Raw genomic sequence first — 140,229 nt, 5'->3', positions numbered from 1 at the left:
TGTAACCACCCTGCTGTTAGCAGGGCACACATTATCGCCCCCATTTAAGGGATGGGGAGACCGAGGCTCGCAGAGGTGAGGAACGTTGCCCAGGCCACAGAGCAGCATGGGATCAGAACTCGGGGTCCTGACAACCAGGGCAGGATTTTCTCTAATAATCTATTGTTTACAGCAAGCAGTATTCTGAGATCTTAAGTTTAGGACAGCCAGGAAAACATTACTTCATTATTTTTTTTTAAGAAACACTTTGAAGTGGCCTACACAGAATAATAAATTTTCAAACGGCAAACGTTTTCGTTTTTAAAACCACCATCAGGTCATGGCTAGCAAGCATCATGGCTGTAACTGAATCCCGGCTGCCTGACTTTCAGACTCCGTGTTCTTTAACGAGATGCCCGCCTTTAGGGCCCAGAATGTCTCTCTGGGGGAGCCCTGAACACAGAGACCAGCGGATCCAAGCTGGGGAGAGGTCATCTATCCTTCCCCTGCCTCTGCACAGGGGGCACCTAGCTCTGGTGTCTGGGGAGCTCCCCAGTCCTTCCTGCAGGAGGCGGTGCTCACTCACCTTGAGGAGCTTCCTGTCAGCATCCGGCACACCCTCCCTCCCCGAGTGCTGGCAGTTGGGGCAGATGTGCGTTCTCTTCTGGTGCCTGAGAGGAGAAGAGAGGAGGGGCTTTTGAGTTTGGGGTGAGTATGAGATTTCTCAGGACCCCAGAGAACAGTGCAGGGCACAGGGAGGGAGGTGGGGTGGCAGGGCCCACCCCATGAGGAGGGGGAGGGATGAGACCCAAAAAAGAGCAGGAGAGGAAAGAGGGAAAAGGGGAGAGGGAGCCAGGTGACAGGAGGGAGAAGGCAGGGCGGGGAGGGGAGGCCGTCTCTCAGGACTCTGTCCCGGGATGCAGGCAGGGCCACAGCCTGTCCACCCACCTGTACAAGATGCTCTGCAGGATAGAAGCAAAGGGGGTGATGCCGACGCCCGCCCCGACGAGCACGGCATGCTCGGAGGCGAAGATCCTGCGGTTGGGGGTCCCGTGAGGGCCATCGATGTAGCACTGCATGCAGGAGGGGTTAGAGGAAAGAGAGGGTGGGTGGGTGAGGGAGAAGCGGACCCCGACGCTTCAGGACCTCCCTTTATATGCAGGCAGTCATCTCCTGGGCTGGAACCCAGGAGTAAGTGGCTCCCACTCAGAGCACATTCTACACGCTGTGCTCTGAGCCCGAGTCTGGGAGAGCCCTAGTATGTTCGCATGCAGAGCTGGTGAGAGCAGGGCCCAGCCAGCACGCCCCGTGTGCCCTGTGAGGGCAGGGGTTTGGTTCCATTATCTGGAGACCTGGGAGTCAGACCGTGGGGACTGTGGAACCCGGGTACCAAGAGCCACAGCAAGCCCTCCCCGTGGGCAGAGGCTTCGATTCCTCTGCTTGGGGCCACCCCCTGGAGCCTCTCACCTTGATGTTACAGAACCGGTGGTTCTCAGAGGACACCTTGGAGACCTGCAGGGAGTAGAGCAGAGAAGGTGGGTCTCTGGGAGTGGGCGGGCCAGGCATTTCTCAGAGGCTTCCCCGCCCTTGCCAGTCGGAGCAACCTTACAAAAAGGGAATTGCCTTTTCTGCCCCAACCATTCCAGGGAGCATGGGGCACTTTTGAGGGAGAACATCAGTGGTGTGCCGGTACACGGACTCTTCAGAAAAAGAAAGCACCACCACCAGCAACGACGAACTCCTGATTGTCAGTGTCTAGATTTCCGGTGTAAACACTGCCATCATGGCTCCCACCAATGACCGTGCTTAATAACTGGCTCTCAAAATTCCTGAAAATGTAACAATCGCTCTAGAGGTCCAACACAAGTCAGCTTCAGGGTGTGATGGGAGAAGACTCACCCCAGCCGCCTCTTGGGCTCTGCCACTCCCGATAGCTTTCATGTTTCTAGACACAGCCCCGGCCTTGAACGTTCTTTCCCTGTGCCTAGAGCACGCTCTCCTCTTGCCCAGCTGGCAAATTCCTGTGCATCCTTCAGTGTGCAGCTCACTTGGAGCGGCTGCCCCTCCTGGAAGCTTTGCCCGGCTGCTCCAGGCAGAAAAGCCACGCATGGGCCTGGCTCAGAGTTCGCCCCTGCCCTTGGGACCCTGCTCTGGGCTTGCTGACAGGGAGCTGACTGAGGGCAGGGAGCAGGCCTCCTCTGCTCTGCCTAACTCCTCCAGCCCCGAGGACAGGCAGACCAGATTCCCTGAGTTCAAAGTGCTTCCTTCCTGAAGATGAAGGAAACAGACCCCCCCCGAAAGGGCTGCAGGGGCCTGTGATAGTTTCTCTCTGGTGAGGAGTGACCTTCACAACCAGGCAAATCCCTTATTTCACAGAGAGAAGCCGAACCCGAGAGTGTGGAAATGACTCGCCCAAGTTCCCATAGAGCTCGGGGTGGAGCCTGGGTCTCCAGCTGCCCATCCTGCACTCACCGTGTCACACCATGTTGCTTCTTTGCGGGCAACTGAATTCTGTGTCGTCCACAGTGCTGGATGTGAACTACTTGTGAGGATTATTTTAGGAAGTACACTGTGAGAAGGATACTTCTCTTACAATTTTTTAAAATCCTTCCGATTGCAAGGAGAAAGCCTTACATCATGGTTATTATATCTTTAACATCTCTCTAACACTTACTAATCCCTCCTCCTTTTTTTCTTTTAACAAGCTGAGAAAGAAAGAGATGGAGAGCATGACAGAGAGAGAGAGAGAGGGAACAAGCAGTGGCTGCAGCTCAGGCTCCGAGCCTCACTTAGCAGGCAGCAACATCTGGCAAGAATTTAATTACATTGTTTTTGCTTTCAGAGTTACCTTCTGTTTATGGCACGTGATAACTGGTTCTTCATTAAACATGGCAATCTAAAGAGTCCTTTCAAAATACGATTAAGTTGACAGTAATGTTGGGATGTAAGGAGAAAGATTCAGTAGGAAGTATTACCTGTGGGAAGTAAATATGGCAAAAGTTATGAAGGTGCCATGCAGGTGACTGGCTACAGAAACACCACATGGCGTGTGGTCCTTCCTGAGTGTGGCCTGCCCTTGAGGCCTTCTCTTCCAAGTTCCAAGGACCCACCCACCGTTCCTGGGAAGAAAAATCATTGGCTTTCCAGCCTCCAGCCCCAGCTTCCTCAGCCTTACCAGGCCCAGGTCCTCGGCTGCAGCTTCCCACTGTGCCTGAAGCCCATCCTTTGTCCCCACGTACACCAGGCCTTCATCCTCCTGCTGTGGAGTTCCCTTGGGCCTGTAGGACATCAGCTCCACAGAGACATCCTTGTTGGAGGCCACTGCGCCCTGTGCCGAGGCTCCAACGTGGATGGGCTGGGGTTGCAAACCCTGTTTGGTTTCAAAAAAAACAGTGCTTTATGATTTAAACCACAAGATCAGTACGTGTTAGTTTTTTTTAAAGATTCAGAAACTACAGAACTTTAAAGAATAATGTAGAGTTACAGAAAGATAGACAAGATGAAAAGGCAGAGGGCTATGTACCAGATGAAGGAACAAGGTAAAACCCCAGAAAAACAACTAAATGAAGTGGAGATAGGCAACCTTCCAGAAAAAGAATTCAGAATAATGATAGTGAAGATGATCCAGGACCTCGGAATAAGAATGGAGGCAAAGATCGAGAAGATGCAAGAAATGATTAACAAAGACCTAGAAGAATTAAAGAACAAACAAACAGAGATGACCAATACAATAACTGAAATGAAAACTACACTAGAAGGAATCAATAGCAGAATAACTGAGGCAGAAGAACGGATAAGTGACCTGGAAGACAGAATGGTGGAATTCACTGCTGCGGAACAGACTAAAGAAAAAAGAATGAAAAGAAATGAAGACAGCCTAAGAGACCTCTGGGACAACATTAAATGCAACAACATTCGCATCATAGGGGTCCCAGAAGGAGAAGAGAGAGAGAAAGGACCCGAGAAAATATTTGAAGAGATTATAGTCGAAAACTTCCCTAACATGGGAAAGGAAATAGCCACCCAAGTCCAGGAAGCGCAGAGAGTCCCATACAGAATAAACCCAAGGAGAAACACGCCGAGACACATAGTAATCAAAGTGGCAAAAATTAAAGACAAAGAAAAATTATTGAAAGCAGCAAGGGAAAAACGACAAATAACATACAAGGGAACTCCCATAAGGTTAACAGCTGATTTCTCAGCAGAAACTCTGCAAGCCAGAAGGGAGTGGCATGATATACTTAAAGTGATGAAAGGGAAGAACCTACAACCAAGATTACTCTACCCGGCAAGGATCTCATTTAGATTTGATGGAGAAATCAAAAGCTTTACAGACAAGCAAAAGCTAAGAGAATTCAGCACCACCAAACCAGCTCTACAACAAATGCTAAAGGAACTTCTCTAAGTGGGAAACACAAGAGAAGAAAAGGACCTACAAAAACAAACCCAAAACAATTAAGAAAATGGTCATAGGAACATACATATCGATAATTACCTTAAACGTGAATGGATTAAATGCCCCAACCAAAAGACATAGACTGGCTGAATGGATACAAAAACAAGACCCATATATATGCTGTCTACAAGAGACCCACTTCAGACCTAGGGACACATACAGACTGAAAGTGAGGGGATGGAAAAAGATATTCCATGCAAATGGAAATCAAAAGAAAGCTGGAGTAGCTATACTCATATCAGATAAAATAGACTTTAAAATAAAGAATGTTACAAGAGACAAGGAAGGACACTACATAATGATCCAGGGATCAATCCAAGAAGAAGATATAACAATTATAAATATATATGCACCCAACATAGGAGCACCGCAATACATAAGGCAACTGCTAACAGCTATAAAAGAGGAAATCGACAGTAACACAATAATAGTGGGGGACTTTAACACTTCACTTACACCAATGGACAGATCATCCAAAATGAAAATAAATAAGGAAACAGACGCTTTAAATGACACAATAGACTAGATAGATTTAATTGATATATATAGGACATTCCATCCAAAAACAGCAGATTACACGTTCTTCTCAAGTGCGCACGGAACATTCTCCAGGATAGATCACATCTTGGGTCACAAATCAAGCCTCAGTAAATTTAAGAAAATTGAAATCATATCAAGCATCTTTTCTGACCACAACGCTATGAGATTAGAAATGAATTACAGGGAAAAAAACGTAAAAAAGACAAACACATGGAGGCTAAACAATACGTTACTAAATAACCAAGAGATCACTGAAGAAATCAAAGAGGAAATAAAAAAATACCTAGAGAAAAATGACAATGAAAACACGACGACCCAAAACCTATGGGATGCAGCAAAAGCGGTTCTAAGAGGGAAGTTTATAGCTATACAAGCCTACCCCAAGAAACAAGAAAAATCTCAAGTAAACAATCTAACCTTACACCTAAAGAAACTAGAGAAAGAAGAACAAACAAAACCCAAAGTTAGCAGAAGGAAAGAAATCATAAAGATCAGAGCAGAAATAAATGAAATAGAAACAAAGAAAACAATAGCAAAGATCAATAAAACTAAAAGTTGGTTCTTTGAGAAGATAAACAAAATTGATAAGCCATTAGCCAGACTCATCAAGAAAAAGAGGGAGAGGACTCAAATCAATAAAATCAGAAATGAAAAAGGAGAAGTTACAACAGACACCGCAGAAATACAAAGCATCCTAAGAGACTACTACAAGCAACTTTATGCCAATAAAATGGACAACCTGGAAGAAATGGACAAATTCTTAGAAAGGTATAACCTTCCAAGACTGAATCAGGAAGAAATAGAAAATATGAACAGACCAATCACAAGTAATGAAATTGAAACTGTGATTAAAAATCTTCCAACAAACAAAAGTCCAGGACCAGATGGCTTCACAGGTGAATTCTATCAAACATTTAGAGAAGAGCTAACACCCATCCTTCTCAAACTCTTCCAAAAAATTGCAGAGGAAGGAACACTCCCAAACTCATTCTATGAGGCCACCATCACCCTGATACCAAAACCAGACAAAGACACTACAAAAAAAGAAAATTACAGACCAATATCACTGATGAATACAGATGCAAAAATCCTCAACAAAATACTAGCAAACAGAATCCAACAACACATTAAAAGGATCATACACTACGATCAAGTGGGATTTATCCCAGGGATGCAAGGATTCTTCAATATACGCAAATCAATCAATGTGATACACCATATTAACAAATTGAAGAATAAAAACCATATGATCATCTCAATAGATGCAGAAAAAGCTTTTGACAAAATTCAACACCCATTTCTGATAAAAACTCTCCAGAAAGTGGGCATAGAGGGAACCTACCTCAACATAATAAAGGCCATATATGACAAACCCACAGCAAACATCATTCTCAATGGTGAAAAACTGAAAGCATTTCCTCTAAGATCAGGAACGAGACAAGGATGTCCACTCTCACCACTATTATTCAACATAGTTCTGGAAGTCCTAGCCACGGCAATCAGAGAAGAAAAAGAAATAAAAGGAATACAAATTGGAAAAGAAGAAGCAAAACTGTCACTGTTTGCAGATGACATGATACTATACATAGAGAATCCTAAAACTGCCACCAGAAAACTGCTAGAGCTAATTAATGAATATGGTAAAGTTGCAGGATACAAAATTAATGCACAGAAATCTCTTGCATTCCTATACACTAATGATGAAAAATCTGAAAGAGAAATTATGGAAACACTCCCATTTACCATTGCAACAAAAAGAATAAAATACCTAGGAATAAACCTACCTAGGGAGACAAAAGACCTGTATGCAGAAAACTATAAGACACTGATGAAAGAAATTAAAGATGATACCAACAGATGGAGAGATATACCATGTTCTTGGATTGGAAGAATCAACATTGTGAAAATGACTATACTACCCAAAGCAATCTACAGATTCAATGCAATCCCTATCAAATTACCAATGGCATTTTTTACGGAGCTAGAACAAATCATCTTAAAATTTGTATGGAGACACAAAAGACCCCGAATAGCCAAAGCAGTCTTGAGGCAAAAAAATGGAGCTGGAGGAATCAGACTCCCTGACTTCAGACTCTACTACAAAGCTACAGTAATCAAGACAATATGGTACTGGCACAAAAACAGAAACATAGATCAATGGAACAAGATAGAAAGCCCAGAGATTAACCCACGAACCTATGGTCAACTAATCTATGACAAAGGAGGCAAAGATATACAATGGAGAAAAGACAGTCTCTTCAATAAGTGGTGCTGGGAAAACTGGACAGCTACATGTAAAAGAATGAAATTAGAATACTCCCTAACACCATACACAAAAATAAACTCAAAATGGATTAGAGACCTAAATATAAGACTGGACACTATAAAACTCTTAGAGGAAAACATAGGAAGAACACTCTTTGACATAAATCACAGCAAGATCTTTTTTGATACACCTCCTAGAGTAATGGAAATAAAAACAAAAATAAACAAGTGGGACCTAATGAAACTTCAAAGCTTTTGCACAGCAAAGGAAACCATAAACAAGACGAAAAGACAACCCTCAGAATGGGAGAAAATATTTGCAAATGAATCAACGGACAAAGGATTAATCTCCAAAATATATAAACAGCTCATTCAGCTCAATATCAAAGAAACAAACACCCCAATCCAAAAATGGGCAGAAGACCTAAATAGACATTTCTCCAAAGAAGACATACAGACGGCCACGAAGCACATGAAAAGATGCTCAACATCACTAATTATTAGAGAAATGCAAATCAAAACTACAATGAGGTATCACCTCACTCCTGTTAGAATGGGCATCATCAGAAAATCTACAAACAACAAATGCTGGAGAGGGTGTGGAGAAAAGGGAACCCTCTTGCACTGTTGGTGGGAATGTAAATTGATACAGCCACTATGGAGAACAATATGGAGGTTCCTTAAAAAACTAAAAATAGAATTACCATATGACCCAGCAATCCCACTACTGGGCATATACCCAGAGAAAACCGTAATTCAAAAAGACACATGCACCCGAATGTTCATTGCAGCACTATTTACAATAGCCAGGTCATGGAAGCAACCTAAATGCCCATCAGCAGACGAATGGATAAAGAAGATGTGGTACATATATACAATGGAATATTACTCAGCTATAAAAAGGAATGAAACTGAGTCATTTGTTGAGACGTGGATGGATCTAGAGACAGTCATACAGAGTGAAGTAAGTCAGAAAGAGAAAAACAAATATCGTATATTAATGCATGTATGTGGAACCTAGAAAAATGGTACAGATGAGCCAGTTTGCAGGGCAGAAGTTGAGACACAGATGTAGAGAATGGACATATGGACACCAAGGGGGGAAAACTGCGGTGAGGTGGGGATGGTGGTGTGCTGAATTGGGCGATTGGGATTGACATGTATACACTGATGTGTATAAAATTGATGCCTAATAAGAACCTGCAGTATAAAAAAACAAACAAAACAACTAATACTAAACTTTTATTGGGTTATTTGTATGGAAATATGTTAATATAAATGTTTCAGACATTACATGAAATTTCTAAAAATCTTATATTTGTATTTGTATGGAAATATGTATGGAAATATGTTAATATAAATGTTTCAGAAAAAAAAAAAAAAAAAAAAGAATAATGTAAAAAAGTACCCTGAATTGGAAGACACAACTTCTCTAAACATTTTCTCTGTCCTTCCAGACCTTTTTCACACACACACACACACACACACACACACACACACACTTTTACATAAATGGAACGTACTGCTTTGTAACTTGCCTTTTCCACTTACTACATCTTGACCAGCTTTACGTGCTAATGCATATACATTCACATAGTCTTTTTTAGGCAACTTACTATTCTATTAGAAGGGGGATCAGTAATTTAACTGCTTCCCTATTGTTGGGTATTTTGGTTATCTTCATTTTCTCATTCTTGTTAACAACCACGGTATATTATATAAATTAGCTCTTTCCCTTTACCCTAACTTATTTTCTTCATAGCATTTATTACCACGTGACACATTTTATATCTATTTGTGCACTTACTCTCTATCTCCCCTCCAGAAGGGAAGCAGTGCCAATGGCTATTTTGCTTATTGACATATCTCCAGCATCTAAAACAGTACCTGGAAAACAGTAGATCCTGTGCTCAATAAATATTTGCTAAATGAATAAACAAGGTGGTTAATGCACTTCTTGTGTATGTGTCCAATTAGCTTTTTAGGCTAAATCCCTAAAAATGGCATTGCTGGGCCATTGGGTATAGATACTAAAATGCTGACACATATAGCCAGACTGCCCACCAGAAATACTGTGCCAATTTATTCTTTGGCAGCGGTGCTTAAGACCCCAAGGAAACACCACTTTTAGTGTATCTACCCACCAATCTCAGTGTGCCAAGACTCACCCGGTTTTGAAAATCAGCTTTCTGCTTTGGGAGGTTTCCCCTGATTAACAGGAGAGAACACTCCGCTTGTTTCTACCTACCTCTCCATTTCCCAGAGCTTTGCTCTTGGCACTGTTCAAGAAGGTCCCTCTGGTCTGACCAGGCAGGATTCCACAAGGTTTTGTCCCCTGGACTTTAAATTCCACAGGGGCAAGGCAGGGCTGGGCCAGGCCTGGGGGCTTTCTTCCTTTGACCTTCAACAGGGTTTCCACATATTAACCTGTCTCCCAGCTTAGTGGTACAGCCTACTAAGTGTTCAGGCACCCTCAGCCTCCTACATCTATCCCTGCTTCCTCAGGTGCTGCTCTGATCTCTCTGTATTCCTCCCAAACCTCCCAGAACCCGTATTCACTCCAGGCACTGGCAGATTGTCAATTTTGTGCAGTTCATCAGGGCTCAAATGATAACAATGCTGATGGTGATGGTGATGATGATGGTGAGAGTGATGGTGACAGTGATGATGATGGTGATGTGATGATGTTACCGATGGTGGCGGTGATGATGGTGATGGTGATAATGAATGATCCCTCTGGACCATGTTGCTCAGTTCACTCAATACTTGACATGCATTCATTCCATTGGTCCTTAAAAGAATCATGTGTAAAAGGAAAGCCAATGGTGGGAAGCACGTCCAGTTCGTAGATGAACAACTTGAGGCTCAGCAAGGCTAAAAGATGTGGCCAAGGCCATACAGTTAGAAAACGTTAGAGCAGAGAGGTGGGGGGTGGTTCTCATCTCAATTTCCCCCTCTTTGCATTGTCCCCTTCTTTCTAACGGAGCACACCAGAGCAGGGAGGATCTGGAGTGGTCAGGCTTCGAGGAGGCTCTTGGACCACACAGTCTGTAGTTGCCTCGCCCTGTGTGCCACCGTCCAGCCGGTGTACACGACAGCTGCTCAGTGGTTGCCAACTAAGAAGGCAACTTGGTCCCCATGGGTTTGTCACCATGGTGGAGCCTTACTTCCCTGCAGTCACTTACCTGCGGCTTCCTCTGACTCCTTCTCATCTTCAAACTCCTCGAGAGCCTCTCGGAACCACAGCCCACTGGGTCTGATTTCTTGAAGGACTCATACAGCCTGTTTGTCCACTGCCCCTGGGACCGGATGTGTAGCCAGATGGTGTCTGAGCAAGAGACAGGGAGGGAGGAAAGGGTTCAGTGCTGTTCTCCAGCAGCGACAGGCCCGTCTCACTTGGAGGGATTGGGACTGGGCGTCCACCCCTTCAGTCCTCCTTTGAATGTCCTTCCTCAGGCCCAAACTAGCAGCCACAGTCATGGGACTTGGAGAGCCGAGCTCTCTGTGCAGACCTGGCAATCTTGCTCGGTGAGGTCAACCTAAGGGTTCAGTCTCCTTTGCCAAGGCAGGGATCAGAGTGGCCCTGAGCACACTGGGAGCTCCCTAGGGGTGGGGGCCAGGCCTCCTCCATCAAGCCAGGGTCTCACCAAGGTGGGGACCCTCTCCCCCCCATATTCAACCAGGTGTCTGTCAACGGCTCTGCACACAGTAGGTGCTCAATCAATGGTGGGAACAACAGCTTGCATTGCCCCCAGTGTCTGGGATGCAGGGGGTGCTTACTAAGGTTCCCTGTTGAGTGGATGACTGATGGAAAAGCCTGGGGGGGCTACCCCTCTATTGAGGGGTACCAGAAAGAACCCACATGAGAGTAAGGAGGCCCCTAAGAGATCTCCTGGTCTGGGGTTCTCATCCTTTTTCTTTTATTTTAAACCACGGACTCTTTTGGCAGTCCTATGAAGGAAATGGATAGACTCCTTCTCAGAGTAAGGTTTTTAAATACATTGAATAACATATGTAGAAATTACAGATGAAACCAATTATAATGAGATAGTTATCAAAATATATTTTTTAAAATTTTGATTTAAGAATACATGTGCATTTTTGTTAATACATGAAATAACGAGATGCAGCAGGAGTCACATGGCCACTGGAAACATGAATTAGCAATAAGCATTAATGATATCCCAAAGTATGGACAGCAAGCGTAACGTGATATGAAGAAGAATCCATGGTTTTCATTTCGAAAAAGGCACAGGGATTGGTAATGCTACTATGGTTTGTTACCTGCATTCATACCTGAAGAAAATGCTAAATTTTAGTTAGCGGTTAGTAAAAACAAAGATGTCACATTTTTTTGCCCCCCTAAGTTCCTAAATGAACTGGTTGGACCCTGTGTTTACAGAGAGGTGAGGCACGCTCTCACAGCTTTGTGAGGAGGGGACTGAAAAGTCAGGTGCTTGGATCCCTACTCCCATGCGCCTTCCTGGCGCTTTCTCACCCTTCAGGGTACAAAGAGGCAGGAGGGCTGGGCTATGCCCTGTCGCACAGATGCTCCCTGAACTGCCTCACACAGTGACTCATATGGAGAAGGCCTCTTACATGTCAGCTGAATTCAATCAGCCGCACTTGCCAGCCTGAGTCCCACTCCTAATCCTGTAAGCCAGCTCTGCAAACAAAGTTGGAGGATTTACCAGCCCCCGTATGGACTCACTCAGCTCACTGTAGAGGACTCGGGCCCAAGAGATGGGCAGATTCCAAGCTGAGACCCTGAAGAAACCCCTTCAAGAATTAGTCAAATAAATAACATATCCATAAAATAAACATGGTCATTATAATCATATTAGTATTGATACACTGGAATAGTATGCAGCCACAAAAAGGAAAAGTTCTTCTTTTAAAAGAACCGACATGCAAAGATTTTCATGACATACTATTCACGGAGAAAAAGTGGGCTTTAAAACAGTGTGAACAGTGATCCCTTGCATGCAGAATTATCTCTGCTTCTGATTATCCATGGAGATGTATTGAGATCTGGAAGGCAATGGTTTTATTTTTTTTTCTTTTTAAAATTTTATTGGAGTATAGTTGCTTTACAATGTTGTGTTAGTTTCTACCGTACAGCAAAGTGAATCACTATACGTATACATATATCCCCTCTTTTTTGGATTTCCTTCCCATTTAGGTCACCACAGAGCATTGAGTAGAGTTCCCTGTGCTATACAGTAGGTTCTCATTATGGAATGTATTTTATACATAGTATCAAGAGTGTATATATGTCAATCCCAATCTCCCAATTCATCCCATCGCCCCTTTCCCCCTTGGGACAATGGATTTCTTTGGGTGGAATTACTTGAGGGATTTTACTTTTCTTTGGGACATGTTTCTATACTGTCTGAATTTTCTGGAAGCATCTCTGTTCTTTACAAAACAGCAAAGGAAAGAAAAATAGGAAGAAAATAACCCACCCTCTCTAACCCACACACTCACCCCATTGTACATCCAGGCCACCACTCACATGATTCCAGGGCAGGTGTTGTGCAGCTTCGGGTGGGGAACCCTGAACCTGGGTCTGCGCCCTGAGCTGAGGGAGCTGGGCCAGGGGGTGGGAGGCATCCTGAGTGAAGCTTCAGCTTTTAGTGGGGGTGGGTCAGAGAACCCTGGCAACCAGAAGCCTTTACTCCTCATGAAGTTGAGCAAGGGTCTCGCTGTAACAGGCCACGCAAGGCCTCCTCTGTCAGAAGCACCGCTTGAGGTGGGAAGGCCAATGCCTGGCCAGGAGGTCAGAGGTCCAGCTTGTGGCCCGACCAACAGCTCAGGACCAGAAGGCAGGCCCACGCATGGTTGCGAGTCAGAGGACAGCTGGGCAAAAGGAGGGTCAGCTGAGCGGTCCTATGGGTGCTGGGTATCCAGAGGGAATAGGGGTGGTCCAGGGATGGGGGAGAAGGGTGCGAGGGCTTCTGCTGCCTTGGCGCCCCACAGGGCTCATGCCCACATGGAGCGCGGAAGCCTGGCTTCCTGTCACAGCCCCCTTGGAAACGTCCTGGTCCCCTCTCCTCTGAGCCGCTGTTCCTCTGCTTAAGACCCCTGTGGGCTCCCAACCGCCTGCGCCATCCTGCGTTCCACTCTGCGTTCGAAGTCTTTCCCAGTCCCACCCTGGTTCTCGTCGACTTTGCCAGCCACTCTTGTCTGCCTTTGGTCCCTTCTCTGACCCTCTCTCCCGTTCCCCCTGCCCCTACTTCCTTCCTCCCTACTCCACCCAACCCTCAGCCCAAACTACATCAGACCCTCCTACGTTTCCACGTTTTCATGCTTCTCCCTCCGCCTCCACCCCCTCATCCTTCCCTACCTAGGAAACTCCTACAAACCCTTCAAAGTTCAGCTGAAATGCCACCCTGCCAACTTCCCCCACCAGGCCAGGCCCTCCCCTGTGACCCTCACGGCAGCCGGTACAGCCCCAAACACCCCATTCGGTCAGCATCTGCACGTCTGCCTCTGTGTTCCAGAGGGAGCTTTGGGAGGTCGACTTTGTGTGTCTGGTCTTGTTCACCTCTGTGTTCCTGGTTCCCAGCCTTGCTTGGCACACGGCAAGGACTCAGTAATACCTGCTGAGTGACCGGTGGGGCTGGCGCAGGCCTACCTTTCTGCTCGGGAGCGCTGCTGATGGTGAAGGGGTGCCACTCGTGGTGTGCGATGGTGGGGATGTTCAGATACAAGTAGTCGCCAGGCCTGTAGTGGAAAAGAGGGGGCTTCCTGATGAGGAGATGAGTGACCTGGGGAGAGAAGAAAGAGACCAGGGTCATCTGTGCAGGCCCAGAGCTGCCAGGGGCCCCAAGGCCAGAGGATGGAGGCTGGGCCGTCTTTCTCCACCATAAGCCAGGCCGGCCCCAAACATGAGACTCTTCTGTGCCTGTGAGTGGGGTCTCACCCCTGCAGCACATCTGCCAACCAGGGGGTGGCAGTGATCAGAGAAGGGAAGTCAGGCTGTGTCTGAAGTGGGGCTCATGGTGTGATCCCACTTCTCGTGGTGTAAATACTGCTTCTCAGGGGCCCTCCCCCTCTGTGAAGCCCCTGACTGCTCCAGCCCCTTTCTTGGAACTTCTGTGGCACTTGGGTGGTATTCCAACTGTGAACGGGCATCTCGCCAGGATACAACAGCCTCCCGGATAGTAGCTTCGGTTTATTGAGCACTTACTTGGTGCCAGAGCTGTGTGGAGCTCTTCTAGTGCTATCTCTGGTCCTCACAGCGACTCTCTGAGATGCATGTCATTCTTTCTCCACTTTATGCAGGAGAGGCTGAGGCTCAGAGAGGTTAAATGACTTGCTCAAGGCCACCAGCTAAGAAACCATGGGATTTGAATTCCAACCACTCTGTCTGATGCCAGGGTCTAGACAGAAACCTCGGCCTCTTAGTCAGCTTCCGTGTCCTCACTCTCAAGCTGTCCAGAGTCAAACCCACCCAGAACTGCCTTCCCTTTCTCCAAAAATGGCCCCAGTTACTCAGGCACCTGCAAGACAGCCTAGACGCCTTCCCCACCTCAACCACAAATGCAGCCAGTTACCTCTTGAGTCTTTCTGTGACATGCCCCCTCCCCACCCAGTTCAAGGTCAAGGCTCTCGTGAGCTCTCATCTACATGTGTGCGACAGCCTCCCCAGTGGTCCCCTCCAAACCATCTTCTACAGAGCGACTAAAGAAATGCAGCTGGAGTATAAAGCAGCTCAATACCACCACCCGCCCGTCCCCCACCCTGCTCAAGGGTTCCCTGTGGCCTGAAGAGTTAGGCCACTCACCCTTAGGCCCTGCCCACCCCTCCAGCTTCTCCCTGGCACCTTGGCTCCAGCTGTACCAAATTACCTGTAGTCCCCCAAGCACAGTATGACCTTTCATAACTCTGTGCCTTTGCCCATGCTGTTCCTTATCCAAGCAAACCCTTCCCTATCTTGTCTATCCAACAAACTCCTATTCATCTTTCAAAACCCTGAAAAGGCAGCTCCCCTCTCATTCTGAAGCTTCTCTGATCTCTCAAAGACAAAGAGTTTTAACACCTCCTGGGATTCTTCTCTTACCAACACAGCCCTGCACTGTAATGGAAGGGCTGACTCTCCTATTAGCCTGTGTACCCGTGGAGAGTGGGACAGTGCCTGAGCCTTCTCTGCATCTCTGTCACCTAGCGCAGGGCCTGCCACCTTATAGACACTAATATATACTTACTGAAGGTATTCTGTGCACACTGGCCTTTAGTGGTACCCTGCCTACCTGCCATTCCCCTTCCAGAAGTGTCACTCCCGGAGGGCTGGATCGAGTCTTGCACTTTGCTTATCTTCTCCACTGTGATGGGGCTCCCCATTTCCTTGGGGGCAGGGGTCTAACAGAGTACTAGCTGCTGCACCCCACCACCTGTGACTCCCCTTGGCTCCTCAGGCCCCCTTTGCACCTTGGAAGGGAGGAGGTTGACTTCCACGATGCACAGGGCCTCCACGCGGGATGCGGCCAGGCCGACGGCCTTCTCCAGGAAGAACAAGGTGCCAGGGACCAGCAGCCACTTCCAGAAGTTGGGCCCGTGCAGACATGGGACGTAGGACAGGTGGGTCCAATAGAACACCTGTGGGGGTGGGGAGTAAGTTGCCAGAGTCAAGGCCTGGGGGTGGAACAGAGCCAAGGTTCACGGCCATCCTTAAAGCCAGGACTGTGCCCAGAGCCTTGGCCACACACACCCTCTCCTGGGAACAGGCTTGGGTAGGAGGTTGGGGGTGGGAAGCTTCGTTGCCTCTCTGTTCTGGGGGCTTGGCCCAGAAAGTCTGTAAGGGAAGATTCTTGGTGCTAGTGGCAAACACCTGGGACATCTGCCTGGGGGTGTTCTGGGCAGAGTGAACTGCCCCCTCCGATGGGCTCATGAGCATCAATGTCTCAGCCCACGGACCCTTTCTCAGGGGGAAGGAAGGAAAGACAGCAATGGTGTTCTGGGAGTGGAGGAGAAAGCAAAGCCCTGAGTTTTAATGCCTGCTCTGCTACTAGCTGTGGGACCTCGGCCTGGTAAGTTACTTTTCTGAGAGTCAGATTCCTCATGGGTCAAATGAGGATGCTGATTCTGGCTTCAAAGGATCATTGCTGGCCCCAAGTAGGTGCCGTGTATATATATATATATATATATATATATATATATATATGTCTATTTCTGATGTGACCAGATCAGTCCAAGGGACAGTTCTGGTCTCCCAACCAAATCCTCTGTGACCTCTTGTATCTCGAGGAGGCTAGAGAGAGGAAAGCAAAGCTAGACCTAATACTTTTGGACTGACCATGTGCCAGGTGTGTGTAGTTATTGGCTTCACATGTATTATCTCACTTAATTCCTAAAATATTAATAACTTCAAAGGTAGAGAATTATAGCTCTGTTTTACAGATGAGGACAGTGAGTGACCCGCAAGTAGTGGGGTGGGGATTAGGATCCCGAAAGCCTGTGTTCCTTCCCCTCCCTGTGCCCAGTTTAATCCAATTAGAGCAAGGGGATAAGCCAGCAAAAAAGCCAGGAGAATCTTCTAGAGCAGAACATTTTCACTCAGCAGACATAAACTACAGCCCAATGGCAGAACCCCAAATCACATGTCCATAGTATGCAGACCGTCTGGAGCTTCCTGGGCTCTGGAGTAATTTAGAGGGAACACAGTCTGAAATGAAGTTGGGAGCCCAGCATGGGACAGGCAAAGGGGCAAGGGCTGGGGCACCTCAAAGTGGCCGCTCCTGCAGACACAGGAGCTGGAGCAGGCGGACATGAGAAGCAGCAGTAGCAGCAGGGCCACACCGGTCAGGCAGGCCAAGCCGCGGACCTAGCCAATGCCAGGCCTCATGGTGAGCAGCAGTTCCCAAAACTGGAAGGGGCTGGCCTTGGACTGAGCCCGGAGTGCTGGAGACGAGCACAAGACAAGCTCTGCCCACTGCACTTTCCCTTTGGGGTTCCCACCCCTCCCCCTTCTCTGCCCATCGGGCCGGCAGGACACACAGGGGCAGGATAACCGAGTGGTTTGTGGAAAGCCCAGGTCCCCACCCCCAGCCCCAGGCTACTCACCGAAGTTCACCACATGGGCCACGGTGTGGACGAGGGAGAGCCCGACCACCACGTAGCCCATAAGCTGGTGGAACTGGAGGTTGTGGTGCAGCGGCAGGACCTGAGCCAGCCACGTGGCCCGCAGCCACGTGAGGCAGCGCCTAAGCATCAGCACCTGGCCGGGCAAAGCGGTAGCGAGCCCCACCTGGCTCGCTCTCCGCCCTGTCCTCTGCTCCCCAGCAGCTGTTCCCCTACCCTGAGCCTGTTGTGCTTCCTAAATGGGGCCCTGTCACCACCTCCCCTTGCCCCCAAGCCTCCGCTGCTCCCCTAGGTCCAAAGCTGGGGATCTGCAAGGTAGGATCTCCAGAATTGGCGAAGAAAAAATGTTACAGAATGTCTGCTGGTATCACTTTTATCTCAACACGTGGGAAGCACATAAGCTTTTACTAATATTTAGTATCTGAGTAGACATGGTGCCCTCACTTAGTCATATGTCAGACTGGCACCATGTCACATGTGGTTCTCGAGATGTCCTGGGGGCAGATGGGGCTTTTCAAAGGGTTTATGATGAAGGTCCCCTCACTTGCTCGTTTACTTCAATGTATTTATGCATGCCCTGATACGTGCATTTGCAGATTACATTAACTGCTTTTAACTTAAGCTAACCACCCCTCAGAAGGGACAAGTAGCTTAAAAAGATTCCGTACAGAGAAAACACAGATTGAAAATAGTGTTAATAAGGCAAGAGCGAGTGATCACAAAAATGAGTCACGTGTCTCCCACCCCTGGTGTGAATTCTTTGTAGCCAGTTATGAGGTTATAAATAAAACCCACTCTAATAAGAAGCTGATATTGTCAGGAGGAGTATTTGGACTAGAGATGTACATCCCTGATCATTAAGAATGAACCTTGGGACTTCCTTGGCGGTCCAGTGGTTAAGACTTCGCCTTCCAATGCAAGGGGTGTGGGTTCAATCCCTGGTCGGGGAGCTAAGAAACCACATGCCTCACGGCCAAAAAACCAAAACATAAAACAGAAGCAATCTTGTAAAAAATTCAGTAAAGACTTTAAAAAATTCAGTAAAGACTTTAAAAAATGGTCCACATCAAGAAAATCTTAAAAAAAGAAAGAAAAGGATGAAGCTTGCCTTATAGTTATATTGTGCCATAAACCTATTGGCTAATGATAATAGGGCATGCATATAATTATAAGTAAGTGAGCATATACTGGGTAATTGGGAGGGGTTTTTGTTTTCTGTTTATTTTTGTTGTGTTTTATTTCATTCCAGTTGCCAAAGTGTGTCATCAAATACACTTGGAGACCTCAGTCTCTGGTCCCCAGGATCACATTCTGGCATTCAAGACCTCTGGAAGTATTCTCTTTCTGGTTGGAGCTCTGCACAGGAGCCAGCCTACCTCCTCTGGGTCCACCATAGGGTTATTGTGAGGATCAGTTGGAAAGTGCTTAGCGCTGTGACTTGTACATAGTAGCACATAAAAATGCCAGCTATGTTATTTACCTGCTGTGTGACTATGGACAGCTCACTGCCCCCTCTGAGCCTTAGTCCCCACCAGTGAGTGTTGGCCCAGTTGAGTTCTAAGGTGCCATCCTACCCTGACACTGCAGGTGTCCACATGTGGGTCATTTTGTCTAAGAGGAGCCTACATTAGTCCCCCTACCTGCTTCCCTGAGTTGTGCCCACAGAACCCACCTTGATGAAGCTGCAGTCAAAGTTGAGGCATTGGCCGCAGCCCTTGGCCACCACGACACTGGCACCGAGGGCCTGGCACGCACTAGCTGCCAGGGCAAAGAGCAGCACGTGGAGGCCCACGTAGGCGGCCAGGCAGGGCAGGTGGCTGTGGTGGCTGTGTCAGTAGGCAGAGGTCAGCTGGCGAGGACGGTGTCGGGGTGGCCTGGCGGCGGAAGGAGTCAGCCAGTGGGCAGCACTGTGAGAGAGGGCCCCACTCAGAAGGCCGCGGTGTGGCGGGGACCACCAGAGTCTGAACTGAGAGACCCCATTCCCTCTGTAGCCCACTAACTCTCAGGGAGCCTCGTGGCAAACAGGCCAGCTTTCTTTTACACCAGGAAACAGAGAGGTCAAGTGACTTGCTTACAGTCACACAGCTAGATGGAACTGGGATGAATCTCTGGTCTTTCGGATGCCACACGCACGACTTTTTTTTTTTTTTTTAACTACCTCTCCTTACTTCCCAACTGGGGGCGGGGCAGGGGAGGTAATCGAAAAGGATGGAAGAATCTGAGACATTTTGTGATAACCCACAAGAAAGTTAATACACAAAAAGAATGAACTACAAAACCGGCACTATTCAGAGCTTGGAGTCAGACAAACTTGGGTCTGTTGTTACACCCTTTTTATATTATTTTCTTCACAGCGCTTATCAAATTTGTACTTATCTAGTTTATGTACTTGTTTATTGGTATCAATTACCTGTCCCTCAGTCTGGAAGGTAGCCCCAGCAGAGCTCTGCCATTACTGAGAACAAGGCTTGGTACATAGTAGCTGCTCAACCAAGTTGAATAAATAACTGTCTTTGCTAACTATCTGTGTGATCCTAGGCGTGTTACCTCAGGTGAAGTAACTTTAATGTCCTTTTGTAACTTCATTCCTTTTGTAACTTTAATTTCCTTTTCCATGCTATGCACTGGTATATTGGTAAAAATGCCCAGCGCTTACTATTGTGAGTTGATTCTAAAGAAACACTGTAGAAAATGGACACATGACAACAGCTGCCCTGCACTACAGACCTTTGTCCCCAAGAGAAAGCAGGCAAAGAGGGGAGGGGCTGGGCGGGGCTTATCTGGGGCGGGGCCGACCTGGGCAGGGAGGGGCGGGGCCGGGCTGAGGGATCCTTCCTGAGTTCAGGCCACACTTGGCACCTGGTGCCTAATCCCAGCACTGGCAGTGCTCCTGCACGAGACAGGGCGGTACCTGATGGTCAGGTTCTCCATGACCCCGGGGAAGCGCTGCAGCTCGTCTCGAAGCTCATCGAAGGTGATGACGCCGCTGCAGTCCTTGTCTGCCAACTTGAAGAGCGCCAGCGTCAGCTGGTCCTGCTTCTCCTCGGGCAGCGAGATGGCGCTCTCACGCAGGCACGACTGCAGCACGATGCGCAGCTCGTCCACGTTGATGGAGCCGCTCCCTGGCCCAAGTGAGGATGAAGCCGAGTGGGCGCCTGCCCCCAGACCTCGCTCTGTACTTGCAGACTCGCCCTGCCTTTCACAACCATTGCATCAATGGTTCGTTCATCTTCATCTTTCTGCCAACCAACTCTCTTTAGGAGCATAGACCAGGCAATCGAAGGACATATGGCACCTTCCGCTCACAAACCTTCCATGGCTCCCTATTGCCGAGCTCAACAGAGATGAACATCTCCCCAAGCATGGAGAATCTTTGGACTCAGCGCATGCCTTCCTCCAGAATCTGCAGCCTCCTCTCTAAGTACCACTCAACTTCCAAGACCATCTGCCCAGAAGATACACTTGCTTACTTAATCTATAAGGAGCTATGTGCCCAGAGCTTCAATTATCCAGAGGCGAATTGTATATGAGGTGGTGGTGAAGAGGTTCCCTGTTGTTCCCCAACTTGTAGCAAAATTTGCTCATCCATGTTGTCCTGAGAGGCTGCAGCTGGGCCCTCAAGTCCAGCCTTGTGGCCTTATGTGAACATGAGTGGCTAAGAGTGATGTGAAAAGGAAGCCAGAAGTACTGTCGACCCTCCGAAAGGTTGGGTTCTGCATCCGGGGATTCCACCCGCGGTTGGTTGAATCGTCAGATGTGGAACCCACGGATACCGAGGGCCGACTGTATAACTCCATTTTATCTAAGGGACTTGAGCATACACGGATTTTGGTATCCACTGGGGTCCTGGAACCAATCAGAGAAACTACTGTATCAACTGAGATGGGATCTGGGGCACTTTTTTTTCCTGTATATATTTTCATTCTTCATGAGCAGTAGGACTCGTGGTTAGTGATTTCGTGGCCTGTTTTGGATATAGACACACCTGAGGTAGCAACATGCTTCTGCCCCTTACTGTGTGATGGTGGGCTATAAGTCCTTTAGAGTATTGCACCTTACTTTGCTCATCTCTAAAATGGGGCTAATTATTCCTCCCTTTCAGAATTGGTTCAGGATAATAGATAATTAATTATAAAGCACTTAATGCAGTATATGGAAGACGGTAGTTGCATATAAATGGAAAGTCTTATTGGTATTGTGATCATCACTTGGGCCAAAGTCAAAGTCTGTAATCACGTACAGAGTCTGACATGCCACTCTCCAGCCACACCTCCCATCCTTCAGTTTTCCTAGTCAAGAGCCAGCATGAAGCATAATTTAAAGAAAACCTTAGCAAAGCTCTGCCAAGAAACTCATGCACCCTGGACCAGCTTGCTTCCTATTGCACTCTTCAGGGTCCGTGTAGCCCCCAGGAGTGGTCTGAGACTTAGCCCATTTGAAATGACCTATGGGAGGCCTTTTCTTACTACTGACATTCTACTGGATGAGGATGTGAACCAGGTCCTGAGATAGACTATTAATCTAGGACAAGTTCAGAAGGCAATCCAGGACTATGCCCACAAGACACTGCCAGCTCCCACTAAAAATACAGAGGAAAGAGCAGTTCCTTCACAAATAAACCCCGGGGATCAAGTTCTTCTTAAAACCTGGAAAGAGGGGCTCCCCCCAGACCAACAATTGCACAGGATGGGTTGAAGCCTTCGCCACCCGATCTGAAAGGGCTATGGAAGTCTTTAAGTCCCTTTTAAAAGAAATACTTCCTCGGTTTGGACTTCCAAAGTCCCTGCAGAGTGATAACGGGCCCTCTTTTTATAGCCAAAATCACACAGGGGTTCACAACGGCCTGTGGGTGCTCTGACCACATCCAGAGCTCCCATCCCTCCCCGCCCCCTTCACACCCTCTCATCCATTCAGCTTTGTACTCTCCTTAGCCAATTTCCAATCCAGGGTTCTCCTTCACAATTATTCTTGTGCACATTTTTATTCCTTATCCCTCTGTCCTTCTATTGCACTGACCCTAAAAATATCTCATCCCTAGGTGAATCCAACTACGTGTTTTCTCCTTTCCTGCACCAGGGCAGCTAAGTGAACATTGCTGAAGAAAAGCACCCAAGAGAGCAGGAAGTGTCTGATCCCAGCCATGGCAAGGCCTTCAACTTGCCCGCAGTCCTCTCATGCTTCTCTAGCAAGGTCACGGTCCCGCTGTCTGCCGAGACCACTTCTCACCTCCATGCCCATCTAGTCCCTGCCTGGCTCTCGGAGAAAACTGGAACCCCTGGAAGCGAGTGCCCTCTAGTTCCTGCCTTGAAACTACAAACCTCCTCTCACCTGCTGTCCTCTTCCCCACCTCTGTCTGCAAGGAGGTGAGTGTGCCGTTTCCTCCTGTCACAGGCCAACCTCCCCATCGGAGGTTGTTGATAAGCCCCAGGTGTGGGCCAAGCTTGGTGGTCAGGAAGCAGTCAGTGAAGAGGGGCCCATGGAGATTGGGGTGGGGTCTGAGGAAGATGCTCAGGAAGCAGGTACAGTCAACTGCCCGTGTAGTGGTGGTGGTGTGGGTCAACTTGGGAGGTGGGTTCCAAGAATGAGGTCTGGCTAGACTGTCAGGCGGGAATGGGAGGTAGAGAAGCCCCATAGGCCAGAGAGCCTTGCCCTGGAGCAGATCTGCAGCTGGGCTGAGTTTTCAGGATGCAAATCCAGCCCTGTGACTCCCCTGCTCAATGCTCTCCAATGGCTCCCCGTTGCTCGTCGTACTGAGACTCCAAACCATGGCCCCTGGGGCCTGCCCCGTCTGGCCTCACCAACCACCCCAGTCTCATTGGGTGCCTTTTTCCCACTTCAGCCTCCCTTCCTTTGATGATTCTGGGTCTTTAGACACCCTTTAAGCCACAAAGTTGCCAAAGAATGAAGGTCATTTCAGTGTCACTTACAATGCCAAAAAACGGAAGGGGGAACAATGAAATTCTCCCTTTTGGAAATGAGGCTTGAGTAAATAGTAATAAATAACAGCTGACACCTGTAAAGGTGGTACCCCGAACTAGGCACTGTCTTGAGTTTACATAAGTTAACTAATTTAATCCTCCTAGCAACCTCACGAGTATGTGCTATTATGATGGTCATTATTTTTATGTGACAGGTGAAGAAATTAAAGCAGGGAGAAGTTAAGTAACTTGCCCAGGGTCACACGATTAATAACTGGTGGAGCTGAGATTTGAACCTGGGTAACCTGGCCTCAGAATCAGAGACCTTAGAGTATATACTAGATGATTCTATTTATTTGAAATTCTAGAAATGGTATGGTCATAGAAAGTGGTGGAGTGGGAGGCATTGATAGCAAAAGGGGAGGGAACATTTTAGGCTCATAAATATGTTTTCTTTCTTGATTGCAGTGGTTGTAGTTTATACAGATGTATGAATTTGTCAAAGTTCATTGAACTCAACTCTTAAAATATTGTATTAAATATTTCAATAAAGTTAATTTTACAAAAAAAAAAAAGAAAAGAATCAGAGATCTTAACTATTAGGCTGTGCTGCATGGAACACAGGACACAGACATACAGTGGAATATGATGCAGCCACTACAGATGAGGCTATAACAACATGGAGTTACCACTTCACACCCATTGGGATGGCTATTATCAAAAAAACAGAACATAACAAGTGTTGGAGGAATTGGAACCCTTATGCATTGCTGGTGTGAATGTAAAATGGCATAACCACTGTGGAAAAAGAGTATGGCAGTTCCTCAAAAAAAAGAATTGCCCTGTGATCCAGTAATTCCACTTCTGGGTATATGCCCAAAAGAACTGAAAGCAGGGTCTTGAAGAGATATTGGTACACCCACATTTATAGCAGCATTATTCATAATAGCCGAGAGATGGAAGCAACCCAAGTGTCCACTGAAAAATGAATGGATAAACAAAATGTGTTATATACATACAATGGATAATATTCAGTCTTAAAAAAGAATGAAAGCCTGTCAGATGGTACAACATGGGTGAACCTTGAGAACATTATGCTAAGTGAAATAAGCCAGTTACAAAAGGACAACTATTATATAATTTCACTTATATGATTTACCTACAGTAGTCAAATTCTTGGAGGAGGGGGAATAGGGAGTTATGATTAGTTGGTACAGTGTCAGTTTGGAAAAATGAAAAAGTTCTGGAGATGGATAGTGGTGATGGTTGCCCAACAATGTGAATTTACTTGATGCTTCTGAACTATACACTTAAAAATTGGTTAAAGTGGTAAATTTAATATTATGTATATTTTACTACAATAAAAATGATATTACAAAGCAATACAGTCTTACATGAACAATTATTTATATTGTTTAGTGAAAAAAAGCAGTGTGTATAGTATAATCCCATTTTGTTTTTTAAAAAAAGTGGATGGTGAGTGTATGCTATCAGAAGACAGTATAGAAAAATATTATGGGTGATTTTTGTCATCGTGGGCTATTATGATGATTATTAAAAAGCAACAAAACAATTCTTTTTTTAAACATAGAAAGGAACAAAGGAAAGTTCTGGCTTCTGCCGAGTTGAATCAAGGGCATTTGTCTCCCTGCCAGCGACCCACCTTCTCCCCCAACAAAAGGGAAGCAGAGACCAGAGAGAGGGCAGGGAACCCACAGAGAGACAGAGAGAGAGAGCTCTCAGCCTCACCTGGAGAAAAGAGCCCCAGGCTGGGTAGTCACTGAGATAGATTCCCTTTGTCCCCCCTACTGAGTCCTGCCCCCCACCTCACAAAGGGCCCTTACCGTCAACATCATGCACCTGGAAGAGGAATTGGAGTTTGTCTGTAGGGCTGCGGTGGATGAGCAGGGTCCACGCCTCCTGCAGCTCCTGAAGTGTGATGGTGCCACTTCCATCCGAGTCAAACAGAATGAAGAATCTCTTGGCAAAGAAGGACTGTGACCAGAAGGGGGCGGGAGATGGGCACAAGTATGGCCACAGGGCCCAGGCTTCGAATTCATTCACTGCATCTGCGTGTGTGTGTGTGTGTGTACACACCGTGGGGTGATGGGAATCAGGCAGGACCCAGGTGCCTGAACACAGTGTGTGATCTGCCCATGAGGCCACAGCAGCGGGCAGTGTCCATGGCCCATCTGGCCAGCTGAGAGCAAGTTTGGGGTCTGGTGAGAGAACTGTTCAGCTGTAGCGAGGATGGGCTTGTGTCTGGGCCTCTGGTCCCCTTCTGGCCCCCGGGCCTGGTCATTTGCATAGGCTCTCCGTCCCTACAGTCCATTGCCCCCATCAGCCTTGCAGTCCAGACCTCTGGTGGCCCCTTACTCAACATGGGAAAAGGGTCAGATCGAGGGTCCCTCGAAGGCTCCTCCCAGGTCCTGTCTCATTCCCCTTGGGGTCACCCCGAGGGATAGTCAAGCCAGGAAGGACTTAGAAAATAGATGCCACCTGAGTACCTGTGTCTTTGCCTTTACCTGTTGTTTGGGCTGCCTACAGCCTACATTTAAGTGTTCTTAACGTAGACTTGTTCTGAACAGCACCTGTTCTCAATTGCCGATTTACTCACTCCATTCATCATTCATCCATTCATTCATTCAACAATCATGTCTGTGCAGCCTCTGCTTGCCAGGCCTGGTGTTAGGCACTGGAAACACAGAAATTAAGAAAACAGGCTGGGTCAGTGTCACAGATATGCCAGGCCCAGAGGTTCCTCTTGAGGCAGCGAGAGGAACCTAAGGGCTTTAGTGTCTGACCTCAGTTCACAAGCAGGAAGTCTACTATGGGCAGTCCAACCCTGCCTTGGCTTCATTCTTTTTCCCCTCGGTCCCTTGAGTAAGGCCTTTATCACTCTCTACCATCCCAAATGGCCTTTATCTTAAGATATTTTACAGCTCCTGTTAGGCAGAAGATCTTTTCTTCCTTCCCCATATTGACTATGAAAGGAGGCAGAGCATTTAGAGCTCTAAGTAGTATCTCCGTTACCAGCAAATGAGGGGCTCTCCCATCAAAATAGGGGCATTCAAATGCTCATTGGCTCACGCCCATCGAGGACACAGGCCACCATGAGATGCCAGCCCAGAGGACACCTGGGGCGAGGCTCACTCCTTCTGCCTCTCTGCTAACGTCTCCGCTGTTTGTCAGGCATGCAGGCTGTTATGGGGATGGGCAGAGGACCTATGAAACCAAGAGAGAGGACTGGGGATGGCGTGGCAGTGCAAATGGGCCTTTAATGGATACAAATCATGGAAAAGCTTATTTTGTGGCAGGAGGCTTAAGTCATAGCATCACCTTTGCCCGTGAGGCTAGCAGCAATTGTGAGGGCAATAATGTTTCTTAAGATTTGACAGGCTACTGATTTCCAACTTCACATGTTGTTTGGAAGACCCCAGGAGACCATGGCTACCATGAGGGATGGAAGGACCCCAGTAGCAGAGACAGAACATCCTCTGGCCCTGCTTAGAAGTGGAGCCTCAAGCCCGGAGAAACCCAGGGAGCAACTTTTCCCTCCTTGTGAGGTACTGTGTGCTGCAAAGCAGATTACTCTTCCTCTACAAAATATGAGTGCGGGGTCCCCACTTCTGGAGTGGACACTTACCTCTTTCACGTTCAGGGCTCTTTTGAGCTCTTGCAGGTTGATTTCCCTGTCTTCTCCCGCAATGGTCTCAAACTGGTGTGTCACCCACTGAAGCCACTTGGCGTCCTCCTCGGCACTCACGGTGCTGGCAGACAAAGGAGACAGGTTTGTCGGTTTGGGGTGGCCAAGGACTCAGGAGGACTCATGGTGGCCCCAGGACTTCTGTCTTCCCCCAATTAGGGCCTCGGGCCTCCCATGGGGTTGAACCAGCTTCAGGGCGGGAGCGTGCTTCCCCACAGCTACTTCTTTACATCTCTAAGTCCCCGTTTCTTCCTTCCATCTGGCATTGGCCGGCCCAGGCTTAAGTCTCTTTAGCTTCTAGAATGATAGGGCCCCAGTGAGATGGACCCCAGACTGTGGTCAGAGAATGGCCCACTCCAGGGGTGCTATTAACACGATGACAGTGACTGTCCCACCTCACATTTACATGGCTCTTTACTGTTTTCAAAATCCTTCCCACGCAGTATTTCCTATGGTGTCTGTTACCAAATGTAAAATACTCAACTTCTCTGAGCCTATTTCCTCCCTATGATATTTCACAGAGAGGAAACAGGCTCAGAGCACTTGAGTTATTTAGCAGAATTTATTCAGCAGGTTAGAGACAGAGCTCAACTCTGAGGCCAGTGCTTTTTCCATCACACCCCAGAGCCTCCACCCTCTGCCTGAACACTTCAAGTACAAGCCATGCCAGGACTGAGACCTCAGGGCTTGACTCTCCAGGTCCAGGGCGTATTCTACAATGTCACAAGGGCATCAGCCATCTAAAACCCTCACAGACGGGCTAGCTATACTGTGATCGGAACAGAGGTTAGTGATGAAATGAGGACAGCACTTTCTGTGGCATCAGGACCCAGCAATACAAAATTGAGTCAATAAGTGAGAATTTGTAGCATCTTATTCTATAAATTTCCTCTGTGAGAATGGCTTTTGTCTGTATCCCATGAGTTTAATATAACCTTAAATGATTTAGCTACAATCAATCTTCATTATTTGCAGATTCCACATTTGTGAATTCACCTACTTGCTAAAATTTATTTGTAACCCTCAAATCAATACTTGCAGCATTTTTGAAGTCATTGTGGACATGGGTAAAGTGGGAATACATTTGAGTCTCCTGATGTGCATGTTCCCAGCTGAGGTCAAACAAAGTGATGATCTGCCTACTTGTCTCAGCTCTCAGACTGTAAACAAATGTCCTTCCCACGATCTATTTAGTGCTGTGTGTTTCACATTCTTGTGCTCTTCGTTGGTGTTTTGCTCTTTAAAATGGCCCCCAGGAGTAATGTTGAAGTACTGTCTAGTGTTCCTAAGCAAAAGCTAAGAGAATTCAGCACCACCAAACCAGCTCTACAACAAATGCTAAAGGAACTTCTCTAAGTGGGAAACACAAGAGAAGAAAAGGACCTACAAAAACAAACCCAAAACAATTAAGAAAATGGTAATAGGAACATACATATCGATAATTACCTTAAATGTGAATGGATTAAATGCTCCAACCAAAAGACACAGGCTTGCTGAATGGATACAAAAACAAGACCCATATACATGCTGTCTGCAAGAGACCCACTTCAGAGCTAGGGACACATACAGACTGAAAGTGAGGGGATGGAAAAAGATATCCCATGCCAATGGAAATCAAAAGAAAGCTAGAGTAGCAATACTCAGATAAAATAGACTTTAAAATAAAGAATGTTACAAGAGACAAGGAAGGACACTGCGTAATGATCAAGGGATCAATCCAAGAAGAAGATATAACAATTATAAATATATATGCACTCAACATAGGAGCACCTCAATACATAAGGCAACTGCTAACAGCTCTAAAAGAGGAAATCAACAGTAACACAATAATAGTGGGGGACTTTAACACTTCACTTACACCAATGGACAGATCATCCAGACAGAAAATTAATAAGGAAACACAAGCTTTAAATGACACAATAGACCAGATAGATTTAATTGATATTTATAGGACATTCCATCCAAAAACAGCAGATTACACGTTCTTCTCAAGTGTGCACGGAACATTCTCCAGGATAGATCACATCTTGGGTCACAAATCAAGCCTCAGTAAATTTAAGAAAATTGAAATCATACCAAGCATCTTTTCTGACCACAACGCTATGAGATTAGAAATCAATTACAGGGAAAAAAAGGAAAAAACAAACACATGGAGGCTAAACAATACATTACTAAATAACCAAGAGATCACTAAAGAAATCAAAACATACCTAGAGACAAATGACAAAGAAAAACACGATGATCCAAAACTTATGGGATGCATCAAAAGCAGTTCTAAGAGGGAAGTTTATAGCTATACAAGCCTACCCCAAGAAACAAGAAAAATCTCAAATAAACAATCTAACGTTACACCTAAAGGAACTAGAGAAAGAAGAACAAACAGAACCCAAAGTTAGCAAAAGGAAAGAAATCTAAAGATCAGAGCAGAAATAAATGAAATAGAAACAAAGAAAACAATAGCAAAGATCAATAAAACTAAAAGCTGGTTCTTCGAGAAGATAAACAAAATTGATAAACCATTAGCCAGACTCATCAAGAAAAAGAGGGAGAGGACTCAAATCAATAAAATTAGAAATGAAAAAGGAGAAGTTACAACAGACACTGCAGATATATAAAGCATCCTAAGAGACTACTACAAGCAACTCTATGCCAATAAAATGGACGACCTGGAAGAAATGGACAAATTCTTAGAAAGGTATAACCTTCCAAGACTGAACCAGGAAGAAATAGAAAATATGAACAGACCAATCACAAGTCATGAAATTGAAACTATGATTAAAAATCTTCCAACAAACAAAAGTCCTGGACCAGATGGCTTCACAGGTGAATTCTATCAAACATTTAGAGAAGAGCTAACACCCATCCTTCTCAAACTCTTCCCAAAAATTGCAGAGGAAGGAAAACTCCCAAACTCATTCTATGAGGCCACCATCACCCTGATACCAAAACCAGACAAAGATACTACAGAAAAAGAAAATTACAGACCAATATCACTGATGAATATAGATGCAAAAATCCTCAACAAAATACTAGCAAACAGAATCCAACAACACATTAAAAGGATCATACACCATGATCAAGTGGGATTTATCCCAGAGATGCAAGGATTCTTCAATATACGCAAATCAATCAATGTGATACACCATACTAACAAACTGAAGAATAAAAACCATATGATCATCTCAATAGATGTAGAAAAAGCTTTTGACAAAATTCAACACCCATTTATGATGAAAACTCTCCAGAAAATGGGCATAGAGGGAACCTAGTTCAACATAATAAAGGCCATATATGGCAAACCCACAGCAAACATCATTCTCAATGGTGAAAAACTGACAGCATTTCCTCTAAAATCAGGAACAAGACAAGGATGTCCACTCTCATCACTATTATTCAACATAGTTTTGGAAGTCCTAGCCACGGCAATCAGAGAAGGAAAAGAAATAAAAGGAATACAAATTGGAAAAGAAGAAGTAAAACTCTCACTGTTCACAGATGACATGATACTATACATAGAAAATCCTAAAGATGCCACCAGAAAACTACTAGAGCTAATCAATGAATTTGGTAAAGTTTCAGGATACACAATTCATGCACAGAAATCTCTTGCATTCCTATACACTAATGATGAAAAATCTGAAAGAGAAATTAAGGAAACACTCCCATTTATCATTGCAACAAAAAGAATAAAATACCTAGGAATAAACCTACCTAGGGAGACAAAAGACCTGTATGCAGAAAACTATAAGACACTGATGAAAGAAATTAAAGATGATACAACCAGATGGAGAGATATACCATGTTCTTGGATTGGAAGAATCAAATTGTGAAAATGACTATACTCTCCAAAGCAATCTACAGATTCAATGCAATCTCTATCAAATTACCAATGGATTTTTTACAGAACTAGAACAAAAAATCTTAAAATTTGTATGGAGACATAAAAGACCACGAATAGCCAACGCAGTCTTGAGGGAAAAAAACGGAGCTGGAGGAATCAAACTCCCTGACTTCAGACTATAGTACAAAGCTACAGTCATCAAGACAATATGGTAGTGGCACAAAAACAGAAATATAGATCAATGGAACAGGATAGAAAGCCCAGAGATAAACCCACGCACCTATGGTCAACTAACCTATGACAAAGGAGGCAAGGATATACAATGGAGAAAAGACAGCCTCTTCAATAAGTGGTGCCGGGAAAACTGGACAGCTACATGTAAAAGAATGAAATTAGAACACTCCCTAACACCATACACAAAAATAAACTCAAAATGGATTAGAGACCTAAATGTAAGACCGGACACTATAAAAATCTTAGAGGAAAACATAGGAAGAACACTCTTTGACATAAATCACAGCAAGATCTTTTTTGATACACCTCCTAGAGTAATGGAAATAAAAACAAAAATAAACAAATGGGACCTAATGAAACTTAAAAGCTTTTGCACAGCAAAGGAAACCATAAACAAGATGAAGACAACCCTCAGAATGGGAGAAAATATTTGCAAATGAATCATCGGACAAAGGATTAATCTCCAAAATATATAAACAGCTCATGCAGCTCAATATTGAAAAAACAAACAACCCAATCCAAAAATGGGCAGAAGACCTAAATAGACATTTCTCCAAAGAAGACATTCAGATGGCCAAGAAGCACATGAAAAGCTGCTCAACATCACTAATTATTAGAGAAATGCAAATCAAAACTACAATGAGATATCACCTCACACAGGTCAGAATGGCCATCATCAAAAAATCTACAAACAATACATGCTGCAGAGGGTGTGGAGAAAAGGGAACCTTCCTGCACTGTTGGTGGGAATGTAAATTGATACAGCCACTATGGAGAACAGTATGGAGATGCCTTAAAAAACTAAAAATGGAACTACCATATGACCCAGCAATCCCACTACTGGGCATATACCCTGAGAAAACCATAATTCAAAAAGATACACATACCACAATGTTCATTGCAGCACTATTTACAATAGCCATGACATGGAAGAAACCTAAATGTCCCCAATAATATTGTTGCATGATTACAAAATTGTAAACATTAACTGTAGAGAATTAGAAAAATACCTAAAAGCACACACACACTTTAAAAAAGATTTAAAAAAAATCACTATAATCTACCTACCCAAATAAAATCACTGCTAATGTTGAGCATTTATTTCTGGTCACATGCAGAAGGTAGCCCAGCCTGGGATTCAGAGGGGGATTGTGTTTGATGGACTCATTCACATGAGCTGGTTTTGAGGTAGGAGATAGATGGGCCCCTGGGCTGGAGAGCTGGTATGTGTCAAGTGGAGAAAAACTGAAGCTTTGCTCTCACCCAGACGCTCCAAGGACTAAGCTAGTGGCAGAAGCTGAGCTCTGCTGAAGTAAAGAGATAAGATGACCACTCCTGAGGTCAAGGAAAACTTCCCTGTCTGCACATGGGTGGGAAGGCTCCTTGGGGGTCAAAAAGGGAGGGGGTGCCACCCCATAATAGGTGTGGGACATACCGCCACAGGCCTCTGCAGTGGGATCCATCTTAGCAAAAAGTTGGTAGGCATGTTGGGGAGGGTCCTAGGGCAGGTCAGGTGTGGAAAAAGAAACCAGATAATTGGCCAAAGGTAAACAAAGACCCGGAAGAACTGTCCTATGTAAGTGATTTAAATCACCTCTTTCCTGCGCGCCTCCTCATTAGGAAGGACGGCCATACCCTTTCTCTCTGGGTGTGTATTTCTGCCTTGCTTCTGACAAATAAATAAACTCTTTCTCTGTGTGCTCTCCCATACATTGGGCTGTGTCTCTAATAATAAACTTTGTACCTATTTTGCAGTTTTTGCCTCCTTGAAACATTCTTGCTTTCAATGGGGGAAAGAGCCAGAGGCACTTTGCTTCTAGCCTGTAGCCCCTGGTGGACTAATGGCTTGGATTCCTGGTTTTCATCCAGGCTACCCAGGTTCAATTCCTGGGCAGGGGAACTAAGATCTCTCTCAGGACCGCTCACTGCTGTCTCCTAGAAATCAGTGTCACCTGTGTGAAAGGGGCCACTGAGGAGAACATTGTAAGTGGAGGGCTTGGGGGTGAAACCTGGGAAGAAGGAGAGGGAAGCACGGGTCCGTTCTTCAGCTCTGCCCTTGAACTCTGGTCTGAGTTCTCTGAAGAGATAGGGAATGCAGGGAATTCTTTGCAGGGACTGCAGGAGACTCTGGTACTGTTTGGACTCAGGGGTCTTGAATGTTTGGAAGTCCAGGAGATCACCCCTGTACTGGGAGGTGCTAGGACAGTACAGCCAGTAGGAGGGCTACCAGGTAGTAGACAGCTCCAGGAGCACCAGATTGGTGGAATTTGAGCAGGCTGGCTCATGAGCACATGTGAGACACCCAAGTACCTGGGGAAAATTGGGAGTAGAGTAAGCGAAGCAGTTAGCAAAAGGTGGGCATAAATGCTAATGACACTTCTTCATAGCCACAAGCCAGAGTCAGAAAAGTAAGAAGCTGAGACTTGGGACTTCTGGTTAAGATGGTATTACATTCACTCTTTGAGGCCCCCTCATCTGTACCACACACAAAGCAATGATAGATAAAAAAAATTTTTTTTAGTTTAAAAGACCAACTGATCTCAAATAAGATAAACATCTCTGTTGACCAGAGATGAAGCAGAAACATGCCATGCCCCTGCTTATGGGAGAGGGCTGGAAAAAGCTGTGTCTGACCATTGCCTGGGACTGTGATTTATATTTTGTACTTAGCCTCCTAGCCAAGAGCTGGGCCACAACAACTGCTGCTTGGTGACTGGACCCATGGTATCCTCAGCTCTCCCTGGATGGGAGCCCCAGGCCACCAAGGTAAGGCTAATATTGAACTGAGGGGACCAGGAAGCTGGGTGGAAGCAACGCAGAACTTCTAGAGAAGGGCTGAACACAAACACAACACAACACACACACACACACACACACACACGTACACACACACACCATTCAAGATGAGTCAACAAGCTGGTATTCCAAAAGACCTCAAAAGAATGACTGCAAAGAAGACAGCCAATCAAACCAATAATAGGGGGAATTCATTTTGTAAGAAGCGAAAATAATAGACATTAAGCATATTAAGAATTCTCAAAGAAGGAAAGGAAAGAAAAACATTCATAAAAAAAGAATAAGAACTTAAATAAAAATGGGCAGAAATGAAACCAGCCCAGTTGGTATGAAGAAAATGCAACTAGAAATATGGAGAAACATATGGTTATTAAAATTTTAAATAATTCAATACATAATTTTTAGTCTAGACATAATTAAAGAGTGGATGTACAATCCCTAAGATGGGATTGAATAATTCACTTGGAATAATTTTGTAACTTTTTTTCACTTACCAACATATGTTAAACATTTCTCCATATTATTAAATATGAATGTGTCAAAATGTTGTAAACTAGTCTTCTATGTTTGGACAGTTAACTTTCTTATATTTATTCCATTACCATAAACAAGTTTTTGAGAAATCTTGTTATTAAATCTTTGTCCAAGTTTCCAATGGTTTCTCTAGGCTGGATTCCCAAAAGAGGAATTACTGGGCCCAAGAAGTATGAAATTTCCTAAGTATTTTGGTTACAGCCAATAGCCAAACTGCTTCTCAAAGATCTTGAACCAATTTTTCACTCCCACCCACGTTTTAAGAAATGCCTGTTTAACAGAACTTTTTTGAATACTAAGAATTATCCCTTAAAATATTTGTCCATTTGGCAAAAAATTATATTTTCAATTTTTATTTGCCTTAGTCTGATTAGTAACAAAGTGAAACATCATCATGGAAGGAAAAATAGCGAAACCCTCTTTTCCTCATTTCTTGGGTAAAGTAGGACATATTTTAGTGTAGAGGGGACACAGAGCTTCATTACATGACATACTCCCAACTGGTTGTTTTTTGGCTTAAAGCACTTTTCTTCTACATTTTTTTTTGTCAAAAGCATGATGTCTTCACTCCAGCCCTACAACATATTATTTGTTGATTCTTTGGGCTGATTTTAAGACCTGAGTCTGTAGCCCATGGATTTGCTCTGCTATGGGAACACTGCTACGGCCACTTTCCTCTGCCAGGATGAGTCCGGAAAGGCAGCTGAGATGTGGACAAGCCATAGGGAAAACGATGGCTCACCTCCATGTGCTCCTCCCTGCGGCTGCCTCGCCCCCTGTGCCCTGGAGTCCTCATCCCCTCACCCACTCAAGGATTGTGACCTGCAATTATCTCCTTGCTTTCTGCATCATTTTCCTCTTCTCTTTCCTCTAGCTATTGCCCAGTTTCTCCTTAATAGCAAAACCTTCTGAAAGAGTTGCTTATATTCAGTCTCCACTTCGTCATTTCCCTTTTTTTTTTGGAACCCACTCCAATCGGACTTCTATCGCCCAAGGAAACCTTTCTTAATAAGATGAACAACAATGTCCTCATGGCCAAGCCAAGGGGTCATTCTCAGCCCTTAGCAGTGTTTGACGAAGGTGAATTCTCTTTCTTTCTTGAACCTCTGTCTTCTCTTGACTTCCAGAATCCCACCCTCTCCTGGTTTCCTTCTAACTCACTGTCTCCTTCTCAGTGTCCTGACTTATGGATAGATCCTGTTCTTTTATCTGGCCTTTATAAGTTGGGCTCAGCCTATCTTTTCTATCTAAACTAAATTCCTTGTCAACTAGCTCATCAACAAGTGCATGTCTCCATCCCCAACCTTGGCCCTGAACTGTGGTCCAGTAATTCCAAAGGCCAGTTAACATCTCCACTTGGATGTCAATATGCATCTCAAACTTAACACGTCCAAAACTGGACTCACGGTATCCCTAACTCTGAGCCACCCACTGTTCCCATCTCAGTAAATGACCCCTTCCCCATTCACCCCAGAACTATGGAGTACTCATCTATTCCTTTCTTTTTCACATGTCTGACATCCAACCCACAAGCAAATCTTGCTGCTTCTACTTCTACATTGGAAATAGATATAGAATCTGACTGCCCCTCCGCAGGTCCCACCCGAGCCAGAGGGACCACCACCGCTCACCTGGACAGCCTCCTAACTCACCCCCTGTTCCACCCTCATCCCCTTATAGTCTGTTCTCTATTCAGCTGCCCTGGAGATGCTGTTCAAATGTAAATTAGATGAGTCACTCCCCTGCTTAAAACCTTTAGATGGTTTCTCACCCCACTGAGAATAACTACAAAGCCCTCCGTATTCCTCCCCATGACATGGCCCCATGACCTGTGTGCCCTCATCTTGGGCTCTCCCCTTGCGCACTCAGCTCCAGCCACACTGGCCTCCTCAGTATTTCTTGAACATACCGGGCACACTTCTGCCCCAGGGCCTTTGCACTGACCACTCCCTCTGCCTGGAACATTCTTCTTCCAGAGATCTACCTGGCTAACTCCCTCCCCTCCTTCAAGCGTTTGCTCATCTCACACCTTCTTAATGAAGTCTACCCTGAGCACCCTGTCTTAAAGATGGCTCTCACCAACCCCAAACTACTGATCCCCATTATCCGGCTCTACTCCCTTCTTTCCACAGCACGTATCATCTTCTAATGTGCTATATAATGTGCTTCCTTATTGTTTTTTGTCTGCCTCCTCCCCCACTAGAATGTAAGCTCCATGAGGGCGGGGACTTGTGTCTGTTTTATTCTCGAATGAATCTCAACATTAGAGCAGTGCCTGGATTATAATAGTTACTCTATCGATATTTAGTGAATGACTGTAGTAGACTAGCCACATCAGCATCCCACAGAGGAATCTCCCCACTCCAGTCAACCATTCCCAATGCCCAACTCCAGTTCTAAGCAGGGTCAGCAGGAACCGAAGCAGCTCCAGGCGTTAATCAGGAGAGGGGGCTTCTATGCCCAGGCTAACTCACTGTCTGGCCTGGGAAGGTCACCTCCCCTGTTCAGGATCCAGTCCCTCCTCTGCTCAGTGGAGATTTTCTCCTGTTCTCCCTGCCTTGGCACACAGTGTAAGAGCAGACACAGGGGTATACATTTTTAGAACCATCAAAGTTGACCTCACCCACATTATGCACCTTGTGTCTGGGAGAGAGGCTCACAAGGAGCTGTTCCCTGGGGCCAAGAAAAGTAAGCAGAGGCTCTGTTTTCCTGCTGATGTCACTATGGCTCATGCTAATGAGATGGAATATGGCCTATCACCCCACCCCAGTCTCACACCTTTGGGGTTGAAATGACCTTCTCATGGAAAACAGGGCAGTTAAGTTGACCTAATATCATTCCAGCAAGTTCTATCATCATTTTCAACTGATACACAAAATCTCAGGGGATATTAAGTTTTCACCCGCTTTTCTTATCTCCTTTTTAAGCCCTGGATGGCTGGGACCCGTCTTCCTCCTCTTGTATCCCCTGTGGGGTCCACCCACAGTAGCAGCTCCATAAACTGTTACTGATTTGGTCAGTGTTTGTTTCCTGAGCCTTGAGTCGCCATCCCTCAGCTTGAGGAAAACACAGAGAGAGCAAACACTGTGCCTGCCTTGAGCAACAGGTTTCATCTTGGGATTACAGTGAGTATTTGCAAAACATTGCTCAGACCGCAAAATGCTTGTGCAAACACATCCCAGGAAATCCCAACAAGATCCCAGGGGGGTAGATATTCTGACCTCCATCTGTCAGACAGACAAACTGAGGGGCAGAGCCTGGGCCAGAACACTCTGAGCCCCGCCAGTCCTGTCCAGTCTCCCTTCTCTCCATAGCAGAGACACATCCTCTGTTGGAGAGCTTGAGCATGTTTTGCTCATTTCCAACACGGAAACTTTGCAGGAACTGCCTCTTCAGGGCAAGCATCTGGGGGCTCCACACCCCTCAAACCGGACTCATCCCTCAAGGTCCAGCCCAAAGTCCAACTTCTTCTAGAGGCTCTTCCTGCTCTCCTCAGCCCAGAATTAGTTACACTGTGTTCCTGCACCACAGATACTGTCTTGCAACACGTCATACCATTGCTTTGCGTGGTAACTTGGTCCTTAGATCATTATTTAACTTTTTGTGTATATATCTCTTCTCTCCCCAACGAGCCTGTCAGCTCTAGGTAGGAATCACCTCTGCTCATTCACTATTTCATTCAAACATTCCTTCAAGAAATATTCTATGCCATCCAAGAGATAAATAGATGATCAATGGTTCCTGCCCTCACAGAACTTATATTCCTTATTTCTTCTTTATGGCATAGAAATATTCTATGCCATCCAAGAGATAAATAGATGATCAATGGTTCCTGCCCTCACAGAACTTATATTCCTTATTTCTTCTTTATGTCCCCACAGGACTTGCTATAATCCACCTGTAACCAGCGGGCAAGAGTTAACAGTGACAGCCTCTGGCCAGCAAGTTCCAGCAGTGTGTCCCTTTGATCTAGTCAAAGCTGAGTGAGGACTATTTTTAAGTAGAAAAGCAGCAAGGACCACAGAGATGGGGTCTCTGTGTGGCTGCCTCTGGATGGCAAACCTAGAAAGGGATTCCTTCTGGGCCCTGCTCCTGGGAGAGATTGGAAGCTCCACCCATAAAGGGTCAGGGGTGATGGGCCCTGAAGAGGGCTTAAGGCTCACCAAAGGCACCCTCATGGCACAGATGGGGAAACTGAAGCATGCAGTGGGCTTGTGGTTGCTCCAGTACTAGACTCCCAGCACAGTGCTCCTTTCCTAGGACCCCACTGAGGTATAGTTTCCTGCTAAAGGGAAAGACTTGTTTTCCCTTTAGCTGTTGGAAGCCTTTCTGGCACACAGGAGCACACAGGTGGAAAGAGGGGTGGGGGAGAGCAGTTCACAACAGTGGCTTCAAATACTTTAAAATAGGCTGGAAAACACTCACGCTCTGGTTCTGAGCATCTCCTCCGTACTCAGCACTGGGTCAGGGACAGGAGGGAGGGGCTGACTGTACTCATGGAACTCACGTGGGACAATCAGCTGTTTGGCAAGTGTGGCCAGCGGGCCCCCTGATGGGAACAAGACCTGTGAGTGAGAGGGGCTGGCCTTCGCTGGAGCTCTGCCTTCCCTGGCAGCTCCCTCACCCTCTCTGAGGTCTCTGTGGGGGGTGAGGGGTGTCTGCCCCGAATACCAAAGCACATGGTTGTGAGGATTCAATGAAACACCCCATGAGGAAGCACCTGACCCAGAAGAGACACTCAGTTCATTTTCACTCATTCAGAAGGCCGTTTTGATTATTCTCAACCACCTGCTTTGTTTCCCAAGTCCCAGAAAAAGAATCCTGACTAGTCTTCTTGAAGCAGAAATAGGTGAGTTCATGTGGCCCCACCTGCCTACCCAGGGGTCATGGCCCTGATGGTCCTGCCCACCCCACCGCCCCCAGAATCAGCACTTTGGGCTCACCACTTGTTGCCTGAGGCCAGTGTGCTTCCTCTCCCTGTTCCTCACTTTGCTTACCTGTAGAAAGGGACTGCTCCTGAAACAGGGAAGAACAAATCTGACTCCATATTGGGGTGGTGCTTTCACTTTAACCTTTGTACTGTATTCCTTCTGCTACAAGTTAATCACTAAAGGGATGTTGCCTAGAGCTTAAAGTATACATAATGGCCCATTCTCCAGGAACTCTGCCTCCCATGCCTGAGTGTTAAGTTAAAATACCTTTGTTTAGCTCACAGGAACCCCCCCCACCACCACCAACAGGCCCACCTGTGAATGGCTGCAGGAAGGAAGAAATTAACACATCCCCTCTGGAGTTTGGCTGGAACCAGGAAATATTTCCAACAACCGATCGCCTTCTTTTTACTTTACCTCCTCACCTCCCTCTCTTTGTTCTATAAAAGGAACTAGCGTCCAAACCTGGGCAAGATGGTTCTTTGGGACACGAGTCCACTGTCTTCTCGTTTGCTGGCTTTCTGAATAAAATCACTGTTCCTTGCCACAACGCCTTGCCTCTCGATTGACTGGCCTGTCGTGCAGCGAGCGGTATGAGCTTGGACTCAGTAACGCTCAGACTTACCCCCATGAGGCTGTGTGACTCCACTGAGACACCGCAAGTACACACTCCAGTGGGTCATACTGGATACATGATCTCAGGCCCCTTCCCTTCTCCTTCCTGGAGTGGTCTGTTCTCCAGAGAGGGTGGGGCAGGGCTTGGTGGCTGGGCAAGAGCCTCTCCTCCTCAGCCACCCCACTCCCCTCCCACCCCCTTCTGCATCCTTAGCACAGGAGACCCCCTCACTGCTCCAGCCATCAGAAACATGTGCAGCAAGAGCCCGCTGCCAGTGCCACCACCATTCAGCCCAGGAGACAGGTGACATGTGTGACACACACTCCTTTATTAAAAGAGGGCAATGGTGGGAGGGTTGCTGCGGGCACCTGGCTGAAGCCAATCCACCTCCCTCCTCCCCACTCTACCTCCACTTTTGAGCGTGGAGAAGTCTAGAGACTTACAGAAATTAGGTCTGGGTACAGCCTTGAAGATGATTTATTCCAGTGGCTTCCAAACACTTTAAATTAATTTTCAGTTATGTGGGTAAAATTTTAACTGACTCCCCTCCCTAAAAAATGGGTATGCAGATTTTTTTCTATGAAAGATCTAGTGCAACCTTTCCTTTCTAGATGGGGAAGCTGAGGCCCATGGAGTGGATGTGGTCTCATGGAGGTATCTCAGGAGTTGGTGGAGTTGGGACTAGAGCCCTGGTTCCCTAATGCGGCTCTTTCCACCAGCCTCCACACTGAGGGGGTGACTGCAAAACCCAAGGCTGGGCTCTGCATCTCAGACGCAAAGAGGAAGAAGGCAGGGTGGAGCACATGTGGCGTAAGTGGAAAAAGAATCCTGGGCTGATCCAGGAACTCTGTAAATTTATGTCCTAATCCAATTTCCTAAGAATTGGTTCTTGGAATAAGGCTAGTAGCTATAACACAGACTTTCTGTTGGAGAAAATTAAAATATTATTTTTGCCTTTTGTTTTTGAGAGGTGCCAAGAACCATCAGGCTTTGGGAGTCCCAGAGGAAGTAAATGTGAGCCTCGAATAATCAGGCCTTGGAGGATGTCTGTGAATCATGTTCCCCCTGTGAGTCGTGGCCTGAGACCTTCACCAAAGCAAACTTGCCTGGCCTTTCCTGCTTTCTCCACCTTGCCTTGCCTTTCTTTTCTCCCCAGTCTTTTAACCCTGTCTAGTCTGCACCCACAGAAATCACAGTATGAATGGTAAGGCCTTACTTTAGGGCAGCAGCCCCGGCCTGTTCCCAGGACACTGGTTCCACAAGAGAAGTGGAGTATCTGGCAATTTGGTCCACATTGGCGTATTACAGGCTCCATCTGGACTGAACATGTCCTGGCCAGCTGACAAGACAGCATCGCCTCTCTCCAGGCTCTGAGTTCACCTGAACATATGCCTTCAGTCCTGGAGATGGAGACGGGTCGGGGCCATGGAAGCATGGTATATTTCTGAAAATCTCTGGTCAGAGTCAGGCCCCTGGTTTTAGCACCAAGCATATGATAGCTCACCTTCTCATTTCTTCACCTGGTGAACTCCTACCCAACCTTCAAGGGCCACCACAAAAATTCCCTTCCCCAGCCCACTCCTCCCCAAGAGAGCTAATTTACTTCTCTCCTCTAGTTTTCACTGCATTTTACTTTTATTCTATCAACACACACTTGAACTGAAGCAGAAGAACCTATTGGGAATTTAATGTATCACAATAGTTTATTAAGAAATTAATTTATGTCATTTATTGCTCTTGTTGACTCACCAGAAAAGAACAAAAGCTATCTTGACATGAGCCCCACCCACTGGAAGGTAGCTCGATTTTCTTCTTGTGGTCAATAAGGGTTCTCCAGCCCCTTAAGAAGCAATAAACAATTCTCCCTGTTTCTGGGTCTGAGAGAGGAAGCTGAATGGGCTGGGAGGGGACCCTGGTGTGAGAATGGGCTGCCCCCAAGACAACCGCTAAACCAGACTCTGTGTTTAGAAACCAGTAGAGGCAGTTAAACCAGATTATCCCAGCGGGGAGGAGAATGGGGCTTGGTGCTCCGAGGTAGTCGTAAAGATGTTTTTAGGTAAAGAACATTTGTCTTTAGAAAGCGTACACCATGCAGTGCAGACCACTGAACACAGTGTCTTCCTGAAATCACACAGCCGACTCATCCCACGCTAGCACTGATAGAGACATCTTTTTTAACACCCGGTACCCAGGGTGGTGTGGGGGTTCCAAGCCCCCTGCTCACAGGGCTGGGAGGGCCAGGCCTGCATCTTGTGTCACCAGGAGCAACAGCTACCATGGCAACTAGAGGCTGCACAACCCCCTTTTTAGACTGTTAAGTCCCTAGAGGGCCTTTTGCAAACCCAAGGGAGAGGAGAAAGCAAGGATGTGGCGATCTGAGGATACGAATAAACAGGATACGTTCCTCCTTGCTTAAGGAGGATCCAAAATGATTCCATTTCCTTTTAATAAAAGCAAGTCACGCACGCAGTGAAAACTGAAATAGCACAAGAGAGTAGACAAGGAGCGAGTATCCCTCCCTCCTCAGCCGCTGGTCTCACTTTCCACAGGTGATACCATTAGTGGTGTTTGTTTGTGTATGTACACATGACATTTGATTACAGAGCTGCCACACACACAAGCCAGAATGTACCGTTCTGTCCTTTGCCTTCCGTCGTCTGCTTTGAAGATTGTTCTACGTCAGCTAACTCAGTGCGACCTCATTCTTTTTAATGGCTGAAACTACCCCATTTCTGGTCCCCTTTCAATGGATTCAATCTGACTTAGACACCCTCAGGAGTGTGACATTAACTGCACCCAAATGTCATGGTATTATTTCATTCCTATACATATATAGGCATTTACTATTCCTCGTATTGCCAAGATTTGTATCTGCATCTCTCTCCCCCCTAAAAGGTGAGCCCCCTAAAAGCAAGGTCTGAGATGGAAAGTAGTTTAGCAGTGGCCGAGGAATGGGGGGGTGGCGGGTGTGGACAACTATGAAGGGAACACAGAGGGAGCTCCTTTGCAGTGACAGAAAAGCTCCATGTCTCGATTGTATGATGGGCACACAAATCTATACCTGTGATAGCAGTACCTAGAACTACACACACACACACCCCTGTACACACATTAATTAGTACATGTAAACACTGTGTGCTTGTACCAATGTCAGTTTCCTGGTTTTAATATTACACTGTAATTTTATTCCAGATGTTGCCACTGGGGAAAACTGTGTGAAGGGCACTTGGGACCTTTCTGTACCATATTTACAACTTCTTGTGAATCTATAATTATTTCAAGGTGAAAAGCTAAAAGGTCAGAGTCTGTGGCATCCTGGCATTCTGTTCCCAGGCTCTGGTGCAAGCCCTGGCACAGAGAGGTGCTGGGTAAATATAAGTTAAAGGAGTGGAGAGTCTCTCCTTTCTGGGCCTCAGTTTCCCCATCTGTACAATAAGGCCTGTGGACTAAACAGTCTTCGCATTTCCAGTCCCCACGTTCTGTGCAGTGGCACGTGGTCCTGCCTGTGAAACCAGTCAGCTGACTCTGAGCACTGACCCCTCACACTCTCCCTGCTCTCCCTCCCACCCCACCGGCCCCATAGGCGGATACCCCACATGTCTCCAGCAGAATATAATAGTAGTGTGACAAAATTAGTAGTCAGACTAAAATCGAAGGTGTAGCACTTTTTGAAAACTGATCTTTCTGCATACCTCTGACGTGAGCAGTGGAAGAATGTGTCAGATGTGTGTAACTAAGCCTGGTTTGCCCTATAGGCTGAAAGCACACAGCCAAGTAAAAGAATCGTGTGATCATTACGTCTGGGGTCTCTGAGCGCCAAGGCTCACCTTCCTCCAAACGAGGCTGCCTTTCCATTACCTCTGTCGACCAAGCCCTGGACTTGCTGGGATTTGAAGGAGACACTGGCTTGTCATGGACAGGGTTGGTGCTGCATCCAGAGCACCTTTCATCATTTCTGGGCCCCTGTCCACCTCCCACAGCAGCACTCCCACCTCTTCTGGGGGAGCTGCCCTCGGCTGCTGGAGTGAAGAATGCAGGGCGTGCCTGGAAGTAGGCATCCTCCTCCTCTCCCAGCGGGTGGAGTGGTGGGCCACAGTATGCGAGCCCAGCTCAGCTTGGGACATCTGAGGTGTTCTTCCCACTCCAGACTTCCCTGAGGGATCGGCAGAAGCTGCCCTCATAGGCCTTTGTCTGAGGGTCCCCAGGCTTTGTCCTGCTTCCCCATCCCCTTACCTATGTCCCCTAAGAGCTTAATAAATGACTTGCTACAAATTCATGCCTCACTATCTGCTTCAGGGCAACCCATTTGAGCAATGCTATCCCTCAACAGTTCTAGCCATTGAGACTTTTCTCAATGCCACTCCTAAAGGAAGGGAGTTTGCCTCTCCCAGACTGAGGCTCAGTGAGTAAAAAGATGGTTAGAGGAGCAGAGAGCTAGGCCTAAAGAGGAAGAAGAAGTAGTTTCTCCATCAAAGCTAACATCAGCTACAAGTTTAACTTGCTATTGACAAACCACGACCCAGCAAGAGGTCTAGGACCCTCCAGAAGAGCTGCGGAGAGGAGCCTCGGTTTGCCTCTCTTGGCCAGTCTGGCCTCTACATGAATCTGGCCTGTTGACCTCTGCCCCCCACTCTCTGTTTCATCTTCCACTCCCCTCCCTGCCACCTCCCAGCTTTAGGCACCAGGGCTCTCTCCAGACTATATTATTTAAATAGTGCTATTAAGGTAAGAATACATATAATGAACTACAAATATTTCAAATGTCCAACTTGATATGCTTTGACACATGTAGAGATCCATGAAACCATCACCACAATGAAGACAGTGAACATATCCACCACCCCCAAAAGTGCCCACTGGCTTTGAATCTTGAGTCAGTGTCAGAAAGACACAGCAGCGTGAGAGTAACAACAGTGAGAGTCCAGGGACGGGGTGCCAGGTTGCCTCCTGATCACACTGTTCCTGAAGGTGAATTTGCTGTGTTCCTAGCCACCAGTTTCCTCTTGGTGTGTAATGATTCTTACGCCGGCTTTCTAAGTTCTCTATCAATTCTGTTACTGTACCAGTAGTCTTCTAATCAGTGGTGCTTAAGTTACCCAGAGCTGGTGTCTGTTGCTCATAACCTAAAACCTTGACTGACAGTTGGTGGGGGTAGAGGGTGATTGTAAACAGCTCACTGGACAGAGAGTTCTAGGCAGGGGCTGCCCCAGGGCCCTTCAAATCCATCAAGAGAGGTTGCTCCAGAAAGTTGCCTCCCACCTAGGGTCCAGCTCCTCTGTGGGCCCTTTATAGCTCTCAAGTGGGGCTGCTTAGGACCAGGACCAGAGACATGGCTCAGCTCTCCCACATGACCTCTGCCCTCACATGGGAGCTTATGGGGACACCAGACTGCCCTGCCCCTGCCTGCTGATGTAATAATAATAATAAGGCAACTCCTCAATAATAATTGAGGCAGATCAGAGTGGAGGTTGGGAGTGCAGCCTTTCAGATTGGCATGCCTGAATTCTTAATCCTGGCTCTGTTATTTTAATTGCATGTACTCAGGTCTCTGTTTCCTCATCTGCAAAATATAACAGCACCCACTTCACAGACTGTGCTGAGATTTAATGAGATGACCCATGTACAGTGAGTGCTTAGGTGTGTGCCTGACTATGATAAAGCTACCTGATATTTGTTTTGTCAGGAAGGATAAGACATGCAGACATAGAAACAACTGTCACAAAGGAAGAAGAGTGTTATACTCACAGATCCCTAGAAACAGGAGGCACCCCACGCCTTGCAGGGCCACATGGGGTAACACCAGGGCCAGTCAGGACAGAGCCAGCAGAGGAAACTGGGCAAGAGCCTTTATTGCAGTTTCCATGGGAAGGATGGGTGAGGCAGGGTAAGCAGGCTTAGGACTGGCCTGTTTGAATAAGTCTAGCGGGCTCTGGGGCACAGGGGCTGTCCCTAGCTATCTGGTACTTGCTCCTGGAATGATTAGGGCAGGGGGATAGATACAGCAATCCCTCAGCCACCAAAGTGCTACATGAGGACATCTGTGAGGCCAGCGAGGCTGTTAGGGCTGAAAGTCATCGCCCAAGAGACTCAGCTCCCTTTGGGGATCTGGAAGCCCAGTGGCGGTCATGGTCTGGACACAGGAGCAGCAAGGGTCAAGGACCTGCGGGGATGTGCAGGAGGGGAGGAGAGGCTGGCCGTGTGTGCGTGCATATGCGTGTATGCATTGAGTGGTGGCGGGTGAGCAAGGGGCCTCGGAAGCAGATGCATTAAATCGAAGACGCATTTCCAAATCCTTCCCCCACCATGTTCACCTGAAGAAAAGGTCTGATTTGTACATTCTGCAGGACCCCATATATGGGCATCGTTGGTCAACAGCAAACTTACCTGATAATGGGCTGTATCATTATTTCCTGGGGTTTCTCTTGTCTTGATGGAGCCTTGCCACCTTAGCTAAAACAGACATGCTCTTTCTCCGTTCTCCCCGTGTATGAGTCTCACTTCCCCACAATATCAGGCAGGTTGCTGAGGGCCAGCAAGGGCTTGCCTGGGCCTGCCTCTTGTCATCATTCACCTGGACAGGGACAGAGTTTTCAGGCTCAGGCAAAACCACTGCTCACACCCTCATCAGTTGAGAAAAATCAATGGAGGGGCCTCAAATCCAAATCGGAAGTGAAAGGACCCCCTTTTGTCCTCTTGAGGCTGAACTGTCCCAGACACAGGGAGACCAGGACTTTCTCTGTTTAGCACTGAACGGCCTGTGCCCCGCAAAACTCCTGAACCCAGGCTAGCTGGGACAGTTGGTCCCCCTACTTGGACACTAGTGATCCTTGCCCTTCAAGCCTTTGCCCAGGACTTCTGAGGGCAACTGGCAGGGAACAGATCCTCCTTTGGGACCTGCTGTGTCTATACCGAGGTGTCCCAGGCACAAGTCCCACTCACAGCTCCCTGCCTGTTAGCTCTTGGCACCAGCAGCAGGTTCAATTTCTCAGAACTCTGGGTTAGATCCCATCAGCTGGAGTGACTCAGAGGGCCACCAAGGGACCAGAAGATCATGCTGATGAAATGACATGAGGTCAGTAAGGAAACAGATTGAATGAGGTTCTGTTGAAAGGCGAGATCTTGGCTTGGGACAAGCAATGTGACAGGATGCTCCAGGAGACAGGAGGCTTGCATGTGTGTGATGAAGACAGGAACAGACGACCTCCCCCACATGGCTAAGAGCTTATCAGACAGCTGCATGCTCAGGCAGTGGTCCATGAGCCAGGACTGCCAAATAAGACTTACCAGCAGACACAGTGCACTACTAAAGTAAGATGGAAATGCTGCAAAGACTCTGGTTTCTGTAGAAAAATTAAAATGTCAGCTAAGAATTTGAAAGCAAGGGGGCAAAGATAAGGAAGGTGGGTCTGAAAGAATCCAGAAGCAAGTCAGGAAAGCCCAACCTGGCTTGAGCTGAATGAATAGAGGCATAGGAGGAGAGAAAAATGAGAAGGTAAGGCCCTGGGTCCTGGGAGAGGGACGTCTCCACCGAGGGGAGGGGCAACTCACTGAGAACCAAACGCCCACCTCACCAAGGCCTAGCCCCAGTACAGAGCTTTACAGTTAGCAAAAGCCTCCACAAGCATGTGGTCCTTTGATTTGATCTTCACAGTGACCCTGTGATGTAGGAAGGCAGTGGTCACCCCACTTTATGGGTGACATCAAGAGAAACACTCCCATAGCCACAGTGATGAGCCTCATGAGACTTCAAATGCAGACGGAAAAGTCTGGAGAGATCACCGCCCACCTTGGCCACCAGTGTGTCAGCTCACATCTTCCATTACACTGTGACGGTGGCTGGTCCAAGCTGCCCGGGTTTTCCATCCTCGTCTGCAAAATCTTCAAAAATCCACCCTACACTGTCCCTGATCCCTAAAGCAAAAACACAATCACTGAAGCATATATGGCTCAGGTTCATGGAAGAACTGGGAACAGTTGGAACAAAATGAAAAGCAAGAGGCTCATTTCAGCCAAAAAATCATTAAGGGCTTGGAAGCAAGCAGAGGACATGCTCTCGGCCTTTGTGTCAACAGATTTCTACAGATTGACTGGACACCGGCTACGAGCCAGACCCTGGTCAGACACAGAAATGAGTAAGACACACATCGTAACTGTGAGGATCTTCCTAACCAGGAGCAGGGGAGAAGACGCAAAATGGACGAAGAGCAATCATCGTGGCTAAGATCATAGCTATTACCTGCTGAGTGTGAGCCCATGCCGGGTCAACACTTGGTGTTATCTCATTTAACTGCCACCACAACCTGGTGGGACAGCACTGTGTTCAGTTGAAACTGCATGTGAGGCGCTGGGCCTGGGCAACAGTGAGCAGGTGACAAATACTAGCTATGGTTTAAAAGAACTAATATTCCTGTTTTAGACAAGAGAGAAATGAAGCTTAAAGGGGTTAAAGTGATAGGCCCAGGATCCCACGCTCTGTACTGTTTGATTCCAAAGTCCCTTAATCTTGATACCATTGATACCAGGGGTTCTTTTTTTTTTTTTAACTTTTTATTTTATATTGGAGTATAGTTGATTAACAACGTTGTGATAGTTTCAGGTATACGGCAAAGTGATTCAGTGATACATATATATATGTATCTATTCTTTTTCAAATTCTTTTCCCATTTAGGTTGTTACATAATATTGAGCAGAGTTCTCTGTGCTATACAGTAGGTCCTTGTTGGTTATCCATATTAAATACAGCAATGTGTACATGTCAATCCCAAACTCCTGACACCAGTTGTTCTTAAATTTGTTTGTTAAAAATACTGTTTCTTGGCCTTCCTGTTGGAGGTTTAGATTTTGTCAGTTTGATGGGGGCAGGGTGGTCATGATGACAAGAAGAGGTATAACTGGTGTTTAAGAGCCAGGGCTTTGGTCTGAGAACCAACTCTGCTCCTTACTAGCCTTGTGACCTTGCTTAATCTCACCAAGACAGTTTCTTGGTCTGTAAAATGGGGTAGTAATTGTTACCCATTATGCTAATATCCCCTAAAGGCAGTTTAATAAAATGGTTGAGAGCATGAACTCCAGAGTCAAACTGCCCAAATTCAAATCTGGCTCCACCACTTACCAGCTCTATGACCTTGTGCTTTTCTGTGCCTCAGTTTCTTCATCTATAAGATGACAGTGATACTAGTATCTCCCTCAAAGGGCTGTTAGATTTTAAAGTGTTCATACTCGTAAAGTTTAGAACAGGGCCTGGTGAGCAGTAAGGGCTCAATCAGTGTCAGCTGCTGCTATCATTAATATTATTATTACCATCATCACCATCCTGGCAAGAGGACAAGAGGCTTTAACTAAGGCAGTGGTAGTAGGACTAGATAAGAAGGAACATGGGCACAGAATTCAAAATATGAGCTCTGAGGAGAAGCAAGAATAAGAAAAGGAGAATGTGTTGACCTTCATCCCCAAACTGGTGGTGAGGGCAGTGGGTGGACTTGGGGCAGTCCTGGTCGTGCCACTGGCTTGCAGGGTGACCCTGAGCAAGGCCTCCCCTCTCGTGACCTCTGTCTCATCATCTGTAAAGTGAGGGGCTGGGGTCAGCCTAGCTCGTAGATCTCCAATTTTAACACACTGAGAGTCTAGGAAATTTCACAGTTTAAAACAGTTTAATGTTTTTTAAAAATGCTCTTGTGTGCTGGTGGGTTAGGGCATCCTCCTGTGTACACAAGTTGTAATATTTTAGGCTTTCTGAAGGCCACGTTGATTTTCAACACCACACGGGCACAGATCTATGAAACCTGGGCAGGGGAGGCTGTTTTGTGACTGAAAGCGAAGCCCAAAGGCTACTGGTTGACACATACTCCAGACCCCATCTTGGTGACCCAGACCAGAAAACTCATCTGACAACCCCTGCCTCCTTCAAGAAATGTCAGTGACCGCTGGGAAGTTTGTAAGAAGTTTGGCCCTATCCCCATCTCCTGCCACCTACACAGGGACAAAGTACCCAGGATTGAGGAAGCCCAGTCAATGGAACTGGCCACCTGGGGTTAGTTGCCTGCTCAGCTCCCTCCTGCAGAGCTGAATAAGGATGTAAGGAACTCCAACCCACTCTAGTAGAGACAAATCCAGAAGCCTGCCTCCAGACTCCTAGTCATTCCTTCAAAGCAAGAACACAGAGATGTCTAGAGCAGCCGAGGTATTTGGCAGTAAACTCTGCCTTTGCTCCTGAGTGGGCTAATTTAGTATTAGTTTTCCAGCCGATGTTGAAATGGTAAAGTCGCTCACCCCTGCTACAGTTAGTGATGCAAATGGGAGACCAGGCCCTTCCCATGACTCATGGCACATGCTCCACAGAGAAGGAAAATTCTCTTTCCATAGTGGGAGAGGTACTCTGCCTAAAGGAATTATATTAAAAACCAAAAACCCCCCAAAATCTACAGAGCCAAAGCTACTGCCAGTTCTTTGTGCTGCTAAACACAGACCCTGAGGAGACTGACAAATATTTATCAGGGTCTCTTTATGCATTTTGACCTGTGAAGGACTCAGAGCTTGATGTAGAATTGGGTTGGAGAACTGGAAGGTGCTGGAATTTTGGGTTGAAGTAGGCAGCTAAAAACAAAAGAGTTGTGGAGTAGATGTGGAGGATCCAAGATGACGGTGGCAAGCTGGCCAAAGAAGGGAAGTTTCTAAGTATGTTGGGGAATTTAGAAAATCACACACATACTCAGAAAAGACCTGAGAAGATACTAAGCCTCCACTTCTGCCTAATCTCTAGACTTGGTACAAGCAAGAAGCGAAGGCTAAGGCTAAACAGCTTGCCCCAGCACAGGGTTAATCTGTGAAGACTAGGAGAGGTGGTTTGCTTGTTTGTTTGTTTGTTTTTAGCTCCTAACATTCAAGGAAATCTCTGTCAAAACACTAGCTAACCATAAGCTAAAGGAATGTAGACTTCAACAACAAAACATGGCAAGGAATATAATCTTTGAAAAAATAATTTGGAAAAGTCACTAAACCATAGGTGACTGAAGCTTCAAAGTGACAATCCAAAATGGCAAATCCTGGGGAAGAGGAGATTTAATTTCCAAAGTTTCCACATTGTAATATTCAAATGTTCAGTTTTCAACAAAAGTCACAAGACATACAAAGAAGCAGTAAATCCAGGCATTGGACAAAAAGACATAGACTTTATATCAATTATCTTTAATATGATCAGAGAGCTAAAGGAAACCATGGTCAAAGAACTAAAAGAAAGTAGGAAAATAAAGAACAAAATGAGAATACCAATAAAGAGATACAAATTATGAAAAGGAACCAAATAGAAATCCTGGAGCTGAAAGGTACGATACTTAAATGAGAAATTCACTAGAGGGGTTCAACAGATCTGAACAGGCAGAAGAATCAATGAACCTGAAGATAAGATTATTAAAATTATGAAAGTCTGAAGAACAGAAATAAAAAGTATAAAGGAAAGTGAACAAAGCCTAATGGACCCATGGGACACCATCAAATGTACCAACACACACATTTTGGGAGTCCTAGTAGGATGTGAGAAAAAGAAAGAAGTAGAAAGAATATTTGAAGAAATAATGGCTGAATACTCGCCAAATTTTATTAAAGACATGGATCTTCATATCCAAGAAGCTCAATGACCTCCAGGTATGATAAACTCAAAGAGATCCATACTAAGTGCTATAGATTGAATGTTTGTGTCCCCACCTTCTCCAAATTCATGTTGAAATCCTAACCCCCAATGTGATGGTATTAGGAGGTGGGGCCTATGGTAGGTGATTAGGTTATGAGAGCTTTTCCCTCATGAATGGGATTAATGCCCTTATAAAAGAGAACTCTGAGAACTCCCTTGCCTCTTCTGCCATGTGAGGACACAGTGAGAAGATGGTTGTCTATGAACCAGAAGCAGACTCTCACCAGACAGTGAATCTGCCAGCACTGTGATCTTGGACTTCCCAGCCTCCAGAACTGTGAGAAATAAATTTCTGTTGTTTTTAAGCCATGTAATCTATGGCATTCTGCTATAGCAGCCCAACAGATTAAGACACTGAGACATAATCAAACTGTTGAAAGACAAAGAGAGAATCTTAAAAGCAGCAAGAGAGAAGTGACTTATTATGTACAACGGATCCTGAATAAGATTAGCAGCCTATTTCTTGTAAGAAACCATGGAGCCAAAGGCAGTGGGATGACATAATTAAGTGCTGAAAGAAAAAGAGCTGTCAATCAAGAATTCTACATGTGGCAAAATTATCCTTCAAAAATGAGGGAGAAATTAAGGCATTCACAGATAAAAGCTGAGGGAGTTCCTTATCAGTAGATGTGACCAACAAGAAATGCTAAAGGGAGTCTTTCAAGTTGAAATAAAAGGACAGTTGGTAGTAACACAAAGCTGTATGAAGAAATATAGGTCTCCAGTATAAGTAACTACATGGGTAAACATGAAAGCCAGCATTACTGTAGTTTTAATTTCTAACTCCACTTTTTATTTCCTACATGATTAAAAGAAAATGCATTTTAAAAACTATAAATCTATTATTGAGCACACAGTGTATAAAGATGTGATTTGTAACAACACTAACATAAAGGGGTGAAGACAGAGCTCTATAAGAGCAGAGTTTTTGTATGCTGTTGAAGTTGGTATCAATTCAAACTAGATCATTATAAATTTAATATGTTATATGTAATCCCTTTTATAACTACTAAGAAAATATCTAAAAATTATACACAAAGGGAAATTAGAAGTGAATCAAAAAAGTTCACTACAAAAATCAACTAAACACAAAAGAAAAGAGTAGTAGAGGGAATGAGAGACAAAAAGATATTAGACATACAGAAAATAGCAAAATAGCAGAAGTAAGTCCTTCCTTATCAGTAATTGCTTTAAATGTAAGTGGATTATATTCTCCAACCAAAAGGCAGAGATTGGTAGAATGAGTGAAAACAAACAAAACAGGATCCAATTATATGCTGTCAAAAAAGATTCACTTTAGATCTAAAGGCATACATATGTTGAAAGTAAAAAAATATAAAAAGATATTCCATGCAAAGAGTAACCAAAAGAGATGTGGGCGGCTATCTGCTATAAGATAAAATAGACTTTAATTGAAAAACTGTTACAAGAGAAAAAGCAGAACATATATTCACAGAAGGGTCAATTCGTCAAGAAGATATAACAATTATAAATATACACATACCAAATACCAGAGCTCCCAAATATATGGTGAAAATGTTGAGGGAATAGAAGGAATAATAATAGAGACTTCAATATCCCACTTTCAATATGTATTCAGCATCTAAATAGAAGATTAATACGGAAATAGAACAGAAAGAAAATTGAACAACACTATAATCAAACTAGACCTAACAGACATATATAGGATATTCCACCCAACAACAGCAAAATACCTGTTCTTCTCAAGTGCACATAGAACACTCACCAAACTAGACAATATATCAGTCCACAAAAAAAAAGTCTCAGTAAATTTTAAAAGATTGAAATCATTCAAAATATTATCTCCAAGCACAATAGAAAAGAACAAGAAATCAATAACAGAGGTAAAACTGGAAAATTCACCAATATGGGGAAATTATACTATGCACTTTCAAACAACCAATGGATCAAAGAAGAAATTACAAGGGAAATTAAATACTTAGAGACAAATGAAAATGAACATACAATATACCAAAATGTCTTGGATGCCATGAAAGCAGTGCTGAGAGGGAAATTTATAGCAGTAAATGCCTACATTAAAAAGAAGAGGACTTCCCTGGTGGCGCAGTGGTTGAGGGTCCACCTGCCAGTGCAGGGAACATGGGTTTGAGGCCTGGTCCAGACGGATCCCACATGCTGTGGAGCAACTGACCCATGCACCATGGCTACTGAGTCTGCGCTCTAAATCCTGCGAGCCACAACTACTGAGTCCGTGTGCCACAACTACTGAAGCCCGCACACCTAGAGCCCATGCTCCGCAACAAAGAGAAGCTACTGCAATGAGAAGCCCGTGCACTGCAACAAAGAGTAGCTCCTGCTTGCCACAACTAGACAAAGCCCGTGTGCAGCAACAAAGACCCAACGCGGCCAAAAATAAAAATTAATTAATTAATTAATTAATTTAAAAAAAAAAGAAGAAACATCTTAAATAAATAATTTAGGGACTTCCCTGGTGCCCATGCTTCCAATGCAGGGGACGTGGGTTCCACCCCTGGTTGGGGAACTAGGATCCCACATGCCACGTGATGCGGCCAAAAAATAAAAAATAATAATAATTATTTAACATTACACCTTAGCCCTTTCCTCAGCTGCCGCTAAGGTGCTTGGTCCTTCCAAGGAAGCTAAGGCTGCATTGGGGTGAGGCCCTCACTTCATCCGGTGACTAGCACTGCGCCTGGCAGCCCCTTCCTAGCACTGGCCCGCACCATGGCCTCCATCTCGGAGCTCGCCTGCATCTACTCAGCCCTCATCCTGCACGACTATGAGGTGACGGTCACAGAGGATAAGATCAATGCCCTCATTAAAGCAGCTGGTGTAAATGTTGAACCTTTCTGGCCAGGCTTGTTTGCAAAGGCTTTGGTCAATGTCAACATCGGGAGCCTCATCTGCAATGTGGGGGCGGGTGGACCTGCCCCAGCAGCTGGTGCTGCACTAGCAGGAGGTCCTGCCCCCTCCACCACTGCTGCCCCAGCTGAGGAGAAGTAAGTGGAAGAAAAGAAAGAATAATCTGAAGAGTCTGATGATGACATGGGCTTTGGTCTTTTTGACTAAACCTCTTTAGTAACATGTTCAATAAAAAGCTGAGCTCTTAAAAAAAAAATTACACCTTAAAGAACTAGAAAAAGGAGAACACAGTCAACATAAAGCTAAAAGGAGGAAGGAAATAATAAATATTAGAGTGAAGATAACAGACTTAGAGAATAGGAAAATAGAATCAATGAAAATAAAGTTAGTCCTTTGAAAAAATCAACAAAATTGACAAACCTTTAGCTAGAATGACACAGAAAGAGAATGAGAAGATTCAAATAACTAAAATCAGAAATGAAAATGAGGACATTACTACCTACTTTACAGAAATAAAAATAATTATAAGAGAATACTATGAACCATTGTATGCCAACAAATTAGACCTAGATGAAATGGACAAGTTCCTAGAAACACAGGTACCAAAAACAGACTCAAGAAGAAATAGAAAATCTTGACAGACCTATAACCAATACAGATTTAATCAGTAATCAAGAACATCCCAAGAAAGAAAAGTTCAGGACCAGATGGCTTCACGAGTGAATCTACCAAAGATTTAAAGAAAAATTAATGACAATCCTTCACAACTCTTCCAAAAAAAAGGAGGGAATACCTCCTAATTCATTCTATGAGGTCAGATAAACACATTACAAGAAAAGAAATCATGGCTCAATATCCTTTATGAATGTAGGTGCAAAAATCCTTAACAAAATACTAGCAAACAGAATCCAGCAGCATATTAAAAAGATTAGACACCATGTCCAAGCTGGATATATCCCAAGAATGCAAGTGTGGATCAACATAAAAAAATCAATCAGTGTGATACACCACATTAATAAAATAAATGAAAAAACCATATTATCATCTCAACTGATGCAGAAAAAGCATTTGACAAAATTCAAACACCCTTTCATGATAAAAACACTCAAAAACTAGAATTGATTGGAACTTTCTCAACATGATAAAGGGCATTTATAAAAACCCCACAACTAGCATCATACTCAATGGTGAAACACCGAAAGCTTTCCCCCTAAGATCAGGGAGTAGATAAAGATGATCACTTCATCATCATCATCATCACCATTGCTATTCAACATTTACTGGAAGTTCTAGTCAGAGTAATTAAGCAAGAAAAAGAAATTAAATGCACCCAGAAGGAAAAGAAGTCAACCTATATGTATTTGCAGACGACATGATCCTATATATAGAAATCTCAAATAATCCACAAAAGAGCTACTATAACTAAAAAATAAATTCAGAAAACTTGCACAGTAGAAGATCAACACCAACAAAATCAGTCGTGTTTCTATACATCAGCAATGAACAAGTTGAAAACAAATCCATTTACAATAGCATTCAAAAGAATGAAGTACCTGGGAACAAATTTATCCAAAGAGGTGAAAGGCTTTTACACTAGAAAATACAAAACATTGTTAAAAGGCATTAAAGAAGACCTAAATAAAAAAAAAAATCATCCTTTGTTGATGGAATATTGCTATTTTAAGACAGAAATACTACCCAAAGATATCTACAGATTCAATGCAATCCCTTTTAAAATTCAAACAGCCTTTTTTTTTCAGGAATGGAAAAGCCAGTTCTCAAATTCATATGGAATTACAAGGTGCCCTGAATAGCAAAAACAATCTTAAAAAAGAAAAACAAAGTTGGGGGACTCACATTTCCCATTTCAAAACTCACTACAAATCTACAGTAACCAAAATAGTGTCATAATAGCATAGGAATAAACATATAGATCAATGGAATAGAATTGAGAGCCCAGAAATAAACTCATTTATCTATTGCCAGTTGATTTTCAACATTGGTGCAAGACCATTCATTGGGGAAAAATAGTCTCTTCAACAAATGGAGCTGGGGCAACTGGATATCCACGTGCAAAAGAATAAAGTTCAACTCCTACCCCACACCACATACAAAAATTAACTCAAAATGGATCAGTGACCTAAATATAAGAGCTCATACTACAAAACTCTTAATAAAATTTACACTATCATATGCACCTTGGAAAGCAAGGACTAAAGAAAGAATTTTCAAATGAACAAACAAAAAGAGCTAACACTGGGACTTCCCTGGTGGTCCAGTGGTTAAGACTCCAAGCTCCAAGCTTCCACTGCAGGGGGCACAGGTTCGATCCCTGGTCAGGGAACTAAGATCCCACATGCCATGTGGTGTGGCAAAAAAAGGAAAAAAAAAGAAAAATATATATATATATATTTAACCAAAATATGAACACATAAAACAGTATCTTAAAATGCCTTAATCCAATGTAAACATTTTCTCAAAATAGAATTTCAAGCACTTTGCCAGAATATAGAGGAGATATTTTGAATGTTTTCAAATCACGCTATATGGCACTGGCCCTTTATAACCACAGAAAACCTCTTTAAAGCTGCAAGTAACACAAAGCTATCATTTATTAAGCACTTAGTATGTACTAGTCCCTTCACATATGCTATTCCTTTTAAACCTTCTAACTCACTCAATATCAACAGGTATTCTACATCACTAAAAAAAAAATAGAAGCTACACTAAAAAAAATTAGAAGCTACAATCTGGAATTCCCTCAGTTTTTTGCTACCGAACCTACAAGCCCACCTTTATCTCAACCCATTCTTTCTCCTTCCCTCCTATTTCAATAAAGGAGATGTTAAATCTTTTCATCTAAAGTAAAAATCCTCTACCAGTGCTCTGGATCTCATTTGCTCCATTAACTATCTTCAACCTCTCCTTTTCTACTGGCTCCTTCTCATCAGCTCCTAAACATGATTTAGTCTCACCTATCTGAAAATAACAAACAAACTAATAGTTTCCCTGGGTTTTACTTTCCCCTCCAGATATCATCTTTTCCTCTCATTCTAGTCAGTTAAATACTTCATGAATTGTCTACATTTTCTATTTCCATTTTCTTATCTCAACTTACTCTTCCAATATGCCTTCCTTATCAACACTTCTACCACAACCATTTTTGCACTAATTGAGTAGGTGATTTTCAGTCTTTATCTTGCTCAATTTCTCAGTTACAACAGTGTTAACTCCTCCTTCTTTCTTTAAATATTTTTCCTTTGGCTTCTATTTAACTATACTTTTCCTAGTATACCTTCTACTTCTCTATTCTTACCCCCAGTTGCTTTAGGAGCTCCTTTTCCTTATTTGTCTCTTTAAATTAGAGTTCCTTAAACCTTAGTTCTAGGCCTTCTTCTCTCCCTTATATACTATATAGAGAATCCCCCCACTTCAATGGCTTAAATTTTCATTTATATGCAGATAGCTCCCAAATACTTATTTACAGCTATTTCTTAAGCTCTAGACCAATATATCTAACTGGGACATGTCTCATAGGCATCTTAAATTTAATATATCCAAAAATAACATTTCCAAAATCATCTCACCCATAAACATGCTTCTTCTTAAATATACTGTAATATGTTAATACATACTGAACATATAATTATGGGCCAGGCATTGTGCTAAGTGCTAGGATTACAGCAGTGAACAAAACTCTCATGGCCCCTGCTCTCCTAGACTTAGTCTGGTGAGGGGAGACAAACATTAAACAAATAATTATACAAATAACTATAAAATTATAATTATGATAAATGCCATTAAAAAAACAAAGTACACTAACATGTACCCAATGGCTCAAGTCAGAAACATAGAAATCATTCCTGACTCCTTTCTTTGTCTTGTACATCAATCACCAAATTCTATTGATTCCTAATTCCTAAATATCTCTCAAATTCAACTACTTATTTCTATTTCCTCTGTTACCATCCAAATCCAGAACATCATCATCTTTCACCAGATTCCTAGAAGTCTCCTAACTGGCCTCTACTTCCAGTCTTGTTCCTTCCTATCCTTTATCTACACTGCAGCCAAATAGAATGATTTGTTAAAAATGCTTAAAATCTTTTAAAATATTCTTATTGTCTTTAGGATAAAGTACAAACTCTTAAACACAACTAAAATCCCTGAACATCATATATAAAACAGACATAAGTAGACTCTAAAAGGTGGACCAAAAAAAAGGTATACTGGCTAAAGACCTCTGAACCCAAGAAATGACATGGTAGTGCATTCTCCAGATTTCTTTCTTTGCCTCATATATCCCAGACTTGGAGCTAAAGAAGCTGACAACCCAGAAACAGGAGAAGGCACATACATAAAAGTCCCATAAAAGCCACTCTCTTTAGCCAAAGGATCTGGAAGGGGCAGGCTAGCAATGCAGAAAACTTTTAGCCAGTAACCACTCTATTCCAGCCAAATAGTACAGAAAAACTGTGACCTCCAATCCAACCATCTCCACCAGCAAAAGCCAAGTAGAGATGCTGCCCTCACCAGCATGGTGTCAGAGAAGGCTGAGTAAGAAGCCAGAACTTTCATCCCTGTTGGGTGTACTGAATCCCCCACTACATGTTAGTGGAGACCATGTGGAGAGCCTGGATTTCCATCTCCATTCAGCAATAATAAGTCATCCTTCTTGCTCACCACTACAGTGGTGTAAGAGGAGGCCTAGTGGAGAGTCAGAACTTTCACCACTAACCCAGCAGGAATGATAATCAACTGATGTCAACACCAAGATAAAAGAGATGTTAGAATTATATTATAAAGATGTTAAAGCAGTCATCATAAAAATACTTCAATGAACATTATAAACATGATTGATATAAATGAAAAAGTATAAAATCTCCCCAAAGAAATAGAGTGTCTTAGCAAAGAATTAGAAGATATAAAGGCGTACCAAATGAAAATTTTAGAACTGGAAAATAACTGAAACAAAAAGCTCTGTGAATGGTCTCAACAGAAGAATGTGGGGTGGGGGGTGGGGAACAGAGGAAAGAAAAAGTAAACTTGAAGGCAGAGTAATAGAAATTATCCAAATCTGAATGAGTTAGTAAAGTGAAAAAATAAATGAAGAGAGCCCCAGGACCCATGGTACTATAATAGAAGATCTAGCATGCCTGTCATTGGAGACCTAGAAAGAGAGAAGAAGGTAGAGTTGAAAAAGTACTCAAAGAAATAATGAATGAAAAGTTCTCAAATTTGGCAAAACCCATAAACCTATAGATTCAAGAATCTGAACAAATTCCAAATAGGATAAATCCAAAATAATCCACACAAAGACATATTATAGGCAAACTTCTCAAAATTAAAGTCAAAGAAAAACCCTTGAAAGCAGTGAGAAAGAAGTGACATCTTACCCTAAGAAAAGACAAAACAAATGACAGTGGATTTCTCATCAAAAACCATGGAGGCAGGAAAAAAGCAGTACATTTTTAAAGTGATGAGAGAAAAAAAACTATCAATCCAGAAGCCTATATCCAGCAAAAATATCCTTCAGAAATGAAGGGGAGGCTTCCCTGGTGGCGCAGTGGTTAGGAATCCGCCTGCCAATGTAGGGGACACGGGTTTGATCCCAGGCCCAGGAAGATCCCACATGCTGTGGAGCCCACAACTACTGAGCCCATGTGCCTATAGCCTGTGCTCCACAACAGGGGAAGCCATGACAATGAGAAGCCCACACACTGCAGGGAAGAGTAGCCCCCACTCACTGCAATGAGAGAGAGCCTGCGCACAGCAACAAAGACCCAACACAGCCAAACATAAAAACAAATAAATAAATAAAAATAATAAATAAATTTTAAAAAAAAGAAAGGAAGGAGAAATGAAGATATTTTCAGACAATGGAAAACTAAGGGTACACTAGAGAATTCTACCAAATGTTGAAAGAATTAACACCAATTTATGTAATCTTTTCCAGAAAATAGGAGAGAAACACTCCCAACTCATTTGATGAAGCTAATATTACCCTGATACCAAAACTTGCAGACAAGGACAGTACACACACACACACACACACACACACACACACACAAAGAAGAAAACTACAGGCCAACAGTTTTCATTAATATAGATGCAGAAATCCTTAATGAATATTATTAGCATATAGAATAAGCAATATGTTAAAAAAAAAATTAGGGGGCTTCCCTGGTGGTGCAGTGGTTAAGAATCCACCTGCCAATGCAGGGGACACAGGTTCAAGCCCTGGTCCAGGAAGATCCCACATGCCGCAGAGCAACTAAGCCCGTGCGCCACAACTACTGAGCCTGTGCTCTAGAGCCCACGGGTCACGACTACTGAGCTCACGTGCCACAACTACTGAAGCCCACGCTCCTAGAGCCCATGCTCTGCAACAAGATAAGCCACTACAATGAGAAGCCCGCGCACTGCAACGAAAAGCAGCCCCCGCTCGCCACAACTAGAGAAAGCCTGTGCGCAGAAACGAAGACCCAACGCGGCCAAAAATAAATAAATAAATAAATTTATTATTTTTTTTAAATTAAGGACTTCCCTGGTGGTCCAGTGGTTAAGATTCCACACTTCCACTGCAGGGGGTGCAGGTTCAATCCCTGGTCGGGGGACCTAAGATCCCACATGCCCTGCAGCACAGCCAAAAAAAAAAAAATTAAACACCTTGGCTATTTTAGTTTCCTAGGGCTGCCGTATTAAAGTATCACAAATTGGATGGTTTTAAACAACAGAAATTTATTCTCTCATGGTTTTGGAGGTTACAATTCCAAAATCAAGGTGTTAGCAGGGCTATTCTCCCTCTGACACTCTGGGTAGACTCTTTCCTTTCTTCTTCCTTGCCTCCAGTGGTGCCTGTTGATTCTCGGCATTCTAATCTCTGCCTCTGTCATCACATGGTGTTCTCTCTGTGTCTCTGTTTTCACATGGCATTCTTATCTTTTTGTAACAGGACACCAGTCATACTGAATGGGGGACCTTGCATTTGGCAGTTGTTCCTTAGATATAACACCAAAGCACAAGTAGCAAAAGGAAATATAAATTTGACTATATCAAAATTTAAAACTTTTGTGCTGCAAACAATACCATTTAAAAAGTGAAAATACCACTGATAAAATGGAAGAAAATATTTTCAAATTATGTATCTAATAAGGAACTAGTATCCAAAATATATAAAGAATTCTTACTACTCAATAATAAAAAGGCAAATAACCTAATTTTAAAATTGTAAAGGATCTAAACAGACTTTCTTTCAAAGATGATATACAGATGGCAAATAGGCACATGAAAAGGTGCTTGACATCATTAGACATTAGAGAAATTCAAGTCAAAACCACAATGATATACCCATTTCACTCTCACAAGGATGGCTATAATAAAAAAAGCAGACTTTGACAACTGTTAGGAAAGACGTGGAAAAATTGAAACCTCATAAATTGCTAGTGGGAAAGTAAAATGGTTCACTCCTTTGGAGAACAGTTTGGAAGTCCCTCAAAAAGTTATACATAAAGTTACCATATGACCCAGCAAATCTGCTCCTAGGTATACACCCAAGAGAATTTAAAACATATGTCCACATGTACATATATAACAGCATTATTTCTAATAGCCAAAAAGTGAAAACAACCCAAATGTCCATCAACTGATGAATGTATAAACAAAATGTGGTATATCCACATAATGGAATATTATTCAGCCATAAGCAGTAATAACGTACTGGTACATGCTTCAATATGGATGAACTTTGAAAACATTATGTTAAATGAAAGAATACACATTGTATGATTATATCAAGTATCCAGGATAGAAAAATCCATAGAGACATGACACAGATTAGTGCTTGCTAGAGGTTAGGGGAGAGACATAGGGTTTCCTTCTGGGGTAATGAAATTCCAGAACTAGATAGCGTGATGGTTGTAAGACTTTATGAATATACTAAAACCACTGATTTGTACACTTTAAAATAAACATTAAATAATAGTGATAACACAAAATGCCTGCAAGCTTTCAGAGAAACTCATATATTTCTGGTGGCTATATGAAATGATACAGCCACTCTGGAAAACAGTGGGGAGTTTCTGATAAAACTGAATACAACACAGCAGTTTCATTCCTGGGCATTTATGCCAGAGAAATGAAAACTTATGTTCAACAAAAACCTACTAATGAATGTTTATAGGAGCTTTGTTTGTAATAGCCAAAAACTGGAGAGGTGCTTGACCTGTTTAAGAACAAGAGGTTCTTAAACAGATGAATGGTTAAACAAACTGTGGAGTGCTAGTCAGCAATAAAAAGGAATTAATGATACATGCAACAACCTTGATAAATCTCTGGAGAATTAAGTTGAGTGAAAAAAGTCAATCCCAAAAGATTATGTACTGTTTGATTCTATTTATATAACGTTCTTAAAACGACAAAATTATCAAAATGGAGAACAGAATAGTGGTTATCAGTGGTTAGGGAGAGGTGAAGGCAGGACGAAAGTGGGTGTGGCTATAAAGTGACTGTATGGGCAATATGAGGGATCATTGTGTTGATGGAAATATTCTGTATCTTGTATCAATATTTGTATCTTAGTTGTGATATTGTACTATAGTTTTTAAAGATATTACCATAAGTGATATGAGTAAGGAATACATTAACTAGATTTCTTTGTATTATTTCTTACAACTGCATATTTATTTATATTTATCAAAAAATAAGAAGTTTAATTAAAAAATAATAGGTCACAACAATGAGACTACTACACACACCTATTAGAATGGTAAAAATCCAGAACACTGACAACACCAAATGCTGGTGAGGATGTGGAGAAACAGAAACTCTCATTCACTGCTGGCGGGAATGCAAAATGGTACAGCCACTTTGGAAGACAGTTTGTTAGTTTCCATAGAACTAAACATACTCTTACCATATGATCCAGCAGTTGTGCTCCCTGGTATTTACCCAAAGGAACTGAAAACTTGTGTCCACACAAACACCTGCACGTGGATTTTTACATAGACTTCATTCATAATTGCCAAAACTTGGAGGCAACCAAAATGTTCAACAGGCAAATGAATAAACTGGGATACATTCAGACAATGGAATATTATACAGAGCTAAATGTAAATGAGCTATCAAGCCATGAAAAGACATGGAAGAACCTTAAATGCATATTACTAAGTGACAGAAGCCAATCTGAAAAGCCTACAAGCTATATGATTCCAACTATATGACATCCTGGAAAAGGCAAAACTACGGAGAAGGTAAAAAAGATCAATGGTTGCCAGGGATTAGGGATGAATAGGCAGAACACAGAGGATATTTAGGGCACTGAAACTACTCTTTATGATACTATACACTTACCCAAACACAGAGAATGCACAATACCAAGAGTGAACTCAAATGTCAACTATGGATTTTGGGTTATAATGATGTGTCAAAGTAGGCTCATCAATTGTAACAAATGTCCCACCCTGGTGGGGGACGTTGATATGGAGGAGGCTACGCATGTATGGGGATAGGTGATATAAGGGAAATCTCTGTCTTCTGTTTAATTTTGCCTAAAACTGCTCTGAAAAATAGTCTGATTTTCAAAAGGTAAAACCATTAAAACACTATAATAGAACAGGGGAATTTTGTAAAATCTCAGAGTGGGAAAGGCAAGACACAAAACATAAGGACACCCAAAGAAAAAATGTGTAAATTTGACTTATAAATGTTTTAAATTTCTACATGGAAAAACCAAAATACAAATAATAAACTAGACAAAATATCTGTAAAACTACGACACAAAATTCCGATTTCCTTATTATATAAACAGTTTGTATGCATCACTAAGAAAGAGCAAACCAGTAGAGAAATAGAAATGAATAGATCATTTCTACAGATAAAAATATAAATATGAAAAGATGTCCAACTCATAATTAAGAAATATACACTAAAACAACTAGCTAGCATTTTTCATCAATCAGATTGGCCAAATGTAAAAGTCTGGTAAAGTATCTCACTTTCAAACTGTGAAAAAACTGGCACAACTGAAAATGTATGTCTACACAAAAACATGCACACAGGGGGCTTCCCTGGTGGCGCAGTGGTTGAGAATCTGCCTGCCAACGCAGGGGACACGGGTTCGAGCCCTGGTCTGGGGAGATCCCACATGCCGCGGAGCAACTAGGCCCGTGAGCCACAATTACTGAGCCTGCGCGTCTGGAGCCTGTGCTCCGCAACAAGAGAGGCCACGATAATGAGAGGCCCGCGCACCGCGATGAAGAGTGTTCCCCACTTGCCGCAACTAGAGAAAGCCCTTGCACAGAAACGAAGACCCAACACAGCCATAAATGAATAAATAAATAAATAATTTTTAAAAAAACATGCACACAGATGTTTATAGCAGCTTTATTCATAACTGTCAAATCTTGGAAGCAACCACGATGTCCTTCAATAGGTGAATGGATAAACTATGGTACATCCGTACAATGGAATGCTATCTAGTACTAAAAGACATGAGTTGTCAAGCAACAAAAAGACACGGAGGGATCTTAAATGCATATTGCTAAGTGAAAGAAGCCAATCTGAAATGGTTATATACCATATGATTCTAACTATCTGACATTCTGGAAAAGGCAAAAGTATAGAGACAGTAAAAATATCCATGTTGCCGTGGGCTGGAGGGGTGGGAGAGAGAGAGATGAGTAAGTGGAGCACAGGGCATTTTAAGGACAGTGAAACCATTGTGTATGATATTATAATGGTGAATACATGTCATTTTACATTTGTCAAAACTGATAGAATGTACAACACAAAGAGTAAAACTTAATGTAAACTATGGACTTCAGTAATGATAATGTATCAACATTGGTTCACCAATTGTAACAAATGTACCACACTAACAGAAGATATAAATAATAGGGGAAACTATGGGGGAAGAGAGGGAGGTATGTGGGAACTCTGTACTTTTTAATTTTTCTGCAAGCCTACAACTGCTCTAACAGTATAAAGATCTAATTTTTAAAAACTGGGCACCATTGGAGGATTCTATGAACAAATTGTTTTGAAAACTGTTAAACACAGAGAAAGATTCAAGCATTTGATACCTTTCCAATACACACTGGACCACTGGGCACTCAAACAATATATGGGAGGAACTTTCTCTTTATAGACATATTCCAGCTAATAAAGGAAGGAATGATATCCCCTTCTTGTAACACTTGATCAATTTATCTACGTAATAATCATCAAAGACTGCTAAAAATACAAAAGAAACATACCAGATTGAAGAATACATCAGTATCTTAACAAAAAACAAAAACAAACAAAAAAACCAACCTGAGTCTGATAAAGCCTCTCTAGAGTCAACTACCAACTTACCGAAAACATACTATGTGGCACTATGGGGATATAATCAGCAAAATCTGCGCTGTGTAAAACCATAGGTCCAGTGACCAATTTCTTTGACAAATAAATTTCAAGGTGAAAAAAAGAGGTGTAGTTTAAAAGAGACTTAACGAGTCAAATCAACCAATCTCAACATGTAAACTTTATTTGGATTTAGTTTGTTTCATTCAGACTAAATTTTTTAAATTATTAGACAATCAGAAATGTGAACATTGACTAGATTTGATGATTTAAAGAATTATTAAATTTTTATGTGTGATATTGTGGTAGTGGTTTTTTTAAAAAGCTTATAGAGCTTCACACTGTTATACTTACAGATGAAATGAAAAAGTATCTGGCATTTAATCCAACATAAAATAGAAAAGAGGGAAAGCGGTTTAGGTGAAATAAGACTGGTCATTAGTAGATAATTGTTGAAACTGGATGATGGGTACATGGGTTTATTAATCTGTTTATTTTGCACATGTTTGAAATTTTCCATAGTAAAATTATTTTTTAAAAATAAGCAACAGTAGTAAACAGTAAAAGTGTTATTATGAAACAAAACCTTTGTAGTCCTTTTTGTAATATAGCTAATTGTGTGTGAATTATTTTTGATCCCTGCTACTCCCTCAGTCACCATATCCATTCAATCACCAAATCTTGTTGATTCTACCTCTTAACTGCCACTTCTTTCCATCTTAGTCCAAGCTAAATTTGGCCTGCACACAGTACACTTCAACTTTTGCCTACTTTCAAAACCGTAGCCAGAGTGGGTTTTTTTTTTTTTTAACACAAATTTGATCATACCTAGCCTTTGCTTAAAATCTACTAATGGCTTCTCATTGATCATGAGATAAAGGCTAAAATCTTTAATATGCAATTTGAGGCCTTGCAAGATCTATTCCAACCCTGTGTACCTTACCAGCTCCACCTTAAGATGCTCTCCATTGCCCTTCTATACTCCAGCTACTTCTTGAACTTGCCATACTCATTCTCAACTCAGAGCATTCACACGTGCTGTTCTCTCTTTCTGGAATGCTCCCTTCTCCCTTACACACACCCTCATCCTTCAGATCTCACTTTAAATGCTACTTTCTCAGGATAGCTTTCCCATTATTCTTGGTCTTGGTGAGGTCAAATTTCTCATACTTTTATAACAACTGAAATTTAAAAATTGTTGAAGTTATGTCTGTCTTTGCTGCTATAGTACGATTTCAAAGAGAGAAGGAACTAAGTATCCCCAAATCCAGCATTTTGTCCTGCACATAGTAAAAGGTCAATAAATATTTATTAAACTATAAATGACTGACTTGATAAATGAATAAATAAATGAATTTAAATATAATACCGGTCAAATCATGAAACAGAATTACCTGTACCATAATTATAATATTACAGTTAACCTAAATGGTGTTAGTCATACTTCCAAATAAAAGATTTGCAAAGCTTCAGTGTATATGTATATAAACAAACAAAAAGAGAAAATAAGTGAGAATGATTTCATTACAAATCCCGTTTACAGTCCCTCACTGATACTCCAAAAGTATTTAACAACAAAGGAACAAGGATGTATCTTAATGTATCATCCACCTTTCAAAGGAGGCACATATATATTCAAATAAAAGTAGTTCTGATACATACTCCAACTATGCTATTCAGATAGAAAACTCAGATCCTCTGAAAGAGTAATAAAGACCACATATCCTAAAATTTTACATTTATATGCAATTATTTAAAACCAGCTACATATACAGACTGCATAAGTCTCTTAAGTCTTATAAAATGGATGAATTTACTAACCTATTCAAGTAAAATCAAAGCTTAAACATTTTATGGATTAGATCTTTATAACTTTTAAAATTAATGAGAAAAAACTACAAACTCCTGAACCAAAATTTTATTTTAAATTGTTAGGTTTTAGTGTATATGAAAACTTTTCATAATACATGACATATAAAGATGTTAGCACATTGAACTACAATAGAAAATATTTTTATACAACTTTTGTATCACTAATATGCTTATTTCCCCTGTGAATGAATGCACAGTTAGCTTAGATCAACTTTGTCATGAATATTAAGTAGTTTTAAAAGTTTTATGTTATTGTTTAATAACTTCCTAATGAGGTTTTGAGTTTCTCCTTGACTTACACATAATATTTTTTTTAATATATTGAATACTGCAGTAGCTTTTCCTCTCGTCTCTGGTGGAACATATTTAATATCTAAATATTCAGGTAATTTAGATCTAGAATTATACAGCATGTTAATGACAGTTTCAATGTCATCAACTCCATCACTGCTTTGTCCTAGTGGTAACATCTGGGATTTATACATTTTTTCTAATTTATGTTCTGCTGCTGCTGCTAGAGCAAGGCTTCGTTTTAGGTGTTCTTTAGAGGCTCGAATGTCTGCTCTATATTCTGGCTTGAGGCTCTCAGGAAGAGGTACCTGTTGCACCTGTGAACCAATATCTGCAATTTTTTTCAAAATGTCTTCATTATACAAATGGTGTGGTTCAGGATTTTCCATTTCATAGTCGCCTGAGAGCTGAGGAACATCTTCTTCTGTGGCAGTATCCAAGTCAGTGTTCCTACTTAAAGAGGTGACACCTTGACTTGTAAATGATTCAGTAACACTTGGCAATTGCTTTGGTGCCTCAGTTTGACGTACAGTTGGCTCTGGCTCTGGCTCTTCTTTCTCAATATAAGGTTCTTTTGCATGTAAAACAACAGAAATGTTATTTGGTTTAATTGACCAGAAAGCTGTACTTTTAGTATGTTTTTTCTTCTCTATTTCCAGTGTTAAGCCCCTAGTAGGGAAAGCTGTAGTTTCTTCACTGACAGGATTGATTAAAACATCATTCTCAGCTGGAGCTTCATCACGTGTAAACTTTACCTCCTTAAATTTTGATACCCTCGATCCTACAGAATCAGCATTATTTGGAGACTTTGATTTTTTCTGACGACCTGGCTCCTTAGTGGGAACACTTAGTACTAGGTTCTGCAAAACTTGTACGTAATGATTCAAGCTTTGTTCTTCGTCAGGCGTCACAGTTATTCCTTAAGGCAAAAAACCAAACAATAAGTAACATTTATTATTATGTATGTCATATTGACAGAATCTACTCACCTAATTTTACTTCATATGCCATCACTTAAAAGTTGAGATAAAGAACCAAGAAATAAAGCACCTTTGACACAGTCAACTCTCATTTACAGGAACAAAATTATTTTTTCAGATTCTTATTAAAACAGATGAGCAAAATTAGTGCAAAAGTTACATATTAACACAATTCTCTATATCTCTTTGCTTTTACTCTCCCATATAGCTTATGATTCAGTAGGCAACTTATTAAAACAAAATTCTTGGTTATGTTCTCTAACACAGTGGTGTGCCGTAGTAGGCTTACAGTGGCTCACCAGAGCCAATTATTAAATTTTTAGGAATTTTGTGAGCCAGATGGTAAACACAGACATTGTTAAAAATTAAATTATCTGAATTTACAATTAAGTAAATGTATTCAAAACAAGGTAATATTCAAAACTTATCACTTTTATTTTATTTCATTTTACTATTATTTATGCTCTTGAGGTTATTTACATCTAGTATGTTATAAATGCTATATAATGGTATGCCACTGTTTATCTCTTTCCCCTCCCTGATGAGCGATGTCAAGTAGGTAGTTTGAAATCAACCATGGTGAGAGTATCTGCCTCACGTAAATGGGCAAACGCTGTAAGTCAGGGTGTACCCACCTCTCGGAAAAGCCAGTTGTTAAACATTTACCGGTATACCACTGCCTTCAACCCAGCAAAAATCTAACTACAGCCTGTGGGTCACATCCACTCAAATATTTTCATAAATAAAGTTTTTTAGGAACTCAGTCAGTCTTGCCCCTTTGTTTATGTATTGTGTATGGCTGCTTTTGGCTGCAGCAGTAGAGTTGAATAGTTGGAACAGAGACGATATGGCCTACAAAGCTGAAAATACTACCTGGCCCTTTACAGAAAAAGTTTACTGATTCCTGGTTTAAATCATCAACATTTTACTCTTACAACAAAATGGCAGTTCTATTTTTTTTTTTTTTTTTTTTAGATTTAGTCACCCCTCATTTTATTTTTTTTTTAATTTTTTTTAAACACCTTTATTGAAGTATAATTGCTTCACAATGGTGTGTTAGTTTCTGCTTTATAACAAAGTGAATCAGCTACAGAAATACACACGTTCCCATATCTCCTCCCTCCCGTATCTCCCTCCCTCCCACCCTCCCCATCCCACCCCCCCATGCGGTCACAAAGCACCGTGCTGATCTCCCTGTGCTATGCGGCTGCTTCCCACTAGCTATCTATTTTACATTTGGTAGTGTATATATGTCCATGACACTCCCTCACCCTGTCACATCTCACCCCTCCCCCTCCCCATATCCTCAAGTCCATTCTTTAGTAGGTCTGTGTCTTTATTCCCATCTTGCCACTAGGTTCTTCATGGCCTTTTTTTTTTTTTTTCCTTAGATTCCATATATGTGTTAGCATACTGTATTTGTTTTTCTCTTTCTGACTTACTTCACTCTGTATGACAGACTCTAACTCCATCCACCTCATTACAAATACCTCCATTTCATTTCTTTTTATGGCTGAGTAATATTCCATTGTATATATGTGCCACATCTTCTTTATCCATTCATCCGATGATGGACACTTAGGTTGCTTCCATGTCCTGGCTATTGTCAATAGAGCTGCAATGAACATTTTGGTACATGACTCTTTTTGAATTATGGTTTTCTCAGGGTATATGCCCAGTAGTGGGATTGCTGGGTCATATGGTAGTTCTATTTTTAGTTTTTTAAGGAACCTCCATACTGTTCTCCATAGTGGCTGTATCAATTTACATTCCCACCAACAGTGCAAGAGGGTTCCCTTTTCTCCACACCCTCTCCAGCATTTATTGTTTCTAGATTTTTTGATGATGGCCATTCTGACCGGTGTGAGATGATACCTCATGGTAGTTTTGATTTGCATTTCTCTAATGATTAATGATGTTGAGCATTCTTTCATGTGTCTGTTGGCCATCTGTATATCTTCTTTGGAGAAATGTCTATTTAGGTCTTCTGCCCATTTTTGGATTGGGTTGTTTGTTTTTTTGTTATTGAGCTGCATGAGCTGCTTGTAAATCTTGGAGATTAATCCTTTGTCAGTTGCTTCATTTGCAAATATTTTCTCCCATTCTGAGGGTTGTCTTTTGGCCTTGTTTATGGTTTCCTTTGCTGTGCAAAAGCTTTTAAGTTTCATTAGGTCCCATTTGTTTATTTGTGTTCTTATTTCCATTTCCCTAGGAGCTGGGTCAAAAAGGATCTTGCTGTGATTTATGTCATAGAGTGTTCTGCCTATGTTTTCCTCTAAGAGTTTTATAGTGTCTGGCCTTACACTTAGGTCTTTAATCCATTTTGAGTTTATTTTTGTGTATGGTGTCAGGGAGTGTTCTAATTTCATACTTTTACATGTACCTGTCCAATTTTCCCAGCACCACTTATGGAAGAGGCTGTCTTTTCTCCACTGTATATGCTTGCCTCCTTTATCAAAGATAAGGTGACCATATGTGCGTGGGTTTATCTCTGGGCTTTCTACCCTGTTCCATTGATCTATATTTCTGTTTTTGTGCCAGTACCAAACTGTCTTGATTACTGTAGCTTTGTAGTATAGTCTGAAGTCAGGGAGCCTGATTCCTCCAGCTCTGTTTTTCGTTCTCAAGATTGCTTTGGCTATTCGGGGTCTTCTGTGTCTCCATACAAATTGTGAAATTTTTTGTCCTAGTTCTGTGAAAAATGCCAGTGGTAGTTTGATAGGGATTGCATTGAATCTGTAGATTGCTTTGGGTAGTAGAGTCATTTTCACAATGTTGATTCTTCCAATCCAAGAACATGGTATATCTCTCCATCTATTTGTATCATCTTTAATTTCTTTCATCAGTGTCCTATAATTTTCTGCATACAGGTCTTTTGTCTCCTTAGGTAGGCTTATTCCTAGATATTTTATTCTTTTTGTTGCAATGGTAAACGGGAGTGTTCTCTTAATTTCACTTTCAGATTTTTCATCATTAGTGTATAGGAATGCAAGAGATTTCTGTGCATTAATTTTGTATCCTGCTACTTTACCAAATTCATTGATTAGCTCTAGTGGTTTTCTGGTGCCAGTTTTAGGATTCTCTATGTATAGTATCATGTCATCTGCAAACAGTGACAGCTTTACTTCTTCTTTTCCGATTTGGATTACTTTTATTTCTTTTTCTTCTCTGATTGCTGTGGCTAACACTTCCAAAACTATGTTGAATAATAGTGGTGAGAGTGGGCAACCTTGTCTTGTTCCTGATCTTAGTGGAAATGGTTTCAGTTTTTCACCATTGAGGACAATGTTGGCTGTGGGTTTGTCATATATGGCCTTTATTATGTTGAGGAAAGTTCCCTCTATGCCTACTTTCTGTAGGGCTTTTATCATAAATGGGTGTTGAATTTTGTCGAAAGCTTTCTCTGCATCTATTGAGATGATCATATGGTTTTTCTCCTTCAATTTGTTAACATGATGTATCACGTTGATTGATTTGCGTATATTGAAGAATCCTTGCCTTCCTGGAATAAACCCTACTTGATCATGGTGTATAATCCTTTTAATGTGCTGTTGGAGTCTGTTTGCTAGTATTTTGTTGAGGATTTTTGCATCTATGTTCATCAGTGATATTGGCCTATAGTTTTCTTTCTTTGTGACATCTTTGTCTGGTTTTGGTATCAGGGTGATGGTGGCCTCGTAGAATGACTTTGGGAGTGTTCCTCCCTCTGCAATATTTTGGAAGAGTTTGAGAAGGATAGGTGTTAGCTCTTCTCTAAATGTTTGATAGAATTCGCCTGTGAAGCCATCTGGTCCTGGGCTTTTGTTTGTTGGAAGATTTTTAATCACAGTTTCAATTTCAGTGCTTGTGATTGGTCTGTTCATATTTTCTATTTCTTCCTGGTTCGGTCTCGGCAGGTTGTGCATTTCTAAGAATCTGTCCATTTCTTCCAGGTTGTCCATTTTATTGGCATAGAGTTGCTTGTAGTAATCTCTCATGATCGTTTGTATTTCTGCAGTGTCAGTGGTTACTTCTCCTTTTTCATTTCTAATTCTTTTTTTTTTTTTTTAACTTTTGGGTTTGTTTATTTAATTAATTAACTAATTTATTTATAGCTGTGTTGGGTCTTAGTCTCTGTGCGAGGGCTTTCTCCAGTCGTGGCAAGTGGGGGCCACTCCTCATCGCGGTGCGCGGGCCTCTCACCATCGCGGCCTCTCTCGTTGCGGAGCACAGGCTCCAGACGCGCAGGCTCAGCAATTGTGGCTCACGGGCCCAGCCGCTCCGCGGCACGCGGGATCTTCCCAGACCAGGGCTCGAACCCGCGTCCCCCGCACCGGCAGGCAGACTCTCAACCACTGCACCACCAGGGAAGCCCTTTCATTTCTAATTCTATTGATTTGAGTCTTCTCCCTTTTTCTCTTGATGAGTCTGGCTAATGGTTTATCAATTTTGTTTATCTTCTCGAAGAACCAGCTTTTAGTTTCATTGATTTTTGTTATCGTTTCCTTCATTTCTTTTTCATTTATTTCTGATCTGATCTTTATGATTTCTTTACTTCTGCTAGCTTTGGGGTTTTTTTGCTCTTCTTTCTCTAATTGTTTTAGGTGCAAGGTTAGGTTGTTTATTCGAGATGTTTCCTGTTTCTTGATGTAGGCTTGTATTGCTATAAACTTCCCTCTTAGCACTGCTTTTGCTGCATCCCATAGGTTTTGGGTCGTCGTGTCTCCATTGTCATTTGTTTCTAGGTCTTTTTTGATTTCCCCTTTGATTTCTTCAGTGATCACTTTGTTATTAAGTAGTGTATTGTGTAGCCTCCATGTGTTTGTATTTTTTACAGACCTTTTCCTGTAATTGATATCTAGTCTCGCAGCGTTGTGGTCAGAAAAAATACTTGATACGATTTCAATTTTCTTAAATTTACCAAGGCTTGATTTGTGACCCAAGATATAATCTATCCTGGAGAATGTTCCATGAGCACTTGAGAAAAATGTGTATTCTGTTGTTTTTGGGTGGAATGTCCTATAAATATCAATTAAGTCCATCTTGTTTAATGTATCATTTAAAGCTTGTGTTTCCTTATTTATTTTCATTTTGGATGATCTGTCCATTGGTGAAAGTGGGGTGTTAAAGTCCCCTACTATGATTGTGTTACTGTCGATTTCCCCTTTTATGGCTGTTAGTATTTGCCTTATGTACTGAGGTGCTCCTATGTTGGGTGCATAAATATTTACAATTGTTATATCTTCTTCTTGGATCGATCCCTTGATCATTATATAGTGTCCTTCTTTGTCTCTTGTAATAGTCTTTATTTTAAAGTCTATTTTGTCTGATATGAGAATTGCTACTCCAGCTTTCTTTTGATTTCCATTTGCATGGAATATCTTTTTCCATCCCCTCACTTTCAGTCTGTATGTGTCTCTAGGTCTGAAGTGGGTCTCTTGTAGACAGCATATATATGGGTCTTGCTTTTGTATCCATTCAGCCAGTCTGTGTCTTTTGGTGGGAGCATTTAATCCATTTACATTTAAGGTAATTATCGATATGTATGTTCCTATTCCCAGTTTCTTAAATAGTTTATGTTTGTTATTGTAGGTGTTTTCCTTCTCTTGTGTTTCTTGCCTAGAGAAGTTCCTTTAGCATTTGTTGTAAAGCTGGTTTGGTGGTGCTGAACTCTCTCAGCGTTTGCTTGTCTGTAAAGGTTTTAATTTCTCCATCGAATCTGAATGAGATCCTTGCTGGGTAGAGTAACCTTGGTTGTAGGTTTTTCTCCTTCATGACTTTAAGTATATCCTGCCACTCCCTCCTGGCTTGCAGAGTTTCTGCTGAAAGATCAGCTGTTAACCTTATGGGGGTTCCCTTGTGTGTTATTTGTTGTTTTTCCCTTGCTGCTTTTAATATGTTTTCTTTATATTTAATTTTTGATAGTTTGATTAATATGTGTCTTGGCGTGTTTCTCCTTGGATTTATCCGGTATGGGACTCTCTGTGCTTCCAGGACTTGATTAACTATTTCTCTGTGCTTCCAGGACTTGATTAACTATTTCCTTTCCCATATTAGGGAAGTTTTCAACTATAATCTCTTCAAATATTTTCTCAGTCCCCTTCTTTTTCTCTTCTTCTTCTGGGACCCCTATAATTCGAATGTTGGTGCGTTTAATGTTGTCCCAGAGGTCTCTGAGACTGTCCTCAGTTCTTTTCATTCTTTTTTCTTTATTCTGCTCTGCAGTAGTTATTTCCACTATTTTATCTTCCAGGTCACTTATCCGTTCTTCTGCCTCAGTTATTCTGCTATTGATCCCGTCTAGAGTATTTTTAATTTCATTTATTGTGTTTTTCATCATTGCTTGGTTCCTCTTTAGTTCTTCTACATCTTGTTAAATGTTTCTTGCATTTTGTCTATTGTATTTCCAAGATTTTGGATCATCTTTACTATCATTATTCTGAATTCTTTTTCAGGTAGACTGCCTATTTCCTCTTCATTTGTTAGGTCTGGTGTGTTTTGACCCTGCTCCTTCACCTGCTGTGTGGTTTTTTGTCTTCTCATTTTGCTTATCCTACTGTGTTTGGGGTCTCCTTTTCACAGGCTACAGGTTCGTAGTTCCCGTTGTTTTTGGTATCTGTCCCCAGTGGCTAAGGTTGCTTCAGTGGGTTGTGTAGGCTTCCTGGTGGAGGGGACTAGTGCCTGTGTTCTGGTGGATGAGGTTGGATCTTGTCTTTCTGGTGGGCACGTCCACGTCTGGTGGTGTGTTTTGGGGTGTCTGTGGCCTTATTATGATTTTAGGCAGTCTCTCTGCTAATGGATGGGGCTGTATTCCTGTCTTGCTAGTTGTTTGGCATAGGGTGTCCAGCACTGTAGCTTGCTGGTCGTTGAGTGAAGCTGCGTCCTGATGTTGAGATGAAGATCTCTGAGAGATTTTCGCCGTTTGGTGTTACGTGGAGCTGGGAGGTCTCTTGTGGACCAGTGTCCTGAAGTTGGCTCTCCCACCTCAGAGGCGCAGCCCTGATGCCTGGCTGGAGCACCAAGAGCCTTTCGTCCACACGGCTCAGAATAAAAGGGAGAAGAAAATAGAAAGAAAGAAAGAAAGAAAGAAGATAAAATAAAATAAAATAAAGCTATTATAATAAAAAATAAGAAAAAAGATTATTAAGAATAAATGTATTCAGAAAAAAAATTTTTTTAATTTTTAAAAATAGATTTATTAATTTTTTGTAGTAAAAAATAAGAAAAAAATTATTAAGAAAAAAATTTATTAAGAAAAAAATGTTTAATTTTTTAAAAATAAAAAACATGAAAAAACTTATTAAAAAATTTTTTTTAATTTCTAAAAATAGAAAATAAGGAAAAAATTATTAAGAAAACATTTATTAGGAAAAAAAATTTTTTTTTGAGTAAAAAAAAAAAAAAAAAAAAACACGGACGTACCTAACCCTGGGACTAATGGTGAAAGCAAAGCTATACAGACAAAATCTCACCCAGAAGCATACACATATACACTCACAAAAAAAGGAAAAGGGGAAAAATTAATATATTCTGCTCCCAAAGTCCACCTCTTGAGTTTGGGATGATTCGTTGTCTATTCAGGTATTCAACAGATGCAGGCACATCAAGTTGTTTGTGGAGCTTTAATCCGCTGCTTCTGAGGCTGCTGGGAGAGACTTCCCTTTCTCTTCTTTGTTCTTACAGCTCCCGGAGTTCAGCTTTGGATTTGGACCCGCCCCTGCGTGTAGGTCGCCTGAGGGCGTCTGTTCCCCGCCCAGACAGGACGGGGTTAAAGGAGCAGCTGCTTCGGGCGCTCTGGCTCACTCAGGCCAGGGGGGAGGGAGTGGTACGGAGGAGGCAGGGCGAGCCTGCGGCGGCAGAGGCCGGCGTGACTTTGCAGCAGCCTGAGGCGCAAAGTTGTCCCTGGATCACAGGACCCTGGCAGTGGCGAGCTGCACAGGCTCCCGGGACGGGCGGTGTGGAGAGTGACCTGTGCTCGCACACAGGCTTCTTGGTGGCGGCAGCAGCAGCCTTAGCGTCTCCCGCCCGTCTCTGGGGTCCGCGCTGATAACCGCGGCTCACGCCCGTCTCTGGGGTCCGCGCTGTTAGCCGCGGCTCGCGCCCGCCTCTGGGGTCCACACTGATAGCCACGGCTCGCGCCCATCTCTGTAGTTTGTTTAGGCGGCGCTCTGAATCCCCTCTCCTCGTGCGCCGCGAAACAAAGAGGCAAGAAAAAGTCTCTTGCCTCATCGGCAGCTGCAGACTTTTTCCCGGACTCCCTCTCGGCTAGCACCGAAGCCCGAGCCTCAGCTCCCAGCCCCCGCCCACCCTGGCGGCTGAGCAGACAAGCCTCTCGGGCTGGTGAGTGCTACTCAGCACCGATCCTCCGTGCGGGAATCTCTCCGCTTTGCCCTCTGCACCCCTGTGGCTGCGCTCTCCTCTGTGGCTCCGAAGCTTCCCCCCTCTGCCACCCACAGTCTCTGCCCACGAAGGGGCTTCCTAGTGTGTGGAAACCTTTCCTCCTTCACAGCTCCCTCCCACTGGTGCAGGTCCCGTCCCTATTCTTTTGTCTCTGTTATTTCTGTTTTCTTTTGCCCTACCCAAGTACGTGGGGAGTCTCTTGCCTTTTGGGAGGTCTGACGTCTTCTGCCAGCGTTCAGTGGGTGTTCTGTAGGAGCAGTTCCACGTGTAGATGTATTTCTACTGTATCTGTGGGAAGGAAGGTGATCTCCGCATCTTATTCTTCCGCCATCTTGCCCCTCTCCCCGGCAGTTCTATTTATACTGGTATTTTGCAGTATCTAAGTGGTGAAGCCTCTCATTTCCAATGTGGAAAACGGAAAAGATTATTGAATAATATATTCTGAAATTCGGCTCAACTCCCCAGCTCCAGAGTCAGAAGTTTTTAATTTTAAGTGCTAGGATTTTGTGTTACAAGTAATTTTGAATTGACTTTGCCACTATCATGGATACAAACTGATTTAATTCAAGGAAGTAAGTCACTTTTTCCCAAACACTAATGAATAACTTCTATCTGAACCCTCCCTCTGCAGGCAAAATGAAATAACAAACTTTCTGCTCAGGAGGCACTTTTATTCAGCTCTTTGGCAAGCACAAAATAGTCCAAAAACGATTTACCTCCTCTCTTCCTTAACTCATCTGTTACAACTTAGAAAGACCAGATGGAATTTTAATCAAAATTGAAATTATATTTCTAAATTTTAAAAATCTTAACCAGAACAGTTTAGTGAGTCAAAGTGATAGTGGAAAGACACTAGACTTGTCTACTAGAGATCTAGATTCTAAAAGGAGACTCTGCGTATTATGTTATGTTCAGAAAAGTCTTGCATACCCCGAGGTCCATTTGATGATGATGGGTGAAAAAAGAAAGATATAGAACATAAGGTAGATTTATATATTATTCTTATAATTTTTATGAATCAGTGACATAGCATCATACATTTGTCTGTGAATTGAGAACTTTTTTAATGGATTAGAAGCATGACATACCAAATTCATGTGGGCATTTGCCCCAGAGGAGAGGGAATGGGACTGAAGTTGGTTATTAAAGGGGTCATTAGACTTATCTATAATGTTTTACTCTCTAAGCACACACACACAATCACTTAACACAGTAAACCATTAAAAGTCACATTTTAAAAAGGAAAATAACTTATTTATGTATTCTTATATTTATAAAATGCATTGTCCTGAATCTAGAGTTTTCCTGAAGGAAAATATTAAGTAAAATGAATTTGTAGCCTAGTGCAGTCAAAAAAACCCTTTCATTCTGGTCCTGGTTCTACCAGTTTCTAGCATCATGACCTTAGGTAACTACCTAATTTCTCTGAACATGTACTTAACTATGAAATTAAGATACTGTATCTGCCCTTTTATCTCACAGAACTAAATAAATTAGTTATTTGAAAACACTTGAAAAGCTACAGAGCACTATATAAGATAATATTATTCTCTATGAAGGCAAAACTGGTTACATTTCTCATTTTAAAATATAAATTTAAATCCCTAAAAAGAAATAGGTTTTGGATTCTATTTAGTAAAAAGACACTAGAAGCTCTCCTGCTAAAGATAAGGAACAAGATCAGAATACTAATATCTCCATTACTATTTAACATCATGTTGGAGGTATCAGTCAATGTAATTAGATAAGATAACTGGAAGCATGAGAATTGGGAAGAAAAAGATAAAACTATCTTTATATGCAGATGATATAATTATACATCGAGACAACACAAAAGAATCCATTGAAAAGCTACTACATGGAGTAAGAGAATTTAGTAAAGTAGCACGTTATAAAATCAACACACAAAAATCAATATACAAATATAAACCAGTTAGAAGATAAAATGAGAAAGAAGATGCTATTATGATAACAAAAAATGAAAGAAAATATCAAATCATAAATTTAAAAAGACATGTCCAAAATTTATATGAGGAATTATACTAGGCTGAATATAGACATCCAGAGATCAGGTCCTAATCCCTGGAACCTGTAAATGTTACCTTACAAATAAACGAGTCACAGGTATGAAATATACAGTATGGGGAATATAGTTATAATATATAGTTATAATTATGTAATATCTTTGTATGGTGACTAGACTCATGGTGGTGATCATTTTGAAATGTACAGAAATATCCAATCACTGTACTATGTAACAGGAACTAACATAGTGCTGTAGGTCAATTATACTTCAAAAACAAACAAACAAACAAACTCACAGAAAAAAGAGATTAGATCTATGGTTACCAGAGGTGGGGGTGGGCGGGAGGGGGAATTGGATGAAGGCAGTCAAAAGGTACAAATTTCCAGTTATAAGATAAGGACTAGGGATGTAATGTACAATACGCTAAATATAACGCTGACGTACATTATATATGAAAGTTGTTAAGAGAGTAAATCCTAAGAGTTCTCTTCACAAGGAAAATTTTTTTTCTCTATTTCTTTAATTTGGTATCTATATGAGATGACAGATGTTCACTAAACTTACTGTGGTAATCATTTCATGATGTATGTAAGTCAAATCACTATTCTGTATACCTTAAACTTATACAGTGCTGTATGTCAATTATAACTCAATAAAACTGGTGGTGGGGGGAACAGAGAGGTAGATAAACAAAAATTTTTTAAAAGAAAAGAAAAAAGGGTCCGTGCAGCTGTGATTAAGTTAGGGATCTTGACAAAGGAGATTAACCTGGATTAGCTGGGAGGGATCTAAATCCAGTGTTTTTATAAGAGAGAGACAGAGCGATATTTGAAATACACACAGAAGAGGAGAAAGTAACACAGAAGAGGAGGCAGAGATTAGAGTGAAGCGGCCATAAGGTAAAGAATGAGAGACAAGGAAAATAGTTTCTCCTAGAGCTTGCAGAGGGACCACAACTCTGCCCTACACCTTAATATTGGCTCAGTAAAGCTGATTTTAGATTTCTAGCCTCTAGAACTGTGAGAGAATAAATTTCTGTTGTTTTGAGACACCAAGTTTGTGGTAATTTGTTATAGCAGTCAGAGAAAACTGATACAGGAATATAGTAAAATCTTCTGAAAGACATAATGAAAACTTCAACAAATAGACATACCATGTTCTAAGACCAGAAGATTCAAAATAAAGATGCTCAGATGTCAGATTCTCTGTTAATTTTATACTTAATATGCTCCTAGTAAAATATCATTAATATGTTAATAATATTAATGAAGTTATAAAAATAGATTATAAAGTTCATTTGAACAGAGTAAGAATAGCCAGAAAGACAAGAGGCTAGCCCTATTATATATTAAAATATATTACAAAGCCTCTATTATAAAAATAGTATAGCATTGTACATGAATAGACAGATGAATGGAACAGAAAATACAGAAATAGATGCAACTGCATATTGAAACACAGCTAAAGGTGAGGGAAGGTTTCAATTTATGAATTATTCCAGCTAATAAATGAAGAAGCCATTTATAATTAGAATATAATTATTTTGCAATGTATCAATGATTATTTACATCACAAAAGACACAATCAGACATATGCTTCCTGATAAAAGAACACAGTACCACCTATGAAGTGGCCTTGCAAAAAAGGTCAAACCTGAATCTAACAAGTTTCTCTAGATCTAACTAACAATGTATGGAAAGTACAAGAGACAACAAAAGAAAATATAAAGTACACCATGGGCATACACTCAGCAAAATCTAGACTACGGGAAACTATAGGACATATGATCCAATTTCCTCAACAACTGCAAGGGGAAAAATAGAGATGAAGGAGGAACTACAGATTAAAAGAGAATTAACAGACATATCAATGAATTACATGCATGAATCTTATTTGAATCTGAATTCAATTAAACTGGAAAAGAGAGAATCAGGAAAGTTTGAGCACTGACCAGATATTTGATAATATTAAGAAATTATTTTCAGGTGTGAAATTCACATTTTGTAGTTTTTTAAGGTACTTATATTTTAGTGCTTTATATTGAAATATTTACTGATAAAATTATGTGATGTCTGGAATTTGCTTCTAAATAATCCAAGTCTTAGGAGTTGGGGAGAGGGACCAAGCCTTGGGGAGAGGGATCAAGGAGGTATGGTGGAAAGGAATGTGGGTGGAAATATCAATGAAACAAGATTAATTATAGGTTAATAATAGTTGAAACTGGTTATAGATATATGAAGATTATACCATTCTTTCTACTTGTGTATATATTTAAACTTCTCCATGATTAAATGTTTTTAAAAACCTGTTTTGGAAAAATTTCAATTCTGGGCAACTATTCACAAGCAAATCTAAAGTCTGCAACCAACAGTGGTTTAAATGCTTCTTAAAAGACATTGCTATTAGATTACAGTCTGCTAAACATTCAATTTTTAATTAACTTGTCTCTTCTCAAAGTAGTAAATAGGATACCCAGGTTACTATTAGGCAAATTAGACTGTCAAAGGACAGAAATAGGTGATACTTATTGCTAGTTGATTCCTAAAAGAACTGAAGTACTCATAATCCCTTTATACTGAAACTCAGGCAACACTAAAAATCCTGTTCATGGCTGCCTAAAAACAGAGCACCCTACCTTCTACCTTGCTTTTCCTCCCCTCTTCATGTACTCTTTGTCTATACACTGTTCTATTGTTAAATCCATCCTCTCCGCACACACTTCCCACCTCCTGCTTTTTTCCTCCAAAAACATCTACATATTTCATATTGACTGGTCTTGCCAGTCAATTTGATCATTATAAAATTGTTCACAAAGCATCTGAAAAAGAACAGATATATGTATATGTATAACTGAATCACTTTGCTGTATACCTGAAACTAACACAACATTGTAAATCAACTATACTCCAATATAAAATAAAAATTTTTTTAAATGTTCACAAAGCAAGGTAGTAAAAGATAATCAAGGCTCAAATATCCCTACAAATGGCCCTGGCCGCTGTGAAAATCTGCTATTCCCCATTCTTCAGGAGGTGCTAGAAAGATGAACAAAATTCAAATTCTTACAAAGACCAGACTACTCTGCTAGAAGTTTGGTTATTATACTTTGGATATTTGCTGTCTACACTGGTGTACTTTATAATATTCCCTCTATGTTCACCAGTTAGTGATCCAACCAAACACTGCAATGTCTTAGAATGTGGCTAAAGTAAGAATCTCTTCCACCCTGAGAAGCCATAATGCTGCCTGGAAAGTGCCTCAACTAAGCAGGATGGCTACCTGCTAATGCAGGCTTGAGGTTTAACAGGAATCACAGATATGGAGATTATATCAATAGCTGAGCTTGGGACTGTCTGCACTTTTCTTCTTGAAATAGTACAGGGAGAATTAGTCACATGACAGAAATAACAGAAAAGTAAACAAAATAGTAAAACTGTAGGAACAAAAGTAGCATGAAATCTTAAGGGGAAATTGGAAAACAGTGATTGAAAAGACCATAACAGCTCTGACTGACTGAGCGATTACTATGTGCCAGGCACTATACTAAAGGCTTTGGATGTGAAATGTTTTTTTAATTAATTAATTAATTAATTAATTAATTAATTAATTTATGGCTGTGTTGGCTCTCTGCTGCTGCGAGCGGTCTTTCTCTAGTTGCAGCGAATGGGGGTTACTCTTCTTTGCAGTGCACGGGCTTCTCATTGCAGTGGCTTCTCTTGTTGTGGAACACGGGCTCTAGGCGCGCGGGCTTCAGTAGTTGTGGCTCACGGGCTTCAGTAGTTGTGGCTCGCGGGCTCTAGAGTGCAGGCTCAGTAGTTGTGGCACACGGGCTTAGGTGCTCCGCAGCATGTGTGATCTTCCCAGACCAGGGCTCAAACCCGTGTCCCCTGCATTGGCAGGCGGATTCTTAACCACTGCGCCACCAGAGAAGTCCAGTGAAGTGTTTTTATAAAGAGGAAAAAGAGGACACCTAGAAAGGATAAGTAATTTGCCTGATATTATATTTAATTTATAAGTGGTAATAAGGGATTCAAACACAGGCTGCCTTACTTCAAGCAGGTACACATAACAACTACACAATGTTGTCATAAAAAGATGACACTAGGATGCTGGCAAAATAGTAAAAGTATGATAATAAAATTGTTCTGAAGGAATACAGCTCTATTTTTAAATACACGTGAATACTAAAATATCAGAAATAAATAGGTAAAATATACAAAATTTTGCTCTACTGTCAACTGGACCAAAATATATCCCTTTCATGTATTAAGATGTATTGGCAATATTAAAAATAACTGATCCAAATTTAACATGTTTTCTTTCTTTCTCTCTTTCCTTCTCTCTCTCTCTCTCTCTCCTTCCCACACCACGCTGTGGGATCTTACTTCCCTGACCAGGGATCAAACCTGCGCCCCCTGCAGTGAAAGCACAGTCTTAACCAGCGGACCACCAGGGAAGTCCCTAACGTTTTCTTAACACAAAGTATGGGTAGGAAGTGACAGTCAATGACTTACAAAGGAATATATTCACTTCACACAGAGGTAAAAAAGCAAATTAATTAATTTTGAGTTTATTCTGAGGAAAATAATAAAATCATGATTTAAAATGAGTAATGAAATATAAAACTTCAATCAACAAACAATACATTCAAAATACACACTTCCTCCTCATAGAATAGTCAATTAAAGGAGGAAGAAGAGGGTTAAGGAATAACATAAAAGTCAATTAGCATGAAAACTTGCTAAAATTCACTATCCATAAACAAACGCCAAGTTAAAAACAATTTTTCTTTTACCAATTAGGCAAAAAAAATTTTTAAACAATAAAACCTAGGATTGTCATGTGCGTATGTTACTTCTTTAGTAAAAGAAGTAACTTCCTTACTTTCTGATCCCCAGATCTTTCATTAGTCTCTCTCTAGCATGCTGGTCTTTTCTTTATAAAACTTGGGATAATTTTGACTATGTATATATTTAATGTTTGCTAACTGCTACATATTATAAGCTCTTTGAGAGCTGTGACCATGTCTGCTTTGTTTTCTGTTTCCCCTGTTCTAACCAGTGCCTAGCACCATAGTAGACAGTCAAAAGGCATCTGTTAAATGAATGATTAAATGAATGGACCAAATGCTGGCAAGTATGTAAATTAATTGTACTTCCCACAATTTACCTTAAGGAAATAATCACACGCAAAAAAATTTCTAAAGAAGAATGCTGTAGAGGAAAACTAAACTCCATGTTATGTTTAAGATAAATCTGCTGGTCTAAAGACTGTTTTTTATTGTTTCTTTGTTTTGGTTTGGTTTAAGTTTGCTTTTTGTTTGTTTGCTTTTGGCTAATAGTCCAAAAATAATTAGGGAGAAAATCTGGACAAGTAAAAACAGTTCTTATTTTAGGCAAAGCAGGCAGTTTTTTAATAATAAAAGATACTGCTTTAACCATATTTTTCTAAATTTCTAAATCTGAAGTTTATCTAAAACAACATCATAAACATTGTCGTTAAACAGCTCCAATTTTCAGGAAGCCCCCAAACTTCTAACTGGTTCTTACTAAAGGGCATAATATAAGTTGAGATCACATAAATTTAACTAAATTTGTTTATGTTCTATTAATTTTCTTTTATTGGATTTTATCAATCTCTAAAATAACATCACATTAACATAACTTTAAGAAAATTATAATCTTAGGCAATGTTAAAATATCTTCATGGTTTCTCTATTACATATTTTAAAGTATACAATTGAACGGTTTTTAGTATAGCCACAGTTGTGGAACCATTACCACAATCTAAATTTAAAACATCACCCCAAAAAGAAGCCCACCCCTACCCCTCAGCCCTAGGCAACCACTAATCTACTTTCTGTCTCTCTATGAAATGCCTATTCAAGACATTTCATATAAATGAAATCATACAATATGTGTTCTTTTGTGACTAGCTTTTTTCACTTAGCATAATATTTTCAAGGTCATCCATGTTGTAGCATATATCAGTATGTCATTCATTTTTATGGCCAAATAATAGACCATTGTACGGATGTAACGCATTTTGTTTATTCATTCATCAGTTGATGGACATTTGGGTCATTTCTACTTTTTAGTGATTATGTTTAATCCTTTCAAGAACTACCAAAGCAGTTGCATTCTCACCAGCAGTATATGAGGGTTCTAATTTCTCCATATGATTCCAATACTTGTTATTGTCTGTCCTTTTGATATGGCCATCTCTGTGGGTGTGAAGTCCTATCTCATTGTGGTTTTGACTCGCATTTCTCTAACAGCTAATGATATTAAGCATCTTTCCATGAGCCTGTTGACCATTTGTATATCTGTTTTAGAGAAATGTCTATTCTGATAGTTTCCCCAGCTTTTAATTGAGTTGCTTTATTATTATTGAGTCGTAAGAATTCTTATATATTCTGGAGACCAGTCCCTTATCATTTATATGATCTGAAAATATTTTCTCCTACTCTGTGAGTTCTCTTTTATTTATTTATTTATTTATTTATGGCTGCGTTGGGTCTTCGTTTCTGTGCGAGGGCTTTCTCTACTTGCAGCGAGCGGGGGCCACTCTTCATTGTAGTGCGCGGGCCTCTCACTATCGCGGCCTCTCTTGTTGCGGAGCACAGGCTCCAGACGCGCAGGCTCAGTAGCTGTGGGGCACGGGCTTAGTTGCTCCGCGGCATGTGGGATCTTCCCAGACCAGGGCTCGAACCCATGTGCCCTGCATTGGCAGGCAGCTTCTCAACCACTGCGCCACCACGGAAGCCCCTGTAAGTTGTCTTTTTACTTTCTTAAAGTTATCATTTGTAGCACAGAAGTTTTAAATTTTGATATAGTTCAATTTATCTTTTTTTTTTCTTTTGTTGCTTGTGCTTCTGGTGTCATATCTAAGAAACCACTGCCAAATCCAAGGACACAAAGATCTACACCTACATTTTCATCTAAGAGTTTTATAGTTTTAGCTCTTACATTAGATCTATGATCCAGCTTGAGTTAATTTTTGTATGTGGTTTGAGGTAAGGGTCTAACTTCATTTTCTTTTCCTCGTGTCCGAGCACCATTTGCTGAAAAGACTATTCTTTTCCCCACTGAATTGTCTTGGCATCCTTGTTGAAAATCAATTGACCATAAGTGTAAGAGTTCATTTCTGGACTCTCAATTCAATCCCATTAATATATATGTCTATTCTTTTTTTTTTTTTATGTGTGGTACACTTTTATATTTTCTATTCTCTTCTTTCTCTTCAAATTTAATTTTTATTTTATATTGGAGTATACTTGATTTACAATACTGTGTTAGTTTCCGGTATACAGCAAAGTGATTCAGTTATATGTATATATACACCTCTATTCTTTTTCAGATTCTTTTCCCATATAAGTCATTACAGAATATTGAGTAGAGTTCCCTGTGCTATATAGTAGGTCCTTGTCGATTATCTATTTTATATATAGTAGTGTGTATATGTTAATCCCAAACTCCTATATGTATATGTCTAATCTTATGCCAGTACTACACGGTCTTGATTACTGCAGCTGTAATACTAAATTTCGAAATCTCCTTGAACTTTGTTCTTTTTCAGGATTGTTATGGGTATCTGGGTCTCTTGCAACTCCATAGCAATTTTAGTATCAGTTTGTTAATTTCTACAAAAAAAGCAGGCTAGGATTTTGATAGGGACTGTGTTGAATGTGTAGATCAATTTGAGGAGTATTGCCATGCTATATACATTTTATAACATCTTTCAAGTTATGTATATTTACATAACTACAATCATACTATACATACTACTATACTTGATCAGTGTTTAAAAAATTTTTTTATTAAGATATGCCTCATACATTTTTAAGTCATTAAATTTTCTTGGCCTTGAAGCCACAAATCCAAGAATCTGGAACATTATTTTTCATCTGAAGAGTAAGCAACACAAATAAATTATTTTTCATTTTACCTCCTAAGACTAAATGTTGCAAATGAAATTTACAAAGTAAGATTATTTTGGACCAGGAAAGCAGAAGACCTGGTGTGTAAGTCCTTGGCTTCTAACATTGTCTTTGGGAATGTTTTTATCTACTCCATTCTTTTCAAGAACCACATAGGGCAAGAAGAGAATTTAAGGTAGCAACCAGCAACAACTGGTAAACCTACCAATAAGCAAATAAATTTAAGGAAAAAGTATAATTCTATATATATATTAAGCACATATAAAAGGTTAAATTCACTTGGCTTTGGAGCATCAAGTTCTCTTTATCCTGTGTGGTATAGCCATCAGGATCAGTTGGGAGGGCTCCTTAGTGTGAATGGACCATCTTGACACATTTCATTGACTTCTGAAACAATATGGTAGCTTATCTTCTAATATGTGAATCCTGTTGGCAGGGGAGCCTCTGGGATAGCAGCAAAAGAATCATGAGCCTGTCTATAAATACTCTACAGGAAGAAAGTATGGTCTTTTTGTAAGCATTGATCTGTATTCGTTTTTGTGTATGGAAATACTTTTGCTTACCTTAGGAACATAAATAAAATTAAATGTAAATAATATCTTTAAATATTAGAATAAAATTCACCTGAGTAAAGTATTCATTATTTGAAAAATAGTTCTTATATTTTTGAGTTTCATTATGACTCATAGGCTTTTTACAGTCTTAACTTATAATATTATCTTTTCTTTTTTTATGTTCAAGTGGTCACAATTTAGTCAGCTGGAGCCACTGTAAGCTGCCTCTTGTGTCCTTTTGAGGGAGCCTCTGAATTTTCAAAACATCCTTGCTTGCTATCTGGCAGTTACTGCTGCCTGCCTCCCTCCCATCTCCTACCCCACTTCTACCCTTACCCCTCCAATCTGTACTTTATCTGCCTAAGTATAATCTGCCTAAGAAAATCAGGTATCCTTTCAAGAAGTTCTGGTTTCTTTTAGTGGAACACAATATTAGAGAAAAAAGTCTATGGGCTAGAGGTGCATTTCAAGATTGGCTTTATGGACTGACATTGTTCTTAGGCCATTTTAGTCAACAGAACTAGAAAATATATATGTAAAGACATTAATTTTTACTGTTCTTTTCCAACTGAATTTTAACATTAAGGCATACTTACTTTAATTTTAAACCCCTTATCTAAATTATAACTGCATTCCTTTTTGTAACATGATAAACCATACAACTATTACTTTAGCTGAAAATCTTGATTAAAACTGGTATAATTATTGGTTCTGTCAATAACAACTTATTAATGTTAAAACTTAGCATAAAAGTATTTACACAATAACAAGGTTAAATATTACAATTGCCTTTGTATAATTTGACTACATTCTACTCCAATTAATGAACAGTCAAATTATCTTGTTTGGGGTTACTTGTAATTTTTTAAATTGTTTTGTTGTTAAATATACAGTTATCTGATGTATTCTCTATTCTGATTCTTTAATTTTAATTTGAGATTGTTGATGTTTTAACTGACAATTCTTTCTTGGTAGCAGCATTACAATACTAGAGTTTAAGGGAAGGCTGTTTTTTATTAGTATACTTTATCAGATGGATGAAAAATATAAGCAGTTTGATCTGTCACTGTCAAGAATTTTATTTGATTAACCTAATGACTCATGTGGTTATGTGCATAACCTTTCTATACAAGGTTATGCGCATAACCTTTCTATACAAGGTTATGCATGTACTACAAACCTTTCTTTTTTATACAAGTTCTTTCTGGTAAACCGAGTTTTGTATGTGCAAGAAATTTAGAAAATTCCAGTCATTTAAATTTCTATGCAAGATTTTATATATTTGCATACATTAAAATATAATGCTTGTAAACTAGTTGGTAATATTTTGTTTCTTGGTTTAGGCACTGGTTACACAGGAGCATTAACTATAAAAATTCATTAAGCCATACATTGTGATTGTGCACTTTACTCTACATATATTATATATTTAAAATCTCATTTTTGTAACTGTTTTGCATTATAGTTACTAGACATTAACACCGATTTTAAAAAATCATTTTTAAAGAACCAGAATTTATAAAATTTAATTTTATCAAAGATGTTATTTTCATTTTAGTTAGCAGAGCTAACTGAAGACATATATAAACCAAGAGTTATATTTACCAGTTTCATTATGCCACAACTTTTATTACTTTAAAGAGGAAGTTAATATAAAATTTCTTAAATTTAAGATTATGAATCTGAAAATAGAACTCATAAGATTTTTCTTCTTCTACCAAAGAGTTAGGAGTGGTTTGGTTCCCCATCACAGCTAAGAAACTATGGTTTATGTGACCAAAGATATTGTAAATTTTTTTTAATTAAAAAATATGATTTTTAGGTTTAGTTACTCATTTTAAGCTATAAATAATGGTTTTAACATATGTAAATTAACTGGCTTATTTTATTTGCTCAAGAAACTGCATAAAAAACCACTCCAAGAAAACTTAGTGCTCTGTTATCTGTGCAAATATACTGTACACTAATCAAGTTTTGAAAATGATATTGGGAAGTCCCAAGTTCTTAAAAATGCACCATTAAGCACCAATTAAAATATCTAATTGCATGAATATATCTAATTGAATAAAACTTCACTTGGTAATAGGTGTGAAAAAAAATTTCTTCTACAACATCTATTTAAAAGAATGGAAATATATAAATGTATTTTTTGTAAACATCCTGAAGGCTACACCTTTATCTGTTTCTGGAGAGATTTTCTAATCAGTAAAGCTAAAATGCACTAAGTGTTTTAACTAACAATTTTTTCCAGAAAAACCTTACTCTCAAAAAAGGGGTGGGGGGAGAGTTTTTATGCTCCTAAAAAGTGACAGCATGCCAAAAGTTACAATAAAACGTAATGACAGCAATAAAATGCTAACATTAAAAAGCTTATTTAGAAACACACCTAGTTCCTTTGAGACTAAAATTTTAAAAAAGGAAAAAACATGTCACCCTAAATCTTGGCCAAAGAACCAATAGTTTCTAAGCCGAATAAAGAGGAAAACTAAACCACTCCCACTTCTCCTTTGGTTAAAAAAGGGCAGGGGGGGGTTGATTTCTTTTAAAACATATATAACCTCAAATGTGGGAGCTTTAATATGAAAAATCTTTACTTCAAAGGGTAATAAAATATAGGGTTATAATAAAAGTAGGTAATTTTAATATATCTTTGGGAAGTTCCTTATTTAATGTAACAATTTAAAATTTCAGAAGAATATTGGTCAATTTTAGGTCTTTTTAAAACTTTTACTCTTAAAAAAGTATTTTTATGAGTTTTACTTGTATGGTGATTGTGTAGTTATCACAGAATACAAAACTGGAAAGCAAATAGGGCACATCCAAATCTATGCAGAATTTGGGTTTTTGCACTTGAGGTCCATATAGCTAAACTTTTCAAGAACTGTATTGAACAACACATAAATAAAATGTGAATATGGGATTTCACTTGAAATGTGTTATAAACCAAACACTTGGTATCTTAAAAACTGGTTATTATAAAACTTATACAATACTGTAAAGTCACAAGGACCAACAGAATTCTTCCATTAAAATGTTCTGTGTAGAGTCTTTACCTTTTATAGTTCTCTGATAATACTTAATATGAATTGTATTTTACTTTGACATTAACTTGGTTATAATTACTGACATTCTTAATTATGAACCTGCAAACTAAAACAATTTTAGATTAATAGCATAGGTATTTATCTAAAGACTTTTAAAAGAAAAAAACTTGAGGTTTGGCATCAAACTGATTTTAAAGTAAAAAGAATGTTGCTAGTAAAATAATGTACAATGGTTAATTGCCTATAATAATTAAAAATTAAAGGACAATTTTAGATAAACTCTCAAAACATTGAATTTATTTACAGTCTCTCTAAATTATTTAGAGTACTATGAATCACTACTCAGATAAAATTCTATCTAAATAACTTAAATAGATATCTGATAGTCAATTAGGACTTCTCTCTCCTTTCCAACAACTAGTACCTTATACACAAACTGGAAAATAATATAGACAAAAGCACTGTAAGCTTAATTCCAACATATTTTGACCAAAATAAAAACAGGTCATCACATAATTCCCATGCATGTCCTACTTAGGTACTCTTGTTTACTTGTAAAACACACTGCCTCTTCCATAAGCCCCAAATAAAATGTTTTAAAACAATATATCTGGACTTCCACTTCCAAAAAGATAGAAAACATGTATTTTTCCCCATATCCTTACTACTAAGCACAGTTAAAACCCCTGAACATTATATGCAAGACAAGCATGAGATAAGAAGACTTGGAAAGGTGGAGAGAGGAAGAGAGACCAACTAGGGACTTCAGGACCTGAGTAATGACACAGCAGTGAATTCCCTGGGTTTTCTTTTTGCCACATATACCCTAGACTGGGGACTGGAGATGCTGGCAATCCAGAAGCACCAATGGACACAGACAAAAAAGGCTCCAAGAAAAGACTGCTCTCTGCATAGCCAAAGGACCAGGAAAAGAATAGCCGAGCAAGACAGAAAATTTTTTAAGAAGCCAAAACCACAGAAAACACTGCAACCCTACCCCTCCACCAGCAAAGGCTGAGTGGAGAACATAGACTTTCACCCTCATCAAGCTTCACTGAGCTGCCCCGACCCCTCTGCCCTTATCCCACAGAAATGCCACTGAAAGTGTGAATACCTCTTCTCTTCAAGTAGAGAAGACTAAGTAAGGAGCTAGGACTTTCTTCTCCACCCTGTGGTAACAACGCAACACTCCCCATCCACCACTGAAGTGGTGTCAGAGGTCTATTTAAATCTGTAGCAGAAGAGCTAAAGAGATGTAAGAGATGATACAGATGTTTGAATTATCTGACAGGGATTTAGAAGTAGCCATCATAAAAATGCTTCAACAAGCAATTATGGACATGTTTGAAACAAATGAAAAATAGAAAGTCTTAGCAAATAAATAGAAAATCTCAGCAAAGAAATAGAATATATAAGGATGAATTCAATTTTAGAACTGAATAACACGATAACTGAAATGAAAAACTCAATGGGTAGGCTCAACAGCAGAAAAGAGGAAAGAAGCAGTGAAGTGGAAGACAGAACATTAGCAATTACCCAATCTGAATAACAGAGAAAAAATGAAAAAAAAAAATTGAACAGAGCCTCAGGGTCTTGTGAGACTACAATGAAAAGATCTAACATTCATGTCATCTGAGCCTTGAAAGGAAAAAAGAAAAAGGATAAGTCTGAAAAAGCATTCAAAGACATAATAATGGCTGAAAATTTCCCAAATTTGGCAAAAGACATGAATTTACAGATTCAAGAAGCTGAGTGAATCTCAAACAGAATAAACCCAAAGAAATCCATGTCAATACATATCATGGTCAAACTTCTGAAAACTCTAAAGACAAAGAAAAAAATCTTGAAAGAAGCAAGTTAAATGACAATTTGAATTCTCATGAGAAATCATGAAGGTCAGAAGGAGATGGCATAATATTTCTCAAGTGTTAAAAGGAAAAGGACTGTCAACCTAGGAATTCTTTATCAAGGGAAAATATCCTTCAGGAATGAAAGGATAATCAAGACCTCTCAGATGAAGGAAAATTAAGATAAGTTGTGGCCAGAAGACCTACCCTAAAAGAATGACTAAATGAAGCTCATTAAACAGAAAGGAAATGATAAAAGAAGGAATCCTGAACGTTGAGAAGGAAGAAAGAATAACGGAAGGAGGAAAAATATGGGTAAATTCAGTGAGCTTTTCTTTTCCTCTTGAGTTTTCCAAATTAAGTTTGAAAGTTGAAGCAAAAACTATAATACTATCTGATATGGTTCTCAAGGTATGTAAAAGAAATATATATGACAATTATATTATGAATGGGAGAGGGTAAAAGAACATAAAGGCAGGTAAGGTTTCTACATTTCACTGAAACTGGTAAAATGCTGATACCAATAGATTGTGATGTTATGTATACATAATGTAATACCTAGGCAGTACAAAGAAACACACTCAAAAACACTACAAGTCAAGATGGAATTCTAAAAAAATCTATATCTCTCAATATAAGATGGCTGCTATCTGATCATGTGCTTAAAATGCAATTTATGTTTTAAAAAACTAAGGCCTTAAAGCCCAATAATATTGTTAATTTAAACAAAAAAATTGGTATAACATTAAATACCTGGTAAGTTAAAAGTAGTAGCAAAATGTTCCATATAACTGGGGGAAACCTAGTAGCTCAGTAAAGAAGGAAAGATCAATTTTTAAACTTTTCACATAATGACAAAAAAAATTAAAGTTCAATGGAATATGTCTGGTCATTGTGCTTTAAGAACTCATATGTTTTTACTTTGCCCTTGGCCTGTAATCTTGATATAGCAACTGGTGATTGCACCCAAAATTTAACCAAAATCATGGATGCTAATCTTTTAAAAGATTCAAATATAACTAGGATTTTTATTACCACAAGAGCGAAAACCAGAATGGCTTTATCAATAAAGAACTCATGTATATAAAGCTTAGCATACACGCACACACTGAATCATTTATAGGTGGGCCAGACTCTGGCTGAATGTCTTAACTTTGGAGAACAAATTGCTTGTATTTTCCATCCATGTCATGAAATGAGCTCACAAAGAATAGACTTCCCATACTCTACAGAAGTTAAGTGTTGCAAGTAAGAATTAATACCTGAAAGCTGTCATCATGTAAGAACTGCCAGCTAAAACACCAACACCTTCAAATTAAAATGAACTTGAATAACTGAGCTGAAGTACTTCCAACTCAAATCAAAGTTGTAATAACTATGCTTCATTAGTGGTGTGTACTCAAAAAATGATCACAAAAAGAAACATTGCATCTTGTTATTCTTCCAGCAGTTTTCCTATAATTTGTTAACGCAAATTTTAATTTTTGCTGGCAGGTAAAACAAACAAGTAATTATGTTTATATTAATTAAATGTCCTTGTTAAAGAAATGTAATGTTAGGGTTGGGGATAGGGGCAATAGGGAGAGAGGCTGGTAAAAGGGTACAAACTTTCAGTTATAAGAAAAATAAAGCCTGAGGATCTAATGTATAATATGGTGACAACAGTTGATGATACACACAAAAATGTAAAGATGGGGCTTCCCTGGTGGCGCAGTGGTTGGGAATCTGCCTGCCAATGCAGGGGACGCGGGTTCGAGCCCTGGTCTGGGAGGATCCCACATGCCGCGGAGCAGCTGGGCCCGTGAGCCACAATTACTGAGCCTGCGCGTCTGGAGCCTGTGCTCCGCAACAAGAGAGGCTGCGATAGTGAGAGGCCCGCGCACCGCGATGTAGAGTGGCCCCCACTTGCCACAACTAGAGAAAGCCCTTGCACAGAAACGAAGACCCAACACAGCCATAAAGAAAGAAAGAAAGAAAGAAAGAAAGAAAGAAAGAAAGCAAGCATGACACAAATTAAGCAATGTGAATACCATCAAGCTTTAAAAAATAAAAAATAAAAAATAAATGTAAAGATGTGAGGTGATATGTGCTAATTAACTCAATGGTGGGAATTCTTTCACAACATACACATATGTCAAATTATCACATTGTACACTTTAAATATATTATAATTTTATTAGTCAATTATGCCTCAATGAAGCTGAAAAAAAAAGAAGATCTATAACTTGATGGCTTTGCGCTTCTTGGTATTTATGTTTTTGGGTAGTGTCTTTCTTCCCCCACTGAAAACAGGCTCTCCCTATGTGATTGTCTTGGCCTGTTATAGGACATTAGCAAATCTGACACTGCATAGGCTTTATAAGAGCTTGCGTACAGGGGGCTTATAAAGCTCCCTCTTGGAAGCAAGCTGCCATGGTATAAAGACACTCGGGCTAGACTACTCAAAGATGAGAAGTCATGTAGAGAAAGACCCTGGAATATGAGCAGCCATGTTGGATGTTCTCATCCAAGTTGAGCTTCCTCAACTCTACCATATGAAGCAGAACTGCCCAGCTGAGTCCAGACAACCCATAGAATCGTGAGAAATAATAAAATTTGGGGATGGTCTTTTATGCTGCAACAGATAACCAAAACAGCTTCACTAAATTATATTTTGAAAAAGGAATACAAATTTAGTTTAGGTAAAGAGTTAAAAATCAGAAAGTTATCCAATGAGTAATGTTAAAATTTAATCAGAACCAAAACAAATTCATGACCTTGAAATATCTCTCTTCTAGTTCTGTTGAGTAAAATAACCTAAATAATAATATCACCCAGCACTGATATGCATCCCAGGTACTTTGGTCTCTAATACCATGTTCTACTTTGTCTCCTCAAACGGATGGCTAATCCCATTCAGAACACAGAATATACGAAGTGGTCTTGATACAACTGGTTAATGTCAGGAAACAAGAAGTCTTTAAAAATACATGAGATCCTAGGTTTCCCTGGTGGTGCAGTGGTTGAGAATCTGCTTGCCAATGCAGGGGACACGGGTTTGAGCCCTGGTCTGGGAAGATCCCACATGCCGCGGAGCAACTAGGCCCGTGAGCCACAATTACTGAGCCTGTGCGTCTGGAGCCTGCGCTCCGCAACAAGAGAGGCCGCGATAGTGAGAGGCCCGCGCACCGCGATGAAGAGTGGCCCCCGCTCGCCGCAACTAGAGAAAGCCCTTGCACAGAAACGAAGACCCAACACAGTCAAAAATAAATAAATAAATAAATAAATTTATTAAAAAAAAAAAATACATGAGATCCTATCAAAAGAACACAGAAGACAGCTCAAAAGAACAGAAAAACAGAACTTTTTCCCCATAAAATATTAATAGACAGGCTAATGAAACTACTATACCTCCAAAGGCCACCCTCTGGACCTTCGCATTAGAAGACATGCTCCTCATTATCTAAAACATTAATGAAGTGTGTCATGACATTCCGTTCACAGGTTTGAAAGACTCTCCCAAGTGCCATGGCCTTGGTCCTTGAAACAGTGAAAAGTGAACTTGCAGCACCAGAACCAAGCGAATTTTACCTTTTTAATGTTCTTGAAATAAAAGGAATCTGCTTTTCCTTCCAATTTTTCCTTTTCAACTCCATCAATTGCCAATAGATTTGAATAATTATTGCCTTACTACTACTTCCCTTGCCTTCTGTGGTCCATTAGGACAAAAGCCGTCCTAAAGACAAAAAAGACTCACATATTGAGCCTTCTTTTAACACAAACCTAGAGAACCAAGTTAAGAGTTTTTGTTACCCTATTAAAACAATCCTCTATCATTACCTCTACTCTTGCTGATTTATCCAAAGAGATGACTAGGAAAAAACAAGTTATTCATGAGATACCAAAAAAAAGGCCCTAAAACTAATATTTCATATTCTTGCGTTTATAGCTTCAGGCCCATGAATATCTAGTGACTTAAAATTATAAAAGGCAAATTATATAATTTATTTTAATAGTAGTTAATAGTACTTAAATATATAACTATTATGTTAATATTACTTTAGAAGTTACACTTTTTTAAAAAAGCAAAAAGTATTCTCTTTAAAAAGAAAAAAAGCAAGTTGTACAATGCAATGCATTAAAGAGGCATGATTTTTAAAGCTGAAAAAATACAACTAAAACTAAGGAAAAATCAAATATAAGGAAATTAATTAAATATATAAATTTAAGTACATAGTAAAAAGATGTTTATCCTGCATCATCAGGATCTATGTGTATGTAGACAAGTGTAGACTGCTGTACACCCAACTCTCAAAAAGAGTATAAGGTATACTTAAAAGGTATGAGTAGTTACAAGAAGTACTTGTGGGCTTCCCTGGTGGCGCAGTGGTTGAGAATCTGCCTGCCAATGCAGGGGACACGGGTTCGAGCCCTGGTCTGGGAGGATCCCACATGCCGCGGAGCAACTAGGCCCGTGAGCCACAACTACTGAGCCTGCGCGTCTGGAGCCTGTGCTCCGCAACAAGAGAGGCTGCGATAGTGAGAGGCCCGCGCACCGCGATGAAGAGTGGCCCCCGCTCTCCGCAACTAGAGAAAGCCCTCGCACAGAAACGAAGACCCAACACATTCAAAAATAAAAAAAAAATTAAAAAAAGTACTTGTAACTAAAAAGGTATGAGTAATTACAAGAAGTACTGATGTTTTCAACAACTGTAATTACTTAATACATACCTGTGATGTTTGTATAAGATAACCTCAAAACTGTCTTGTATTCTAAAAAAAAAAATTGTTAAAGATGCACTTTTCATTATGAAAACCTATATGCCTTTACTTTGGCATGAGAGCATTTCTTTTATATGACTCTCTTGCCAACACTGTTGGAATACTGGACATACAAAATAAAGAGTACATAACTGACTTAAATCAAACACAATGATAAGCCTAGTTTCACAGAGAAAGTAGCCATGTTAGCATGGCCCTACATACCCCTTAAGCCCTTCCATGGAAAAGACGTAAAGTACATTTTCTAAGGTATCTTCTATGATCTGTGATCTGTATATATTTTCCTTATGTCTTGTATCATCTATATCTTCAACACAAAATCATTCCTTTTTCTGAGAAGTATCTTTTCATTTCCTACAAGCCTTAAGAAAGTTTAGGTTAAGAGGGTACAAAGAAAAAGCACAGGCCATGAAATTATGGAGTTAGGCCGGAGATTGTGCTGAGTTGAGAATCCAGGTATTGCTAACCAGCAATCTCAGAGAGTACTGTGTGACAGTATTAATGTCACTTCAACTAAAGTCTGCATATATGTTAGTCAGTTGTGACCTACTGCTCTACAACTACCAAAAGGCAATAGCTGGTGTTAGTAATAATGACCACTAGACAGCAAGAAAAGACAATTATCCTCTTCAGTATGTTCTGTTCCTTTACCACAAAAAAGAAAAATTTTATGAAGACTTTTGTTTAAATCAACTATCATAAGGGCTAGTATTGAAAGGGTTAACTTTAGTTATCTAGGGCACTTTATTCAGAACTTTATCCACTACTATTTATGACTTAGGTTGTGCTGTGTTTTCATTTTTGAAATCTAATTTTTAACTAAGACCTTCTAACAAGTCTGAAATACAGCTCTGCATAGCTAGCGTGTACTTTAGTACTTTTTTCACACCTACCGGTTAAATTTTATTTAGTTAGATAGTTAAATGAAACCCCAACATTACTAGATGCTACAATAAACTACCGTTAGACTAGATGAACAGGCCTCATGGTCCCATCTGGAATATCAGCTATCAGACACAAACACCTCGAGGTGTCCGTGTGATGTTGATAGTCTCAGCACCCCTGAATATGACCTTATTAGTTTTCAGCCATCGGGGAGGGACAAGTGGGAAGCTGTAATTCTGCTCAGCTAGGGTTTTGAATCCTGTGCACCCGACGATGCTCTGTGGAAGTGCATAGGAGGTCAGCGAGCGTCCCAGACAGCTGCCCGCAATCCACACGCTCCCCCTGTTTAACCACAGGCTCAAACTCTTTCTGTAAAGGGCCAGAGAGCAAATAGTTCAGGCTTTGCAGCCCATCCTGTCTCCCTGGCAACTACTGGACTCTGCTGTTAAAAGGCGGGAAAGCAGCCTGGACAATACACGAAAGAATGAGCTGGCTGCGTTCCAGGAAAACTTAACGAACAATGAAATTGGAATTTCGTACTTTTGCGCAAGTCACGAAAGATCACATTTCACATTCACGGCTAAAAATGTGAAAACCATGCCCAGCCAGCCAGCCAGCCAAACCAAAGCCGGCCGCCCGGGCCCTCTGGCCGCAGGTGGCCCACCCCGCTTTATCACAGCTGCAGCGACTCTCCGGTAAACGGGGCCAGGGGAGCAAGGACCGTCTCCGCCGGGGTGAAGAGGTCACCCCCGCAGCCCCAGGGACCCAGCCCGGCGCAGCCCGGTCACGTTTGGGATCCACTGCCTGGATCACTGCCTGGTCGCGCGCAGGTGGGGTCGGAGTAGGACAGGGACACACCTCAGTACCAGAGGTATAGGGCCCCTGGACAGTGGGGCTGGGGAGGCACGCAGGACCAAGAAAAAGAAGAGCCGGGTCTCGGACGGGCCCTGAAACCCGGGAAGTTCCCCCAGCAGTGTCCCCTGGGGTGGCTGCTACCTCGGGCCGGTCACTCACTCCGATACGACGGCACGGACGAAGGCCATAGCAACAGCGCAACTAGAAGGACTGCGAACTTCATGGGCATCGACCGCAGCACTCCGCCATGCGTGGAAAACGTCCTGGGGCCGCCAGGCCGGTTACCTCAGGCCGAAAGCGGAGGGCGTCGGCGGCCTACGCTCCTACCTCAAGGCCGCGGGCGCCAGGCAACGGTTGCCTCCAGCGCGCAAGCGCAGAAACGGTGGATGAGGGGAGCGCGAACGGCCGTGGCCCCGCCCGCTCTTAGCGCCGCGCAGAGGGGGCGGGGTCGCGGCGCCTCGCCCCTCCCCCGTGCACATGCTTGCTGAGGCTTCGCGGGCCTCCGAAAGTCTTGACACCCCGGGGAATACTGGGGCTTTAAGGGTGGGTGTGTGGTGGTGTCGGCCCATGCGGGAAACTGGACTTGTAGCTGTGCCTAATACAAGGCCTCTGCGAAGAAGGAAGTGTCTGATGGACGAGATCAATAAATAACCTGGCCATTACAACAGCGTGGAAGTGCCGTAATGGGGAAACCCTAGGCACTGTTCAGAACAGAGGAGGGGCCCCCTATTCCAAAGGGCAGGGATCGGGGAGGTTGCCTAGATGGAGGAAAGCTTGGAGCTCCCCAAGAACTGAAAATAGTTCAGTCTAATTGCAAGGGCGGGGGAGGGGCAGTTGTTGGAGGTGAGGGAGGAGAGCTAGGTAGAAGCATTAAAGCCGCCTTAAGGGGCTTTTTTTCAAAAGATTGCATTACATTTTTTGGAAAAGACAAAACTATAGCTGTAGAGAATAGATCAGTGGTCGTCAGGGGTTAAGGATGGGGAAGGGCTTGACTATAAAGGGATAACATGAGGGGTTTGGGGGGGAGGGTGATGGATTGTTGTGGTGGCCTCAGAATCTATACGTGTGTTAAAAGTCACAGAACTGTAGAATCAATTTTACTGTATGGTAATTTTGTAAATTTACAGACACCCATACCTCTGCCTCAGGAAGCAAGGGGCTTGGAGTTTATTCTGAGGCAGTGGGGAAAGACTGCAAGGTTATGAGCTGGGAAAGGTGTAATTCGATTTGCACTTCAGAAAGCTTACTATCCTTGCAGTGTCAAGAGTGGGTTGGAGGGGGAATTCCCTGGTGGTCCCATAGTTAGGACTCAGGGCTTTCACTGCTGTTGCCTGGGTTCGATCCCTGGTCAGGGAACTAAGATCCTGCAAGCCATGAAGCATGGCGAAAAACAAAAACAAAAACAAAAGTGGGTTGGAGGGAAGCAAAACTAGAGGCAGGTAACCAAGTTAGGAGCCTGATCCAGTAATCCAGGCACCATTCATTGATACAGACCTGAACTCATAGTGACAGAGGACATGGGACATGTGGACTGATTTGAGAGACGTTTAGAGCTAGAATCAACAAGACTGGGAAATTAATTGAAAGTGAGGAATGAGAGACATGAATGCTCATGTCTCTAGCTTGGTCACCTCACATGCGGTGTGAAATGGGGGATACAGGGGTGGCAGGGGTGGAGGAAGAAGGTAAGTTTAGTTTCAACATTGTTCTATTGAGATGGGCTTGGGACTTCCTACTGGAGTGGCCTGTCCAGTGAGCAGATGGACATAGGGCTCTGGAGGTAGCTGAGAATGGAGCTGGAGGTTTAGGAGGCATCAACATTTAGAAGTAGGCATGTATGAGATTGCCTGAGGAGATGTAAGCAGGTAGGTTAGGGGGTCCCAGGAGAAGGAGAACCAGGAATGGCTTCGACATAAGAGAAGCCATTTTGGCCTAAACCACTTTGTGATCTAAGCCTGGCCACAGTGCTTGCCCTTAAACAGGTCTCAGTAATAATGATCTTAAGAAAAGTAAGGGAATGCAGGAACAAAGGAAAAGCAGTCAAGAAATAAATAAATTTTATTCAGGAATAAAACAGAGTCCTAGTTCCTCCTCAAGGGATGTACATGACAATGTGATATAGTCTTTGACTTCTGCAGGAACTAAGGCCCCTATCCAGGTGGAGGACAGAATGATGATGTTGACCCTCCTAATTTCACTCAACTAAAGCTTGGACTCTGTCGACCTTTGCCCCAATTCTATACTGAATTTTCCTCTGTTCAAGCCCCTTCATGAATATGCATATACCCTTAGCTTAAAACTTCCCCAGTTTTGGTGTTTGGGGGAGACACCTCTTACTGGGGAGAGATCTCCGGTGTTCCCCTTACTTGCTGCAAGTAATAATAAATCCTTCCTTCTGATCTTTGGCTTGGTTGTGTCTTTTGGCTCAACACCCACCATGAGGTGAACCCAGTTTTCAGGTATCAGAGAGTTTTTAGAGTGAGAAGGTGATTAGGCCTAAGACAGATCCCTGGGAGATATGGGCAGGCTAGAAAGAGGAGGACAGACCTGCAAAGGAGACTGAATATGGGGAGAAGAAACCTAGGAGAGCATAGAAGCTTCTCAAATGCTTTTGGGAAGTCAAACAAGAGAAGAACTTAGATTTAGCAACAAGACCTTTGGCAGAAGCAAATTCAGTGGAGTGATTTGGGCAGAAGCCAGACCACAGTGAGTTGAGGAATGAATAAGAGGTGAGGATGCGGTGACAGCTAATACAGACAGCTTTTTCAAGATTGGGGCAGGAGTCTTTACGCGCTCTACCAGTGCTTAATGCAAGTACGACAGCCTTCTAGACTCAAACAGTTACAACTATTTAGAAAGCAATTTGGAATATGCAACAAAAGCCTTAACATAATATAAATACTATTATGTAAATTGTATAATACAGATTTGGGGTGGGGTGGGGGAGTATGTCCTAAGATAACCATAATGGATCATTTATAATATAATTTAAAAAAATAAGAGAATGGTAAATTATATTTGTTGGTTAGAATACTGGGCAACCATTAAAATGATGCTTGTAAAGTATACCTAATTTGGGAAAATGTTCAAGTTGTAGTAGATCATATTTGAGGTATTAACTCAGGTCTCACCCTCCCTGGGCTTCCTTGTCCTGTTACCTTTCATTTCACCATTGAGATATTAGTGCACTTGCCTCAGGGAAGACCAGCTAGAATCTCAGAGACTTAAAAGAGGGGCTGATTTTTTTTTCAATTCACGGTGGGGTTGAGAGTCAAAGCACTTCTGTAGGAGCTGCTGCTTGGGTAAAAAGTTTTGTTAATTTGTTTTGTTGGTGTTTTAGTGGACGTGCTTGGCTTTGGATATCAAAGGTCAAGGAAACTGGACAGCGGGAGAGCAAAAACCATAGGTTGGATGTGGATTCAGGAGATGGAAGGTCTGCTTTCCCCATGCAGGGTAAAATTTCTGGGAGCAGAGAAGTGAGTTTGTAGTTTGCAGACAGAAGCCTGGACAGGTTTGGGGGTTGCAAAGATTGTTTGTGTCTCCCTTTCCAGGGTAGAGTTCAAGGGAATTGGGTGAGGAGCTTTAAGTGAGAGTTTCAAATAAGATATCTGTTTGAGATAAATGGATAAAAAAGATGTGGCATATTATATATAAATACAATGGAATACTACTCAGCCATAAAAAATAATGAAATAATGCCATTTGCAGCAACATGGATGGGCCTAGAGATTATCATACTAAATGAAGTAAATCAGGCAGAGAAAGACAAATATCATATGATATCACTTGTATGTGGAATCTAAAATATGATCCAAATGAACTTATTTACAAAACAGAAATGGACTCACAGACATAGAAAACAAACTTATGGTTACCAAGGGGGAAAGTTCGGGGGGAGGGATAAATTAGGAGTTTCGGATTAGCAGATACAAACTACTACATATAAAGTAGATAAATGACAAGGTCCTACTGTATAGCACAGGGAGCTATGTTCAATATCTTATAATAAACTATAATGAAAAAAGAATATGAAAAAGTGTATATATATATATATATATATATATATATATATATAACTGAATCACTGTGCTGTACACCAGAAACTAAGACAACACTGTAAATCAATTATACTTCGATAATAAATAAATAAATAAGAAAAAAAAGATGTCTGTTAGGTCCAGAGTTGGGATTGTTTTCGCTGATTGTTTATATAAATCAGATAAGACCTTAGTGGCTCTCACATTATGGACCATCAAAATGGACATGGTGAAATAGCTGAGGTATAGCCTTACTGTGGAATTCTAGTTAAGAAGAATGAGTTTTAACTCTATGTACTAACAGAAAAATCTCCAAAATATGGTATTGAGTTTTAAAGAAAGAATGCAGAAAAACACATATATCCATTATGTGAAATCACGGCAGAGTTATATATTTACATACATACACTAGAAATCATTCTGGAAGAAAACACACCAAGCTGAGAGCATTGCTTGCTTTTAGGAAAGGAAATGAGATTGGGCAGAGAACAGGAGATTTTTTTTTTTTTTAATTTCTTAATTTTATTTATTTATTTATTTATTTATTTATTTATTTATTTATTTTTGGCTGTGTTGGGTCTTCGTTGCTGTGCGAGGGCTTTCTCTAGTTGCGGCAAGTGGGGGCCACTCTTCATCGCGGTGCGCGGGCCTCTCACTATCACGGACTCTCTTGTTGCGGAGCACAGGCTCCAGACGCGCAGGCTCAGTAATTGTGGCTCACGGGCCTAGTTGCTCCGCGGCATGTGGGATCTTCCCAGACCAGGGCTCGATCCCGTGTCCCCTGCATTGGCAGGCAGATTCTCAACCACTGTGCCACCAGGGAAGCCCCAGAACAGGAGATTTTAAAGGAAGAATTTTACTCTAAATATTTTTCTTATCCCTTGCATTTTTCCAAACATGCATTGCTCATGTAATAGAAAATAAAAACAATAAATTTTTACAAAATCTGGAAGCTTGGAGAAGGGGGGCATTGGTATAAATATGTATCTTATGCTTCATGCTTTCTCCTGCTGACTTCACTGAAATATTTTTAAAGTGGCTAATTCACTACCAAAAAAAAAAAGTAGCCTGCATTTCTGCTTCACCTCCGGATCATTTAGTATTACATGACTTTTTTTTCAGGGATTTTTTTTTTTAAGATTGATTGATTGATTGCTATATTGGGTCTTCGTTTCTGTGCTAGGGCTTTCTCTAGTTGCAGCAAGCGGGGGCCACTCTTCATCGCGGTGCGCGGGCCTCTCACTATCGCGGCCTCTCGTTGCGGAGCACAGGCTCCAGACGCGCAGGCTCAGTAGCTGTGGCTCACGGGCCTAGTTGCTCCGCGGCATGTGGGATCTTCCCAGACCAGGGCGCGAACCCGTGTCCCCTGCATTAGCAGGCAGATTCTCAACTGGGAAGGGAAGGGAAGCCCTCAGGGATGTATTTTTATCTCCCCTTTATAGTGGTTCTCGTGCTCCTCTATTTCACATAGCACCTTTTGGTGCTCAGTGAAGACTGACTAAACAAATAACAGCTCATGCTCTTCCAACTTAAAGATACGGTGTCCTTTCCCCCATGCCCAACCTCCCAGACATATCAAAATCCTGTTGTGTTCCAAGGCTCGAATATCACACTTGCTAGGAATCCACCCCTCCCTATCCCTCTAAATAGAATGTACTGTATCTTCCCTATACCATATTTCCATAATGCTATGTTATAGGCATTATTTTATTGAATTACTGTATTTCATGTTCTTACAAGTCAGTCTTCTCTAGACCAAGGTCCTTGAGTGCAGGAAACCAAATCTAAGTCGTTCCTTTATTGTACTCTTCCCACCGAGCCAAAGTCTTGCATTCACCAGGTGCTCAATAAATGAATGTTTGAGTTCAACTGAAATTAAAAGGTTGGGAATTTTATAAAGGCTTTTACAGAATCTTAAAAGGAGATAAGAATAGTAACCAGCCACAGAGGCAACTGCCAGCACAATTTTCTCAAGAAGGAACCCCTCAGCTCTAAGCATCTGTGATGCCATCATTTAAGCCCAGGTGAAACTAATGGCACATGCTCTTTTCTCTACATACCTCTGCAAGTAGTTCTGGGCAATGAATTCCTAATGGTGGAATTGCTATGTCAAACGGAATGCACCAGTTTCCATACCCATCAATACTATAGTGACTTACTAATACTGGGTGTCATAATCTTTGAGGCTAAGCCATGTTAAATATGGTATCCTGTTGTTTTAATCTGTTTCACTTATTTTTTTCAGTGAAGCAAAGGGATTTGCTTACTCTCTCTTCCTGTCCCCACCTCAAACTTTCCCTGTATACTTTCTAGTGTGTATCCAAAGCTCACGTTTACCTACTCTCTATTCTTTCTCTTGTTAACCCAGTGGATTTCAACTAATAGGCTATGAGATATGTCTGTGCCCCTGGGGGAAGAAGCATATTGGGGAAATCCTGCCTCCATTATCATAGGTTACTTCTCCAGTCCTTGCCACTGCTCCTACTATTCTCCTGGGACCAACGCACAGGGCAGCTCTGACCATGGCCCTTGCCTTCTTAATGCCGAGGCGGTTTTCAGATCTCAGATCTCAAATGCCACTTCCTAACAGCACTTGGCACAGTGCCTGGCAAAACAGTTGAAATTCTATATTTATTAAATGAATGAGTAAACGAATGAATCTACCCATCTCCCTCCCTATCCATTCATCCACTCTGCCCTTCTGAAAATCACCCTAATATCAGCACTAGAGCACCAGCATTGTCAGAGAAGGGCTTCAGCCACCTGGGGGCAGCAGAGCCCCACCAATGGCTGGGATGGTACTTGGAATTACTTCCAAATATTCCTCCAGCTGTGAGCCTAGGAACAGGATTCTGATTTTGTTGCGCTGGAGCATGTTTTGCTACTGTGTGTTTTGTTTTACTCTAATGCTTTGCTTTGTAAATGTACCAGATAGCATGTAAAAATACTTTAAATGATTAAATAATAATAGCCTTTATCTTCCAAGTGAGATTTTCTTCATTGCAGGCTCTCAAGAGGAATGATGAATATCCAGTCTTTCTCTGACTGTTAAAACTACTTCATCTTACAAATTGATTTCAGTCCAGACAAACCTGGACTGAAATCACTTTGTAAAATGAGACCTGGGAAAATACAGATGAGGCAGGCTGACCCTTTCAACAGGTTCTGCCCTATTTGAAGTAGGCAAAATGTGTTTTTTATTCACAGTTACAGGACTCTGAATTGGCTCCATGGGATGTCTTTGTTTTGTTTTAATAAATACATGGCAAAGAAATCCTGGACTGGAGATGGGGCTAGCTGGGAAGGGCTGACAAGAATGTGAGTCTCAGAGTGTTTTTACTTTTGTCCAGGAAAACCCTCCCCCTTTCCTTTTGGCTCTGCTGAAGTCAGTGTGCAGCCCCGTGAAAGTCTGAGGATATAGCTGGTGTCTTACAGAGAAGTCAGAACAATGATTTATTGCTCCATGGATCCATCCATCTAGAAGGGTCCTAGAATTCTAAAGGAGTGCTCAGGGAATTCCCTGGCAGTCCAGTGGTTAGGACTCTGCGCTTCCACTGCAGGGGCACCGGTTTGATCCCTGGTCAGGGAACTAAGATCCCACATGCCACATGGTGTAGCCAAAAAAATTAAAAAATAAAAATAAAGTGTTTCAATAAAAGGGAGTAGTTAAGATAACTATACAATTTTTTAAAAAAGGACTGCTCGATATACATTTAATTTGAATTCACTTAACTTTTGTTTTTTTTTTTAAATTATTTTTGGCTGTGTTGGGTCTTCGTTTCTGTGCGAGGGCTTTCTCTAGTTGCGGCAAGCGGGGGCCACTCTTCATCGCGGTGCGCGGGCCTCTCACTATCATGGCCTCTCCTGTTGCGGAGCACAGGCTCCAGACGCGCAGGCTCAGTAGTTGTGGCTCACGGGCCTAGTTGCTCCGCGGCATGTGGGATCTTCCCAGACCAGGGCTCGAACCCGTGTCCCCTGCATTAGCAGGCAGATTCTCAACCACTGCGCCACCAGGGAAGCCCCGAATTCACTTAACTTTTGAAAAATGGAATACATTCCCACAAAAAAGGAAGATTCATAAGGACAGGACCATGTCTTTTTGTACCTATGTCCCAGGGACTTTTCACAGTACCTGGAAGAATGTGTAAGTATTTGTTGAATAACATGTGAAACTTTCTGGCAGATGGTACCAAATCAAGTAGAAGGTGACCTTTGGTAAGAAGGACCTTGATCTCTATGGATCTCATTTTCCTTATCCCTCAAATAATAACCTTTTATATTTGAATACTGGCTTTAGTCTAAACCTTATAGACTCTGTATTTCCTTTTATACCCACAAGCCTACTGGGAGGGTGAGCTACACAGGTATTAGCATCCCAGTTCTGTGGATGAGAAAAATGAGGCTCAGGCTAAAAGATCTGGCCAGGTCACCCAGTCATATCCTGATGCAATAAGACTACAAAACCCAGGTCTTTTGACTCTAAGTACAGCAAACTTTTCACTGACTATTAGACCTCTTGGAAGCTTTTTTTCTAGCTCCAGCAGTGGGTCTCAGTCCTTACTGTACTTTATAATTAGTGCAGAGCTTTAAAAAAATATTAACCAGTAATCAAGACTATGTGGTATTGGCAGAGGGATAGACACATAGATCACTGGAACAGAACAGAAAATCCAGAAATAGACCGAGACATATCTGCCCAACTGATTTCTTCCAAAATGCAAACACAAAACAATGGAGAAAGGATAACCTTTTTGAGCAATGGTGCTGGATCAATTGGACGTTCACAGTATTAAAAATGAAACTCGACCCAAACATCACACCTTATACAAAAATTAACTTCAAATGAATCACAGATGTAAGTATAAAACTTTAAGAAAAAAAAAACAGGAGAAAATCTTCAGGATCTAGGACTAAGTGAAAAATTCTTAGACTTGACACTAAAAACGTGATCTCTATAAGAAAAAAATTTGATAAGTTAGACCTCATCAAAATTAATAACATTTGCTCCAAGAAATGATGAAAAGACAAGCTACCAATTTAGAGAAAATATCTTCAAGCCACAAATCTGACAAATAACTAGTATCTAGAATATATAAAGAGTTCTCAAAACTCAAGAGTAAAAGAAAAAAATTCAATTAGAAAATGAGCAAAAGACACAAACAGACACATCACTGAAGAGGATATAGAGATGGCAAATAATACACATGAAAAGATGTTCACCATTATTGGTCATTAGAGAACTGCAAATTAAAATCACTACAAGATACACACATATCAGAATAGCTAAAATAAAAAGAGTGACAACATCAAATGTTGCTGAGGATTCAGAGAAACAGGATCACTCATAAATTGCTGGTGGGATGTAAAATGATGTAGCCATTCTAGAAGACAGTTTGTCATTTTCTTATAAAACTAAACATGAAGGGACTTCCCTGGTGGTCCAGTAGTTAAGACTCTGCACTTCCAGTGCAGGGGGTGCAGGTTCAATCCCTGGTCAGGGAAATAAGATCTCACATGCTGTGCGGTGCGGCCAAAAATAATAATAATAATAATAAACATGAAACAACTATATGACTCAGGAATTGCAATCCTGGGCACTTATCCAAGAGACTTGAAAACGTACAAAATCTGAACATGAATATTCATAACAACTTTGTTCATAATAACTAAAAAAAATAGAAACAACTGTCATTCAATGGATAAATGGTTAAACAAACTGTGATCAATGCCACAGAATACTACTCAGCAATAAAAAGGAAAGAGTTATCAATTTGACAACTGGGATGAATCTCCAAGGAATTATGCTGAGTGAGAAAAGCCAATCCCTACTTGGTCATGGTGTATAGTCCTTATTAAATATGCTGTTGAATTCAGTTTGCTACTATTTTGTTGAGAGTTTTTATATCTATATTTATATACTGGTCTGTAGTTTTCTTTCCTGTGATGTCTTTGTCTGGATTTGGCATCAAGGTAATACTGGCTCTGTAGAATGAGTGAGGAAGTGTTCCCTCCTCTTTTATTTCTTGGAAGAGTTTGAGAATTGGTATTAATTCTTCTTTAGAGTTTCATAGAATTCACTATTGAAACCGTCTTGTTTGGGGCTTTTCTTTATTGGGAATTTTTTTTAATTACTCACACAATCCTTTTACTTGTTGATGGTCTGCTGAGATTTTCTATTTCCTCTTAAGCCAGTTTTGGTCATTTGTATGTTTCTAGGAGTTTTCCATTTCATCTAGGTTATCCCATTTGTTGGCATGCAGTTGTTCACAGTATTCTCTTACAATCTTTTTTATTCACGTAAGGTCAGTCTTTATGTCCCCACTTCCATTTCTGATTTTAGTTGTTTAAGTCTTCTCTCTTTTTTTTCTTAGTAATTCTAGCTAAAAGTTTGTAAATTTTGATCTTTTCTAAGAACCAACTTTTGATTTCATTGATAATCTCTATGAAAAGAATAGATAATTCTATTTTCTATTTTGCTTGTCTCCTTTCTAATCTTTATTACTTACTTTATTCTGCTTGCTGTAGGTTTAACTTTCTATATTTTTTTCTAGTTCCTTACTTGTAAATTTAGGTTGTTGATTTGAGATCTTTGTTCTTTTTAATGTAGGCATTTACATCGATAGATTTTTCCTCCTAGCACTGCTTTCATTGCATCCCGTAAGTTTTGATATGTTGTGTTTTCATTTTCATTCATCTCTAAATGTTTTGCAATTTCACTTGTGATTTCTTCTTTGACCCATTGATTGTTTAAGAGTATGTTGTTTAATTTACACATATTTTAAAACTTGCCAGCTTTCCTTATGTTATTCAAATTCCATTATGTTTGGAGAAGATGCTTTGTAGGATTTCAATCTTTTTAAATGTATTGAGGTTTTTCTGTGGCCTAATATATGGCCTAACCTGAAGACTGTTCCATGTGCACTTGAGTGGGATGTGTATCTGCTGCTATTGGGTAGAATGTCCAATATATGTCTGTTAAATCTAGTCGGTGTATAGTGTTGTCCTATTATTATATTATCAGTCTATTTTCCTATGATCTTTTTAGATATTCTATTCATTACTGAATGTGGGATATTGAAGTCTCCAACTACTATTGTAGAACTGTCTATTTCTCTATTCTGTCGCTGTTCATATATTTTGGGGCTCTGTCGTATGTTTATAACTGTTATAACTTCTTTTATGAATCAACCCTTTTACTAATATATACTGTTCTTCTTTGTCTCCTATAATAGTGTTTGACTTAAAGTCTATTTTCTCTGATTTCAGTATGGTCACTCCAGTTCTCTTTTGGTTAGTATTTGCCTGGAATATATTTTTCCATCCTTTCACTTTCAACCCATGCATGTCCTCAGATCTAATGTGCCTCTGTTGTAGACAACATATAGCTGGATCATTCTTTTAAAAACATCTGCTCTGCCAATCTCTGCTTTTTGTTAGAGTCGTTTCATCCATTTACATTTAAGGTAACTACTGATAGGAAGGACTTATTTCTGCCCTTTGCTACTTATTTTCTGTATGTCTTATACCTTTTTGTTCCTCATTTTCTCCATTACTGCCTTCTTTTGTGCTTATTTAACTTTTTTTGTGTGCCATTTTGATTGCCTTCTCATTTCCTTTTGTGTATAATTTTTAGATATTTTTCTTAGTAGTTACCATGGGGATTACAATTAACATTCTAAATTTATAGCAATCTAGTTTGAATTTATTCCAACTTAATTTCAATAGCATACAAAACTCTGCTCCTAGACAGTTCCATTTCCCCCTTTAGGTTGTTCTTTTCACAAAGTATATCTTTATATGTTTGCACCCACTGAGACAAATTTATAATTGTTTTATGCATTTGTCCTTTAATCATGTAGGATGTATCAATAAAAAGTGGAGTTAGAAGCCAAAATACAATAATACCAGCTTTTATATTTACCTATGTAGTCACTTTTATAGGAGATCTATATTTTTTTCATATGGCTTTGGATACTGTTAGTGCCCTTTTATTTCAACCTAAAGAACACCTATAGTGTTTCTTGTACGGCAGTTCTATTATCGATAAATTCTCTTAGCTTGTATCATCTAGGGATGTCCTAATTTTTCCTTCACTCCTACACAATTCTCAGTTGCTAGGTTTCTTCTTTCAGAACGTTCAAAAATGTCATCCCACTCCCTTCTGGCCTCCATGTGTCTGGTGAGAAATCTGCTGTTGATCTTATCGAGGATACTTTTACATACAGACTCACTTAACTCTTGCTGCTTTCTTTTTGTCCTTGGCTGTTGGCCTTTTACTTATGTGTCTCAGGGTGGATTTCTTTGTGTTTATCCTTCTTGGAATTTGTTGAGTTTCTTGAATGTATAGATTCATGTGTTATATAAAATTTGGGGAGTTTTGGATCATTATTTCTTCAGATATTCTCTGTGTACCTTTCTCTCTCTTCTCTCCTTCTGGGATCCTCATTATACATATGTTGGTATGACAGATGGTGTCCTACAGGTCTCTTAGGCTCTGTTAAATTTTATTCATTCTTTTTTCTTTCTGCCCCTAAAACTGGGTATTTTCAATTGGTCTGTTTTCAAGGTCACCAATTTTTTTCTTCTTCTTGCTCAAATCTGCTCTTGAAAGCTTCTAGTGAGTTTTCATTTCAATTATGGTAATTTTCAGCGCCAGAACTTCTTTTTGGCTCTTTTTTATCATTTATATTTCTGTGTTACTATTTCATAATTTTTCATATTGTTCTCCAGATCTCCTTTATCTATTTGTTCATGGTTTCCTTTAGCTTGTTGAGAATATTAAAGACAATTGATTTAAAGTCTTTTTCTCTTTCTCTTTTTTAAAATTTTTATTAGAATATAGTTGCTTTGCAATGTTGTGTTAGTTTCTACTGTACAGCAAAGTGAATCAGCTATATGTATACATATGTCCCCTCTTTTTTGGATTTCCTTCCCATTTAGGTGACCACATAGCATTGAGTAGAGTTCCTTGTGCTATACAGTAGGTTCTCATTAGTTATCTATTTTGTACATAACATCAATAGTGTATATATGTCAATCCCAATCTCCCAATTCATCCCACACCCCCTTTCCCCCTTGGTAGCCATACGTTTGTTCTCTACGTCTGTGTCTCTATTTCTTCTTTGTAAATAAGATTGTCTATACCAATTTTTTCAGATTCCACGTATATGCGTTAATATACGATATTTATTTTTCTCTTTCTGACTTACTTCACTCTGTATGATAGTCTCTAGGTCCATTCACTTCTCTACAAATGACCCAATTTCGTTCCTTTTATGGCTGAGTAATATTCCATTGTATATATGTACCACATCTTCTTTATCCATTCCTCTGTTGATGGACATTTAGGTTGTTTCCATGTCCTGGCTATTGTAACTAGTGCTGCAATGGACATAGGGGTGCATGTGTCTTTTTGAATTATGGTTTTCTCTGGTTATATGCCCAATAGTTGGATTGCTGGGTCACATGGTAGTTCTATTTTTAGTTTTTTAAGGACCCTCCATACTGTTCTCCATAGTGGCTGTATCAATTTACATTCTCACCAATAGTGCAAGAGGGTTCCCTTTTCTCCACACCCTCTCCAGCATTTATTGTTTGTAGATTTTCTGATGATGCCCATTCTAACCAGTGTGAGGTGATACCTCATTGTAGTTTTTATTTGCATTTCTCTAATGATTAATGATGTTGAGCATCTTTTCATGTGTTTGTTGGCCATCTGTATGTCTTCTTTGGAGAAATGTCTATTTAGGTCTTCCACCCATTTCTTGATTGGGTTGTTTGTTTTTGTGATATTGAGCTGTATGAGCTGCTTGTATATTTTGGTGATTAATCCTTTCTCGGTTCCTTTATTTGCAAATATTTTCTCCCATTCTGAAGGTTGTCTTTTTGTCTTGTTTATGGTTTCCTTTGCTGTGCAAAAGCTTTTAAGTTTCATTAGGTCCAATTTATTTATTTTTGTTTTTATTTCCATTACTCTAGGAGGTGGGTCAAAAAAGATCTTGCTGTTATTTATGCCAAAGAGTGTTCTGCCTATGTTTTCCTCTAAGAGTTTTATAGTGCCTGGCCTTACATTTAGGTCTCTAATCCATTTTGAGTTTATTTTTGTGTCTGGTGTTAGGGAGTGTTCTAATTTCATTCTTTTACATGTAGCTATCCAGTTTTCCCAGCACCACTTTTTGAAGAGGCTGTCTTTGCTCCATTGTATATTCTGGCCTCCTTTGTCATAGATTAGGTGACCATAGGTGCGTCAGTTTATCTCTGGGCTTTCTATCCTGTTTTAATGATCTACATTTCTGTTTTTGTGCCAGTGTCATACTGTCTTGATTACTCTAGCTTTGTAGTATAGTTTGAAGTCAGGGAGCCTGATTCCTCCAGCTCCATTTTTTTGTTTTTGTTTTTATTTTTTCTCAAGATTGCTTTTGTTATTTGAGGTCTTTTGTGTCTCCATACAAATTTTAAGATTTTTTGTTCTAGTTCTGTAAAAAATGCTATTGGTAATTTGATAGGGATTTTGTTGAATCTGTAGATTGCTTTGGTTAGTATAGTCATTTTCACAATATTGATCCTTCCAATCCAAGAACATTGTATACCTCTCCATCTGTTTGTGTTGTCTTTGAGTTTTTCATCAGTATCTTACAGTTTTCTGCGTACAGGTCTTTTGCCTACTTAGGTAGGTTTCTTCCTAAGTATTTTATTCTTTTTGTTGCAGTGGTGCATGGGATTGTTTCCTTAATTTCTCTTTTGTTGTTAGTGTATAGAAATGCAAGAGATTTCTGTGTATTAATTTTGTATCCAACAACTTTACCAAATTCATTGATTAGCTCTAGTAGTTTTCTGGTGGCATCTTTAGGATTTTCTATGCATAGTATCATGTCATGTGCAAACAGTGACAGTTTTACTTCTTCTTTTCCAATTTGTATTCCTTTTATTTCTTTTTCTTCTCTGATTGTCATGGCTAGGACTTCCAAAACTATGTTGAATGAGTGGCGAGAGTGGGCACCCTTGTCTTGTTCCTGATTTTAGAGGAAATGCTTTCAGTTTTTCACCATTGAGAATAATGTTTGATGTAGGTTTGTCATATGTGGCCTTTATTATGTTGAGATAGGTTCCTTCTACGCCCACTTTCTGGAGAGTTTTTATCATAAATGGGTGTTGAATTTTGTCAAAAGATTTTTCTGCATCTATTGAGATAATCATATGGTTTTTCTTCTTCAATTTGTTAATGTGGTGTATCACATTGATTGATATGTGTATATTGAAGAATTCTTGCATCCCTGGGATAAATCCCAGTTGATCATGGTGTATGGGAATGTCTGCATTTCCTGGACTTGACTACTTCCTCTCCCATGTTAGGGAAGTTTTCGACTATAATCTCTTCAAATATTTTCTCAGACCCTTTCTCTTTCTCTTCTTCTGGGACCCCTGTAATTCGAATGTTGGTGTGTTTAATGTTGTCCCAGAGGTCTCTGAGGCTGTCCTCAATTTTTTTCATTCTTTTTTCTTTATTCTGCTCCACAGCAGTTATTTCCACCATTCTGTCTTCCAGCTCACTTATCCGTTCTTCTGCCTCAGTTATTCTGCTATTGATTCCTTCTAGTGTATTTTTAATTTTAGTTATTGTGTTGTTCATCACTGTTTGTTCTTTAGTTCTTCTAGGTCCTTGTTAAATGTTTCTTGTATTTTCTTCATTCTATTCCTGAGATTTTGGATCATCTTTACTATCATTACTCTGAATTCTTCTTTGATTTGGTCTTGTGGGTTTTTACCTTGCTCCTTTGTCTGCAACATATTTCTCTGTCTTCTCATTTTGTCTAACTCTCTGTATTTGAGGTCTTTCTGCAGGCTGCAGGGTCATAGTTCCTCTTGCTTCTGATGTCTGCCCCCAGTAGGTGAGGGTGGTCTAGTGGCTTATGTAGGCTTCCTGGTGGGAGGGACTGGTGCCTGCATTCTGGTGGGTGGAGCTGGATCTTTTCCTTCTGATGGCAGAGCCACTTCAGGTGGTGTGTTTTGGGGTGTCTGTGGGCTTAGTGTGAATTTAGGCAGCCTGTCTGCTGATAGGTGGGTTTGTGTTCCCGTCTTGCTTGTTGTTTGGCATGGGGCATTCAGCATTGGAACCTGCAGGCAGTTGGGTGGAGCCAGGTCTTGGAGTTGAGATGGGGAGCTCCAGAAGAGCTCTTGCCGATTAATATTCCCTGGGGCCGGGAATTCTCTGGCATTCCAGCATCCTGGACTCAGCACTCCCACCCCAGAGGCTCAGGCCTGACACCCAGCCTGGGAAACAAGACCCTACAAGCCACAGGCTTAGGAAAAAAGGGGGGAAAAAAGAAATGAAAAAAGAAAAAAGAAGGGTGGGAAGAAAACAAATGAATACAAACAGACAAACAAAGCCCAAGACAAATAGCAAAGACAAAAACAAGCAAACAGCAACAGCAACAATTAAAAACAAACAAATGACAAACAAAACCCCAGACTAATGGTAAAAGCAAAACCAAACAAAAACAAAAACAAAAAACCAAAGAAAAACACACACCTACAAAATAAGAAACAAAAACAAAAACAGAGAAAACAGAAAACAAGAGAACAACTAGACAAACAAAAGAATCCCAAAATGAAATCAATTAAAAACAATACTAACAAAAACAAAAAATAAAAAACAAAATGAATGCAGAAGGCAAACTGAAGGAAAAAGCAAAGAAAACAAAACAAACACACAAAATGATTTTTTTAAAGTTAAGAAAAAGATAAGAATGAATAGAATAAAGGGAAAAAAGATAAAAACAAAATAGAATAAAGGAAAGAAAAAAAAGGAAAAAACACAGAACAACAAAAAAGTAATGTAGAAATAGAAATACTTTAAAAATAAAAAATATATTTAAAAAATTTTAACTAAAAAAAAAACAAATAATAATAAAAAACAACAGAACAAAACAAAACATTAAAAAAATAGTAATAATTATATTTTCCTGGGGTCTCAGCGGTCAGTGTCCTTGCCCCCACTGTGAGTCACAGCCAACCTCTGCCTCCCCAGAAGGCCCTCCACAACCTCTAGGTAGGTGTCTGGTTCCTCTGTGGGTGCTGTGAGGGCAGCTCAGACTTTGACTTGGCCCAGCTCCCACGTGTTCTAGTCCCCAAAGTCCACAGCTGCTAGAGCTAAGCCGGTTTCAGTTGTGGGAACACTCATTGTCCACTCAGATATTCCATAGATACAGGGTTTACCAAGCCAGTCACGGGGATTTAATCTGCAGTTTGTGCAGCTGCATGGAAAGATTTTTGTTCCTCTTCCTTAGTCGCCCCGCCCCTGGGGCTCAGCTGTGGTTTTAGCCCCACCTCTGCATGTGGGCCACCCACAGAAGTCTGCTCCCGAGGCTGCCCTGGAGCACTCGGGTCTGCCCTGGTGAGGACAAGGCATGGAGGTAGCATGAATGCCTGGGTTGCGGGGGCTCTGGTGGCAACAGGTGCACGGGAAAGCTGGTGGCCATGGGCACGAGAGATCCGGCCCTAGTGGGAGCCTTTCCTAGTGCCTGCTGGCCAATGTGAAAAGGTCAGCCCCAGTGGGGGCTTTTCCCAGTGCCTGGTGGGGCAGGGGGCCAGCGCATGGGGAAAGAGAGGTTGCAATGGTGGCTCCACCCCCTGTGCATCACTCATCAGTGGCGCCTTGCTTCTATGGCAGTCTGGGTTTCCTCCACAAGCATTCCCGGTTGTGGATTTCCTCCCTCCCATCCCCTCATGCTGTCTGCTTGAAGCCAACAGCACTCCTCCTCCTGGGTTTGCTCTGCAGTCCCCACATTCCAGCTATCAGCCCCCATGTGCATTAGCGGACACATGTCCCAGTCTGGGGCGTGCAGGGCTGTGGCACGGACTGTCTGTGTAGGTCTCACTCTGTCCCCACAGACTGGCCGTTTCACCCTCCTCCGACAGCTTCAGATGCTCCCCTTCTGTCCCAACTGATTTCCCCGTTGGTGAGGGGGCTCCCCCAGATGTGGGAACCTCTCCTCTGTTTTAGCTCCTCCCCAGGGGCACAGATCCCGTCCTGCTTCCTCTTCTCTTCTTTTTCCCTTTTTCTTTCCTTCTACCTGGTTATGCCAGGATCTTTCTTGTCCTTTCCAGTGCCCAAGGTCTTCTGCTAGTGTTCAGCTGGTGTTCTGTGAGAGTTGTTCCATCTGCAGATGTATTCTTTTTTTTTTTTTTTTTAATTTTATAGCTACTTTATTTATTTATTTATTTATTTATTTATTTATTTTTGGCTGTGTTGGGTCTTCGGTTCGCGTGAGGGCCCTCTCCAGTTGCGGCAAGCAGGGGCCACTCTTCACCGCGGTGCGGGGACCGCTCTTCATCGCGGCGCACGGGCCCTCCACCACCGCGGCCCCCCCCCATCGCGGGGCACAGGCTCCAGACGCGCAGGCTCAGCAGCCATGGCCCACGGGCCCAGCCGCTCCGCGGCACGCGGGACCCTCCCAGACCAGGGCCCGAACCCGCACCCCCTGCATTAGCAGGCAGACTCTCAACCACTGCGCCACCAGGGAAGCCTGCAGATGTATTCTTGATGCATTTGTGGAGAGAGATGAACTCCACATCCTCCTACTCCTCTGCCATCTTGGTTTCTCTGTACATATGTCATTTAAACTTTTTTCTTCTCTTGTTAGTCTGCTTTTTCTCAGTTTCACTTCTGGGTTCCAGGCACTGAACCTCACGGTTGGCCCCAAGGGCAAATAGGGCTTCGGCTGTTGGGTCCCTCCTGAGCGAGGCAGTGGTGCGGCTGTGGGCAGGGTTGGGGGGTGGCACTAAAGTCTTTTTCCAGTAAGTTCAATAACTTCCTTAGGGACAGTTTCTGTTAATATCTTCTGTGAATGGGCCATAATTTCTTGTTGCTTACTTTCTTGTTGCTTTTCATGGTTCATAATTTTATTTTGAAAACTGAGCATTTTGAATATTATAATGTAGCAGCTCTGGAGATCAGCTTGTTCCTTCCTTCAGTGTTTGTTTTTGTTGCTTGCTGTAAGCCTAGGCTGTTTGTTTGCTGAATTACTTTTCTAAATTATTTTTGTAAAGTCTGCAATCTTTGTTATATGTGGTCTCTGACGTCTCTTTTCCTTTAGCTTATATTCAGCTGGCATTTTGACAGATTTCCTTGGATACCAGGAAGTGAATGCAGAGAGAGAGAGAGACAGACACGGAGAGAAAAATCTCTCCCAGCCCTTGCACAGTGGCTCAGTCCTACGGCACTACTTCAGTGCTCCTTCAACATGTTTCATCTCCTAATTGTTCTGGCTAGAACTTCCAGTATAATGTTGAATAGCAGTGATCAAAGAAGACATTCTTATCTTGTTTCTGATCTTAAGGAGAAAACTTTCAGTCTTTCACCATTGAATATGATGTTAGCTATGAGATTTTCATAAATGCCCTTCTTGGGGTTTTTCTCTTGTTTTGTTTTTGTTTTCTTGTTAAGCCCATACAAAACCACTCGTCTGGTTACCAAAAAAAAATTACTGGGGCTTCCCTGGTGGCGCAGTGGTTGAGAATCTGCCTGCCGGTGCGGGGGACACGGGTTCGAGCCCTGGTCTGGGAAGATTCCACATGCCGCGGAGCAACTAGGCCCGTGAGCCACAGCTGCTGAGCCTGCGCGTCTGGAGCCTGTGCTCCGCAACAAGAGAGGCTGTGATAGTGAGAGGCCCGCGCACCGCAGTGAGGAGTGGCCCCCGCTTGCCGCAACTGGGGGAAGCCCTCGCACAGAAACGAAGACCCAACACAGCCATAAATAAATAAATAAATAAATAATTTAAAAAAAAATTACTGAATGTTGAAAGTGGAAAGGACCTCAAAGTTTAAATCTCCCATTGTACAGATAGAGAAGCTGAGGCCCAGAGAAGACAAATGTCTTATCCAAGGTTACTAGGGTTGTTAAATGCAAAGCTTGGACCAATAATAATAAAAACTATGCCTCATTACCTGCCTACTGAATGTCAGTTACCATGCCAATTAACACTATCCCATTTATTCTTATTATTAATCCTATGAGGTAGGTACCACTATTTGTATCTTGTAAGTGAAGACGCTGGAGCTTAGAGAGTTTAAGAAACTTGTGAAACTTTCAAAGGCTTATAAAAGTTTGTCAGAGGAATAAGCCAGCTTGACGGGGTTCTACTGGCCAAATGTATAACAATGTAAACATAAAAAATACTTAATGTAACTGTTTGAAATATTTAGAATTCATAATGATATCATATTAAAAATCCATAATGATATTCAAATAAGAATAAAACAACAAACTCATTTGTTATCAGTGGTGGTGGCTAAACATTAACTTTGAAAATTGGTAATTACTTTCTTACTTTGAAAACAGTTTTTTAAAGGAAAGTAATTAGGCATTTATTCTGCTTTTTCATTAGGAATTATTATCAGGATAATCAAATAAACCTTGCTGATGAGGGAGAGTCTTAGTTATACAAGAATGCCAGATAATAAATGTAAAAGAAATAATAGAATTAGGAAATCAATTTACAACCCCTTAGTGAGAGAGTTGATTCAGGTAAGGATCAACAAAAGATGTTAAATGCATTTTATGAAAGATCGATGGGGAACCAGTGTTTTACATGTTTGCAAAATTTCACTTCACAGATTACTTGCTAAGCACAAGCAGGAGAATGTAATTTTATAATCCTAGGATCAGGCTGTTATCATCTTCACCCAAGGATCAATCTTAGCATTGCAAATATTGAGAGAATTAGATTCATGTGCCTTCTAATATGATGAAATATGAAATATACATCACCACCTATAAAGTATTTTTTTGCCAAAAAATATTTAACTCCTAGGTGAAAGGAATTGGATGAGATGAAGAAACAACTCACACTGCTCTGAGGAAGCAAGCAGACAAATCCAGATGGTGGGGCTTCAACAAGTGAATGGTAAGGTAGTCCAAGATGAAGAAACATACAACAAAACAACACATGAATAAAGCAGCTGTAAAGATACTTGGGGAACAGTTGGAAAACCTTGAATAACTTCTAGATATTCGATTATATAATGGAATTATCTTTAATATTGTTAGAGATGATATTGTTATTCTAGTCATGTAGGAAAAGGTACTAATTTTTAGAGATTCTTTCTGATGTTTAGGGTGAAATATGATAACATCTGTATTTACTTTACAACACTTTAACAAGATCAGTGTGGCAAATATGGCAAATGTTAACAATTGTTAACTCTAGTTGATTTGTATGAACTCTTCAATTTGTTCTTTCTTTCTTTATGTTAAAAATTTTATCATGGAAATTAGGGCGAAGCATTTCAGGTTAAAATGGATCCCTTTTGGAACCCTTCTACACTGTTGGTGGGAATGTTAAGTTGGTGCAGCCACTATGGAAAACAGTATGAAGGTTCCTCAGAAAACTAAAAACAGAATTACCATACGATCCAGCAATCCTACAATTGGACACATACCTGGACAAAACTGTAATTCAAAAAGATACATGCACCCCTATGTTTATAGCAGCACTATTCACAACAGCCAAAACATGGAAACAACCTAAACGTTCATCGACGGATGAATGGATAAAGATGTGGTACATATATACAATGGAATACTACTCAGCCATAAAAAAGAACAAAATAATGCCACTTGCAGCAACATAGATGCAACTAGAAATTATCATACTAAGTAAAGTAAGTCAGAAAGAGAAAGACAAATACCATATGATATCACTTATATGTGGAATCTAAAATATGGCACAAATGAACCTATCTACAAAACAGAAACAGACTCACAGACATAGAGAACAGACTTGTGTTTGCCAAGGGGGAGGGGGAGGGAGAGGGATTGCCTGGGAATTTGGGGTTGGAAGATGCAAACTATTACATTTAGAATGGATAAACAACAAGGTTCTACTGTATAGCACAGGGAACTATATCCAATCTCCTGGGATAAATCATAATGGAAAAGAATATAGAAAAAGAATGTATATATTCCAAGATATGGAAGCAACCTAAGTGCCCATCAACAGATAAATGGATAAAGAATATGTGGTGTGTATATATATATATATGTGTATGTATATATATATATATATGTATGTGTATGTGTGTGTGTGTATATATATATATGGAATGGAATACTACTCAGCCATAAAAAAAGAATAAAATTTTGCCATTTGCAGCAACATGGATGGACTTGGAGGCCATTATGCTAAGTGAAATAAGTCAGACAGAGAAAGACAAATACTGTATGATATCACTTATATGTGAAATCTAAAAAAAAAATACAACAAACTGGTGAATACAATGACAAAAAAAGCAGACTGACAGATATAGAGAACAAGTGGTTCTATAGCGGTTCTACTAGTGGTTACCAGTAGGGAGAGAGAAGACTGGGAGGGGAAATATAGGAGTAGGGGATTAAAAGTTACAAACTATTAGGTATAAGGTAGGCTACAAGGATATATTATACAACACAGGGAATATAGCCAATGTTTTATAAGAACTATAAATGGAGTATAACCTTTAAAAATTGTGCATTCTATGTTGTATACCTGTAACTTATATTGTACATCAAGTATACTTCAATAAAAAATAAGAATGTATCCCTGTTTGCCCTTAAGACACACAAGCATGAAGAATAAATTTAGGAAAGTTCCAGGATAGGAGGTCAAAATCCACAAGGAACAACTAGCAGCACCACTAGAAGTGACCAGAAAGGAAGGAGGCTGGACCAAGATCCCTGCGCTAAGATGGAAGGCCACCAAAGTGCTTTGCTCTGGGCCATCCTAAAAATTCTCAGCAGAGGAACTGGAGAAAAAAGTGGCATAAGATGATGGAGTACGTCCTACGGAGGGAGGAAGCCACTGAATACCTGCAGTGACTGGGAAGGTGAAATGGGGGTGATGGCTAGAAAACTGGAGGCTCCACCTGGCAAGTCTACCCACTCCATGAACCAAGGGGCGTATCCACCTTCTTCCTGGAGGAAGTGGTGAAGCAGGACATCTCCCTGCAGGGACCCTCAGAAGCCCCAGAGAAACTGATGAACTTAGTCACTTTTTCCTGATTGTCCTGCATTTCCCAGGAAGGCTGTTGAATCATAAAGCTTCCCTTTGTAAGAGATAAACCATGTTGATAAACTGGAGAACTCAATATTGTGACAACGTTGATCCTTCCCAGGAGAGCCCAGAAAGAGGCCCACACATATACTGTCACCTGACATTAAGAACAATAAGGCGTTCCTGGGGTATTGATAATGTACTATTTCTTAATCTGGATGCTACTTACATGGAAGTGTTGAGTTTATGAAAATTTAACAAGCTGTACATTTACTATATGTGTACTTTTGTGTTTGTAGACTATACTTCAATTAAAAGTTTTTTTAATCCCTTTATAAGAGTTCAAATGATGTTTTGCAAGATTAAACTGCTATTATTCAAAGCAATTGAATAATATATTGTTCATACTCTCTGTTAGTTCTTTGGTTGCTTTCTCAGGTACTAAGTTGATTGATAGGCATTATTCACGGGTGGAGACAGAATTGCCATAGTGGTGAGAACTCTTGGTCTTTGGGTAGTTGCTCTTCAGTCTCTTAATAATTGTTGTATTACTTGTTGGATCCCACAAGTATGTCCTGACCCACTCCATTCCCTTAGCCCATTTGGAAACTTCCAGAAATAACACTTCTTTTAGAGCCACTCACAAGACAGCTTCTGCTTCCTGTTTTAAAATATCTTAAAATTTACTTTAATTGAATGGTGTCTAGAGAGAGACAGATGTAGGCTTGGGAAGACCCAGGAAATGAGAAATAACTTAGGGAAGACGAAAAAGCATTCTCCAACCTCCAAACTTAAAATAGAGCAATATAAATAGGCACAAATATATAACTTTAATTCCTTAAATAAATATATGATCTCTATTTGATAAGTGACTTTAGTACATTACCCAGCTGAAATCTTTTGCCAAAAATACCATAGGATAGAGCAGCTCTCTCTTTTGATGGCGAGGTCTGATTTTACTTACAGTGTCAATGGTGTCTTTTTATATCCAATCACCACTGTCTTTTGTCTCGGATGTGGTCAGTGCAAGGGAAAAGTACAATGATTTTCGGTCAGGACCTAACTGACAACATGCTCCCTGGTTCTCAAAAGAAAGAAAAAAGAAACTTTGTCTTAAAACACAAAAAGTAAGGTAAGTGCATCCTAAAAAATTCAAATGAAGCACCCCACTTCCACTCCCAAGCATTAACCACTCTTAACAGTTTGCTGCAAATATAGTATTTCCTGAATTATTTAGAAGCGCACATTAAATGTGTATTCAGATTGTTTTCTTAAATTTATTTTACAAAATAAAATCATACTATGCATGCTGCCCTGCAACTTGCCATCTTCTCCCCAATATATCCCAGTCTTATTTCCAAGCCAAAGCACATAAAGCTACCTCCTTTGTTCTGATGGCTGCATAACATTCTTCAGTATGGATCTACAATAAAGTTTTTAACTCTATGAGAGTTTTTACTATGAGACATACAGCTTGTCCACTTTTCACTATCACAAATATTATAAATATTATAAATATTCAGCAATAAGCTTTCTTTGTTCATATATTTTTGCAGATCCGTGCCAATACGTCAATGCACCAAATTCTTAGACATGGCCTTGCTCAATCAGAGGACATTGTATTTAAAATTTTTGTATTTAAGGCCAAATGGCCTCACAAAAAATTTGTACCAATATACCTTCCAACAAACACAGATGTGAGTGTTCAAATCATACCCTTGTTCTGGGACCTTCCTATTTGGCTCTCCACTTTCATAAAGCTAATGCATGTTCAATCATTCATCAACGACAATTGCCTTTGTTTTGACTGACCTTGCAGCTGAAATCTTATGGGTGCTGCAAAAGACCAAGTTTTAAGTGTTCAGTTAATGAAGTTTCTGTAAGCTACTCTCCTTACATGTTGACGATTATCTTTCAGACCTAGATGCCTTTTATTTTATTGTTTTTAAAGTAAAAACAGGCAAAGATGTTCATCAAACTTGATCACAAATGACTTATTTCAACAATTGAGTCCTGCCGTAAATCATCATTTATGGATTGCCCCAGATCATGCCTTTGGTTGGAGGGCAACATATGATGCGTGAAAAACTCCACCAGTCTCTTTTACTGCTAACTGTTTCAGCACAAAATCGCCACAAGACAATAACTTGGTTGTCAGTAACACTGGGTATTGATTTTTTAGTTATTTACCTCACATGGGGTACAGTTTTAGCAGGACCATATACTGTCCAAGCCTCTTATTTCATTACATATTCAAAAGTCTGGATCCCTCAACTATCTTGGACACTTCAAATTTCAGCTCTGAAACCCCAAATCCAGGGCTTTCTGATTTACATCACACAGGTGCGGCAGCAGCCTCGGATGATCTCCAGAAAGCTAAATCTCTATGTTCTTTAAAATTTGCAAAATTTCTACATTCTTCTTGCATTCGTTGTAAAACACTCTACTGTGACTTATATAAAGGACATTACCTAATAGCATTTGTTGTTGTTGTCATCAAAGAAATGCTCTGTTTGAGGTAGAGAGAGGTCATCAGTTTAGGGAGGAGAGGACAGCGGTGTATGGAGGCAGTCATGCTTCTAGGCTGAAGGCTCCTAGTCTGAGCGCCTGTTTCAGCCTGAAGCGGAAATGGCTGGCTTCTGCTTCTCTTCAGAAAAGACTGCCAGACTCAGCACGCGAGAAACCAGCCATCCTATAAGATCAGAGTGTGCTGTTCTCTGAGGGGCTCAGGTAGGATGGCTAACCATCTGGGTTTGCCTGAACTGTCCCAGTTTTAGCACTGAAAGTCCTGTAACCCAGAGAACCCCCTTTAGTTCCTGGAAAACTCATAGGATTGGTCACCCTAGTGGTGCAAACAGGCTCAGCTATATCTATTACTTTGTCATTTTGTAGAAATGACAAAATGGTCATTAAAAATTGTGGCACATTTTAACATTTACATATAACAACAAAATAACCTACTTTAAACACCCCAAATGTACAATACTTTATGCTTGTGCTAGTCACAAGATAATTTCAGAATTTTAAACAATATTAATGTACGTGTAGCAGTCCAGTAATGACACAAGTTAAAAATTGTAAGGTGAACATCTTCCTTCATTCTTGTTGGTCTGTCTCTGTGACCACAAGAACAGCTTCATAAGGTTGAAAGAAATCAACTACATAATAATATTCTAAGTGAAAGAAGCATCATAGGGAAAAGCTGAACCGTGAAACTAAACAATAAGGAAACAGCACATCAGGAAGGACCTTGACTACGATGCTTAAGAGTTTATACTTTTTACTGAAGAAAATAGGGCACAGTCAAATAAGTTTGAACAGAAAAGGAAATTCTCATTGTTAAATATTAACAAGATTCCTCAGATCCACATTCACAATCTCACCTCTTAAATCAATATCCACTTGTGGAGGATGTATACAAACCTTCAACATATACAGACAAAGATAATTGTATATTTTTTCTCAATCCACCACAATTAGAGTTTACATGGAAACTAAAATCATATATCCAGAATTTCAGTTCATTAATTTAATATTCATTCACTAAGCATAAAATTTTGAGAACCTAGAATACATAAGACACAGAATTAAGCACTGTGGATAGAAAGGTGAAGAAGAAATAGGTCATTTCCCTGAAGAGTTCACATTCTAATGTAGAATACAGGCAGCCAAGAAGTAATTACCATGACTACTGAGTAGTAATAATAATAATTAGGTAGGAAGGTTTACAGGGCCTCAAAAAAGACAGCAAGTAAAAATGTTATGGTCTTCATAAAAAATATGATCCTTGACCAAAGATTTGAATTAGAAATGTGGTATGTTGTATGGGAATTAGGATAGCATAATATCTTTCATCTGAAACAACATATTAGAGTAATAGAATGCAGAATACAATGCTGGCGCAAACAGGATTGTGCACTCAGTGAATAGCAAGTTATGGGTTTGGTCCCAAAACTACCAGGACCATAGAATAAATACCGTTTCATATATTAAAAAAAATAGATTCATATAGATGACACATCTAAATGTAAAACCCTCTGTGAATATGAGCCCTGGGCCATGATAGGCTGCTGGGGGGAGGTGGGCTGGCGGGTGTGAGTCAGTGGTTATCTCACCATTAAAGTGGCAAAATGCAAGAGACTTGGGAGGGTGGATTACCAAGGGCAAGGTAAGCAGGCAACAGGGGAACACTGAAGAGAATTTAGAAATAATAATAAAACTGACTGAAAGCTGATCTGCTTTTTGTTATCACTACTTCTGACAATTCTAAAACATGTCAATGATAAAATACTCTTCCCTCCCCCCAAAAAAAACACTCTTCCCTGGGGGGAGGAAAGTACTAGGAGTTTGGGATTAGCAGATGCAAACTATTACATATAGGACAGATAAACAACAAGGTCCTACTTTATAGCACAGGGAGTTATAGTTAATATCCTGTGATAAACCATAATGGAAAAGAATACGAAAAAGAATATATATATATATATATATATATATATATATATATATACACATGTGTAACTGAGTCACTTTGCTGTACAGCAGAAATTAACACAACATTGTAAATCAACTATACTTCAATAACATTTTTTTAAAAATACTCTTCCCTGAAAAAAAAGGTTATTGGTCTATGTTCTAAACAATAGTAGTTATTGTTGAGTTTTAAGAACATATGTAAGCTTTGAATTAGCACATTTGTTTATCACTTATACTTTGGTAAGCATTATGCTTTATGTGGAGACTAATTTGGAAAACTCCCAGTTATACCGTTGACCCCAACACACTCAGCTATGCACTTTTGTTTTGAGATTAAGTTCAAACCATTCAGGATCGATCAAGCTTTCTTTGGTGTAGTATGTGTGCCTCCAGAGCTTGTGATACGACTTTAGGTGCATTTAGATGCCTTTAGATGGTAAATTTGACATTAAGCAATGAGGGAAGAAGGAGAGCCTGAGTTACTTCAATTCCATCACTCTTTGCGACCTCTTGGAGTTTTTACTGAAAACTGAAATAGCGTGCCAATTGTGAAATACATTTTTTATTGGTAAGTGCAAATTTTACTTCACATGTGAAATATCTTTAAAATTTATATCAATTCTTTTTTGTTTTGGCTGCGTTGGGTCTTCGTTGCTGTGCGTGGGCTTTCTCTAGTTGTGGTGAGCGGGGGCTACTCTTTGTTGCAGTGCGCGGGCTTCTCATCACAGTGGCTTCTCTTTTTGCGGAGCACGGGCTCTAGGCGCGTGGGCTTCAGTAGCTGTGGCTCGCGGGCTCTAGAGTGCAGGCTCAGTAGTTGTGGCGCACGGGCTTACTTGCTCCGCGGCATGTGGAATCTTCCCGGACCAGGGCTCGAACCCGTGTGCCCTGCATTGGCAGGCGGATTCTTAACCACTGCACCACCAGGGAAGCCCTATATCAATTCTTTTTAAATAGTTAGTTGTTATAAAAAACTAAAGAACAAATCAAGAAAATTATTATTACTGATTATTACAGAAAATAATCTTGTAAAGATTATTTAGAGGATATGGGATGTTAAATACGTTAGTATTGGGTTGGCCAAAAAGCTCCTTCATTTTTGGGGGTTTTTTTTAAGATTTTTTTTTTTTTTGATGTGGACCATTTTTAAAAGTCTTTATTGAATTTGTTACAATATTGCTTCTGTTTTATGTTTTGGTTTTTTTGGCCGCAAGGCATGTGGGAATCTTAGCTCCCGGACCAGGGATTGAACCCGCACCCCTTGCATTGGAAGGCGAAGTCTTAACCACTGGACCACCAGGGAAGTCCCCGTCCCTTGGTTTTTTTGTTGTTTTTTTTTTCTTTTCACTTTATTTATTTATTTTGGCTGTGTTGGGTCTTCGTTTCGTGCGAGGGCTTTCTCTAGTTGCGGCAAGCGGGGGCCACTCTTCATCGCGGTGCGTGGGCCTTTCACTGTCGCGGCCCCTCCCGTTGCATGGCACAGGCTCCAGACGCGCAGGCTCAGCAGCTGTGGCTCACGGGCCCAGTTGCTCCGCGGCATGTGGGATCTTCCCAGACCAGGGCTCGAACCCGTGTCCCCTGCATTAGCAGGCAGATTCTCAACCACTGCGCCACCAGGGAAGTCCATAAGTAAAGATAAAAGACACATTTTTCATTTTCACCAAGAACTTTATTGAACAACGTATTTACCCTTTTGTTCCACTACCTTTTGCCATTTTTCAGGCAACTTCATAATTCCATCTTCCCAAAACTTTTCACCTTTTTGAGCAAAGACCTGTTCCAGGTGCCTTTTACAGTCTTTCAGGGAATTGCAATTTTTTCCATTAAGAGAATTTTGTAAAGACCGAAATAAATAGAAATCTGAAGGTGCCATGTCTGGTGAGTACAGCAGATGAATCAGAACTTTCCAGCCAAGCTGTAACAGTTTTTGCCTCGTTGTCAAAGAAACATGCAGTCTTGCATTATCCTGATGGAAGATTATGCATTTTCTGTTGACTAATTCTGGACGCTTTTTGTCGAGGGCTGCTTTCAGTTGATCTAATTGGGAGCAGTACTTGTTGGAATTAATTGTTTGGTTTTCCGGAAGGAGTTCATAATAGAAGACTCCCTTCCAATCCCACCATATACACAACATCACCTTCTTTGGATGAAGACCGGCCTTTGGTGTGGTTGGTGGTGGTTCATCTCGCTTGCCCCACGATCTCTTCCATTCCACATTATTGTACAGTATCCACTTCTCATTGCCCATCACAATTGGTTTTAAAAACAGAACGTTTTCGTTATGTTTAAGTAGAGAATCGCATGAGGAAATACGGTCAAGAAGGTTGTTTTCGCTTAACTTATGTGGAACGCAAACATCAAGGCAACTGACATAATCAAGCTGGTGCAAATGATTTTCAAAGCTTGATTTGCATATTCTGAGTATGTCAGCTATCTCCCATGTGGTATAACATTGATTGTTCTCAATTAATGTCTCGATTTGATCGCTATCAACTTCAACTGGTCCACCCAACTCTGTGGAACATCCTCCAGTGAGAAATCTCCAGCACGAAACTTCTCAAACCACTTTTGACATGTTCAGTCACAGCACCTTCTCCATACACTGCACAAATCTTTTGCATTTCAGTTGTGTTTTTACGTTTCTTGAAATATTAAAGCATAATATGCCAAAAATGTTGCTTTTTTCTTCAATCTTCAATATTAAAATGGCTACACAAAAATTCACCAATTTTGATGTTTTTTTAAATGCACGCTGATATGACAGCTGTCACATACAATCTAACAAAATTGTTTCAAATGAAGTTAAAGACAACTAAGTGCTACTAGAGCCATCCAATGGAAAAAAGCCGAATGAACTTTTTGGCCAGCCCAAAGTTTGCATGTATCTTCTTTAACATTAACTTTTTCCTCTATTTTGTTTACGTCTTTTGTATATGGGTCAAGTGGCTTGCTCAAGATCACACATTCAGAAACTAAACGAGCAGAAACTTAAACTCTGTTCTTTTGATTCTGACGTCAGTACTTTCCACAACCTCGCAATCATCTTTCACAATCTGTTTGTGCTCATTTTTCAAGTGTAATTCAAGGTCGAAAAGATTTGGGTCTAGAAGTTCAGCTGCAAAAGAATCTATTGTTTAAAGTGCAAAACAATAAAAAAAAATTTTATTTTGTACACAAAAGCAGCCATGGTTCTCCCAAATGTATTTTTTCTTTTTTTCAAATATAAATTAATGTCTGTGAGACCTTCCAGACAGCGTCTCTATAAACTGTGGGCCCCTCTGGAATGCTCTTCAGTGAGTACACTGGAGAGCTTGTTGGGAGCTAGACCAGAAGCAGGAATATTCAGGGGTTAGTGCCCCATCCCTTCAGGCTCATGGACGAGGTGAGACCCACACAGGGTCCCAACAGTTAATTGCAGTGGTTGGGGACAGACCCATAGCAGACACTTGAAGATGTACTGTATTGCACATCTGCATGGCCAGCTCCACCTTGGTCCAATATTTAAATAGACCCTAGGCATTGTCAAAGTGTGTTCCATTATGCTGGTAATGACACCATCAGGTGGAGATGTTTTACATGTCCAATGAAGGCATAGGTTGTTCCAAACTTTTCCATTTTCTTCCCAGGCTAGCTCTACCCTTTAGTGATGGGTCATATCGATACCATGATACTCTTTGCTTCTAAGGACAGACATTTATGGGTTTTTTCCTCCCCTGTGGGGAGGGAACATAAAATACATCAATACGAACACTTTATATTTATTACAAAAGCATGGTAAACTAAGCTGCATGTTTACCTTTAGCTTTAATTTATTGAGACATTCTGGTCTAGCTAGTGTGGGCCCTCACTGAACAGTTTCTGAACATTTTCTGCTCTTACCTTTGAAAAGCTTGTATAACTTAGCTTGAGCAATTTGGCTTGCTTCTTCACTAATTTGTAAAAGAATGAACTCAAAATGTCAGCTGTGTGAAGAGTGAAATATTTTAACAGTGTATTAATAATTCAATGGATAACACAACTTTGTCTTCACTGGATGATTTTTCTACTCAATCCCAGCACCTGTGCTCAATTCTGACATGCAGGAATGGCCGTGGAAGGCTCGTATACACTTGGCATATGCTCCTTCTTTGGCATCATTTAGTATATTTAAACCCAGTGTTGTATCCCGAGGCAGACAATGTTTTCACCATGGGGTTTTCAATATATTAAAAGATATCTTCCAGCAGCATACCAGAATGCAGCCCTGCTGGGTTCTCCCTGGATCTCACAGCGACTCTGGAATGTCTGGGCCATCCCCCACTCTGGCTCTGTCCTCGGGCAGGCAGCCCTCTTGTCCCCTCCTCCCATGACAAAATTCATCTTCTCTTTACTTCCTGTGGTCCTTTAATTCAATAGACATGCTGGCTGTTATTTATTTTCTCTGTTTGTGAATTGATTTTTTTAAATTTTGAACTTCCCTTTAGGAGTATATTTTAAAGCCAGAATCAGTCAGGATTTCACCTTTAGTAATTTAAGAAATTGACTTTCCTAGTTTTAGCTAGTGCATGCAAACAGAAATCAAAATGTATTGCTACCGGTGAAAATTAAATGATATTAAATTACAAAATGTGAAACAGGCAAAATATTCACTAATATCAAATGCAAATGAGTTGATCTCTTGTTTGTTATTCAGTAATATAAGGGAGGAAAAAGCTAGCCTCCATTTTTACCTCACAGAAACAACAAAATAGAGCAAAATATATCCAGACCAAAGCAATTCAGGTCTTGGCAAAATTGGTCTTTCTAGATCAGCAATAAAGAAGGAACATGGGGTCTTGATGACATTGTAACTTCACTTACTAATAATTATATGAAAATAGGAATTATTCAATATAGTACTCAAGCCACAGGTTTTTTTATTTGGGGAAAAAAATAAGTTAGATCGTATTTTCCTACCTTATGCCAAAAAAATGTGTAGGTAGATCAAGGAGTTAAATATGTAAGCATCAAGCCATAAATAGAAAAAAATAAAGTTGCATATCTATCAGGTTCTATTCATCAAGCAGCATATCTCCCTAAATGAGAAATAACTTCCTAATTTTAAGAGCAATGTCAGAAACTCAAAGGAAAGTAGCAGCATATTTAACAGCATTAAAATGTTTGAAATCTATATGAGACTATAAACAAAATTAAAAGACCAACTAGAAGCTGGAAAAAGATTGCAACAAATATGATAAGTGGTAAATATCTTTACCAAATAAAGGCCTCTAGTAGAAGTAAGAAAACCATCAAGGATCAAACAGATCAATAGGCAAAAAATATAAATAGACGATTCTAAAAAAAAAAAAAAAAGAAAAAATAACTAACAGGCAAAAATACATTTAGCCTCACCTGTATGCAAATTAATGTAATAACAAATGCCATTTTGCCTAATACAAATAGTGTACAGTATTTAAAATTAATTATACAATAAGCAATTCTGGTCAAGTTTCAGTAAGATGAATTCTTGTTCATTATGGTGGGTGTGTAAATTTTTAATTCTGTGGAACTAGTTCAATAGTGTATACCAATAATCTGGAAAGTGGTGATATTCTTTAATGAAAAGGTATCTTTAAACTGACTGTATCCTTGTGATGTTGTTTAACATGTTGTTGGATCCACTGGTTGATTAGACTTGGGTTCAGGAATTTTTCTTTCTTAGGCAAGGGCACTGTCTCTGTGCTGCTGTGCACTGCATGTTTCGTCATCTCAGGACGCACGGCACATCTGGTTGTCCCATTCTCAGTACTGCCATGTAGCACGGGTAAACCACTCAGCCTTTATATGTGGGATGTAACTCTATTTCTTTTTGACATATGTAAAATAATCAGTCATATAAAAATTATCTCAGAAACTACAAACATAATTTCTATTTGTAAAATATGGAGGGGAGTGTTTTTTCTAAAGTGTGGTGTAAAATTTTTTTTTAAATTTTACTGAAGTATAGTTGATTTACAATGTTGTGTTAATTTCTGCTGTACAGCAAAGTGATCCAGTTATACATATATATTCTTTTCCATTATGGTTTATCACAGGATATTGAATATAGTTCCCTGTGCTGTACAGTAGGACCTTGTTGTTTATCCATCCTATATATAATAGTTTGCATCTGCTAACCCCAAACGCCCAATACTTCCCTCCTCCACTCCCCCCACTTTGGCAACCACAAGTCTGTTCTCTATGTCTGTGAGTCTGTTTCTGTTTCATAGATAGGTTCATTTGTGTTGTATTTTAGATTTGACATATTAGTGATATCATGTGGTATTTGTCTTTCTCTTTGTGACTTACTTTGCTTAGTATGATCATCTCTAGGTCCGTCCATGTTGCTGCAAACAGCATTATTTCATTCTGTAAAAAAAATTTCTTTAATGTCAAGCATGTGATTTGTCATATATACTTTTTGAATACTTCAACTTACAAAGTGATTGATTCAAATTTGGTATAATTAGAATGCCATCCAGAGAAGTCTTCTTCCAACGTTCTAGACCACATGAAAGGATAATCATCAAGATGGGTGAAGCCAGGACGTTTCTAAAAACTTAACTATAATGCATTGGATTTTGATTTGATTATCAGTCCAGGAATTTTCCAATATCAAATTCTACCACTCAGACTAAGGAAGGGCTCTGTCCATATATTCCGTTTATCCTCATTTACTCTCTGTAATGGGAGTTCTGGCTCCTAGGTAACCCTCTCCAATCTTTGTACTACATGAAATAAGCTGTTTGCCTCTGCTTAGAAGAGCTGAATGGGACACATCCATACATGAATTGGTAGGGTTTTAATGGATTCCTCTTCTGGGAAAGGGGCACTATCCCACATCACATTATAAGCTCCATGGTCCTAGGCATGATTTTAAAAGTGTTCTTAAAGATGTATATTTATCGTCAGAATGGCCATTATCAAAAAATCTAGAAACAATAAATGCTGGAAAGGGTGTGGCGAAAAAGGAACCCTCCTGAAATGTTGGTGGGAATGTAAATTGATACAACCACTATGGAGAACAGTATGGAGGATCCTTAAGAAACTAAAAATAGAACTACCATATGACCCAGCAATACCACTACTAGGCATATACCCTGAGAAAACCATAATTCAAAAAGAGACATGTACCACAATGTTCATTGCAGCACTATTTACAATAGCCAGGACATGGAACCAACCTAAATTTCCATCGACAGATGAATGGATAAAGAAGGTGTGGCACATATAAACAATGGAATATTAGCCATAAAAAGAAACAAAATAGAGTTATTTGTAGTGAGGTGGATGGACCTAGAGTCTGTCATACAGAGTGAAGTAAGTCAGAAAGAGAAAAACAAATACCATATGCTAACACACATATATGGAATCTAAAAAGAAAAAAAATGGTACTGATCAACCTAGTGGCAGGGCAGGAATAAAGACACAGACATAGAGAATGGACTTGAGGACATGGGGTGGGAGGGGGAAGCTGGGACAAAGTGAGAGTAGCATTGACATATATACACTACCAAATGTAAAATAGCTAGTGGGCAGCAGCAGCATAGCACAGGGAGATCAGCTCAGTGCTTTGCAATGACTTAGAGACATGGGATAGGGAGGGTGGGAGGGAGGCTCAAGAGGGAGGGGATCTGGGGATATAGGTATGCATATAGCTGATTTACTTTGTTGTACAACAGAAACTAACACAGTATTGTGAAGCAATTAAACTCCAATAAAGATCTATTTTTAAAAAGATGTATATTTATCATCAAAGAAAGTAAAATTATGAGACAATACCTTTACGACTACCATGCTACACAGATTCCACACACCATATTGAATTATAGCATTTGCGAGGGTCAACAAAACTCACCCTATGGCTGGTTGGCATATGGTGGAAGGAATTTGGGGAGAATCAAATCATTTTATGATACAAGATGGCTAAAACCTAATTAGGAATGTTAGGTTATCTGATACAAAACTATTTTGAAAACTTGAGGTTGTAAACTCAGTCTTTAGATTCCTCCCCCCAACACCCTCCATGCCCCTGTCCTTCCCCTTCTAACACCATGTGTTGGAGGAGCAGAAAGTCTCATGAGCCTGGTTATTCATAGTCCATGGGAAGGGTCTTATCCTTCTGTAGGGATATAATGAAAACATCCTGAGAATATACTTAGTTAAATTTAAACAAAATATTTTCTTACCTGAATAAAATTAACCTGAGTATAGGACTACTTATTTGAAAATAAAAGAAATTCTCCATTTGGAGTCATTAGAGTCTCATGGCTTTATATAATAGACTTAACTTGCTTTAATAAATTACAAATTGCTTCTGAAGTTTGAATTGTCACATGTTAGAAATGGTAATTCAATGTAATATCAAAAATCCCATCTGAATCGTTTATGAAACGTGATAAGCTCACTCAAAAACTCAACTGGAAAATCAAATGTACAAGAGTGTTCAGGAAATTTTTTTAAAGAGTAATGAGGAAAAATTTGACTTTCTAGAGAGCAAAAGATACTATACAGAGATCAAAATTAAAATCCTGGGGTACTTTAGAGCAGTTAAATTCATAGACACAGCAAGTAGAATGGTGGTTGCCAGGGGCTGGGGGAGTAGGGAATGGAAAGTGATTGTTTAATGGATACAGAGTTTCAGTTTTGCAAGGTGAAAAAAAGTTTTGGAGATGGATGGTTGCATAATAATGTGAATGTAATTAACAGCACTAAACTGTACAATTAAAATTGGTTAACATGGTAAATTTTATGTTATCTATATTTTACACAATTAAAATTTTCTTAAAATATTAATAATAACAACAAAAATCATGTAGTACCATCACAGGAAAATTACAATAATGGAAATATTAGGCCATATATACAGTAGCCTTCATAATGCTTGCCCCAAGCTCCACACAGCCCAATCTTCCTCAGACACTTTGAACATCATTGGATATACTGGGCCAGAAAGGCTAGGGGTCAGATTACTTTCATTGCAGCCTAGTTAGCTTGAGAAGTGTTCCGTTTCTCTAGGCCTCACTCAAAGCTGGCAAGCTTTTGCTTCTCCAAAAATATCCTATAAAGTATAGTATATCTGTCAAGATTGTAGGGGGTGCACAAGATGAAGAGACTTGTCTTTCATTCTGGAGCAGGTATCTATCATAACTCAGACTACTGGACTCCCAGAAACTTTACTGATATGGTAGTTCCCTGATTTTTCTCGGGATTTATCTACCAACTTCAGCATGCCTGTGTCTTCCAAAGCAGCCAGGGGACCTATTCCTTCCCACTCATCAAGCCCTCTTAGCATGATGACATCAGTGTAAAGGACCAGGACTGTGTCCTGTGGGTTGGTGAGATGATCAAGGTTTCTAAGTACAAAATTGAAGCACAAAACCATGGAGCTGCTATAAGTCTGAGGCAAGATATTGAAAGTATTCTGCAGTCCCTGCCATGTGAAAGCAAGCTGCTTCTGGTGTCACTGTTTCTTGAGATGGAGAAAAGCACTTGCCAAATTGATAATACATATCAGGGGCCATGTAAGAGACAACATCTGTGAAAGCAGATGCTATTAAAGTCATTGTCATTCCAGTCCCCAAGTTCTTCTAAACTGTGCATTAGCCACCCTGTCAGGTAAATTGCAGATGGGAGAGAAATTATCACTTCTGCATCTTTCAAGTTTTTGATGGCAGCACTAATTGCTGAAATTTCCCCAGGGATGCAGTATTACTCTTTGATTTGGTAAAAAGGGGGAGGTCTGGGTTTTCCAACTATAATAGCTCTCTCTGCATGGATCAGGGACCCAGTGTGAAGATTCTGCTAATTTCTAAGTATATCAATTTCAACTATACATTCAGGAATTTGGGAAATAATTACCAAATAGGTTCAAAATACCTTACCTCAGAGGCTTTTTAATTCCATAATTTAAGTAAAAAAGAAGTTTACCAGCTTCTCTTATTCTCTTCTCTCTACATATCAGTGAAGGTAATTCTAAGGGATAATTCCTAAAAGTGGGATCACTGGGTCAAAGGGAAAATACTAATTTCCATCCCATAAACAATGTATTGACTTAACAATCAGCTTGGCAAAATGGGGATCGTGTTTTAATCTTCATTTCCTTAATTTTTAGTGAGGCAAAGAGCTCTATCAAGGCCTCCCTACCCCACCCCAAACGCTTTTGAATGTCTTTAAGGTCCATGCCCCAATCAGCCTACTGTGAGATGGGTTCAAATCAAAGCACCATTTATTCCCTTGCCCACTAGGAGCCCCCATCCTCACTGATGGACAACGATGGCTGACAAGCTCTCGGTATTGCCCTTTACTCAGCACCCAGTTACTTAGTCAATGGCCACTAGTCTCTTTGGGGAAGGCTTCGAGTAAGATTCTCAGTTCACCCTCTTAGTGCCGTCACTGGGTTCTTCTTCAGGGCTCCCCAGCTTCCCCTCCTTCCTGGATCTGTGAATTGACTCAGATCTAGGAATCAGCAATGGCACCATGACTCTCTAGAATGGTGGCTTAAGACAAGCCTCCAGTTACTAAATCTAGACTGGGTTTTGTTGTTGTTGTTGTATATATCAAGAAGAACCTGAAGGACTCACAGACGTAGGGAATGAACTTATGGTTACCGGGGGGAAGTGTGGGGGAAAGGATAGTTAGGCTGTTCGGGATTGACATTACACACTGCTATATTTAAAATGGATAACCAACAAGGACCTACTGTATAGCGCAGGGAACTCCGCTTAATATTATGTAACAACCTAAAATGGGAAAAGAATTTGGAAAAGAATAAATACATATATATGTATAACTGAATCACTTTGCTGTACACCTGAAACTATCACAACATTGTTTAGTATTTTTTTAAATACAAACTAAGCAGTGATTTTTAAAAATTAATTAATTTATTTTTTGGCTGTGTTGGGTCTTTGTTGCTGCGCACAGGCCTTCGCTAGTTGCGGCGAGTGGAGGCTAATCTTCGTTGCAGTGCACGGGCTTCTCATTGCAGTGGCTTCTCCTGTTGCAGAGCACGGGCTCCAAGCGTGTGGTCTCAGTAGTTGTGACTCACGGGCTCTAGAGCGCAGGCTCAGTAGTTGTGGCGCATGGGCTTAGTTGCTCCGCGGCATGTGGGATCTTCCCGACCAGGGCTCGAACACGTGTCCCCTGCATTGGCAGGCAGATTCTTAACCACTGCGCCATCAGGGAAGCCCAAGGCTGTTAATCAACTATACTCCAATATAAAATAAAACGTTAAAAAAAGAAGAACCTGAATGTGTTGCCCATTTTATGGTTGATCAGATAGAATAGTTAAGTAACTAAATAAGATGCACCATACCATAGTTTTTAAAAATGAGTTATATATAGATGGACTGACATGTAAATTTCCCTAAATATACTGGAGTAAAAAAAAGTTGAAAATGTTCAGAATGTTACCATTTCTATAAAACACAGAGACCAAAAAACTATATATATTTCCGTATACACAGATTTGTATGTAAATGCATAGACAAAGTTCTGGGAGGATCCACACCAAACTGGCAATGGTAGTTATATCTGCAGAGATATGTGGGCTTGGAGGGAGTTGGGAGTGGTAAAGGGAGGCTTTGATTTTCTTTTTTTACCTTTTATGCTTGAATTTTTTGCCAAAATATTTTCAGATATAATTCATAAAACATTAGGAAATATAATACATATTAATCCAGAAGACTGAGGAAAGGTGATGGTAACAATGTACCTCTCATCTTTCCCTTTGCCGTCAGCAGGCTCTTTTCCACTATGGTGCAAATATTTGGGGCAATGGCTCTGCCCCATCCCTGGGTCCTGCTGACAATATTGACACCTAATTACACAGCATAACTTAACATCATAATTTTTTCTCCTTGTGATGTTTTTGTCTCTTTTCATGACGGAAGGTCCTCATCCTTCTGTATCCCACACAGCATCTATAACATGTTCAGCAGGAGCTCAACAAAGACTTATCAAAGAAATAAAGCTTCGTGCAATTCTTTCTTTAAAGCAGAAGCACCTTGCCCCCTCCCCTACTCCTATGCCAAATCTATGGAAGTCGAATTAATTCTTCAAAATTTGTTCAAATATCATGTCTTCTGGGAATCTTCCTCACTCACATTTCTTCAATTACAATTTATTGTGCTTTTCCTTTCGTACAACACATTTAAACCCACATTCTCATACCCAGAATATAACAATTATTTCAGTATAATTACTGTATTTGGATTTGTCACATGTCAGCCTTCCTTTCTAGACCATGTTCCTGAAGTACAGGAAGCCAGGTGTTAACCATTCTTATTGTAATGCAGCTCTTTATCCCTGCCAAAGACTTGTTCAGCAGGTCCTCAATAAGTGTGTTGAACTGAACTGAAACTAAAAGGATGGGAGAGGTTGTTATGTAGAAATTTTTCTACACATGAATCTGCTTTTACATAATCCCACGTGGAGAGATCAATGGTCATTCAGCCTCTGAGACAACCTCCCACACGGTACGTACTCTTCCTCTCTCAGAAAGAAACCTCTCCGCCAACGGGGCTATGATCCTATTATTTAAGCCCAACCACGCTCCCTTTCTCTGCTAGACTCTCCACATATCCATGCCCATAATTCTCTAGGGCAATTTCCTAACAGTGAATTTGCTGGGTCAGAGAGATTTTCCATTCTCACCAGCACTGTGTATTATCCGCCTTTGCCAATTGGCTTCACCAAATACGACACCTTTTTGTTTTAAGTTGCATTTCTTTCTTTTCAGTGCTCCATCTTGCCTCCCTCCCCTACCTTCCTCAGCCACACACCTGTAGCTGTCCCTAGAGACAAAACTTTCCTACATTTCATGTTTTCTCACGTTAACCCAGTGAAATAAATATGTGAGCGTCTTCAGTCACCCAGGGGCATGCTTGTCCACTTAAGGAGAGATCAGAGTCAGATCAAGGAAGACCTACCTCCAGCTTCATAGGCCATTTGCCCAAAAGGGCAAGGACAGCTGGGGCAATTACTTGGGTAGTTCAGTACATCACCCTGACCTAGATAACTCCAACTCACTCTTCAGAACTCACTTCAAAAGTCAATTCCTGGGCTTCCCTGGTGGTGCAGTGGTTGAGAATCTGCCTGTCAATGCAGGGGACACGGGTTCAAGCCCTGGTCTGGGAAGATCCCACATGCCACGGAGCATCTGGGCCCGTGAGCCACAATTACTGAGCCTGTGCGTCTTGAGCCGTGCTCTGCAACAAGAGAGGCCACGATAGTGAGAGGCCCGCGCACCGCGATGAAGAGTGGCCCCCGCTTGCCACAACTGGAGGAAGCCCTCGCACAGAAACGAACACCCAACACAGCCATAAATAAATTAATTAATTAATTAAAAAAAAAAAAAGTCAATTCCTTAGGTACACCTTTGCTAACCCCTAGATGAGTTCAGGTTGCCCTGTTCTTAGCTGTAATAACTATTAAAGAATTGCATACTTATTTTATGTAGACTGTA

At 40.9% G+C, this 140,229-nt stretch overlaps 1 protein-coding gene and 1 pseudogene across 2 annotated transcripts; one reads left to right on the top strand and one right to left on the bottom strand.

Moving 5' to 3' along the window:
• Positions 1-19,139: 19,139 nt before the first annotated feature.
• SPESP1 (sperm equatorial segment protein 1) lies at positions 19,140-99,499 on the bottom strand. 2 transcript variants are annotated; one of them, XM_068554559.1, is made up of 5 exons: positions 99,386-99,439; positions 26,888-27,011; positions 25,086-25,236; positions 20,235-20,445; positions 19,140-19,230 (listed from the first exon to the last, which is right to left on the bottom strand). In XM_068554559.1, the coding sequence occupies exons 1-5, from the start codon at positions 99,412-99,414 to the stop codon at positions 19,155-19,157; spliced, it is 591 nt and encodes a 196-aa protein (XP_068410660.1). In that variant the 5' UTR covers positions 99,415-99,439; the 3' UTR covers positions 19,140-19,154. The 2 variants fall into 2 exon arrangements, with proteins under 2 accessions (XP_068410660.1, XP_068410655.1); XM_068554554.1 differs by lacking the exons at positions 19,140-19,230; positions 20,235-20,445; positions 25,086-25,236; positions 26,888-27,011 and adding an exon at positions 67,840-68,875 and having other exon boundaries at positions 99,386-99,499.
• On the top strand, positions 54,313-54,706 carry LOC137760003 (large ribosomal subunit protein P1 pseudogene; annotated as a pseudogene).
• Positions 99,500-140,229: the final 40,730 nt, after the last annotated feature.

The sequence above is a fragment of the Eschrichtius robustus genome, chromosome 1, assembly GCF_028021215.1.
Source record: "Eschrichtius robustus isolate mEscRob2 chromosome 1, mEscRob2.pri, whole genome shotgun sequence".
In the NCBI taxonomy this organism is placed as follows: Eukaryota; Metazoa; Chordata; class Mammalia; order Artiodactyla; family Eschrichtiidae; genus Eschrichtius; species Eschrichtius robustus.
Note: the sequence above shows the minus strand (reverse complement) of the source record. Positions and strands in the feature narration are given on the sequence as shown.

What these genes read in the sequence shown, in the direction of transcription:
- SPESP1 (XM_068554554.1), bottom strand. Translation starts at nt 99,455, where the DNA reads ATGCCCATGAAGTTCGCAGTCCTTCTAGTTGCGCTGTTGCTATGGCCT. An exon ending in GTCCGTGCCGTCGTATCGGA is followed by an intron (nt 68,876 to 99,385) that starts GTGAGTGACCGG and finishes TTTTGCCTTAAG; the next exon opens with GAATAACTGTGACGCCTGAC.